Below are 144,179 nucleotides of genomic sequence, written 5' to 3'. Positions count from 1 at the left end.
CACGAAAGTCACACCAAGAGCCCACGCGCTCCCTGCAAGCGGAATCGAAAAGGAAAACTGGGGACTGCTGATCACGTCCTATTTAAGAGACATTGAATTCGACAACACGCTAATCGACACGGCCTCTGACTTCAACATTGTTACTTTCAAGATTCTGAAAGCTGCGGGATTTACGAAACAAGAGGCTACCCATTCTCCATTCGTGATTAAGAATCTGGGAGGTGAAGCCTTGAACGCCGACAACAAGGCGAAATTAGGAACCTCCCTTCTACCGATGTTAACGCCCGAAAAAATCTCCAACAAACCATCTCACTTGCTGCCGCATCGACAAGTTACCGATGGGACTCGGACACCTGGAGATGACATGTTGGCACTAACTCACAGATTCCAAATGCAAGTAAGTTTGGCCGGCGATCTTCTTTGCAACCAGTCATTTTTTCTCCCATCCCGTCATGGAGACTCAACACGATTACTGGCGCGGACGCTGTCAAGAGGTGTGAGTGGGGCGCTGAGCCATTCAAGCGCTTTGCAAAGAATTTGGAAGCTGCCATCAAAACTGACAAGACCAAAATTCAAACGGTTGCAAAACACCCGAACTCATTTCAAATCAGAGATATAGTGGTCAAAGTGAATTCGTTCCAAGTCGGGAAGATGACGGTGAAGATAGCTGCTCAGACCGATTCACCCGAGGAAAAAGAAGGCGAGCCATATCTGGTGGCAGACGTCCTTTTGGGAGGTTATTGCAATCTCATCAACACAGACAAGATGGGAGGCGTGATAATTCACTCGCGATGGCTCAAGCTTTTCAATCCCTAAAAACGATGTACTACCCTCTTCCGACGCTCTCCCTTTTAGTATTTTCTTCAGCGATTTCTCCTTCTGCTTGATATTTGTATTTCCCCAAGATGAATGCACCGTTTGTATTCTTCTTTAGGTTTTCGTTTTTATTCAAAAGACATACATTTCTTTCCGAATGAGTTTTCTAAATCTCAGAAAAATATACCAAACAAATCCCAAATCATTGAGAAGCCATTAACCATCCAATAACAACCAGAAACACCAACTCATTCTAAGGGAAGGCTTGGGTCTTTCAGAAGTGAGAAGTTTTATTCAAAGACAGAAACTGCAACTAGTCGCCGCGAATACAAGGAAGGTAAACAAAGAGAGAGAGAGAGAGAGTCTGCAAAACATCAGGACGACTAAACGAAGAATAGGAACAATGAAGAAGAAGAAGCTAGTCATAGAAAGCTAATGCGTGAATGCCTCAGTTAGATCTTTTCAAACACTTTCCCCAACAATCTTCCGGACAGCAAAGATTCCATCCGGAGGCCACATCAACAATAGCAGCCTCAATATCCCACCCCCGAGGTCGTCTCAGCAGCAACATCATCCGTCTTTTTACCAACATCTGCCTCGACAACCAACCCAGCGTATGCGACCGTAATTTCTCCAATTCCACCGACAGCAGCGCTGCCGTTTTCTCCAAAAGTTATTTCAGTTTCGTCAACCGCAACATCATCCTCCTCCTCGGAAGTCTTCCCAGCGACCTTTCAAGGAGAATTTCCCGATCCACCAGAATCAAGAGTTGTGACATCGTCCTGGACGGGGGAACTACGTTGATCTTCCTCTAAAATTTTCACAAGCTCGGTCTTCCGCCGTTTCAACTGAGAAGCAGACTGTCTTGCCCTAACAATGGGTCGTGAAGAGGTTTTGTTGCACCAAACCCTCCCAACACACAGGGGTGCTTCGCAGCCTTCCCGTTCTTCTCCAAAAGGTATGTCCCGAATGATTTCGCCAGCTTCACGAAATAAGGATTCAATTCTATTCAACGCCTCCTCATGAGAGGAAGACTGGTTTTCATCGATTCCAAGATCTCCCCCCGAAAAATTGGAAACATGTCTATCATTGGAAGATCCCATTATGCGCTACAGAACTAGAGAAATAATGGAGGATAGACACGATTTTAGAACAACCGTGCAAATAAAGGATTCAAGATCATCTCTTAAAACCAGCAGAGCAATGAGGTCCCGAAAAAGAAAGCCTCCCACTAGCCGCGGATTGAGGCATGATGTCAGATTCTAATAGCTAGGACAAGATGTTTTGGTGAAATGTTCCACACTTGATATTGTGGATTTTCATTCAATATAAAGAGCCGTATACGACTATTATTACAGAAGATATTGCAAGACTGTATACCAAAAATACAAGATTGACAGACATTAGAATGTCGACATAATATGACAGCTATAGCTTAGAAGGATACAACTGTAGTTACTGCTTTGAATGAGTGAGGATAGCTATATCCTTAACATCCTCCCTCAAGTTGAACATGAGTTGTTGAATGTTCAACTTTTTCCTGAGATAAAGAAACCTTGGTACTGACAAACCCTTAGTGAAGATGTCAGCAACTTGGTCTTTAGTCGAGATGAACCGTACAAGAAGCTGCTTGTTTGCTACTCTTTCACGCACAAAGTGATAATCAATTTCTATTTGCTTCATACGAGTATGAAAAACTGGATTGGCAGTGAGATATGTAGCCCCTAAATTGTCACACCAGATTGACGGAGCTCTTATTTCAACACCAAGTTCTTTTAGCAAAGATTGAATCCAGATTAGTTCAGAAGTTGCTATGGCTATGCCTCTATATTCTGTTTCAGTGCTCGACTTGGAAACAATTTTCTGTTTCCTTGCGCTCCAAGATACAAGATTGTTGCCAAAATAGATGCAGTATCCACTAGTGGATCGGCGATCATCGAGACTTCCAGCCCAATCAGACTCAGAGTAGGCATGAAGACTGATATTTGAAGATTTTTGCAAAACCAAACCATATTGAACTGTGTGTTTGAGATACCTGAGTATGTGTTTGATTAGCTCCCAATGCTCGATGTAAGGGTCTTGCATGAACTGGCACACTTTGTTTACTGCGACAGCAATATCAGGCCGAGTGAGATGTAGATACTACAATGCTCCACAGACACTTCTATAAAGCGTTGGATCCTCAAATCTTTGTGTACCCAATCTGCTGATTTTAGTGTTCACAGCCAAGGGAGTAGCAACTGGTTTTGCAGCATCCATCTTGGTCCGTTTAAGCAGATCAGTGATGTATTTTTGTTGACTCAACAAAACTGAATCTTTTTGCTTAATAACTTCTATCCCTAAGAAGTAGCTGAGGTCACCTAAATCTTTGATTGCAAAAACAGAATTCAGAGCAGATATTAGGTTTGTAATAAGAGAAGAATTGGAACTTGTGATGATAATGTCATCAACGTATATTAAGACATAAATTACTCCATCTGAATTCTTCTTGATAAATAGTGAATTGTCTGCAACAGATCCTTTGAAACCCAGCTCAACTAGGTACGTGCTAATCCTTGAAAACCAAGTGCGTGGAGCTTGCTTGAGGCCGTAGATTGACTTTTTCAACTTGCAAATGTGAGTTAGAAAGTCTGGATGAATATATCCAACTGGCTGCTTCATATAAACATCTTCTGTCAGAACACCATGCAGGAAAGCATTCTGAACATCTAATTGTCGCAAGGACCAACCATTTGCCACAACAATGGACAAGACAAGTCTGATAGTGCTTGGTTTAATCATAGGACTGAAGGTTTCATTATACTCAAAAACTTCTCTTTGATTGAAGCCCTTAGCTACTAGTCGAGCTTTTGGTCTGTCAATTGTACATCTGCTTTCTGTTTAACCTTAAAAACCCATTTCGAGCCAATCAAATTCATCCATGGTTCATGTGGTACGTAGCTCCACGTACCATTACGAATATGAGCATTAATCTCATCATCCATGGGACGTATCCATATTGGATTTTTCGATGCTTCTGTATAAGACGATGGAATGGTGAGTGATGTCTCTGCAAGTGGATACTTTGTTGCTGTAAGACAAAGCTTGTTGACTGGTTTTTTGATACCATGTCTAGCTCTAGTGGTCATATGATGTTGTGTAGGTGGTGCAGGTGGAGCTAATGGAGCCGACTGCAACATAGATGGTTGTGGTGCTGCTGAAGTGGTTGTCTCTGCAGAAGGGATTGCTGTAGTAGATTCTGGTGCTGCTGTGTTTAAAGTTGGATGCACATTATCCATATTTGGAGATAAAGGTGGTGACTGCAAAATATCCATACCAGGCGACATTGGTGGAATATGTGGCAGATGAGAGGATGGTTGAGAAATAATATTCTCATGAGATGAATTAGAAAAAGTGGGTGATGCAACTATTTTTGTGGATGGCCTGGAAATGGGTTTAGTGATACATACCTGTTGCTTGGCAGCAAATGGGAAGCTTGTTTCTAAGAACTTGACGTGTCGAGAGATATACAACCTTCCTGTAGGTACATGTAAACATAGATATCCTTTGTGCGCGCCACTGTAACCAATGAATACACACGATAATGATCTTGGTTCAAGCTTATTAGAGACATATGGGCGAAGGCATGGGTAACATAGACAGCCAAAAACCTTTAGAAAGGAGCAGTCAGGTTTTTTGTTGTATAAGAGTTGGAGTGGAGATTTAGCTTCATGTTGGGATGCAGGTAGTCTGTTAATAAGATAACATGTAGTTGAGAAAGCTTCTACTCAGTATGATTTTGTCATGGAGGCATGAAACAAGAGAGCTAATCCGGACTCAGTGATATGTCTAAGGCGTCTTTCAGCAATGCCATTTTGAGCAGATGTGTGAGGACACGAAAATCTATGTATAACACCAGAATTATTAAGGAAAGAAGCAAACTTCCTAAACTCTCCACCATTGTCAGATTGAAAAACCTTGAGTTTATGACCTGTTTGATTTTCTATCAGCTTTTTGAATTGAATAAAGATGGGAAAGGCATCTGATTTTCTAACTAGTGGATAAATCCAAGTATAGTGTGAGTAAACATTTAGAAGAAGAAGATAATATCTAAAACCATCTTTTGAAACATGTGGTGAAACCCATAAATCAGCAACAATTAAACTCAACGGTTCATCAATAATTGTACTAATAGTAGGAAATGGAAGTTTATGACTCTTGCTCATATGACAAGAGTGACAATAATCAAACTTCTTATTTGAAACAGGAAGGGAAATATTTTTAATCATCCTAAAAACAGTGCGAAGCATTGGGTGACCCAATCTTTAATGCCATAGAAGGGCTGTATTGGATAGTAGAGCAGCTGGTGTTGTATGTTGAATCTCTCGAACAACATCAAATACATAGAGCCCATTCTTAAGTCTGCCTTGCAATAGGGTTGTCCCCGACTGGATTTCCTTCACAACAAAAGAAGTTGCATAGAATTCAAAGAAAACGTTATTATCTTTGCAGAATTTAGAGACCGAAAGTAAGTTAGTCTTTATTTGAGGGACATGGAGAATATTATTTAACTGAAAGGATATGTTATTATGAGAAAAGGAAGCATTACCAATATTTTCGATATGGAGAGCCTCACCATTTCCTATGCGCACTTGTTCAGTGCCATCGTAGTCATGCCGAATGTTGAGATTGTTGAGATTTGCAGTCAGGTGATGAGTTGCACCAGTATCCGTCACCCAGTTGTTATCAGCAGGATCACCAGGGAGAGACAAGTATGCAGCTGGTTGTTTGTTGTCGTTGTCCACTTTGTTACGAAACCAGCAGAATCGATCATCATGATTCTTGCGTTTGCAAATCTCACAAGGACCTTCACCTTGATACATGTTTCTAGGCTGACGGTTGGATTGATTTTGTGGACGATTGTTTGGATATCTCCTTTGATCTTGCTTCTGAAATGGTCTTGAGTTTGATGAGGTAACAACATTGGCTAGCGGTTGTTGCAATACGGCTAATTGTTGTTCAAGACGGAGATCAAATGAAAGCAGATGAACTTCAAAAGTATCCATGTCGATCTTGTCGACAGTGCTTAAGGCTGTGACAATGGAGTCATAAGCCTGATCTAGTCCAGCTAGAATTGATTCCTGCATATCTTCTTCAGAGAGAGGATAATTGTATCCTTAACACTAATGAAACTATTTTATGCCTACGAGCGTAAGGGAATGCTTGGCCACACGAGGAAAATTAGGGTTTGGGGAAAAAACGTGGAAGTACATGTTTGAGGCACGCTTTCCCACTTTGCTACTTCTCTGCCGCCATCACCGAGATTTGGAGAAAGTAAGGCCGACAAGGTGACATGAGGTGAAGGAATAACACCCCCTTTCTACGGGCATAACACTTGCGGGATTCTGAATAAGGAAAGAACTTCTTATGTGCGTCATGTGAGGGAAATAGGCAACTATGCCCACAAAAGCGAGCAACTACCGGACAGAGCCGTCCGCCACACTCTGCCTCACCAAACCGTGGCATGCCTTCCAAGCCGTACGTGCATGCTTTGCCTCGTCAAACCGCGCCATTTGCCTTGGCCCCACCATGCCAAGCCGCCGTGACTTGCCTCTCCAACACCAACAACTCGCCGATCCAACGTCACGATGTTCCCTAACCCAGCCAAGGTGATGCATGGCCAGACTAAGCCGACAATTTTCATCTCACCCCTCCACGGTCTGCACCACCAGTACGATTTATGTAAGGCCTCCAACACGGGAAGCACAAACTCTCTTTATCTCTCGAAAAGGTTAGTCGAACTTTCCTGACCATCTTATCGTGACTTTATTGTTTCGATTTTCGTCATATCCTGTCACCATCTTATGCTTACCTCGCAACAATGCTCCTATTCCGAGCTAAGCAGGGGACTTAACGTTGATGGTGGTTTTTAGCTTAGGGTTAAAATCGTAAAACTATGCATCTGGCATGACGTCACCATGACCTATAGCGCATTTATTGACCATTAGCACATTTATTGAATCAATCAGCATGCTTACGTAAGAATTACTGGGGTACCTTTTTTTTCTACACGGGTCATGTTCCACGGCAGAACCCTTTGCATTGACTTCACCTATGCCGAAACCCTAATTCTCATTCTACCGCGCCAAGGCATGCCGACCATGCCAGCCGCACCACTGTGCCAATGGCGAACCGTGCCAGCCACATATACCGCCCCAAGGCATGCCAACCATGCCAGCCGCACAACTGTGCCAATGGCGAACCGTGCCAGCCACATCTACCGCGCCAAGGCATGCCGACCATCCCAGCCGCACCACTGTGCCAATGGCGAACCGTGCCATCCACATTTACCGCACCACTGTGCCAATGGCAAACCATGCCAGCCACATCTCCGCGCCAAGGCATGCCAGCCATGCCAGCCGCACCACTGTGCCAATGGCGAACCTTTCCAGCCACATCTACCGCGCCAAGGCATGCCAACCATGCCAGCCGCACCACTGTGCCAATGGAAAACCATGCCATCCACATCTCCGCGCCAGACCATGCCAACCATGCCATCCGCACCACTGTGCCAATGGCAAACCATGCCAGCCACATCTCCGCGCCAAGGCATGCCAACCATGCCAGCCGCACCATGTGCCAACGGCATGCCAAACCCTTGACCCTACCGTGCCAAGCCAACCGCACCTTGCCATGGCCCAGCCATGCTATCCACACCATGTGCCAACGACATGCCAAACCCTTGGCCCCACCATGCCAAGCCAACCACACCTTGCCATGGCCCTAGCCATGCCAAGCCAACCACACCTTGCCATGGCCCTAGCCATGCTAGCCACACTATGTGCCAACGGCATGCCAATCCCTTGACCCCACCATGCCAACCGCACCTTGCCATGGCCCTAGCCATGCTAGCCTCACCATGTGCCAACGACATGCGAAGCCCTTGGCCCCACCATGGTCCTCGCCATGCTAGCCGCACCCTGTGCCAACGGCATGCCAAGCCCTTGGCCCTACCATGCCAAGCCAAACACACCTTACCTTGGCCCTAGCCATGCTAGCCACACCATGCACTCATGGCATTCCAAATCCGAGACCCCACTATACCATGTCGTCCTTCCCTATGCGGCTACCAAAACGAAGGTGTGCGACAATCAACGGCCACCCTTCAATCCCAGAAGCAAATCTTAGTTGCCAAGGTTACCAGACAACGTATGGTAACCTTTGACCGAAAACCCTAGTTTGGCCATGCCAACCTTGTCGCGCCACCATGCTGGCCTTCCCTATGCGGCTACCAAAACGAAGGCGTGCGAAAATCAACAGTCGCCCTTCAATCCCAGGAGCAAATCCTAGCCGTCCAAGGTTACCAAACAACACATGGTTATCTTTGACCCAAAACTCTAGTTTGGCCATGCCAAACTGCGCCAAGGCATGCCATGCCAACCTTGCCGAGTGATGAGTGCCAAATATTGTATATATTTATCCTTTTTTGTTGGCATTTAACTCATCTTTTATGCATTAATTCTACATTTTATCCCATATTCTGTATTTTCATTGTTTTCAAGAATAAATATTTTTCTTACTTAATTTTGCATTTTTAGGTAACAAATAAAATCTGGATGAAGTGCGGAGCGAAAAGAGCAGAAAAGTAGTGAAAAGCCGGGAGAAATTACGCGAGGAAGCCGCGAAGAATGGTGCGCACAACCTCATTTTCTACACACAAAAGCGCATCCGTTCTCAGCCATCAGATCAGTTCTCAGGAGCATCCGACGGTCGCTCCTTCATAGAGCATCAAAATCTGAAGTCTCTGCCGAGCACCACAGCGCTGAAATTCCAAGCCTTCAGATTAGATGGTAGTTGAATCCAGCGGTCACCTCATCACTGTGCATCAAATCCTGATGGTTCCGCCCAACACTACAGCACCTAACCTAATCTAGCACCGTTGACTTTGTTGTGTTCCGCATCCAACGGTCGCTACAAACTGCTTCTCTCTTAGACGTCCGATCTACCTACCATCGTCACATCCTACGGACCAGATCGCTGCTCATCAACTTCAGATAATCCCGCTTCACACCCTAGCACCAAACCCTATACTACCACCCAAACACTCCCTCCTTCCCAAAACTTCATCTCCTTCACCCGACAGTTGCAGAGCTCTGCAACTCCACCACCTCCCCCCTCTGTCGCTGTCGTTTCCTTCACCACCACCAGTTCCATCACTGCCACTACCATCTCTTCACCGACAACACCCTAGCCTAGTTATTTTCTTCATCTCACAACCTCTGAAACCCTAGGTTTTGGGGTGAGTAAAATAACTCGAAATTAGGGGACAATAGGAGCAGAGGAAGAGCAACAAGGACTAGAGGAGGCATGGGTCGAGCAAATTTTGGGAGTTTGTAAGTAAATTTTGTGTAATTTAAAAAAGCCCTAATTGTACTGTGTATTGATATTTTTGGGGAAAATGTGTGTAAACCCTAATTTGATAATTTGGGTATAAAAGGGAAGTGATGTGAGATGTAAAAACTGTTCTTGGACTAGCCAAGTTTCCACCCAATTTGGGTTAGCCTAATTTCAATTGTTCATTGTAGTGTCTTGTTTCTGTTAGTGTCTTGTTACTGTTAATGTGCAATTTTCAATTGTTCCTGTTAGTGTCTTGTTCCTGTTAGTGTCTTGTTCATGTCATTCTTAGATGTGTGAAATGTTTTAGGATAAAATTGAATCAAGGTAAGCCACATTTTACTCTCACAGTGCATATCATGTATGCTTTGTAGTTAGGATAAAACTATGTGATATTACCACAACTCATACCTTATTGACATTGTCAGATTCTTTGACTAATTGTGCTTTAGTCAGACATTTAGTGCTTAGGATTGACACATCAGTTGTGATTCAACTATCCATTGGTGAAACACCTTAGGTAAAAGGCAGGCTTGAACCTTACCTTTACCTGCTGTAAGGAAGAATTGGCATGATCAGTTGAATTCATCTTCTTGTCTTCACTGATTTGTTTTGCTCTTTTTCATGTTTAGAATCATTCCATTGTTCACTGTTTTCTTTCTTTCATTTGCTATTTTCTTCACATCACTGCCCTTGGCCTTAGGCCTTGGTTCATCCTTTGTGTCATTTTGTTTTGCCTTTGTGTTCTGTTGTTGCTGTTTAGTCTTTCCATTGCTTGTACATTCTACTTGCACTCCTGCTTGCTTTTTGTTCACTGCTTAAGCAGCTGCAGCTGTTGCTGCAGCTCTGTTGTTACTGCACTGCTGCCTTTCTGCAGATGTTGCTGCCAAGTTGCAGCTGCTACTGCATTTCTTCTACTGCAGCTGCTTCTTCTGTGCAGCTCTTCCTCTGTTGCCCTGCAGCACTGCTGCATTGCTTCCTGCCACTGTCTTTCTTGCACTGCTACTGCCTGCCACTCCTTGCCTTGTGCTGCTGTTGCAATACTGACTTCTCTTCTGTGGTTGTTGCATAGCTGCTGCTTGCTTTGCTCCAAAGCTCACTTCATTCTTGAGCCCAAGTTCAACTCAGTGAAGCCCAAAGGCCCAGATTCTTAACTGTAAGACCAAAACCAAGGTCTAGTTCACTAAGGCCCAGTTAAGGCAAAAGCCTAGTTCACTACTAAGCCCAACTTGCAAGTGAACTGTTAAGCCCAACTCCTAGTTGAACTGTTGAGCCCAAAGCTCAGACCAGTTTCTAGAACCACAGCCCATTTGCACTTTAAAGATAACTGAGCCCAAGCTCAGTTCATTTTATGTTTAACAAACCCACTAAGCCCAATCCATTCAAAGGGCATTCAAACCCAATAGTACATTAAGCCCAACACTTCCAAAGGGCTTCTAAGCCCAAAGCAAATCTAGGAACCCAATTAGCTAAAACACTTCCGAAACACACCCGATCTCTGTGGATCGACCCGTACTTGCACGAGCTACAACTGACGACCGTGCACTTGCGGTATTACTGTAGGCCCGTTTCCATCGCATCATTTTTATACCCTCTTCCGGACCTACCACCGAGCCACCATGCTGGCCTTCTCTATGGGGCTACCAAAACGAAGGCGTGCGACAATCAACGGTCGCCCTTCAATCCCAGGAGCAAATCCTAGCTGTCCAAGGTTACCAGACAACGCATTGTAACCTTTGACCCAAAACCCTAGTTTGGCCATGCCAAACCGCGCCAAGGCATGCCATGCCAACCTTGCCGCGCCACCATGCTGGCCTTCCCCATGCGGCTACGAAAACGAAGGCGTGCTACAATCAACGGTCGCCCTTCAATCCCATGAGCAAATCCTAGCCGTCCAAGGTTACCAGACAACGCATGGTAACCTTTGACCAAAAACCCTAGTTTGGCCACGCTAAACCGCGCCAAGGCATGCCATGCCAATGGAATGCCAACCTTGCTGCGCCACCATGCTGTCCTTCCCTATGTGGCTACCAAAAACGAAAGCGTGCGACGATCAACGACTACCTCTTAAGATGCAAAATCTCGACCGTCGAAGGTCACCAAGCCAGCAAGTCTCCCAAGATCGACTTGCCAGGCGACAACAATATGCTACATGTTTTCCACAAAAACATTCGAGACATCAACACATATCACAAACTGGGGGATCCTCTTTGGGTATTGGTTTGGCGGTTTACATCATGCGGCGTACACTACGCCCGTCATAAGGAAGTGTCATAAGGATGAGGCGGTTAGTAAATACAGGGAGTAATGGTGAAACACTCTCTTTTATGGAACATCAATTCCATGCGTTAACAGTTACCACCTCCTCCCATTTACTCACCCATTTTTTCCATTCCTTAATGAGACCAGAGTACGTTTCACTTCGACTTGTATAAATAGGTCTTACCTATTTCCACCGAACAACAAGTTCAGTGAGGAGCAATACAACACTCAGAAACATTCGCTAGCTTTTCATATGTGAGCTTCCCATTTTCTGATACAAGTCATGAAACAACTACTCTTCCGGAATCAACCTGGTCTCGACACTTTCTTCGCTTCCCTCACCAAAACCAACCCATTCTCCTTCACTTTGTGACCGAAGCAAGTCTGGAACAGCCATTTCTTGGTTTAGGCCGGATTTGTACAGATTGATCTCTCGAATCTAAAGTACTCCCTTGCAGTACATTGGTTAGGGTTTAAACTCGTTTCTCACCCACACATTCGAAATTACCGAAATCAGCAGAAATCGTTTTCACCCTCAAACAGTTCCCAATAGTATTTCTCATTTAACTCTTTTACTTATGTCTCCAGTTTCTCTTTTAAGTATTTTTTAATCCTAACAAATATTTGTTAAAATACAAAACTGAATAAAAATTTGGATTAAAATTTTATTTTGGCGACAACTCAGTTTCTGTATTATAGCGCTCAAGCTAAAACATGTGACCTCGTGTAATGAGTTCTTTTTATTGGTTCTAGCTTAGCTGTATTGAAAATACAGCCAAACAAAATGGCTGATCACAATTTTGGCCTTAGAAAATTTACAGCAAGCCAGACTCACATTATTCACCTACTGGTATCCACACGGCAAATACAGTCCCTGGCGTGCTTACACACTTATATAAACTGCTACACATCTACTGTTTTTTCCCTCCACATTTCTGTACATGTGAAGCGATGAATCCGTTGCGGATCCTGAACTGAACGTCATGGACCAGTACGGTTATAACACATAAATATGATAATTTTTTGTACAATTACAACCTACACTGGCACACCAGGAAAGACCAAGATTTCCTACTCCGTCAAACGAGAAAGGAAAATTCACGACCCTCGAAAGAACATTCCAGAACCCCCCACCTCCTTCCCTAAAATAATTATACTCCTCCTAGAACCGTCTCCTCACTCTTTATAACCTAAAAAAAAAACCACATTAACACCTCCACAAAAACTCTGAAAAACCCATCGTCTCCTCTCTTCAAACCACCTCTTTCTTCTTTCACAGCGCCACCACCACCACCTCCGTCCATGGCGGAAGAAGCGAAAGCGAAAGGAAACGCCGCTTTCTCAAGCGGCAATTTCACAGAAGCAATCAAGTGTTTCACACAAGCAATCGAATTAGCACCAACAAATCATGTCTTATACTCAAACAGATCAGCAGCATACGCATCGCTTCATCAATACGCCGAAGCTTTAACAGATGCTGAGAAAACTGTTGAAATTAAACCAGATTGGAGTAAAGGGTATAGCAGATTAGGTGCTGCTCAAATTGGTTTGGGTAATTTTGATGAAGCTATTTCAGCTTATAAGAAAGGTTTAGAAATTGATCCAAACAATGAAGGTTTGAAATCTGGTTTATCTGATGCACAAGCTTCTGCTACGTCTAAATCGAGATCGAGTTCGAATCCGTTTGGTAAGATTTTTGATAGACCTGATTTATGGGCTAAGTTGATGGCTGATCCATCAACGAGGATGTATTTGCAACAGCCTGATTTTGTTCAGATGATACAGAATATTCAGAAGAATCCTGATATGGTGAATTTGTATATGAATGATCAAAGAATGATGGCTGTTCTTGGGGTTTTGTTGAATATTAATATGAGAACGGCTAACCCTGATGAGATGATGGAGAAGGATGGTGATATGGGATTTAAGGCTGCTGAGTCCGAGTCCAAGATTCTGCCTGAGAGGAAGCAGCCGCCGCCTCCAAAACCAAAACAGAAGGAGCCTGAGCCGGAGTCCATGGATATTCCTGATGAGGAGAAAGAAGCTATGGAGAAGAAAAAAGAGTCCTTGAAAGAGAAGGAACTCGGTACTGCTGCTTATAAGAAGAAAGATTTTGAGACTGCTGTTGAGCATTACACAAGAGCTATGGAGCTTAATGATGAAGATATTTCTTTTATTACCAATAGAGCTGCTGTGTACTTGGAGATGGGCAAGGTATGATGATTTCTTATTTCTTGAATTGTCCCTTAATTTTGTTAGAGTTGTTTATTATTTTGTTTGCTAGGGTTAGCTAATTCTAATGGTACCTTGATAGTGTGTATGTTTTAGGGTCTAATGTAGGTGATGTTAAATGCCTTTTGTTGGGAGTGTTATATGTACTGGAAAACTCATCGAGTATGGTTTGAGGGTAGGGAGTAATGATCAGGTTAACTGTTCAGTGGATATATGACTTAGTTGAGATGGTGAGGAATTTGGTAATGGGGTTTAGAAACTCATAGAACAGTATAACAAAATTCTTCTGCGCTATAGATGCTGTGTTGTGTTAGATCAAACAACCATGAAAGATGTAGAGGACAGGGGGGTTGTATAAGAGCGAATCATTACAAATTATGCTTTAGATCAAACACCATGAAAGATGTAGAGGACAGGGGGGTTGTATAAGAGCGAATCACTACAATGGGAAGTGTGTGTATGTATGAAATATTCTTTTCATTTGGGTTTAATTTGCTTTTGGGATTCTTATCATCACTAATTGGTTTCCTATTAGGAGTAGTTATCTGGGACTGCACCTGATGATACTAGAGTCAGTCTAGTTAGCCACATTGTTGTTTTGTTGCTGAAAATTATTTTCACTTGGGATTCTTATTTTCATTTGGGATTCTTAACATCGCTGGACTGTATCTTCTGATATTAGAGTCAGTCTAGCTAGCCACATTGTTGTTTTGTTACTGATTTGTGAATATCACGGTTGAACAGTTGATTTGCTAGTTAACCACTTTTTAGTGGCAATGTTGGATCGTATTAGTACACTGAACATTCTTGTTAAGAGATCGACACTCCAGAATGCAAATTTGTAAGTTGTGTAGGCTACTACTATATTTTTTATTTATATTTTTTTGGCTGCAATTGTGTGTTTATGCTTGTGCTTCTGCTGAGATGTCTGTCTGATAAAGAAAATGTCCTCCGTGATTTTTGTGGTTCATATGTTCTGCACTTAATGGTGCATATGTTCTGCTTTGTTTGTTTCTTCTAGTTGAGTAACAATATGAAAACCTTTTTTTTCCGCAGTATGAAGAATGCATCAAGGATTGTGACAGAGCTGTTGAGAGAGGAAGGGAACTCCGCTCTGACTATAAGATGATTGCAAGGGCGTTGACTAGGAAGGGGGCTGCTTTTGTGAAGATGGCAAAAACCTCACAGGACTATGCTCCAGCAATTGAGGCTTTCCAGAAAGCTCTTACTGAGCATCGCAATCCTGATACACTGAAAAAGCTTAATGAGGCCGAGAAAGCCAAGAAGGATTTGGAGCAGCAAGAATATTTTGACCCTAAGTTAGCTGATGAAGAGCGTGAAAAAGGTATGCTGTTTCCCTCTCTATTTGGTTGTAATTGGTTGTAATATCAGTTCTGCGGCACTTGTTAAGATGAACTGCTATGTAGACTTGAGCAAACTGGATTGTTTATATTTAATCGATGATCCTAATATCTGTTCCTCACAGATGCTCAGTTCTCTGTTCTTTCCGCATTTATGGCTACACTCTGTCAGTCGAATCTCATTTATGTGTTGGTCTGCAGGTAATGACTTTTTCAAGCAGCAAAAGTACCCCGAGGCTGTAAGTCACTATACAGAAGCCTTGAGAAGGAATCCCAAAGACCCAAAGGTATTATTATTGTCTATCGATCTTAGTTTTCTGGAAGGATTTCTGAAGTGCGTATTGATTCAGCTTGTGACATTTGTTCTGTTCTAACACAGGTATATAGCAACAGAGCAGCATGTTACACCAAGCTAGGAGCCCTACCCGAGGGTCTGAAGGATGCGGAAAAGTGCATTGAACTTGATCCAACATTCCCCAAGGGTTACACCAGGAAAGGAGCAATCCAGTTCTTCATGAAGGAATATGACAAAGCACTAGAGACATACCAAGAAGGACTAAAACATGACCAAAATAACCAGGAATTGATGGATGGTGTAAGAAGGTAGAATACTTGATCCTGCAGATATGATTTTTATTTTTGAATATTGAAATACCAAATTGCACTTCTTAATTATCATATATAAGTTGCATTCTTAAGTTGATGTCTTGGAATGTTACTGCAGATGTGTGGCACAAATTAACAAAACGAACCGCGGTGATATCAGTGCTGATGATTTGAAGGAGAGACAGGTGAGAAGATCTGTTCTTTCTACCTTCTTTTTGTAATATATTAGTCATCTCTAGAAAAGAGATTACTCGCAAGTACTTCCAGCTATCAGTTTAGATAACAATTGTGTTATTTTTATTGTGCAGGCCAAGGCTATGCAGGATCCAGAGATCCAGAACATTCTATCTGATCCAGTCATGAGACAGGTATGTGAACCGTCAGCAATTCATCTAACTTGACTGAACTTAAGTTTCTCATCATCTGCTAGATGATCTTAAGGGACTTGTATAGATAGTCTGTTGAATTTTTTTTTAGGCATCTGGATACATCACTTTGAATGCTTGTTTCAAAGTGGTCACTTAGTAGATGCTAAAGTAAATCAGAGTAGATGTTGGTCTTTGTCAAAGTGAGACGAAAAGTGGCTCCTTGTATTCTCTGAGACACGCTTTACAATGTTTTTTTTTTTTTTTTTTTTTTTTTTTTTTTTTTATTTATTGACATAGGAGCTTGTTGTCTGTGTATGACAGGTGCTGAGTGACTTCCAAGAGAACCCTAATGCTGCACAAAGTCATCTGAAGAGCCCTGAGGTCATGGAAAAGATCCAGAAGCTGGTCAGTGCAGGGATCGTTCAGATCAAGTAAGTGGACAGAAATGGAAAAGGGGTGGCGACGAAGATCACAGAAGTAGAAATGATAGTGAATTTACTTTAAATTGGACATGTAGGGTTTCAGATTTGTGTGCTTTTTTTCTCTTCTTCTTCCTAGCAATTACTGTAATATCCATTGGTAATACCTGGGGAGTGGAGTCCTGATTTGATTTTGATTTAATGTCTTTCTTTGCTCCCTTCTTTGGTTGCGAATTTTAATTTGTTGTTAGTTTTATCATATCTCAACTTGAACTTTCTTCTGCTCAGCATCTAGATTTGTGGAACTGTTGGTTGCCTTACAATTCCGGAAAGTGTGGGCGAGTCTTTCACTAGACCTGGGTTCCCGTAAGATTGATGTTTTGTGCACTCTCCTCCAACGCCAAATTTGGCTTGGCTAGGAACCCATTTTGGCGCACACTCCAAAATGTGAATGTGACGGGCATCTAATGATTTTCCATGTAAACATTATACAAGGGTGACAAGAGGAACAATGGTGGATTTTTGTACCCAAACAAATAATACAAGGACCGCGAAATCATGCCGTTATCATCACAAAATCTTTCATCTTTTGGAACGCTCAAGTACATATAAGAGTCGAATCGACGAAAAACTTTACGTCTTTCTCACTAATTTCAACTAAAGCCTTTGATCAAGCTCCAACTCGGATAGCTTATTTAGAGATTACTCCTTGCAAATCTGTACTGCTTTTGTTTGACAAGGAAACGTTGCCCCTTTAAAATCCATTGCATGTATCCAAATTTAAGTGAAGTATTAACGCAGTTATGCGCCATATTTCTAGGGTACGTGACGTGAACCCAGTTTGACGATTAGAGAGAAAATTTAGCCTCAATTACTACTATCATGCAATCAACTTTTTCCTAATCATATTTTGGTTCGAAAGTTACAAGAGTCGTCTACTATAATTTTTTTTTTCCTTTTTCATAAACCCTTCATTTTACTCGTACTACTTCAATCATAAATACATCCATCAAGTTTTCAGAGAGAGGGGGAGGGAGAGATATGGGTGAATCAATTTCATCAAACAAGTTGCTGTTATTGGTTATCGCCATGGCAACGATGACAAATGTTTGTGCTCAAGGAAGTCCTGATGGTTATAATATAAAACATAATTATGGTGATTCTTTAAAGAAAAGTATATTGTTTTTTGAAGGACAAAGATCAGGGAAACTACCATCTTCACAGAGATTAAAATGGAGAAAGGATTCTGCTCTTCATGACGGAGATGATGTCGGTGTAAGTATTTCTTTCTTTTCTTTATGGGGCTAGTTGATTGCAAAATTTCTCTTTCACCATGTAAATCTTCTATATGGATTATGGAGTTTTATCATAGCCCATTTTTCATTTTGAAAATTAAAGCAAAATTTTAAAAAAAGTGCGACGCCTGAGAGATTCGAACTCTCGCGGGGAGACCCCATGTACTTAGCAGGCACACGCCTTAACCACTCGGCCAAAGCGTCACTTTGTTGACATATCTTAAGCAGAAACAATCATCAACCTTATACAGTCGGTAGAGATGATCAACCGCCACGAGAATTTATAGCGTGTGAATTAGCTTGATTTATATGGGCTGATACCAGCTCTACTAGGGGCTGATAATGATCAGGATCACAAGGATCTTTTTATGGGCCGGTATCAACCCTTACTAGAGCTGGTACCAGCCCATATAAATCATGGTGAATTAGAAACAATTTTGGTCATTGGATTTCCATACATGGCTAAAGATGGATGAAATTTATGCAGGTGAATTTGGTTGGAGGTTACTACGATGCAGGAGACAATGTGAAGTTTAACTTTCCCATGGCATTTTCAACGACAATGTTGGCATGGAGTGTGATAGAATTCAGCAAGTTGATGGGTACAGAGCTGAAATATGCGTTGGAAGCAGTTCGATGGGGATCAGACTACTTACTAAAGTGTACTACTAACGCGAATTTGATTCATGTTCAAGTTGGTGATCCGTATGAAGATCATAAATGTTGGGAGAGGCCCGAGGACATGGATACGCCTAGAACAACGTACACCATCAGAAAAGACCTTCCAGGGTCTGAAGTTGCAGCAGAGATGGCTGCTGCAATGGCTGCAACTTCAATTGTTTACAAGAACATTGATCCTGTTTATTCGGCTAAGCTTCTGAAAAGAGCTATCATGGTACATATGAATTAACATATTTTTATTTTTAAGATCAATATATATTGTTTAAATAAATTCCGTAGACAAGTTGATCAATGTTTTATTTGTTCGGGTGATAATACAGGTATTTGAGTTTGCAGATAAACACCGTGGATCATATAGTGATAGCCTCAAAGAATGGGTTTGCCCTTTCTATTGCGACTATAGTGGTTACCAGGTAAGCTTAACACACATTTCAGTGCTTCAAACGCCCATACACCGTTTTTGAGTTTTTTATTTGCGCCGGGCACACTTTGCAGGATGAATTGATATGGGCAGCAGCATGGTTGCATCGCGCTTCGGGCAAGCGATTTTACTGGAATTATGTGATGACCAATAACCATTACTTGGGAAGAATATCAGAATCCCGTGTGAACAAATCCAATTCTCCATTTTCAACATCTGGAACATCAGAATTGGGTCTTAACAAAACACCATGTTCTCCTTTTTCAAAGTTTCGAGAAGCAGAACCCGGTTCTGCAGGTTCGCATAAAAGTGGTGGATATGGTAAATTTGGAGTAAGAGAACCCAATGGTTTATATAGTGGTGGCGGTATTTTTGCTGAATTTGGATGGGATGCCAAGTTTGCTGGAATTAACATATTCTTTTCTAAGGTATATACATAATTAGCTAATTCATCAGCAATATTCTGATTACGCTTAATCTCAACCTAAACATTTTTTGCTAAATATTTGTAGATGCTCATGAAGGGTGAAGAGTACTACGTTGATCCGTTTCGATCCAATGCGAACAAGTTTGTGTGTTCTATTTTACCAGAATCACCATCCAGAAGTGTCGAGTACTCACCAGGTTTGTATCGTCGCTACGCCTGAAACACCGGCGGGCCAACGCCAAACTTGTATAAACTGTAAACTAATGTTTGTGCACATATGTATCAGGTGGGCTACTATTCAAACCAGGAGGGAGCAATATGCAACATTCAACAGCTCTTTCATTTTTATTCCTAATCTATGCTCGCTACTTGAAACATGGAAGTGATATCATCCATTGTGGAAATAATGTTTCTGCCACTTCTTCCAGGCTTATTGAGCTCGCTAGGAACCAGGTATTAACTTGGGACCCCGTCAAACCATCTAAAAAAAGGATTTGAAATTGACTAGTAGTCCCTCAATTCCGTCCCGTCTTAGTAACTTGTTCTCGTGAAGGGGCAAGGGGCTTGTTGTAAACGACCATTACAACAAGGCCGACGCGAAACAAATATTACACGCCATTACTTGAATTACCTTAACGATGTTTTATAAAGTAAATTGAGAGTGTAGTTGTAAAAGCAAAACATGAACAACTGAAAATCAGAAAAACCAAGCTATTTGTTTTAGGTCCCATTTGATTGGAACGATTTTTTGGGGACCATGTTTTTTTTTGGGGACCATGGTTTTATTTTGGGTAAAGACATTAGAAGTAATTCTAGGTCACCCCATATCTAGTTATTTATTTAATACCTAATCTACCCTCTTAATTAATTTTAAGTTATGATTAGTGAATCATTTAGTTAAAAACAATTAGTGAGATTAAATTGAAAGATGGGTTTATTATTAGTTGAGTAGAATTATTGAGAGAGTAGAGTTAGAGAAGATGAAGGAGAAAAACATGGAAAATAATTTTTTTTTTCCAATTCACTAAGTTTGAGCATTCAAATGATGAAAACTCATCTGATTCTTCATCTCCATCTCCATCCTCTCCTAGAATATTTGTTAATCTTCAAAATGATCCGGATTTGAACTGGATTTTGAACAGTTCGGTTACTTTATATGAAGAACAAGTAACCGAACTCATGTGAAGCTGTAGTTCGGTTGCCCCGTGAGATGAACAAGTAACCGAACTCATCTTAAAGTGTAGTCCGGTTACTTGTTCCAAACACGCAGGTTACCGAACTCTCTAATAATTTCTATGAGTTACAGCGTTATGTTCGGTTGGTTCTCAACTAACCGAACTTTGGTGTACAAAGTTCGGTTGGTTCCCAAACTGCATGCACTTTTGATCTAACTGAACTTTACGTAATATAAGAGTATATAAGTTTACAAAGTTCGGTTCTTTCGCAAACTTGAACCTAACAGCTAACCAACCGAACTCTGAGTTCGGTTTCTACGATAAAATTGTGAAGTTACCGAACTTAACAAACAAAAAAAATGTGAAGTTCCAGCGTCTATTGGCTAAGTTCGGTTACTTTGTAGTTTTAAAAGCTTTTGCGAACAAACCGAACTCTATTGGCTAAGTTCGGTTATTTTGGAACTCAACATAGTGGCCACAACAACACAGTTCGGTTAGACTGGATTTGTTTTTTTTCGGTTCTAAGGGTGGAGTTCAGTTACTTTGTAGTTTTATTTTTTTTGTGAAACAACCGAACAGAGAGTTCGGTGACTTAGTTTTAAATCCAATAGAATCGAACTGTTCTTCGTGTTCTTCATTTTCAAGAAGTTCGGTTAGTAAACTAGGGTTTTTTGGAAAAAAATCGACCTAATCGAACATGGCTCTGTAACTCCTATTAAAACCCTATTTTGATGATTTCTATTCGATTGAAGCAATCAAAAGCAAATTAAAGCGAAGAGTTTGTTGGAAAATACCTCCGGAGTGGTCCCATAGCAGAATCAGGTTGCGGCTGGCGTCTTTTATACTCGATAAAATTATTATGTAACCGAAATTAATTGTGATTGCATTGATGTTGTTACATTTCTTAAATAGGCGGCGGTGGTGGTGGTGGGAGGAGGTGGTGGTGGTAATCGGTGGTTGGTGGTGGTGATAATCGGAGGTGGCGGTGGTGGTGGTAATCGGCGGTGGTGGTGGTGGGTAATCGGTGGTGATAATCGGAGGTGGTGGTGGTGGTAATCGGCGGTGGTGGGCGGTGGTGGTGGGAGGAGGTGGTGGTTATATATATATATATATATAGGTGGTTATTAGGTTGGTTTTAAATTAAATTAGGTTAAGGGTAGGTTAGTCATTTCAACGTTTTAGGACACCCCTTATCACTATAGAGAAGGTGGCCTAATAAAATCATGGTCCCTTAAAAAATCCATGATCCCTAAAAAATCATTCTTCGATTGTGTTACTGGTCTATGTGACTATGTCCATGGGCCATGGCCATCATTTTGCACATTACCAAAAGAACTCACCCTTCTATGGACAAAATCACAAAATCCATTTTAGTTCAGAGTTCTGGGTCATGGTCTATGCGGGCTAGGCCCATGTACACAAGCACCATTTTCTATCATTATAGGATCAAAGTTCCAATCTGCACAATCTAAGGTAAATTGTGTAATCGGATGCTAAAAGATGTCAACAAGTAACTATTTAGTTCAGAGTTATTTCAACCAATCAAAAAAAGAAAAAGTTCGTAATTTTCTGCTTCTTTTTTTCCATGGTGTATTTCTCAGAAAAAAAAAAGGTTCAAAGTTATTTTTACCGTGCAATTTTTCTTATGAACTGTACTTAACCATATAAAATCTTACAGGTTGATTACATTCTGGGAAGCAATCCAATGAAAATGTCATATATGGTTGGGTATGGTCAAAAGTATCCACAAAGGATACACCATAGAGGATCATCATTACCATCCATTGATCAACATCCGAATCGTAGCTTGCAGTGATGAACTCCTTACTACACAACAGACGAATCAAATCGGAATCCATTAATAGGAGCCGTTATCGGTGGGCCTGATATGAATGATATATGTCGATTCAAGAGCTCAATTCGTTAATTCAGAGCCCACTACTTATTAAATGCACCCCTTGTGGGTTTATTAGCCTACTTCAAGGCTCATCCAGTTAGGTAGCGTTTTCTTAAGGGGAAATTAGTGGGAGATCCAAAAAAAATAATATTCTGGTTGTCAGGCCCATAATTAATTTTGTATACCGTGACACCCATAATTATATGAATCAATACATAACTGGTTATGCATACTATCTTTTCAGGCATAACTCGTTATGCATACTATCTTTTTCAGGGGTATAATTGGCAGCGCAACTTGGACGTAACATGTCTAAAAATCCGCGCCTTAGAATTTTACAAATTTTATATCGTTGGAAATCTTTTTAAAAGAGCTACGCAACGAGTACAAACAAGAATATCAAATTTTTGTTTTTAACGAAAAAATCGGAGGTGATCCTCATTTTAGGGAAATTTTTTGATAACTTGATACTTAACCATTATGCAGTCACCAAAAACGATGCATAACACATTCTGCAGACGCATAACGAATTATGCAACCATTTTTTCGACTGCATAACAAGTTATGCATCTATAACAAGTTATGTAACCATTGTTTTGGTTGATTTTAGCCGTACATATAAAAAATTGATGCATAATGCAATATGCATCCATATTTACGAATGCATATCAGGTTATGCATCTATTTTCTCGATGCATAATGCATTATGTAGCCATATTTTCGGACGCATAACAGGTTATGCAGGTTTTCTGGACTGCATAACAAGTTATGCAACAAATTTTGTAGATGCATAACAGGTTATGCATCCATTTTCACGAATGCATAACATGTTATGCAGTCCAGAAAACCTGCATAACCTGTTATGCAGGTTTAATTGCAGATGCATAACAGGTTATGCAACCGTTTTCATAGCTACATAACAGATTATTCAACCATTATGAAAAACACCAACACTAATACATATTTGTAGCTTTCCAACCAACAACACCAACTTCTCAAACTCATAAGTATTTTAGTACTTATCCACATGCCGTAGGTATATAATTGTCATCAATTAGGTAGTGACAAAGATAATTACATACAAATATCATTAATAATTGTAAGATTGTTTTAAGTCCACATGCCGTAAGTGTATAATTTCCATAACTTTACTCTGGACGAAATGCAGCTTTAAGCATTGCTACAACAGGTTTTCAAAAGGCACCAAATTTCTCGACTGCATTTGGAGTAAAATTAAACAATTGTATGTCCAACCCCATTATAAGCCTCATCTTCAAACTTGTTAACAACAACCACCACTTGGCATAGCTTAGTAGCTTTCTGACTCGAGCACTTTCCCAAGTCAACTTCCAGATATGCAAACTTTGCAACAACCAACCATCAACTTCCGCATTTCCCTTGTTTCCAACTCCAGATACTACGGAAAATAGATCACGTAGTCGATTGTAACATAATAACACTAACAAAATAAAATCACTACAAACGAACTAAACTTGGTAGATTACATAGTATGTTAACAGATCAAAAAGAGGCAGAGCAATGGTTCAAATATATATTTCTTATATTTTAGTGCAAGAGCAAACATAAACAACAAGACCAAGTTGCAGATGTGGAACTCCATATACTACTTCCATGACTATGTGAAGAAATCAAATGCCATTTGTCTTCTCTTAAACGAATTCACAAACAGTTGCAGTGCACAACCAAAACGAAAGAGAAAAAAAACTACGAATATTTACCAAAAGATCAAAGAGGCTTCTGGATATCCAGTCAGTCAGTCTCACTACCAATTACTAACAGTCCCTTTTACTAGATATGGTTTCCTAATTTCTTAGTTTATCAAATTTTTCCCCAACTAAAATACACTCTCTGTGTCGTATCCCTAATTCATTTCATAAAATCAACTAGTGATTATGGAGAACTAGATAGTGTTAACCATGTGATACATGGGAGATCAGAAATCATTCAAAATCATTGTAGTAGCAAAACCATAAGATATAGAGAACAATAAAGAGTGAAATAATTACCCAAGTATTAGATTTCTTCTTCCTCCGAGAATAGAAATTGAAGAAGGGTATAGTTTGTTCTAAAAAAGTAATCCCATCGTTGCTTTGTTGATTTTAATCAACAGATTTTCACAAAGAAGAACTGAGACAAAAGCAGAGAGAAAGAAGATCGTATAAGAGAGTTTTGGTTTATGTAGTTATGGATCGGAGAAGAAGAAGAAGAAAGACCCAAACATAATTTCAGAAATTATGGGTTTGGGAGATATTTTTCTTAGAAAATGGGTGCGCGCCTGAATTTTTTTGGACATGGGTTTCACAGTGTCCAAAATCTGGAAAATGGGTGTGGCTGTAGTTTTCACTTTTCTTAATTTTCATTAATCAATCTCATCAAAAAATTGTAAATTGAATTTATTCAAATAACTGTAATTGACAGGGGGTTAGTCGTGGGAGAGTTCGAGAGATTTTAATGTATTTAGGTTTTCTCCTGTTAGTCTTGAGGGAGTTTGAGGGAGTCTCTTTAAATCTCCGTTAGTCGTGGGGGAGTTTAGAGGAGTCTCCTAAACTCTCTAGAAAACACATGTTAGTCGCTTGGGAGTTTAAAAAAAGCTCTTGAACTCCCTGTTAGTCATAAAACCCCACAATACTAGGGAGTTGGTTGCTTTGGGGAGTTCGAAGGAGTTTTTAGTGTATTTTGGTCTCACAACAAATCTCTCAAAAGAGTAGAGATTTGGGAAGGAGTTTGGTGCGTAGAAAACCATAGGAGAAAGAAGAGGAAACGTTTTTTTCCAAGTATGTTTTTTTTCTTCTTTGATCTCCATGATTGTTTATAATAGTTTGATTTGTGTACTATTTTGATTGTTTTTCATATCTTTGATCTCCATGATTGTTTATTTTGATTGTGTGTATAGTTTTTTTTTGTGGGTACTCTCTCTCTGTCAAAACCCTAATTTGTGGTTCAAAAGATCTTGGTAAGAAATTGCATGATTTGATTATAATGATATATTTAAATTCAACCGTTGGAATATGATGAAATTTGAGTATGTCGTAGGTTACCTTGTTATAGAAGTACAGTAAAATTTTAACGCGGATCAGGTCACGCTTGCTACTGCAAATCTTGCACAATATATGACTACGGTCTGCTGAGTTTAAATCCCGAATAGGGGACTGATTCCTATTTATCTCATTCTCCGCTTATCGGACAAAGCTGAAATTTTTTAGTATGATATTTGTATATATGAAGGTTACCTACTGTAGAAATTTCATTAAGTTCTGATCACTTTACGTACACCAAAGTGTGAGAAATCCGGAACTGAATTCTGTATGCACGTATTGAAAGTAGTCGGGTTCTGAGTAATGTATCTTTTTAATGAACCGTTGGAATGCTATGATTTTTAAGTGTGTTGTGGAATATTGAGTTGTAAGTATACCATAAAAATTTAAAGAGGATCAGGTAAGTATTAGTACTGCAAAGATTGGACAATCTGAAACTGTGTTTCGGTGAAACAGAATTCCTTTACAGCTATCTTCATAATTTGTTATGTCATCATGCATTAATTGGCTTGCTACTTTGCATGGGTGTCATTGAGAATCACTATCACTTGTTAAGTCATCTTATTTATACACATACTTCTCTTCTATTCTATATGCCAAAGTTCAATACAGTGCCGTACTTCATTCCGTATTGGCGTGTTTTAGCCGATTCATTCGGTGCTTTTGTTATAATGATATCTTTAAACTCAACCGTTGGAATATGATGAAATTTGAGTATGTCGTAGGTTACCTTGTTATAGAAATACAGTAAAATTTTCACGCGGATCAGGTCACTCTTGCTACTGCAAAGCTTGCAAAATATATGACTACGGTCTGCTGAGTTTAAATCCCGAATAGGGGACTGATTCCTATTTATCTCATTCTCCGCTTATCTGACAAAGCTGAAATTTTTTAGTATGATATTTGTATATATGAAGGTTACCTACTGTAGAAATTTCATTAAGTTCTGATCACTTTACGTACACCAAAGTGTGAGAAATCCGGAACTGAATTCTGTATGCACGTATTGAAAGTAGTCGGGTTCTGAGTAATGTATCTTTTTAATGAACCGTTGGAATGCTATGATTTTTGAGTGTGTTGTGGAATATTGAGTTGTAAGTATACCATAAAAATTTAAATAGGATCAGGTAAGTATTAGTACTGCAAAGATTGGACAATCTGAAACTGTGTTTCGGTGAAACAGAATTCCTTTACAGCTATCTTCATAATTTGTTATGTCATCATGCATTAATTGGCTTGCTACTTTGCATGGGTGTCATTGAGAATCGCTATAACTTGTTAAGTCATCTTATTTATACACATACTTCTCTTCTATTCTATATGCCAAAGTTCAATACAGTGCCGTACTTCATTCCGTATTGGCGTGTTTTAGCCGATTCATTCGGTGCTTTTGTTATAATGATATCTTTAAACTCAACCGTTGGAATATGATGAAATTTGAGTATGTCGTAGTTTACCTTGTTATAGAAGTACAGTAAAATTTTCACGCGGATCAGGTCACGTTTTCTACTGCAAAGATTGCACAATATATGACTATGGTCTGCTGAGTTTAAATCCCGAATAGGGGACTGATTCCTATTTATCTCATTCTCCGCTTATCGGAAAAAGCTGAAATTTTAGAATGATGTTTGTATATATGAAGGTTTCCTGATGTAGAAATTTCATGAAGTTCTGATCACTTTAGGTACGCCAAAGTGTGAGAAATCCGGAACTGAATTCTGTATGCACGTATTGAAAGTAGTCGGGTTTTGAGTAATGTATCTTTTTAATGAACCGTTGGAATGCTATGATTTTTGAGTGTGTTGTGGAATATTGAGGTGTAAGTGTACTGTAAAAATTTCAAGAGGATCAGGTAAGTATTGGTACTGCAAAGATTGGACAATCTGAAACTGTGTTTCGGTGAAACAGGATTCCTTTACAGCTATCTTCATAATTTGTTATGTCATCATGCATTAATTGGCTTGCTACTTTGCATGGGTGTCATTGAGAATCACTATCACTTGTTAAGTCCTCTTATTTAGACACATACATCTATTCTATTATATATGCCAAAGTTCAATACAGTGGCGTACTTCATTCCGTATTGGCGTGTTTTAGCCAATTCATACGGTGCTTTTGTTGCAAGGAGTTGCTAAGGGATTTTCTTTGATTAACAATTTGGCTAAGTAGCTCTGCGTGTTAGTACTGTGTAATCTAGTATCACATTTTTTTTTATCATGTTTACATTAGACTGTTTGGTGTTATTACTATCCTTGCTTTGTTAAGTTCTAGTATTAGTCTAAGTACTAATGTAGCTAACATGTCACACCATAGAATGGAAAAATCCAGCCAACCTGCTGAAAAAAACAAGAAAAAAAAGAATGTTAGGAAGAATAAGAATACGGAACCGGAAACGGAAGTGACTACGAATTACAAACAATGGACAACTCGAGAGACTGAGAAATTATTGGAACTGTTGGTAGAAGCTACACTTGAGAAGAAGAAAGACACTAGTGGATGTTTTACTAAGAGAATAGTGGAAGAGGAGATACTTACAAAACTTAACCAAGCATGTGGTTGTGACAAATCTTTTGAGAACTGTAAATGGAAACATAGATGGCTGAAGACTAGATTTGGTCAATACCAGGATTTGTTTAAATCTTGTACTTCTGGATTCGGTTGGGATGATGCTAACAAGATGATTACTGGATCCGACGAGATGTGGAACAATTACTTTGAGGTATGTGTGTGTTACTTACTGAAAACTAAATTTGATATTTTTTTCTTCTATTTTGTGCAGAGTTCTAATTCATGCTTTATCCTTTATTTATTTTTTGTATGTTAACAGAGCCATCCAAACCAAACTAACTTAAGGGAAGATAATGGTAAAGACTATGGTGACTTGCTTATTGTTTTTGGGAATAAATGTGATTCTGAAAAAGTTACAGTTGATCTTACCCATGAGGGTACAAGTACTAGAACCTGTGATAAGGAAGATGAACAAGATGATTACTTCGATGTTGATTATACTCAACGAGAGCAATATGATAATGCTTTTAACATATCATACGTGGGATATGGCTTAGAGGAAAGTGATGAACAAGATAAAGATGAAACTCAAGATATGAACACAAAGAAAATTCCTGTCAGAAAAACGACACCAAAGAAAAGACCAAGGTGTGACATTGGTGACTCTTCTACATCAACTAATCCTACTGGGCAGTCTGATTATCTAGAGAAATTGATTGCTAACAGTTCATCGATTGCTTCTTCTATTGATTCAATGCATGCTCTTATTGCGAAAGAGAAAGAAGACCGCAAAATTGAAAAAGAAATGCGCAGAATTGATAAGGATAAGAAAGATAACCAAGTATGGGATCTTGTTTATGGCATGAATGAAATTTCTTTGGAAGATAAGCTGAAAGTAATTGAAATGCTGGACAACAATCACAAGAAGAACTTATTCATACGTTTTACTCCTGAAGAGAGAAAGTTGTGGATTGGTTCAAAGTTAAAAGCATAAACCTGTCATCTTTGCAAGTTTCTATTAGGTTTAATGGGCTTTTAGAGTTATAACATTTGATCGTTTTTCTTCATAACTATTAGTATTTAATTTTTCTTTTCTCCTAGTTGAGAACTTATTGTTATGGATTGATTTCTACTAATTTTTATGGGTTGACATCTTTATGGTTATTATGATTGAATTTATGAACTTTATATTCTATATGCTTATTTTCTATATACATATACTTTTATGCTTTTGAAATAATGATGATTCTAATAAAAAAAAGTGCTTTTATCATCTTTTTAGGTGAACATGTCTGATTTGAATTTATCTACTGATAGTGAAGATGAAGCCTTTGATACAGAAGAAGAAAGCAGTGATGATGAAGAGGTAAGCAACAATAATGAATTTGAACTATCCATATTTTTGAATATACTTTCAGCGGTGCATTCATGGTTGATTGATATAATTTACAACTAAAATTTTGGAGATTAATACAATTATTTGGTAAACAAAAAGAGAATTATTCCCTCTGTTCTTAAATAATAGGCTGGTTTCTATAAATAAATTTTTGAAAAAAATAGGCTGGTTTCCTAATTGGGAAAGTCAAATGTTAATTTAGTTTTCTGGGACCACTTTTCTCTTAACTTCTTTTGATGACAAGTGTCTATGGATCATTTCACTTTACTTCTTTTGTTGACAAGTGTCATGGAGACCATTTCACTTCACTTCTTTTATTGACAAGTGTCATGAGGAACACTTTCAATGATTGGTTCTCTTAATTTCCTTAATTTTCTCTAAAATCAAAATCAGCCTACTAAAAAAAACGGAGGGAGTATAAAATTAAAATAAACATCAACAAAGGCCTGCATTATTATTATTAGTTACTGGTAAATGAAGACAAGCGTCATTATACATAAACGAAAAATTAACTAGCGTGCAAATCCACCGCAATATATTAGCTCACACTCTTAAGTCAATAACACTTTTCCAAGAACAGGTGATAGTCGAACTCGCGACTCTCTCCATCTTCATCTTCCACGAAGGAAATTCGACGGGAATCCAGTCTACTGCTAAGTCAATTCTTAACATGATTATTTTCACAGGGGGTTATTCCTTGAGTGATTTCGGGGGAGTTGAGTGTATTTTAAATCTCAGGGATTTTGAGAGAGTTTGAGAGAGTGTAGGGAGTTTGAGAGAGTTTTGTGTTTTTGAGTTCAGGGAGTTTGGGGGAGTGTAGGGAGTTTGAGAGAGTTTATTAGAGGGAGTTTGGGGGAGTTTGAGAGAGTTAACTCCTAACTCATTCTCTTTTAAGAAACAATAAACCCTTATTTTCAAATAACATTGATCTTTAATCAAAAGAAAAAAATAAATGAAAATGATCATATCTCTGTATCAATAGTATGTTATTTGGTGCAACGAGATAATTTTTTCTCCCTTCAATTTAACGGTCTCCATACAATTCTAACTCCCTTTGTTCACGAACATTTTCTCACATATCATCCGCTATACTCTTTCTCCATGCATTAGCTTCTTGACGTTGTTGTTCTTGAGTTTGTTGTGTCAAAATTTCATCGTCATTTACAAGCGTTGATGGATGGATATCTTCCTCTTCCTCGACCGGAAACTCATCTGAACGTCATTCTTAACGTAAGAAGTTGTGTAGGCCTGCACAAGCTGTCATTATCTCCGCTTGCACCTGATACGGAAATGGAGGTTGAGACTTAAAGATCAAGAAAAGAGACTTCACAACACCGAACAATCTTTCAACTACATTCCTCAAAGAAGCATGACGCATGTTAAATAATTCTTCAGCCTTTTTCGCATGATTACCCGTACCAGAAAATTCTTTCAAATGATAACGTTGGCCACGAAATGGTGTTAAACAATATCGTCGGTTTGGAAACCCACCATCCCCCAAGTAATATTTACCTGAATAAAACAAAAAAAGAAAACTTCGTCAAGTAGAACCCGAATATAACTTAACCAAAATACTCAAAACTTCACATTAGATAAAAGTAAAATTACCTTGCGGTATTTTCAGTCCATTTCTTTTTGTCATTGCGTCGTTAAGTATTTTCGAATCATGAGCAGACCCTTCCCATCCACTGAGCACGTATATGAACTCCAAGTCGAAGTTGCAAACCGCTAACACATTTTGAGATGCAATTCCATGTCGATTCCGATAAACGGCTGCATTTCTTTTCTCTACCATTGTTGGGATATGTGTACCGTCCATAGCTCCAATGCAATCCTTAAAGTAAGGATAAAATCGTGTACTCTCACGAATTTTAAATGGAGTTGCACTTGTTGGCTTAACCATCATCCTCGGAGCTATAGAATTTAAAGCTCGCAACATCCTGTTGAAGTTTTTACTAACTGTCCACCGAGAGCGACCAAATGTGTCACGTATTGTGCAATATCGTGAACTTTGGCCAACAACGAGTAAAAATGTACCAAACATTTCTTCAATAGAAACACATCTTGTATCACATAATGATATAGTTTCTCTAATGATACAACATAGTTTTAGAAAAATATCAGGGTACATCCTATAACTTCTTCGAAAGTCTTCTGGGTCTTGACGCAAAACTCTCCTTATATAGTTATATCCAAACAAAGATTCAAGAAACAAAACAAAAGCTTTGCAATCTATAATAAGCTTGAACACGACTCTCTAAAAAACTTAAAAACTGAGATCTAGACTCATATAAACAATTTTGACCACTACCAAGACCTTCACCCCTCTTTTCTAGGTTATCTGAAACAAAGCTTTTCTCTTTGTAACCATGCCTGATTTTTTTTCCTTCCAAAAATCCTAAGTTATATTAATAATAACTTCCCGTTTCTAAGGTTGACTCGTTTCAGAGAGAATAAAATTTTTAGTTTTAGTAAATTCAAGTGAAAAACAATTACAATCACCTCCTAATATAACAATTACAAACTTTAATTCCATGAAGATATCTAACCATTCTATGTTGATTTTTATGGTTTAGAAGTTACAACAACAGTAGCAGAACAAGTTTAAATGGGTTGGTTTAGATTGAAATTATCTCATCCAAACCACATAAAACTCTACAATCAGTAGTGATGTTAGAATATACAAATCACACCATTTCTCAATTGGTTTTTCATAAAAAAAGAAAGTAAATAGGGTAACAAAGATAATCGGAATCGGTCTAGATCAGTACGAAAATTCATATGGATCGGTCTTCTGTCACTATTGGTTGCTATTGTTTTAAAAATAATTGTTTTCTTGCTGGTGATGCTTTCGATGTTAAGGATGTCCCGCGCCATGATCAGTTGCTTCCGGTCTTTAGCAAAGAGGCTGATAACGATGCTCAGAAGTTGAAGGGTCCGGGTTGTTATTCCTAACAACTCTGATGATGAGTTTCTTCTGGAGGACAATGATGAGGAAAGGTCCGAGGGAGAAGAGGATGGCAAGGAGAACCTGTTAGAGCATAGATCGGTCGACCTCGCATGCGTTGCTATATCAAGCATGTTTGTCAATGTTAGTGATCAAAACTATGAGTCTTGATTTCTAGTCTATTATAGCTAAGTTTCGGAGTAGGATAGAAAAGTGTAGTTGAGCTCAAGGACTTCATGGCGATTCATCATGCAACGACGAAGATCTACTCAAGGAACCGTGGAACTTCATCAACAAAAAGGTATGTGGAGACTTGAACGTATCTATCACTCAAAAGTCTATCTATTCTATCTCCTACTTCTTATCATACAAAAAGTCGTATACTATATAGACTGGATCATACACATTTGACATTTCGAGCTGAGTATTCACTACTTATCTTTTTCTCGAAATCGTGTGTTGGTAAAGCGTTTTGCTTTGATCAAGTTTATCTTCACCTAGTGACGAAAGTCATGAAAAGTTTCAATGACTTTGAGAATTGCTCTGACGTGAAACGGTCTGTGAATAATGGCTATATAACGTCCCCTGAGAATGTCTCAATGATTGGAATGAGAGTTTAGATTGCATAACCATGTATTCCTTAATTTGAAGTTTTCGAATTTTGTTGATTGAGAGAAACCGGAGGAATTGGCTTTTCCAAGTCCGCGAACCCAGTTTGCGAACTCAGTCCACAAAATGTCGGAAGTTCTTGTACCGAGAATTTCTGCTGGGATTCCAAATTCGTTCATGAAGTTCAAGTCCGCGAACCTAGTCCGCGAACTGGCGGAAGTCTCTTTACCGAGATTTTCTTCTGAGTTTGGAAAACTCTACCGGTTGCCTTAAGTCCGCGAACTTGTTTGTGAGCTTAAGTGGTTATGATCTAAAGATGTGCTATGAGCATGAAACTTAAATTACTAAGGAATTCTTTATGCAAACTGTGGCTATAAAGTTCATGAGCCGATTCAATCGAATCGAATCATCTTTGTTTCAATTGTGTCTTTTGTAGTTACATAAGATCTCATAGCAATTGAACAACTCTCTAACTAGTTCATTTGAGTCAATTGAACTAGTTATGGTGAAGAAGAACTAGGTTAATATGAATTTCTCATATGGTTAACCTTTTGGGCTACCATGTTGAACCAATATACACGTACACGTTTGGGCATGGTTTTCACAAACCCAGTAAACGTCTACCCAAGTGTGTGTGACAAGCTAAGTTTTCGATCTAACAATTGAGAAATATTAGCTTGAATCTAAATTAGGTTTTCATTTAACGGTGAATATGGATTGCTTTGTAACTAAGGCAAAACCCTGATTTGAAGGCTATATAAAGGAGACATCTAGCATTGTGCAAAACTAATCCCCACATGTCTGTGTGATACTAGTGCACTCGCTAGAGTCGATTCTCCTTTAACCTTCGGTTTTCTTCTCTAAAACCAGGTTAACGACTTAAAGACTTCATTGGGATTGTGAAGCCAGACCGATACTAATTTTATCGTAGTTGTATGATCTGATCTTGCATCTTCTATCGTACGAGTACAATCTATTGATTGGCTTGAGATCGTTAGAGTTCTCCGATAGGAAAGATAAAGAAGTCACAAACATCTTCGTCTCACTGTTTGTGATTCCTCTATAAACCGCTTGTGTAGTCAAGAAGGATTGTTGAGAGGTGGTTGATTAATCTAGGCTGTTCTTCGGGAATATAAGAACGGATTATCAATTGGTTCCTGTTCACCTTAGATTTTATATCTTAAGACGGAACAAAAACCTAGGGTTTTTCTGTGGGAGACAGATTTATCCTTTGATAGACTTTTCTGTGTGAGACAAATTTGTTTATTATCAAGTCTGCGATTTTGGGTTGCAGCAACTCTTAGTTGTGGGTGAGATCAGCTAAGGGAATCAAGTGCGCAGTATCCTGCTGGGATCAGAGGCGTAGGAGTACAACTGTACCTTGAATTATTGGGAGACTGATTGGGGTTCAACTATAGTCCAGTCCGAAGTTAGCTTGTAGTAGGATAGTGTCTGTAACGGCTTAATACAATGTGTATTCAATCTGGACTAGGTCCCGAGGTTTTTATGCATTTGCGGTTTCCTCGTTAACAAAACTTCTGGTGTCTGTGTTATTTCTTTTCCGGATTATATTTTTTATATAATTGAAATAATACAGATTGTGCATTAAGATCATCAATTGGAAATCCAACCTTTGCTTGTTGATTGATATTTATTGATCCTTCGATATTGGTCTTTGGTACCATCCAAGTTATTCCTTGTATTTGATAAAGACTCGCTATTGTTTTTAGCTTGAGTGAAAATCAAATCAAGAGAGAGATATTAACTCCTTAAGATACTTTAATCTAGATTGAGTCTGACTGTCTAGTTGATTCTCTAGCAAAGTATTTCGGAGTTAGTCCATACAGATTGCTAAGCGAAATATTGGGTGGTGTTGTTAGACCCCCGCTTTTTCAATTGGTATCAGAGAAGGCAAACAGTGTAAACCTAATAAGTTTATGTTTGTTCGTTCCTTATAAATTTCCCTATGGGAAATTTCTTTGGAAAACTTGCTCCTGGCATCTGTAACGCACACCAGATTTCCTTAAAGATTGTTCAGAGATTATTATGGAGAAAACCTTTGGATTCTCATGATAATTCTTCTTCATCTAAAAGGGAAGTTTGAGATGTTAAGAATCAATCAGAAGAAAAAAATAAAAAGAAGGAAAGACTGAGAAAACGCTCAATACATTCAAGGATATGAAAACTCACTAGATTAACTCTTGATCTTTTTGAGGAATATTATCAAGATGGATCAATTGATAAAGATCTGTTCGAAGCGTTCGAAGGCGTTTTTAAAATCTTAGAAAAACTTAAATCTATTAAGTCTAAGAATCATTCCGAAAAGGGTTCTGTATATGTTAAATCTGTAAATACTGAACAACCAAAAAATCGGAGGTATCCTTCTTCAGGCCAGAACAAACGAAGGAAAGAAAGCTCTAACTGTCCTGACTATCATCATTACTTTGATTATACCACAGGGACTATTCACACATATCAACCGAAAATGTCACATGAGAATATCTCTACACATTCTGCCTCTTGGTAACGAGACTGGCACTTCCTCTTTGTATATATCTTGTAGAGGGGCAAGAAATAGATTGTGTTGTGTACAGATGTGCTTTCTACTGCATCCGTTGTTTATGTTGTCACGGGTTGCATAACCTTTAGTGTTCCAATGGCTAAGAAAATCCCATAAGTCTTATGTGGATCACGGTTCGTGTTCGTCCCAAGCCCATGAATGAGGGATATATGTGTGTATGTGGTCCGTGAACTTTCTTCTCCCTCTTCTTCCCGTCCGCGTACGTGAGCTTCTAGGGTTTTGTGTTTTGCCTCCATTAAAGCTTCTTTGGAGAAATTGAGAGAAAGGGTATTCAATCCAAGTAAGTATTTCTCTCTTGATCCTTGCTTAGTTCTAGTTCCATGATGAATACTAGAAACACAAAAATGAGTTCTAAAAGCTCAAAATCCTCTAGCTTGAATCCTCCTGATGATCAAGACTCTCTTAGAATTAGGTTTGTGAATGATTCTTGTTCTAGAATATTTGATAAGATTGCTTCAAAATGTTTTATTCTAGAAAAGAAGTTGGATTTTTCTATTGGGCATGAAGAGGATTTAGTATGTTTTTCAAAATTCAAGCTTGGAAATATCTTTGATGGTCTTGGTCAAGGATTTGATTCTCTTACAAGGGTTTTCTATGCCAATATTCATGATGCTGATTATGATAAGATGGAATTAAAATCCATGATTGGTAGGAAAAAGTTTCTTGTTGATAGAGAACTAATTTCAAGGATTACCGAAATACCGTTGGGTGACGTACGGCTACCTAGACCAAGTGATGAACGTCCTTTGTATGATGATATATCTATAGGACTTTGTGGAAAGAAGTTTGTTTGGAGTCAAGGAAAGTTCTCGACTAATGATCTTAGAGTTGCTTTAGTAGCATTAGTAGCATTTGGAAAACTCGGCATCTCTAACCTTTGTCCCTCCACGATTGAGAATTCATGGTGGAGTTATGAGTTTGCGGAATTGGTCTACTTCATTGTATCCGGTAAGACAAAACTTGATATTTGTGGCTTTATCATCTTTCAAATGATGACGATGACTTCTCACATCAAGATGTTGGGCTACCCTTTTTTGATTAGCCGGGTTTGCCAGGATCGTGGACTCAATTTTATTGGAAATTCTCTTGGAGTTCTTAAACTTGTCCGTCCATGTACCTTCCGGCGTATAAGGGAAAATGTTCGAAAGCGACAAAGAGGCACTCCTCTTGATGTTAAAGACCCTACCACCTTGAGGCTTATTCAGAAAATTCACAAGGGTGTGTGTAAGGTTAATGCAAGAGTGAAGTGCTTAAAGAAGCAAGTGTCGTTGATTGCAACCAAGTGTCCCGAGCTCAAGGAAGAGTTGGATTCAATTCAAGCATCCTGGAAATTTTCCGATGATGAAGATGATGAGTAATGCTTTTAATTTTATGCCTAGTATATCTTGTTTTTGGATTAGTTGGAAGAATAAATAGAGATTTAATAGTGAAGATTGTGACTACACATAGCTATTTTTGTTTTCATCTCTTATGTTTATTTTTTAGGTTTATTGGTTTTAAATTCTAAAAATATTTGGAGGTGTAGATGGGGAAAAATGATTTGCTGGTTTTTAAGGAATTGAGGAGACAACCATATGGAGGAGACTCCCCGAACCGAGCGAAATGTTAAACCTCACACAGATGCACCGCTGCAAATGGGGTGCTTTAGATTCGAGAGATCAATTTGTAGTACTCCGACCTAAATAAAGACAATGACCGTTCCAGAGTAAATTCGGTCACAAGAAAGGATGGGTTGATCTGTAGGAGGGAAGCTAGGAAATGTGTGGAATCAATGATAATCAAAGATTGTGGGTGTATGAATTCTGAATATGATAAGCTCTGAATGATTGAAATTGCTCAATTGAGAGTAGTTGCTCAATTGATGAGTTGATGATCTCGTGTTGTCGATGAGACGTGAGATTGATGATACTATTGATGCTGATGATCCAATCATGATTCAGAGACTTATTTATATTGCTGTAATTTTAGACACCATGACCCCATGAAGTGTGACAGTTGATGGAATCAAGGAGTGGGGAAGTGGAGATCGTGTTTGAAACCAGTTGCTCAACGTGTGGAGACTTGGTCTTTCCACCCACTACCTCGTGAATTCCTTCAACTGATTGCACGACTTGCTCACATTCCATAGTGTGTTTGAACACACGTGCCGTAGACCGCCAGACCAAAACCCTAAGCGATATCCCCCCAAAGTGACACGATTGACATCTCGTGGTATGTTAGTCAATTGATGACTTCGTGGTTTGATGGGACGATGAGTCCATGTAGTTGTTGAGTTGAACATGATGTTCTGAAACTCATGAGTTGAACATGTCATGAGACAGAGGTATAGTTCTTACGATGAAGTGAGCAAGTATTGCTCATTCGATGGATCGTTGAATATTGATTGTTGAACCAATATTCCTTGGTTTGAGCAAATATTTATCATCTGAGCAAGTGTTGCTCATGTGATGAATTGTTGAATATTTGATCATCCGAGCATGTGTTGCTCATCTGATGGATTATTGGCAGCGTACCAAAAATATTAATTAGAATACTGGTCGTTGAACCGAGCATAATTAATAAAATTAATGACCATGAGGTCGTCGGAAAATTATTAAGGTTGGAATCTAGAATGATGATCATTGGATTCAGAAACCCTAATTTGATCAATTGATGATCAATTCATGGTTCGTCAGAATTTGAACCATGGGACGAAGGAGGGAGCGACTACATGGGACCGTGGATCAACCGTGTAGCGTCCATATGCCCACATGAGAAAATACAAAGAACTCCTGAAGAGTTGACGATTTTTTGGTGAAAGAATGATTAAATGTTGGTTTAATCATTTATTCGAAAATGCTCGTCTGAGCCTTAGGTGAGAAAACCTAATTAATTATGACGGAGTGAGGTACCGACCATGGGGTAATGAAACCGGCCCTGGGTAGTCACGTGACCGCCTGATGATCACTTCATGAAAATCCAAAGTGTTTGGAAGAGTCTTGGACCTAATACGTGCAATTGTGCAAATTAGGTCAAAACTGTGAAACTTGATGGGACCGGATTCTGTAAGCCAAAGAGTCAATCTTGGTCGGTCAAGATAGCGTGCTCGTGTCCCCAAGGCGTCCGCGTCTCAGTCCTGAGAATTTTGATATTTTCTGGCGTGCAATTGAGCATTCATTCGAGAAAATATGCCAAAATTAGGGTTTCGACGAAACTGAGGAAAACACCATGAGATGATGGAAAATAATTATAAAATAAGGAATAAAGAGCGTGGGACCACCGAGGCCAATGCATGGTCGGCCGGTCGTGGCCACGGTCCCGTGGTGCCTTTTCCTTAATTTTATAATATTTTGATGATTTTATGAAAAATTCATGAGTTTTGAGAAATTTGATGAATTTAGGGAGTTTCCATGAATTCAAGGAGTTTTCATGAGTTCAGGGAAGCAAAAAATATTAAAATAATAAAAACAAGGGTGTGTGGGACCGTGGAGGCGCGGTCGGCCGGCTAGGGCCCGGTCCCACGAGTTTCCCTAATTTTTGGTCATGGCACGGTCGGCCAGTCAATGAGTCCAATCCCTTGGCGCCTTGGTCAATATTTTGATTATTTATTATTTTCTTCCTATTTTGCAATAGGTTAATCGTTTCATCGTATTTTGAAATACTCGTTCGTGCGGTGACTGTTAGTGCATTGTCATTGAATACACTTTCACCATATAAATCGGGGCTTACTTAGAGGTAGCTCAGACGCCCGGTTGTTGATTATTTATTACTAATTGTGGAATTCAGTGGAGAATAATTCACAAAACTGAGTAATAAGATGATTATTATTAATTCATAGGATCAGATGAGGATTCGACTACGAATTCAGAATAATAAAGTGAGCATTACCATTCCATGGGATCGTAGATTCGACCATAGAATCAGAGTAATTAAGTTTTATCTATTACCATTTATGAGACCAGTTGTAGATTCGATCATGAAATAGTAGTAATGAGATAACATAGTTATTACTATTCTATGAGATCAAGCTGTGGATTCGATCATAAAATCACAACAATTGTTTATTTCCATTCCATGGGACCAGTCGTGGATTCGACCATGGAATAAGAGCAATAATAGATTATTCTGGGAATTCAGTAGTGAATGTCACGGAAGAATTAATCTTAATTAGGAATAATTAACTTTATGGCTCTATACTAGCAGAGCAAGCTGTCTAGGAGCATTAATTATCCCGATATGAGCTTGTCGGTAAGTCATATCCTTTATATAGTCAGGGTAAACTCGTTGTTTGTTCCTGAAGACGTTATCGATCTATACTAGCAGAGCAAGCTGTCTAGGAGCCGTCCATCTCGTGATACTATATAGAAATAATCACTGAAAGTGTTCAGTATTCATGAGATATGCCGTTGTCCAGTCGTGAGACTACATATCTACATGTACTCTGAGAGAAAGTACTCTCCGTTGAGAATTCGATGAGAGACCCGTGTCTCAATACTCACGTCCGATTGCTGGATCAGAGATTCGTATAATTATGAGTTTACGATTTTAGCCCTTGTTGAAAATCCATCATCTACAGTAGGATGATATTATTGCAGTATTAATCTGTTTTGAAGTATTGCAACATTTTTATGGGATATGTATTGTTTGCGTCCGTGAATTTGAAGGTCCCATATTGTGTCAAAAGTAAAGTCGTTCACAAATTGATATTCGTATCGATGAAAGGACGAATGGACTTTTGACAATTACAAAAGTTATGCCTATGCAGTCATTTATTTGATGGAAAATAGGATGAAATCTTTTGTTTGACAAGGATAAAGTCTATTATGTCGTTATGCAAATAGTGATGGAAAATAGAATAGATCCTTGTATGTTATCCACAGTATTGATCTTCATTGATCCATTTTGTTATGTTTTACCGTGAAGTATCCATTGTGTATCTTATGTTGAGCACCTTACAACTATGTCGATTAATATTGGCCTTGTTGGAGCATTCTTGAACTAAATTAAGCATCTTGATTGGTTATTTAGTTATTTGCTCCGAAAGTCTTCTTTTGTCGAGTAAAATCTTTTGACAATTAAATTGATTACTTCGGTGATTAGTTTGGGTGTGTATTCTAATTAGATTAATTATAGGTTCTCTTGTAATTAATCTAGTTGAGTTTTTCATATATTCCACAAGTTCTTGTGTTGAGTATATGAACGGCTATACTAATCATGTTCTATTGGTTGATGTAGTCGTATATTCCGTAAGGTTTTCCTTATGTTGAGTATTTGAACGATTAAGGTAGTCATCTCCGTGTGGTTATCTTAGTCGTTGCTCCGTGAGTTTTCTTATGTTGAGCACAATCAATTAATTGATCACTTTTGTGGTTTGATTTAGTTGCGTATCCCAATTAAATTAATCATGGGTTTACTTGTGGTTAATTTGGTTGAGTTTTGGATATAGAAAATCATTTCCATGGTTTTTGGTGTCCAATTAAAAAATCCTTCTTTTCTTTCGAAATTAAGGTCGCTCTTGTTGTTCTTTCGGGAATGACATCAAATGGAGGATAGTTCTTTTGAACTTGTGCTTAATGGTAATATCTTGCAGGGTGTACGGCTGTGGGTTATATTGTATCTTAAAACTCCTTGATGAATGCATTTAGCTTCGGCTTTATGATTGCATCTAAATTAAATTGGTATGTATTTTTTCTTTTAGTCTATGAAATATCTCTTGTGGAATTTTCATTATGATCCCGTTCTTTTACCTTTGCCAATTTTATTGACAAAAAGGGGGAGAAATAATGTAGTCCACACTACAAAGACATATGGTTTTCGGATCATTGTGTAAGGGGGAGTGGTTTCCATGATCGAGATGGAGTATTTACTAAGGGGGAGTGATACATATCACCATAGTATTGTTGTTAAAGTCGTGATGAAATTGGTCTTTGATGTTACATAATGATACTATGATACTGTATAATAATGATCTAGAATCTCGATTTATTGTTATAGCTACGGATCTTCAACAACGGTGGTGCTAAACTTACAACCTTTGGGATCATTGGAGTACTTGGAAGGACGAAGATTTCAAGGAACGTTGAAGATTAGAGTATGGAATAGTATCCACTAAAGTTTATCTTTTTTGTATTCCATATGTATTAATAGTTTTGTCACTAAAATTGACAAAAGGGGAGATTGTTAGAGCATAGCTCGGTAGACCTCGCATGCGTTGCTATATCAAGCATGTTTGTCAATGTTAGTGATCAAAACTACGAGTCTTGATTTCTAGTCTATTATAGCTAAGTCTCGGACTAGGATAGAAAAGTGTAGTTGAGCTCAAGGACTTCATGGCGATTCATCATACAACGACGAAGATCTACTCAAGGAACCGTGGAACTTCATCAACAAAAAGGTATGTGGAGACTTGAACTTATCTATCACTCAAAAGTCTATCTATTCTATCTCCTAATTCTTACCAGACAAAAAGTCGTATGCTATATAGACTGGATCATACACATTTGACATTTCGAGCTGAGTATTCACTACTTATATTTTTCTCGAAATCGTGTGTTGGTAAAGCGTTTTGCTTTGATCAAGTTTATCTTCACCTAGTGACGAAAGTCATGAAAAGTTTCAATTACTTTGAGAATTGCTCTGACGTGAAACGGTCTGTGAATAACGGCTATATAACGTCCTCTGAGAATGTCTCAATGATTGGAATGAGAGTTTAGATTACATAGCCATGTATTCCTTAATCCGAAGTTTTCGAACTTTGTTGATTGAGAGAAACCGGAGGAATTGGCTTTGCCAAGTCCGCGAACCCAGTTTGCGAACTCAGTCCGCGAACTATCGGAAGTTTTTGTACCGAGAATTTCTACTGGGATTCCAAATTCGTTCGTGAAGTTCAAGTCCGCGAACTCAGTCCGCGAACCTAATCCGCAAACTGGCGGAAGTCTCTTTGCCGAGATTTTTTACTGACTTTGGAAAAATCTACCGGTTGCGTTAAGTCCGCGAACTTGTTTGTGAGCTTAAGTGGTGATGATCTAAAGATGTGCTTTGAACATGAAAGTTAAATTACTAAGGAATTCTTTATGCAAACCGTGGCTATAAAGTTCATGAGCCGATTTAATCGAATCGAATCATCTTTGTTTCAATTGTGTCTTGTGTAGTTACATAAGATCTCATAGCAATTGAACAACTCTCTAACTAATTTATTTGAGTCAATTGAACTAGTTATGGTGAAGAAGAACCAGGTTAATATGAATTGCTCATATCGTTAACCTTTTGGGTTACTATGTTGAACCAACATACATGTACACGTACATGTTTGGGCATGGTATTCACAAACCTAGTAAACGTCTACCCAAGTGTGTGTGACAAGCTAAGTTTTTGATCTAACGGCTGAGAAATATTAACTTGAATCTAAATCAGGTTTTCATCTAACGGTGAATATGGATTACTTTGTAACTAAGGAAAAACCCTGATTTGAAGGCTATTGATGAGTCCTAAAAAGTGCATATTTCTATATCTTTTTGTTGGCATTTAACTCATCTTTTGTGCATTAATTCTACATTTTATCCCATATTCTGTATTTTCTTTGTTTTCAAGAATAAATATTTTTATTAACTAATTTTGCATTTTTAGGTAATAAATAAAGTTTGGATGAATAGCGTAGCAAAAAGAGCAGAAAAGTGGTGGAAGCCAAGAGGAATCACACAAGGAAGCCGCGAAGAATGTTGTGCGCAAGACCAAAAGGCTAGAACTGGGCTTGAAGAGGAAGAATTGTTCTTAAAGAAGATATGGGCTTGGCATACCCAAGGCCCAAAACCCTCACCCAAACCCATTTCCAATATCCATACCCGCCTTCATATTCAGCCGTCGGATTGGATCATCTCAGCATCCTACGGTCGCTTCATCGTCGAGCATCGAAGTCTGAAGCTCCTGTCAAACACTACAACACCTAACTCCATCTTGAGCCGTCAGTTTCGTTGTATCGGGCATCCAACGGTCTCTTCCCGCTTCCTTCCATCTCGCCGTTAGATCGATCCATCATCTTCGCATCCAACGTATCATCCTCGCTATTCATCAACAATTGCTAAACCCACTCAACACCCTAGCATCTAGGTTTATAACCCAAAACCAAACAAACCCAATCCATTTTCCATCGAGCCATCTCCTTCTTTCCCTTTCTCTTCCTCTACAGACGCCATACCACCACCATTTCCACCACCTGCTCCGCCACCAACTCTCTGTCACCACCTCAACCATCATCATAACCACCACGTCCATCAAAGGAACCTAATCCCATCATTTTCTCTTCTCCTTAGCCACCTATTTTCTCAATTCCTGCACGTTTTCTATCAGAAACCCTAGCGTGTAAAATTGGGAAATTAGGTCGAAATTGAGAAGCAATTGAAGCGTGGGGAGCATCAGGAGAAGAATTGGAAGCATGGGTGAGAGTTATCATTCGTTTTCAGAGAGTTGGTAAGGAGTAATTTTAAAACCCTAATTTCACTGTTTTGGGGAAGAGGGTGTTAACCCTAATTTTTGATTGTTGTATAAATAGGGATGATGGGTGTGTGTTAGAAATCATGCCTGGACTAGCCAGTGTGTCAATTAGGTTTAGTTTTAGATTTCCTTGTTTTCCAATTTCAACTTATGCTTCACTGTTTAGTTCTTAGGTTTTGTTTAAATGTTAGTTTCTTCAATTAAATATCAGTTTCATCATGTGAATGTATTTTTCATGTTATGTTTGTGTTAAGTTCTATGTATGTAATGTTTCTTCACATGATCCTGTAATTTCCCTGTTTAAATCTTAGAGAAGACAACTGAACTTTGTTGGATAGCCATTTGGGTTAGACCCTGTTGAGCTCAAAACATTTAGGTTATTAACATTCCAAAGGTTCACTGGCTTGTGATTAGTGGTGCTTTAAACAGACCATTAATGCTAGGATTTAGTGATAATCTAAGGGATTCACAAAGCCATATTAGTTAGAGACCTAGACCCTAAATGACCTGTGATTGCCTATGCTTTAATCAGATAGGCAATGCTAGGGGTTATCCAAAGACTTTAGGTAGTTAACTAGCCACATGACAGGGATGTAACCAAGGTGAACTAGCTAGGTGAAGGAGAATTCTCATCCATCTCCATACACTTCATTCCCATCCACAATTTCTCTCCCATGTTATGTTTTGGTTAAGTTTTTCTTATTCATTGCCACTGATTTTTCTTTGTTCCTTTGCCACTGTCATTCACTGCTTCTTTGGTTTACTGTCACTTGTTTCTTCACTTCAATACACAGCCAAGTCTCTGTGGTTCGACCCGTACTTGCACATTTGCCACTTTCGACACCGTGCACTTGCGTTTATAATTTGTAGGACCTTTTAGAAGCCTACCAGCTATATAAAGGAGACATCTAGCATTGTGCAAAACTAATCCCCACACGTCTGTGTGATACTAGTGCGCTCGCTAGATTCGATTCTCCTTTAACATTTGGTATTCTTCTCTAAAAACAGGTTAACGACTTAAAGACTTCATTGGGATTGTGAAGCCAGACCGATACTACTTTATCATAGTTGTGTGATCTGATCTTGTATCTTCTATCGTACGAGTACAATCTATTGATTGGATTGAGATCGTGAGAGTTCTCCGATAGGCAAGATAAAGAAGTCACAAGCATCTTCGTCTCACTGTTTGTGATTCCTCGACAAACCGCTTGTATAGTCAAGAAGGATTGTTGAGAGGTGATTGATTAATCTAGGTTGTTCTTCGGTAATATAAGACCGGATTATCAATTGGTTCATGTTCACCTTGATTTTATATCTTAAGACGGAACAAAAACCTAGGGTTTTTCTGTGGGAGACAGATTTATCCTTTGATAGACTTTTCAGTGTGAGACAGATTTGTTTATTATCAAGTCTGCGATTATGGATTGCAGCAACTCTTAGTTGTGGGTGAGATCAACTAAGGGAATCAAGTGCGCAGTATCCTGTTGGGATCAGAGGCGTAGGAGTATAATTGTACCTTGAATTAGTGGGAGACTGATTGGAGTTAAACTATAGTCCAGTCCGAAGTTAGCTTGTAGTAGGCTAGTGTTTGTAGCGGCTTAATACAGTGTGTATTCAATCTGGACTAGGTCCCGAGGTTTTTCTGCATTTGCGGTTTCCTCGTTAACAAAACTTCTAGTGTCTGTGTTATTTATTTTCCGCATTATATTTGTTATATAATTGAAATAATACAGGTTGTGCGTTAAGATCATCAATTGGAAATCCAACCTTTGGTTGTTGATTGATATTGATTGATCCTTGGATATTGGTCTTTAGTACCATCTAAGTTATTCCTTGTATTTGATAAAGACTCGCTATTGTTTTTAGCTTGAGTAAAATCAAACCAAGAGTGAGATATTAACTCCTTGAGATACTTTAATCTAGATTGAGTCTGACTGTCTAGTTCATTCTCTAGCAAAGTACTTCGGAGTTATTCCATACAGATTACTAAGCGAAATATTGGGTGGTATTGTTAGACCCCCACTTTTTCAGAACCCATATGAGGGGAAGCTTCCCAGAGTTGTCGAGCCAAATATTGGGTCCCATGTTTGTAGTGTTAATGAAGATGATTCAAGTGCTCACGACAAGTAACCTTTATAATTCTAAGCGGAGAATGCTTTTAGGCTGTCATCACTGATCTTCACAGGTCCCTCCTGCGAGACTTTGGGATCTCTGGCTTCTTCCCCATTCGGGTCCATGTCGCAGGCTGAGATGTTGAACGATGTTCCTCCATAGGTTCCCGACTTTCATCGGGCCATGCAAGTTCTGGTACGTTCCCCTGATTGTGTTTGTTTCTCCACTTCTCACTATTTACCCTATTTGTTAACTTCTTGATCTCCATTTTATTTGTAGGCCCACAACTACCAAGTGTATCTGAGAGATTCTCATGAGGCTTCATATGAGAGAACTTGTTCCCAGAGAAGGAGCTGCAGTGTGAGCGTGCACAATATCGGAAGTTAAAAAAGCAAACTACCGATCAATCAGGTAACAAGTATACCATAACATTTTCGTACTAACCTATTATAGACACACCTTCTATAATCATACAGAAATAATAACTGCAAAAAGATTACTTCAACAAGGTGTAACTTGGTAAAGTATAATGGGGAAAGAAAAGTAATCACACCTTCTATTACATGATAAATTACCAAGTATGTTAACGTACAAGTATGACTATAATAGAAAGTATAATGGGGGAACAAAAGTAATCATACAATGCACAAGATTTTATTAGCGAGGAAAACTGTTTGGCAGAAAAACCTCTAAACATAGTCGTCCAATTCCGAATACTCTTAGAATTTATCCGTTACACAAATTGGCTACCGGAACTTCGTATATTTGAGACCAAGTAAACTATCCTTAGTTACTCAGTTCTTTCAGTATCCCTGCGCCTGTAACTAATATGGCCTACGTACGTGAATCCCAAGATAGAGTCCGTTATATTGAGTCGTAACCCGATACAACAAAAGACTAAATCTATTTCAGTAACCACTCACTTATCAATCTCCCAAATCCGGGAATGATCAGAGATAAAATATAGTATAAAGGATCTTTTATTTAATAATATAAAATCTGGTCAGAGATTAAACCAAGATAAATTTGGTCAGTGAACAAGATCTATCTAAGCAACTCTACAAGGAGAAGCAACTAGACAATTTGTTCGATATTTACAACAAGTCTTAGGTCTATCAAGATAAATTGTTTGTTTGGATCCCAAGGAATTAAGTGTGCAAGAAGAATCTCAAAGATCAAATACCAAAAAAATAAAAGTCTTCAAGTCTTCAATCTCCGATCTTCAAAGTAACCGCTGCACAAACAACTTAAATTACTAATGATCAATCACATACAGAAGGGAATCTGTTAATAATGGATGATCAATGGTTCTATCTACAAATATTGAATCACTAGATCTGTAATAGGTCATTCTCGAACAAACTTGAGTGACTTTATATCAGAAGAGAAGGACCATAAAAATGAACAAGTTTGATAGACCAAGAAAAAACAAGTTTGATTGATCAAGAATAACTACATCGTTAGACAATCAAATCAATTAATTGAGAACTAAAACAAAAATATTAAAAGCTTGTTAATCCCAATGAAGACTTTAAATGAATGCAACACAAGAGATTTCACCTAATTAGATTACTCTTTTCTATCGACGAGTAGGATTCCCACATAAACTGTTAGGCAATGTGTCAAGGGATGAGTTTGTAAGAATACAAGATCTACTATTTATAGTGTCATGAACAAGGATTGGGTGGAAGATAAGGTATTACCAATTCCAAAATTTCTCAAAGATAAAAGATATGCAAAGAATATTATTTCCCGAAATTAACAAATACTAATTGTATTCCAACTCATAAACTGTCCACATGTTTTACTAATATAGTAACTATAGATATGCAAACTTATAAGACATGGTAAGCATATATTTTCGAATATCCAAAAGATATTGAAATTTCGGTTTCAAGATCCTTCCTTGAGTATCAAATGAAAATACTTTTAAATCATTATATCGATATCTTCTGAACATTCCAAGTTCAATCATTGTACATCTCAATGTTTGCAGAAACTCGAAGATAATAAACATATCGAAAATGTATAAACTAGATTGAAATCTTTCCAAATCGGTCCTGGGACCAGTCCTGCCACTAGGGATCGTTCCTGAACTTAGAACCAGTTCTGATATCGGTCCTGAATCCATCTTTCAACTACGAAACAAGTTGCACAAGTCTACTTCAAAATTTCTTTCAAACATAACTACAAGGTTTGAACTCATCCGTATATTCAATATACTAAATAATAACGAATACCAACTAGTGTAATATTGATTCACAAATTCCATAGATTAGTTATACTTCATAACTCCATATACTCAAGTTGTATACAACAATTAGTATCATTCCTTAATACTTTGATCATAGGATAATGACCAAGTCACCAATACTAGAGACAAATACACAACCTTTACTTTGTATGTTGTGTTTTCAATAAATACCGACTTCAAAGAGCAGGGATAAAAATGAAACAAGTCAAGTCTGTCGTTACTAACCTCGCACTGAAGGATGATGTGTTCAATGATGCCGATACGTCTTCAGGTTCTTCATAAGTAACAATAAAGAGCTTCAATATTTTTATTTTCCTAGTCTAACCAAACAAAGTTGACTCTAGTAATTAACTCAAGTATCTTCGAGTTTTGGAACCAAACTTGATAACCAAACTTGATATAACAATGTTTGGTGAGTTCAACCTAGAAATGCTCTAACAACTATCATATTTGACTCGTGCATATAATATTGATTATACATATGATATGTAGATAAGGACCGGTGCAATTGGATTACTGTCGCCAGCCTGTTATAAGTGAATTTATAGAAAGAACAATATTATATAAAATGATCCAAAATTTCCAAATGTGTTTTAGTGTTGGAATGTTGTTTAGCCTTGTACAAATTATTCTCGCTGCACTTACTGCCTCGGCATTGCAAGGTCTTTGTTGCAGTATGCCTCTTTTATATTCTCGACCAATTGTTTTCGCGTAACAGTTCTTTTTTTGTTCCATAACAATCATATTTTTCTTTATGCAATGCTCTGTAGACTAATTAAAATTAAAACAATAATTCTTGTGATTATGGATTATGATATATAAAGTAGAAGTACATACATGGGTGTGACTGTGAATGTGATCATATGCTATAAACGCACACACGATAATGTTAACAATACAATCCCAAAAGTATCGTCGTGTACATTGATATAACCAACATGGCTATTTCAAAGGATTTTGAATGCCAGTGATCATATAACTGCCATGGCACACCTGAAAGAAATGAACACTCTTATTCCTTTTCATTTTGGATCCCCCACACTAAAGCATATGTGAATAAGTCTCAAGAGAATTCCTCTCGGCACCATACCTCAACATTTTAGCAATTTGATAAGCATCAATTGTAGTCTTACTTTTTCTCCTTTTATGACGACGTTTCATAGTGTTTGGAGCATAAAAACAAGATACCTATTGATGCAGGTGTTGAAATTACAGGTGGAGTTATTGGAAGCATACCACATTGGGTCACGTCGGTGCAACGAAAGATTTTTCAAGTAGGTCCTGGATTAGTGACTCCTAACATTTTCGTAGGACTTTTGACCGGCGTGGAAAATACATGTCAGTCAAGAAAGCCCTCCAGGAAGTTCCTGCAAATAACAAGGTTCCGTTCATAATCTATGTGAAGGAAGGTGTATACTATGAGTGGGTCATTGTCACAGTGAGAATGACACCAAGACAAAGATCACCCACGACCAGGGATATACAAAAAAAGACAGAGACTTACTTAACAGTGACATTTGGTATGTCTAACTCTATAAACTTTTGTCCATGTTTAAACTGCATCCTTTGCGTTTCCCTTTTCATTTTATATGCACCTTCGTTTTCCTTTATTGAAATAGGTTGAGTTTAGTTCTTCCACAATTTCAGTTTTTAATTGAAATGAGTTATGTTGTTTAATTCTTAATTCTAGTTGGTTCTGGTTTTATTAATCGAAAAACAGGTTAATTATCCATAGAAGTTACCAATACATTTAAATTTTGTTATCATCCAAGAAAGTAGTTAGAGTTAGAAGTAGAAGTAGAGCTGTAAGCGATAAAATAATAATATTACAATTAATTATTTTTTTTTACTACTAGTTTTAGGTTTTTCGGATTGTTAATAATGAATATCTTGTATAGGTAACATAACAAACATCTTATATGGATAGCATAACAAATATATACAATATAAGTTTTTTAAAGTTTCATGCTTCTCATATGTGATTCTTGTGATAATTTTGTATGTTTAAAAATATGAAATATATGCAATTCATTTGACATTTTTTGTATTTAAAAATTTAAAATACTCCATATGTCTTGTAATTGTATCTGAATAATCTTTTGTTTTTCTAGATTTTTATTCATTAAGTTTCTTACTTGCAATCATGATTAGTTTTTATTATTATAGAAAATATTGGAAGTTTTAAGTTTCATATGAGTTGTCAATTTTCCATTCTCGTCTATTTATATAGGTATAGATAAAAAAGTACGAAAAAAACAATTTATAATTTCTGTTCACCGTAGGTATTGTATATGTTAAGGACGATTACGTTGGCATCCATGAGATAACACTAGCTTTTCTTTGGACACATGTTTTTTTCTTATTGAAGTCAAGAGAAGTGTCCTTGACCCAAACTTGAACGAGAGAGCAAATTGGACTGGTGTGAAGACTGGAAAACTCCCCCATAATATTTCAACAAATTTACCACGACTTCTAATCTCATGAAGGGTGGACAATTCATTAAATATTCCGGTGCACCTAACACACCAGGGTTAATTGATTAGTGATAGGCACATTTATGTGTCTTATATAATCTCAATTGTATATATTATTAGTGCTCGAATTTATATTTATTATGGCTTTTTATGTCCCTGTAGGTGTTTTTAGAAGAATAAGGATTTGCAGCGAAATTGGCTGAAAATGCGGCGTTTGGACCTCCGTTGATAGAGTGCCGGAAGCGCCCCAGAAGTGTACCGGAAGTACCCCAGAAATGCCCCGGAGGAACCCCGAAAAAAGTGCGGAAAATGCCCCAGAGGACACTTGCTATACGGACCCTTGATTTTGGATAAGGGGTAACCTAATTACTAAGGGGTGACCCATTTACAGGCAGCTGCTAAAGGGACACCAGGACTGGTTAGGGGGTAACCCATCTTCAACATTTGAAACGTAAAATTTGGCGGGAAACTAATTCTCACGCCTGGAAGATTTTCGATATAATTGTTTGGGTAGTTTTAAGGAGATTAAAGGGCTGGAAATGTTTGGGCTTATTCTATGGACTTATAGGAAGCTAACAGGGGTGAGTTGAAGGGCCAGAAGTGGCTGGAAAATCCGGGAGAGCTAAACAGGGTATACGTGAATATTCTGGGAGATATTCTCGAGAATTTGTTCACAACAGGGACCGGGAATATCTCTGGTGATTGGTTCGGATATATGGAAGTTATTTGAGAATATATTCACTGCGACGTTGGATTCTATGTTTAGAATATATACAAGGAAATCTCGGTGATTCCTGTGAGAGTAAAGAGAAAATATTCTTGCATTCAACCGAGAGGATTCAGAGTTATGACGGGATATTTTCATCCCTTGTTGGCTATATAAAGAGGTTACGAGACTCATAGAAGGGTTGGAGAGTTTTGGGTCGAGAGTTTTGGGGAGGTTTGGAGGCGAGCAGAGAGGCGCAGGAGGAGTTGCAGAGAAGTTACCTGCTGCTGCTGCTGCCATTAACACGCCTGAAGAACACGAAGAACGGACTCGCAGCAGCAGTCGTTTATCAACAGCAACATCGACTGTGCTTTGTGGGTCGTAGATTTTCAGCGACAACAGCACTTCATCTCTGTCGTTCAACTTGGACGCCTTCTGTGGGTCGCAGAATCCTGTTTTAGAACATTTACTTATCTTTCTCTTCATTGTAAAACACTTTTGAGCATCAATGAAATATTTTGAGAGGTTTTTCACCATGATGAGATAAACCCAACACTGGGACGACGGAGGAGGCCGTGTTTCATCCATGTGGTAATTTAAATTAATTCTTTATTTACTTTTTGCACCAATTTTAATTGAAATAAGATTTTAAATTAATTACTTGTGATTTCATTTGATGGAGTATGCTTAGTCTTAGGGATTTTTGATATTCCATGCTTAAGAAATACAAGTAATATTTTATAAAATCTATCTTGGCAATAAACTAGAGTTAATATTTGTTTTGTTTTGAACTATAATCGCCTAGAATTAAATTCTGAACCACTTGAAAATGAAAAATGGCCGAATCTTTAGTCCCAGTAACTCTCTACCAATTTGTCAATATTTGTATATATATTTTTAAAATCTAAAAATCCATCACCTTCACAAGTTCGAGTTTGAACGATACCCCTTACCACCACAACTACAACCCACGAAAAATCTATAATCAATTAGTCAGATATAATTCAATGACATATTAAAATAGTCTTGTGTGATTTAAAGTTTCTCTTTGGTGTAAAGTGCTTTTTGGTTTAGCTAGTTATTGGAGAAGTTCAGTCATTGGTCGCAAATATGCATGGAATCCAACAATCCATAATTTTGTTAAATTGACCCAGAACAGACTAAACTTTCAGCGTTTATATCATCACATGCTTCTTAAACTGATCACAAACCATAATGTATGCGCAAGGCAGTCATGTCCACTTAGACAAGGCTAGGGAATGTGATGTTATCTAAAAAGATCACAATAGTGTCAACCCGTTATTTCATCAAAAAGGTTCTCTCTACAATTCTAATTCATTGTTGTTGCACTTGTTCATTATTGATTTTAAATTTTCATACGTGGATACGAACGAATGAAATTTATACATGTAAATTTGGTTGGGGGTTAATACGATGCAGGTGAAAATATAAAGTTTAACTTTCACGTGACAGTTTAACAACAATGTTAGCATGGAGTGTGATATAATAATTTAGCAAGTTGATGGGTATAGAGATGAAACATAAATTACAAGTAGTTCGATGGGGAACAAACTACTTACTAAAGTTTGCTAGCAATCCGGGTGTGGTTTATGTTCAAGTTGGTAATCCATATGCAGATCATGAATTTTGGGAGAAGCTTGAAGATATGGATAAGCTTATAAAAACGTACACCAGTAGAAACACTTTTCAGGGCCTGAGGTTGTAGCAGGGATGGATGTAACTTCAATTGTTTATAAGAACAATGATCATGTTCATTGAGCTAATCTTACGAAAACAACAATCATCCTACGTATAAATTTAACATATTTTTATTCTTAAGATCAATCTATATTGCTCCAATAAATTTCTTAGACAAATTACTGAATACATTTTCTTTGTTTGCATGTTAATATAAGTATTTGATTTTGATGACGAATATCGTGATTCACATGGTGATAGCCTCAAAGAATGGGTTTGCCTTTGCAATTTCGACTATAATGGTTATTGGGTAAGCTTGTGAACACTTTTTTATGATGGAAATAACACATTCCATTACTTCAAACGCCCTTTAACCTAATTCTGACTCTATACACCATTGCTGAGTTTTTCTATTTGTGTTGGTTAAATCTTGCATGATGACCTGATATGGGAAAGTAGATTACAGATTTATTAAAGAAAAAGTAAATATAAAAAAACAAAAGTGCGACGTCTAAGAGAAAAATGCGATGTCTGAGAGATTCAAACTCTCGCGGGGAAAGCCCATGCTCTTAGAAGACACACGCCTTAACCACTCAGCCAAAGCGTCACATAGTTGAAAAATCTTTAATAACAACAATCAAGTAAGCGGGTAGAAAACTTGATAATAACAAGGAATGTACGGTGTTAGAGCATAGCTCGGTTGAACCCACAAAGCGTTGGTATGTCAAGTTTGGTTGTCATATTTTAGTATAAAAACTCATCTAGAGTCGCTTGATTAAATACTAGAGTCAAATTTGTTTAGGTTAGACTAGAAAGTCTAGGAATGTTGAGACGTACAAGTATTACTCCGAAGACCTGAAGAATGTGAAGAAGTAACGACTACAATGAAGACATCATCCTTCCGCTTGAGGTTAGTAATATTAATTTTATCTTGTTTCCCTTCCTAACATATCTTTCAAGTCGAACTATATTGAAAACATAACAAACGAAGATGTATATAATAATACTCTAGTGGTTAGACTTGGTCATAACATTATGATCAAAGTGTCAATGAATCTATTGAATTATGAAATATATACACTTATCTTTTGGAACTTCGTAAATACGACATCGACATAATATTTGTATATAGTCTCTTGATTATGTGTAAGATATATATTTATGATTTCACCTTAGGAAATAATGTTTTGCAATATTTGTTTAAAGGAAGTACATATACGAACTTGTTTCATAATCGAAAGGAAATCATGATTGGTCAGGTTCTTTATTGAATATCTTTTGAATGGCCAATATAAGATGACAAGGTAGAACCTATCTTAACTTGTTAAGATTTGAGGTATAACCGGTCATAGCCTATATGATTTAGTATGTTGTGATCGGTCACAAGCTACTTTGTGAAGCATGTGTAACCAGTCACAAGCTACATTGGGAAGTTAGTTGTAATCGGTCACAAGCTACCTCTTGAAAGCATGGTGTAACCGGTCACAAGCTAATTAGGGAAGTTAGTTGTAATCGGTCACAAGTTTTTTTGGAACCAAGGTGTAACTGATCACAAGCTAATTATAGAAGTAAGGTGTAACCGATCAGAAGCTACCTTTGGGAAGCAAGGTGTAATTGGTCACAACCTGGTTTACGAAACATGGTATAACGGATCACAACTTACATTGTGAGGTTGGTACAACCGATCCCAAGGAGAAAAACTGATTTTCCAATATTCACATATTTTTATGTTTTGTGTGAAGGTTGGAATTAGGATTTGCTGAGAAACTTCTAGATGTCGACATATTTGAACATGTACATAACTCTTATCATTAATTGTTCAAAGATATTCCTTAATACTCAAGGTAATCCCAGGTCCGAAAAATTGAAAAACACTTAATTATGATTTTCATAATATATTTTTTAATTACAAGCAATTAAAGCATATCCTCTGGAAAATATTATTAATTAATATGCTAGACTAATAATTAAAGTTTTCTATGAGATTTTTCGGAAATATATTTTGGTAATTAGTTGGAAATAGGAAAATCGAAATTAGGTACTTTAATGTGAATATCTTGAGAATATTTTCGATTTTGGAATTTCCTTGTTGTCCAAACAACCTTGGTGTATAAATACTTGAGTTTGCATTTCCTGAAAATCGCTTTGATGAAAAATAGTTTGTGAATAACAACTATATAACATCCTCTAAGAATGTTTCAATGATTGAAGTGTAGAGTTGAGATTATGTAACCACCTTTGGATATAAGCACATATAGTGTGTTCGCACATTAGTGTATAAATCCATGAACCGGGAACCAAGTGTATGCATATGTATGTATACGAAATTGGTGAAGGAGACAGGTTAAGTATGTGTACCGGTACGCATACTGGCGGAAGTTTTCACCCGACAATTTCTGATGAGTTTGGGAATTAAAAAGCTCTTAACTAGTCACCTTAAGTATGCGTACTCGTACGCATACTGGCGGAAGTTTTCTACCCGAAAATTTCTGCTGAATTTGGAAACTAAAACCAACTCAAATCCGGTTGCTTAGGTACGCATAACCCTACACATACTTAAGATGGTTACTTTATCAAATCGGTCAGTTCATGAACTTAAACATTTAAATTATAAGGAATGCAATCTTTTCAAACCGTGGCTATAATGTTCATGAATCAATTCAAGTGAATCAAACCGATTTTGTTTCAATTGTGTCTTCCAAAAGATCTAAGCAATTGAACAACTATTTAACTAGTTCTTTTGAAGTCATTAGAACTAGTTGTGGTGAAGATGAATATGGTTGATATGAAAGTGCTCATATAGCTAACCATTTGGTTAACTATTGTGAACCAACTAAGTGTACACGTTTAGGTACGGTTACTCAAACCTAAATGGAATACATTTCATTTGTGTATGACAAGCTAAGATTCGATCTAACGGTTGAAAGATATTAGATTGAATCTAATCAGGTTTTCATCTAACAGTGGATATTGAATTCTTTGTTACTAAGATAACATTGATTGCAAACCCTAATTTAAAAACTATATAAAGGAGAACTCTAGCAACTGGGAAACCTAATCCCCACACCTCATGTGTGATACTAGTTGTGTTAGTTATAGTCGATTCTCCTTTAACCTTAGGTTTCTTCTCGAGACCCTGTAGGTTAACGACTTAAAGACTTCATTGGGATTGTGAAGCCAGACCGGATTACTTTTCTTGTAGTTGTGTGATCTGATCTTGTTGTATCTATCGTGCAAGTACAATCGTAAGATTGGCTTGAGATTGATATCTCCGATAGGCAAGATAGAAAAGAAGTCACAAACATCTTCGTCTCATCGTTTGTGATTTCGCAATGTCTTGTTTCGCTAGTCGGTTAAGATTATTGTGAAGTGATCGATAATTCTAGGCTGTTCTTCGGGAATATAAGTCCGGGTTATCGATTGGTTTTTGTTCACCTTGATTTATCAAAAGACGGAACAAAACTCGTAGGTATTTCTGTGGGAGACATATTTATCTATTACCGTAGACTTTTCTGTGTGATACAGATTTTTTTATTAAAGTCTTCGACTTTGGATCGTAACAACTCTTAGTTGTGGGTGAGATCAGCTAAGGAAATCAAGTGCATAGTATCCTGGTGGGATCAGAGACGTAAGGAGCGCAACTGTACCTTGGATCAATGTGAGATTGATTGGGGTTCAACTACAGTCCAGACCGAAGTTAGTTTGTAGTAGGCTAATGTCTGTAGCGGCTTAATACAGTGTGTGTTCAATCTGGACTAGGTCCCGGGGTTTTTCTGCATTTTCAATTTCCTCGTTAACAAAACTTCTGGTGTCTGTGTTATTTGTTTTCCGCATTATATTTTGTTATATAATAGAAATATCACAGGTTGTGCGTTGAATCGATCAATTGGTAAATCCAACCTTTGATTTTATTGATTGATCCTTGGATATTGGTCTTTGGTACCATCCAAGTTATTTCTCTTGTATTTAATTAGACTCGCAGTTTTCTATTTGCTTGAGTAAGGATTAAATCAAGAGATTGAGATATAAACTCTTTGATATAATTTTTATTAAGATTGAGTCTGACTGTCTAGTTGATTCTCTTAAAAGTATATTGGAGTTAGTCCATACAGATTGATAATCGAAATATTGGGTGAGGTTGTTAGATCCCCGCATTTTCAATTGGTATCAGAGCGGGCAAACACGTTTAAGACCTCATAAGTCTATGTTTGTAGCAATCTGAGTCTGTGGACAAAATCTCATTTTTGGCATATACGCATACCAAAATGTCCTCCAAAGCTTTTAATTATGTCAAATGTGTTGGGATTGCCTCAAAGGATTACTCCTTAGACGATTCTTCTGAATCCCGAGGAAATGAGACAATTGACACTATATCAAAAGCTGAAATGAAGCTCATCGAAATCTCTAAAAAATCGACTGTGGCTATTGATTTTCATAATCATGCTCAGCTTATTGATGAATTTGAGAAGTCTCTTAGTCGAGAACGGGAACTCTATTGTATAATTGAATCCTTCTCCAACAATATTGAAAAACTTGTTAAAGAAACTACTCTTCAGCGTTAAAAGATTTGTGTTCTTGAGAATATTGTCAAAGAAGACTCAATTAGAGAAAACCGTTTGATTGAGACACATTCATCTGATCTAAACAGACTTCGTGTTGAGAAGGAGAAACTAGGTGCTTCCCTTATTCTAGCCCAAGAACAGTGCAAATCCTTGAAAAAGGAAAACTTTGTTTTAATGAGAAATTCTTCTGTTCTTGAGAATATTCTCAGATAGATTTACAGTACATGAAGATATGTTTTCCCAAGGAAGTACCTGCTAAGAAGTGTTTACATAACTTGCGATCCTCTAACAGGGATATAAAGTCAAAACAGGCTCCTGTAAATGTTTCTCCTCCACGAAACTGTTCTTTCTGTGGGAAAAAGAATCAATATTTTCTTCATTGTTTTACCAGGAGGAAACAAATTGCTAATCTCCATAATTTGCTTCTTTCTACTGTCACTGAAGTAAATCGTCTGACGACATCTACAATGAATCTCTTGCCCGCAGAAAACCAGAAATCTTATAAAAATGATCTCTTTTCAAGAAATCATCACAGGTTACGTGTTCCTCATTATGGCATAAACTCTTGTGTCACTAATGAAGACTTTCTCTGTGATTATAAGTGTTAGAGCATGGCTCGGTTGAACCCACTAAGCGTTGGTATGTCAAGTTTGGTTGTCATATTTTAGTGAATCAAAACTCATGTTAAGAGTCGCTTGATTATGTACTAGAGTTAAACTTCATATAGGTTAGCTTGAAAGTATTAGGATATGAGACATTACAAGTATTGCGAAGACTTGAAGATGTGAAGAACCAAGGAGCTACAACGACAACAATCATCCTTCCACTTGAGGTTAGTGATATTTGACTTGAACTGTTTCATTCCCTAACGTATCTTTCAAGTCGTGCATATTGAAAACATAACTGCGAAGCATATTTGAACTCTAGATAGACATAGTATTAAGGAATATAATACGAGGTTTATTGCTTAACCATTAAACTTTGTAGATAAGACATTGTCATAATCATTTGAATGCTATTGTGATTATGTATGCATATGAGGTGAGGATTTCATCCTATTGAACAATGTTTACATGTGTTCTAAGGAAGTAAGTTCATAAACTTGTTTTGTGAACCGAAAAGGAAATTGCCAGGTGTTATTGGTTTTGTTATTCATTGCATATCTTATGAACAACCAATATGTGTAATAAAGTAGAACCGCTCACAACTTGTTGTGTTTTTGGTAGAACTATTCAAAAAGGCCTGACTTTTGTATTGGTATAAATTTTATTAGTAAAACCAATCTTAAGTAATCACCTTGGTATGATCAGATTATGTCTGCCTTGGGGAAAGGGAACCGATCCTTGTAAGGGTTGCAATACATCAAGGGGAACTGATCCTTGTATGGGGTGCATCAAGGTTTACAACAGAAAGGGGAACCTATCCTGTGAACATGTGCAACACATATAAGTTAGATACCATATATATGTGGGGAACCGATCCTAGTACCTAGTCAACCAAATATTTTGGTAAGCTAGTGTGACTATGCGTAGTACTCACATGGAGGTAGAACCAATTTTTTTTTAGGGAGAACCGTAAACCCATGATTGTGATTGAATGTTGGTTTGAAGCAATTATAAACTTGTTTGAAAGTGTGGCAAATCGGTTTCAAGATTGTAAGTGTGGAAGAGAACTTACAAAGTAAAGATGTCGACAAACTTTGAACACATGCTGAGAATGTTTATTTCTTTAATTGTTCAAAGATATTCCTTAACGGCTAAGGGAAGAGAATCCCAGGATCGAAACACAAATAAGTTAAGAATCTTTTAATTAAGGTTATTAATTTCATTTGTATGGAAATTACAAAATTAGTAATGTGCATTTACTAATTATATTTTCCAAGAGGTTTCGATTGTTATTTTTGGACAGATCATTTCCAGGAATTATGAAAACCGAATCTTTGCATTTATGAATATCTTGAGAATATTTTCGGTTTTGGAAATTCCTTGGTGTCCAAACTTCCTTGTCTATAAATACACGAAGTTTGCCTTTCTAGCAAACTAATCCTTCGTAACAACAAACTTCTTCTTTTGTCTTTGTTACTGGTGTAGCCGCCTATCGTAGAGGAGAGTAATATAATTAGGTGAAATCTCTTACGGACGCTCGTTTTAAAGTCTTCTTTGGGATTGAGAAGCTCTAGCGCGACCCGTTAGTGGGAAACTAGATAATTACGGTTTATCTTTGTTTTCGATTGATTTGATTGACTAACGGTGGTTGAAATATGATTGCACCTAGTTTGTTTATTCTTGAGAATCTTCTCTTCTGATATAAGATTCACTCAAAATAGTTCAAAGTTTCGACAGGGATCTTTAGACTGTTGTTAGTTCTAAAGACGATCTTGTGATAATCCATTGTTAACAGACTCCGTTCTGTGCGTGATTGATCACAAGAGATTCAAGTGATCGTGTGCAGGTTTTTATTGAAGATTTAAGAAGATTTGAAGACAAAGAAGATATTGAAGATCTGACTTGGGTTATATAATCTTTGGTGTGCACAACACTTGTTTCGGTAAAAGAGGATCCAATTAATAATCGGTTTATCCTTGTGGTAGATTGGATTGATTAATTGAGTAGATCGGCATCAATACGTTTCCTTGGGATCAAAGGAATTGATTGGCTTAATCTTAAACGATTACCTTAGGGTGATTGAACATAAGATATATCTAGACCTAACGAAGGAGTTTATGTTAAGATAAACGGAAGAGCCTTTGTCCGACTCATATCACTTGGTTGAATAGAGTTGATACCAAACAGATTTCTTGTTCCTTTACTGTTTGAAATACGAACCAAAGGGATTTTTCCAAGTACGTGACTTATTCATAGGTCGGAGGCGTGGGAATACAGACGGAACTAAGTGAACTATAGGGTTAGTTACTTGGTCTCAACAATACGAAGTTAGGTGTAATTTTGTGTAGCGGCTTAATCCTGAGAGTATTCAATTCTGGACTAGGTCCCGGGGGTTTTCTACATTTGCGGTTTCCTCGTCAACAAAATCTTGCTGTGTCATTTATTTTTATTTTCCGCACTATAATTGTTTTATTATAATTAAAGTAAATTACACAAAATTTAATTCCTATTTACTTGATAAGCAATCCTATTGTGTTTGGTTAAGTCCTAACCTTTGTCTCAAGTAAACATACTTCGTTGTTGTATTCTCTCGATCTCGTATCCATAGACGATCACACGAAGTGTGAACCGATTAGTTGTATTGTCTCGACTCAGTCCATAGACAATCACTTTCGGTGAAAGGACTTATAGGTAGGAAAAGTTTTAGCTTGAGGTATATTTGGGTACCCTCACCTTTTCAATTGATATCAGAGCAGGCAAACACGAAAATATCTAACAATCTGTGTTTGGTGCGACCCAACCTATAAGAAATGAATCTAATTGATTCAATTAACGTCTCAAGATTTTCTGAAGATCTTTCACAAGACTCTGATGAATACTCTGCTGATCTTGTCGAGATCTTAGACAAAGAGATTGAACATAATCAGTCTCTTATCGGTAATATCATGGGTGATAAAAATCTGGCAAATTCTTTGGTTGGTTCCAAGAATTCTATGAAATTTTCAATCTCAGCATCTAGACGGTGTAAACAGACTAACAAGAAATCCTCCAGGAAATTTCTTCAAGAAGGATGGAGTTATTTATGTCAGAAAATTTATTCTACAAAATTTCTGATTAGTTGTGTTATAAATCTTCATAAGAGATTGAGATTGATATCTCCGATAGGCAAGATAGAAAAGAAGCCACAAACATCTTCGTCTCATCATTTGTGATTCCGCAATATCTTATTTCGCTAGTCGATTAAGATTATTGTGAGGTGATCGATAATTCTAGTCCGTTCTTCGGGAATATAAATCCTGGTTATCGATTGGATCCTGTTCACCTTGATTTAAGACGGAACAAAACTCGTAGGTATTACTGTGGGAGACAAATTTATCTATTACTATATACTTTTCTGTGTGATACAAATTTGTTTATTAAAGTCTTCGACTTTGGGTCGTAGCAACTCTTAGTTGTGGGTGAGATCAGCTAAGGGAATCAAGTGCGTAGTATCCTGGTGGGATCAGAGACGTAAGGAGCGCAACTGTACCTTGGATCAGTGTGATATTGATTGAGGTTCAACTACAGTCCAAACCGAAGTTAGTTTGTAGTAGGCTAGTGTTTGTAGAGCTTAATACTGTGTGTGTTCAATCTGGACTAGGTCCCGGGGTTTTTCTGCATTTGAGGTTTCCTCGTTAACAAAACTTCTGGTGTCTGTGTTATTTCTTTTCCGTATTATATTTTGTTATATAATAGAAATATCACAGGTTGTGCGTTGCATCGATCAATTGGTAAATCCAACCTTTGGTTGTTGATTGAAATTGATTGATCCTTGGATATTGGTCTTTGGTACCATTCAAGTTATTTCTCTTGTATTTAATTAGACTCGCATATTTATATTTGCTTGAGTAATGATTAAATCAAGAGATTCAGATATAAACTCTTTGATATACTTTTTGTTAAGATTGAGTCTGACTGTCTAGTTGATTCTGTTAAAAGTATATTGGAGTTAGTCCATACAGATTGCTAATCGATATATTGGGTGAGGTTGTTAGACCCCGCATTTTCTGAAGACAAACGAAAATCTGAAGACGACATAGTTTTTTTTCTTAGTTTTCGTATCTTGTGAATTGTGTGCACAAACCTTGATCGGAGGGGATCCAACTAGAATCATGTTTAACTTTGATAAACTTGATTGTCTAGTTGCGTGAGATCGACATCACCTTATAGTTTCTCTATGAGATCTATATTGATTGATTGCAAATCTAGAGTTTGATTATTTCGGTAGTCAAAGTTTAGATTGATCTAACCAGACAAAGGAGTTTATTATATTAAACATAAGAGACTTTTTCAATGACTCATAATATCTTATTACCATGATTGAATAAAGTGGTTACCAAACAGATTTATCCTTTACTGTTTGGAATACGATCTATAGGATTGGTGATTCACTTGCGTGACTCGAGAAGTCGAAGGCACGGGGATACTGAGGAAACGAAGTATCTAGGGGTAGTCTACTTGGTCTCAACTATACGAAGTTTTTATTAGATTTTGTATAGCGGCTTAATTCTGAGAGTATTTAAAACTGGACTAGGTCCCGGGGTTTTCCTGCATTTGCGGTTTCCTCGTTAAACAAAATCTCGTTGTGTCATTTACTTTATTTCCGCATTGTAAATGTTATTATATTAAGTAAATTACACACATACGTTAATCCTTGTCACTTGATATTGATCCTATAGTGTTTCGGTTTAATAACATACCTATTATCAAGTGATTACTTTGTTTTCCTATTGTCTCAATTTTTTATCCATATACGATCATACAAAGTGAATACCATATTTGTCGTATTGTCTCGACTTTGTCCATAGACGATCACACTTGGTATCGGATTTATAGGTTGATATTTAAAATATTGTGGTGTATTTGGGTACCCTCGTCTTTTCACACGGTGACGAAATATGGAGTCCTAGCATACAACTCCTCTGGAATAGGTGCACAGTGAAGGTGTAACCCTGGCCTTGTGCATGGGATATGGTCAACTGGTCATAAGAATAAATATGATTTTGTTTTGGAAAAGAACAGTTTAGTCCAAAAACACCTCCAAAAGTACGGATTAGTTCAATCCTAGTTAACTAGGTACAATTTAGTCCAAAATTAATTTGAAAAGGTGTAAAAACTTTCTTGTCCTTCGCACGCGTTTCATAAAGCACACATGCAGCGAATCACAACGTTCTGTAACTAAGCATTTGTTAGAGCATTGCTTGGTCAAACTCGCATGCGTTGCTATCTCAAGCATGTTTGTGAATGTTAGTGATCAAAATTATAAGTCTTGATTCCTAGCCTATTTATAGATGTCTCGGACTAGGACATATATTGTGTAGTTGATCTTAGATTTCACGGCGTTCATCATTTGAAGACGAATAACTACTAAGGGAGCTTGTGGAACTTAATCGAAAAAAGGTATGTGGATACTTAAACTCATCTATCACTAGGAAAGTCTATTTCTACTCTATCTCCTATATTGATACATAAGTCGTGTTTACGATATAGTTTTCTATATACACAATTGAGATTTCGAACTGAGTATATCTCGCTTACATATTTCTCGAAATATATGTTGGCAAGATTTCGCTTCGACCAAGTCCATCTTATATCATGAGAAAATTGCCGAGTAACATCTTACATCGTTTGTGTGATACAATCATTTGGTGTATACTTGGAATGTTTCGATAATGATCATTTCAATAACTTGAAAATTGCTTTGATGCTAATAGTGTATGAAAACGGCTATTGTCATCCTCTAAGAAAGTTTCAATGATTGAAATGAAGAGTTGAGATTATGTAACCATCTTTGGATATAAGAATATATAGTGTGTTCACATATTAGTGTATAAATCCATAAACCGGGAGCCAAGTGTATGCATATGTGTGTATACGAAATTGGTGAAGGAGACAGGTTAAGTATGCGTACCCGTACGCATACTGGCGAAAGTTCACGTTCGTGAATTTCTGCTGAGTTTGGGAATTGACAAACTCATAACTAGTCACCTTAAGTATGCGTACCCGTACGCATACTGGCAGAAGTTCTCGAACTGAAAATTTCTGCTGAGTTTGGAAACTATACAAACTCAAATCCGGTTGCTTAAGTACGCATACGCGTAGGCATACTTAAGCTGGTTACTTTATCAAACCGGTCAGTCCATGAACTTAAACATTTAAATCATAAGGAATGCAATCTTTGCAAACCGTGGCTATAATGTTCATGATTGATTCTAGTGAATCAAACCGATTTTGTTTTGATTGTGTTTTCCATACAATTGAACAACTCTTTAACTAGTTTCATTTGAGTCATTTGAACTAGTTATAGTTAAGATGAATAAGGTTGATATGAGAGTAACCATATGGCTAACCTCGGTTAACTATTTGTGAACCAACATGGTGTACACGTTTAGGTATGGTTACATAAACCTAAATGAGGGTACATTTCATTTGTGTGTAACAATCTAAGTTTGATCTAATGGTTGAAATATATTAGCTTGAGTGAATCACGTTTTTCATCTAATAGTGATTATTGAATGCTTTGTTACCAAGGTCACTTGGATTACAAACCCTGATTTGAAAACTATATAAAGGAGAACTCTAGCAACTGGGAAAACTAATCCCCACACCTCCTGTGTGATACTAGTTGCATAACTAGAGTCGATTCTCCTTTAACCTTAGGTTTCTTCTTGAGACCATGTAGGTTAACGATTTAGAGACTTCATTGGGATTTTGAAGCCAGACCGAACTACTTTTCTTGTAGTTAAGTGATCTGATCTTGTTGTATCTATCGTACAAGTACAATTATAAAATTGGCTTGAGATTTATTTCTCCGATAAGCAAGATAAAAAAATAATCAAAAACATCTTCGTCTCATCGTTTGTGATTCCACAATATCTAGTTTCATCATCATACGATTTAGATTATTGTGAGGTGATTGATAATACTAGGCTGTTCTTCGGGAATATAAGACCGGTTTATCAATTGGTTCCTGTTCACCTTGATTTATCAAAAGACGAACAAAAACTCTTGGGTATTTCTGTGGGAGACCGATTTATTCAATCCTATAGACTTTTCTGTGTGAGACAGATTTGTTTATCAAGTCTATGACTTTGGGTCGTAACAAATCTTGGTTGTGGGTGAGATCAACTAATGGAATCAAGTGCGTAGTATCCTGCTGGGATCAGAGACGTAAGGAGCGCAACTGAACCTTGAATCAGTGTGAGATTGATTAGGGTTCAACTACAGTCCAGTCCGAAGTTAATTGGTAGTAGGATAGTGTCTGTAGCGGCTTAATACAATATGGTGTTCAATCTGGACTAGGTCCCGGGATTTTTCTGCATTTGCGGTTTCCTCATTAACAAAATTCTGGTGTTTGTGTTATTTCTTTTCCGTATTATATTTTTTTATACAATTGAAATATCATAGGTTGTGCTTAAGATCAATCAATTAGAATATACAACCTTTGGTTGTTGATTTACATTGATTGACACTTGAACATTGGTCTTTAGTACCGTTCAAGTAACTCCTTTTATATCCAATCGGACTCGCAGATTTCTATTTGCTGATTGCGGATTAAATTAAGAGTTAGAGATATTAAACTCTTTTATATACTTTATTCTAGATTAAGTCTGACTGTCTAGTTGATTCTATAGAAAGTGTATTGGAGTAAATCCTCTCTGATTGCCAAAGGAACTGTTGGGTTTGGTTGTTAGACCCCCGCATTTTCAGAGAGAATAAAGAAATCAAACCTAAATAAAAAACACTTTATAAACCCTAACCTAACCGAGAGAAAATCTAAAATCAAAACCCAAAATCTTCATAATCAAACACCATTGATGAGTGCAGTAGAAGTAACATCATGGTAAATGCGAAAAAAGTAGTTTCAAAGAGAAAAACACAAGAACTACCGGAAGTTTCAAAATTAATTGAAGTAGAATAAACTTCAAAATCATCAGCACCTAAGACGAGATCAAAATATTCAAAGATTACACCAGTTTCAACATCAATTGTAGCAGAAGAAACTTAAAAATTATCACCACTTAACAAAAAATTCAATTTTCAAAGAAATCACCACCTAAGAAGAGAACAACAGGTTCAACATCTGTTCGGGGAGCAAAAGGTAACAACTCTGACCTGTTGTGTGTGTTTTGAAGTTGCTTTTCCCATCTTTGTGGTAGTAGTGTACAGATCTGTACACCTTCATGTTATTTCAGTAACATATGACCTGTTCTGTGTGCTTCAAAGTTGCTTTTCCCATCTTTATGGTGGCAGTGTACAGATCTTCACACCCTCATGTTATTTCAGCAACATATGACCTGATGTGTTAGTTTTGAAGTTGCTTTCCCCATGTTTGTAGTAGTAGTGTACAACTTTGTACATCTTCATGTTATTTCAGCAACATATGACGTATTGTGTTTGTTCTGAAGTTGCTTTTCCCATGTTTGTTGTGGTTGTGTATAGATCTGTACACCTTCATGTTATTTCAACAACATATGACCTGATGTGTTAGTTTTGAAGTTGCTTTCCCCATCTTTGTTGTAGTTGTGTACAATTTTGTACACCAACATGCCGTTTCAACAACATATGACCTGTTATCTGTGTTTTGAAGTTGTTTTTCCCATATTTGTGGTGCTAGTGCATAGATCTGTACACCTTCATGTTATTTCTGCAACATATAACCTATTGTATTTGTTTGAAGTTGCTTTTCCCATGTTTGTTGTGGTTGTTTAAAGATCTATATACCGACATGATGTTTCAGTGTCATATGCCCTATTATTTGATGTGGTTGTGTACAGTTTTGTACACCAGCATACTGTTACAATTACTTATGGCATGTCGTGTTTGTTTTAAATCTGTTTTTGTTAGATTTCTGTAAGAGCGTACATATTTGTACACCAGCATTGATTATGGCCTGTTTTGTGGGAATAATGTTGTTCTAGTTAGATCTCTGTAGGAGTGTACACATTTATGCACCTGTATGATATGGTCCTATTTGATTATGGTATGTTAGAATTATGTACCCCTATTTGTGTGTACATAGTTGTACACGTATATGGTTATAATGTATTACTCTTCTTGGTTTTTATTCCAATTTGTCCATTTTCGTAGATACCAAGAAACCTTAAAGATCAGGTCTCCATGCAATCAGTGAGTTTGTGAATAAACACTTTTAAGAGGATGAAAAACAAAGAAAAGGAAAAGTATGGTTCACTAAGTATCAACTAGAGAGGAAAAATGAAAGCCCATTTTGGCATGTTATAGATATCTTTGTTCACACAAAAAAAAAAACAGAAAAGAAAGATGAGAAGATCCCAATAAAAAGAGAGATGATATATGGTTTAAGAACTCGAACTCAATCATGAAAATTGTGAGACAGTACCACCATGATCATACAACAGATCATTATTTTATTTTTTGATACTCTCAAGAAGAGTAAGAAAGTGGCAGTAAAGAGCACACCTGAAGATTTGTTTCTAATTTTTGGACTAGAGATGGTGGCAACAAAACATGATAAAGGAGAAGCTGAAAAATTTCCATCTGAAAGAACATATGGTGCTCTGATAAACCGAATAACTCTGAAGGATCCAAGTAAGTTGGGAAATTAGGTGTAGAGAATGAAATATTACGTATAATGAGGGAAAATCCAAAGTTGCAAAATGAGATCGAAAGAAACGCAAAAGACTTAGTAGTGTTGTTTGGTATGTGCCTATGTATCAGAGTCTTTTTTACTCAGGAGAACAGAAGCATGGTTATCAAGAACAAGTATGCACACTTTTCTGAGTCTTTGGATAGGATGAAAAAAACTTGCTGGCCGATTCATATACATGAGCATCTGATGGATAATATTAGGAAACATATCCATTCACCAATTAAAGTTAATGGTTGTGTGATTTATCTGTTGGTAAGTTTACATATGCACAAAGTTGTACACCTGATATATCCATTCACCATTTTAAATAATTTTGTTCATTTTGTTTGTTGCTTTCTATTACATTTCTAACTATTCACCTATTTGTTGATGCAATATTGGTTTGCTGAACATAGTAAAAACATGATGCCAAGCAATGAAAAAGGTGTGCCAAGGCTTCTCAGGTGGATCATCAGTGACATCAGTAGTACAATCGAGAGAGACCTGAATGACGCCATGAAAAAGATATCTCGATAAATTTTTTACAATGCTGATTTCTTGCTCCATGTGTACATTAATATACACCTTAATAAGGTGTACAAGATTGTACATTGGTGATAGATTTAAAAAAATTTATCCCGTGTACAACAATGTACACCTATAACACATGTGTAAAATATTGTACACCTGTGATCAATATTGATACTTTGTCATGTTTTCAGGTTCAACCAGGATGATTAAAGGCTTACCATGATGAAGAGCGATTGCTTTTGGATGAGTACCGGAATATGAAACAAGCAAATAACACAGATGCACTGAAGTAAAAGCTGCGCATATTAGATATGCAAAGAGAGGAACTACATGATGAGCTTGCTGAATTGCAGACTAAACATGAAAGGCTTGTTACTTTCATTGAAGAGCAAAGCCGAAAAGTTCATGTAGCTGATCTGAAGAATTTACCAGAAAGCGACGTGAACGATTTACGTGTTGACACTTTGGAGCAAATCTTTTCATTTACAAAGGAATTACGACGTAATGATGATGATGAGGAGGAAGTTGAGGAGGATGAGGAGGATGATGAGGACGAAGAGGGTGGCGGAGGTGATGATGAGGATGATGATGAAGAGGATTTGGAGGATGAGGAGGACAAGGATGATGATGCTGAGAAGGAGCTAGGACAAGGATGATGATGCTGGGGATGACGACAAGACTGCTAATATGTCGAGGTATAACATAATTTTTATTAAAATTTCAGTCAATTCTTTTCATCTTTTTTATGTGTGTGCATAGTTGTACACCATTGTGAAGAAACCATACCTTTTCTCAAAGTTTGCATCTTTTAACACTCCTTCATCAAAAGCCAGTGGGGAAAATGAAGAAAAGGATGGAAGTGAATCTGACAAAGAAGTTGAGCCTGAAACTGCTAATAAGCCAAGGTACAATGATCCCAACTTACATTTCTTTTACATAATTTGCACACTTGTGTACAACTTTGTATACCCCCTTTTTTTGTTGCATTTTTCAGAGAAGAAGACGTGGATGATGGAACAAGCCGAGGAGTTGAGAGTGAATTTGACAAAGTAGTTGAGTATGAAGCTGCTAACAAGCCGTGGTATGAAGAAAACGATCCCAACTTCCATTTCTTTTCGTTTTCTGTATGTGTGTACAAAGATGTACACCTTTATGATTTCTTATGTATTTGTGTACATACTTGTACACCAGTGTACAAATTTGTACACCCTTAGAAATTCTTTAAAAATTGCATTTTTCAGTACTCCTCCGTCAAAGACAAATGAAATCCTGAAGATCAAGAAGACCAAGTGCACCTTGATGACCAGAATGTGATGGATGCAACTCAAATATCTGAAGAATCATTTGATAAAGATACGATAATCTCAGTTCAAACTATATCGCAGTTGGATCCTGAAGGCATCTTGCTGGTTGGAGAAAACGTGCTTTTACTCACACATGGAGAAGATCCAGAGACGACATCCTATATGACAAAGGAAGAAATTTATGTCATTCTAGAGAACTTGTCTGACATTGTGTTCATGAAGCTCGAAAAAGGTTGTTATAAAACGGCACCACCTGAAGTGAAGGAAAAGTTGACAACCATGATTCATAACGATTGTCTGAGATTTTCATTATTGATCCAAGAGAATCCTAAAGAAAAGTCATCGCAAAAATAATTATCCAGTGAATATGTACGAGAAAGGATCGTTGCTGAAGCGGTGTAGTTCATCCAAGAGAATCAAGGTGTTTCTTTCAGCAGTCAAGAAGTTGAGGAAGATAAATCAGAAAAGACCTCAGAAAAGACAAGAACGGGGAAAATGAAGGAAGCAGAGATGTTGAGGACAAAAACGGCTAGCAAGTTCTTCAAGACACCACAAGAAAAGAGAGTTTCAAGAAAAAAGCTAGATCTCAACTTCACCGAGGGTAAAAACATAACAGGTAGGGTAAAATACGATCAAAAAGGCAAGGGAAAGGTACAAGATGTAGGCTATCCTTCACCACTAAAGATAAAAGGAAAATGACTATCATCCTCCTGCACATTGCCAGATATTCGTCAATACCCACTATGGCGAGACATGAAACAAGGAAAGGACAAAAAGAGGATACAAAAGTTCTTTGACTATGAAAACCTGGGGTAAGTTCACATAACAATACCTTGGACTTTCCACGTGATTGAATCTTTTAAAAAAGTTATGTGCACCACTATGTACATCATGTTAACATTTCCTTTATGATTCCGTGACGTTGTAGCTTGTGAAGTGACGAGACTAGAAAAACCTGAAGGAAGATGTTCTGATTGTGGGACGAGTACTACGTGACCCGATGTTCAACAAAGATCTGGATCAAAAGGTACAATAGTTCTACATCTATCAACGTAGAAGAGCAATTGTCAGAGATAGTTTTCGTCCACCAGATGATAAAAAGTACTTGAGCTATGAAATAATGAGTCATACTGCATGTGTAGGTTTCTCAAACAAATCAAATGTTATATATAATTCAGATTACTTTGATACTTTAATATTATGTACATAGTTGTACACCTAATTGACATGGCATATTCTATGTGTTTGTAGAAGTTGGATTTGTTGGATTTCTTTAGGTGTATACATAGTTGTACACCAGTATGCTATATGATTGATACATGGACTGTTAAGTGTTGGAATGGATGGTTGATTGTTAGATTTATTTAGGTATGTACATAGTTGTACACCTATATCATACGTCATGGATATATGGTATGTTGTCAGGCCTAAATGTTTGATTTGTTAGTTTTCTATAGGAGTGTAAATTCTTGTACACCAGTGTGATATCTGACGCATATCTGGTCTAACTTAGGTGTACCTAATTCATTTTACTTTCAAACAAATTATTGATTGCAGTACTATGTGAAGCATAATATCACCAGCATAGTACAAGAGCTTGTGGTTGATTTCATAAGGGAATTCTTGAGAATCTAGAAGTTTTAGTAATCCCCATGAACCATTCTACATGAGACTTTCAAAGTAGGAAGGCATTGGTCGCTGTTGAAATTTGATTTTGAATCTCTTAATGGAAATGGAAGATACGGTGCAATTGGAACTCAATAAGAAGAGAACGTTAATGAGTCATCCACCTATAAAAGAGCATGAAATAAACGTCATGACATGCCCGACACGAGGAATCAACTCGGACTGCCTCATATACACTTGTTACTTTATGAAACAAAGTCTCAAGAAAACAAAAAGTCTAGATAGAGATGAGCAGAAGGCCGAAGATATTTGTCAGCAAATGAGATCAAAAATGGTGGCCAGGATGCTGAAAAAAATCGGAGGTTTTAAAAAAGTGTGGGATGTAGCAAAGGATGAAACATACAAGGAGTGGTGTGAGAGTAAAGGAATGCAACCATTGAAGAGGAAGAGGACTTTTTAATCTTCATACAAGATCACTTTCTGAATTGCTTCAAAAAGTTTTTAATATCTAAATAACTTTTTAAATTTCAATTTAACTTTCTGTTTAAGACTTATCATTATTATAAAGACCTTGAATTAATCTTTTTATTAGTTTCAATATTCATGTTTTGAATGTAGACTTGTGTCAGACTTCAGGGTATATTAAATGTTAAGAAAAAATACTAAAAAGGAGTACATTATTATGCACATGTACTGGCAGAGAAGAAAATATTAAGGTGTACATGATAGAACACATGCAATGAAATGTGTAGAAATTAAAAGGTGTATTGACAAGTTATTAAAGTAGTGTTAGAAAAGTGAAAAGAAGAGGGTACCCAAATACAACACAATCTTTTAAATATCAACTTATAAGTACGGTATCTTGAGTGATCATCTATGGACAGAGTCGAGACAATTCATATTAATTCATATAACTTGTGTGATTGCTTATGGACGAGGTTGAAAAAATACAACAACAAGATATTTACTTGACAATAGTTACGGTAATAATCGATAGACTATTAGTATCAATGTCAAGTAATTCAGATTAACGTACGTGTGTAATTTACTTAATTATAATAACAATTATAATGCGAAAAACAAAGTAAATGACACAACCATATTTTTTTAACGAAGAAACTGCAAATGCATAAAAATCCCGGGACCTAGTCCAGTTTTGAATACTCTCAGAATTAAACCGCTATATAAAATCTAACACCAACTTCATATAGTTCAGACCAAGTATACTACCCCTAGATACTTAGTTTCCTCAGTATTTTTGCGCCTTCAACTTCTAGAGTGACGCAGGTGAATCACCAATCCTTTTGATCGTATTCCAAATAGTAAAGGATAAATCTGTTTGGTAACCACTCTATTCAATTTTGATAATAAGATATTATGAGTCCTTGACAAAGGATATTCTGTTTAACCTAATAAACTCCTTTGTCTGGTTAGATTAATCTAAACTTTGATTACCGAAATAATCAAATCTTAGATTTGCAATCAATCAATATAGTCTTAAAGATAAACTATAAGGTGATGCCGATCTCACACAACTATCCAATCAAGTATATCAAAGATAAACACGATTCTAGTTGGATCCTCACCGATCAAGGTTTGTGCACACAATTCATAAGATACGAAAACAAATAAGAAAAACTACATCGTCTTCAGATCTTCGTTTGTCTTCAATAATATCCTACACAACACCACTTGAATCCTCTTGTGATAAATCACACACAGAACGAAGTTTGTTAACAATGGATTATCACAAGGTGTCTTTAGATCCGAAAATGGTTCTAAATATCCCGTCAATACTTTGATCTAGTTTGAGTGAGCCTTATATCAGAAGAGAAGGTTTTCAAGAATAAACAAACTAGGTGCAATCAAAGTTTCAACAACTGTTAGTCAATCAAATCAATAATCGAGAACTAAAATAACATTGTAATTATCTAGTTTCCCACCAGCGGTACACATAGAGTTCCTTGATCTCACAAAACTCTTTAAACGATGGGTCGTAAGAGATTTCGTCTCATTAGGGTACTTTCCTCTCCAAATAGACGGCTCCACCACAAACAAAAAGAATGAAGTTTGCCTGGATCTTAGGATAGTTTGCAAGAAATGAAAAATCAAGAATTTATAGACCAAGGTTGTTTGGACAACAAGGAAATTCCAAAATCGAAAATATTCTCAAGATATTCACATTAAATTACCTAATTTCGGTTTTCCTATTTCTAATTAATTACCAAACTATATTTCTGAAAACTCCCTTAGAAAACTTCAATTATTAGTCTAGCACATTAACTAATAATATTTTCCAGAGGATATGCTTTAAATGTTGGTAATTAACACATATATTATGAAAATCATAATTAAATGCTTTTCAATTTTTTGGTCCTCGGGTCACTTTGAGTATTAAGGAATATCTTTGAACAATGAATGATAACAGTTATGTACATGTTCTAATAATGCCGACATCTAGAAGTTTCACAGAAAACCCTAATTCCAAGCTTCACACAAAACATATATGTGAATATTGGAAACTCGGTATTGCTCCTTGGGATCGGTTGTACCAAAATCACAATGTAATTTGTGATCGGTTATACCATGCTTCCTAAACTATGTTGTGAACGGTTACACCTTGCTTCCAAGAGGTAGCTTGTGATCGGTTACACCTTACTTCCCGAGTTAGTTTGTGATCGGTTACACCTTGGTTCCTAGAGAAACTTGTGACTGACTACAACTAACTTCCCAAATTAGCTTTTGACCGGTTACACCATGCTTTCAAAAGGTAGCTTGTGACCAATTACAACTAACTTCCAAATATAGCTTGTGATCGGTTACACCATGCTTCACAAACTAGCTTGTGGCCAACTACAACATACTATACAATATGGGCTATGACCGGTTATACCTAAAATCTCAACAAGTTAAGATAGGTTCTACCTTGTCATCTTATATTGGTCATTCAAAAGATATTCAATAAAGAACCTGACCAGTCATGACTTCCTTTCGATTATGAAACAAGTTCATATATGTACTTCCTTTAAACGAATGTTATATAATATTGTTTCCTAGGGCGAAATCATACCTATATCTTGCACATAATCAGTGACTAAATACAAAGATTATGCTAATGTCATATTTACGAAGTTCCAAAAGATAAGCGTTTATACTTCGTAATTCAATAAATTCCTCGACACTTTGATCATAATGATATGACCAAGTATAACCACTAGAGTATTATTTATATACAACTTCACATATGTTATGTTTTCAATATAATCCGACTTGAAAAATACGTTAGGAATGTAAACAGGATCAAGTCAATATTACTACCTCAAGTGGAAAGATGATGTCATCGTTGTAGTCGTTACTTCTTCACATTCTTCAGGTCTTCGGATTAATACTTGTACGTCTCAACATTCCTAGACTTTCTAGTCTAACCTAAACGAAGTTGACTCTAGTATTTAATCAAGCGACTCTAGATGAACTTTGATACTTAAATATGACAACCAAACTTGACATACCAACGCTTGGTGAGTTCAATCGAGCTATGCTCTAACAATCTCCCCCTTTGTCAATTTTAGTGACAAAACTCTATTACATATAGAGATAAACGAATTACAAAATAATCCATTCTTCATACGCTTGATTCCAAGTTTCAACAACACAATAACCTGCATATATTCAAAAATAAATGAGTCTTTATCAAATACAAGAGATATAAACTTGGATGGTACCAAAGACCAATATCCAAGGACCAATCAATTTCCAATCAACAACTAAAGGTTGGATTTCACAATTGATCGATACAACGCACAACCTGTGATATTTTTATTACATAACAAAATATAATGCGGAATAGAAATAACACAGACACCAGAAGTTTTGTAAACGAGGAAACCGCAAATGCAGAAAAACCCTGGGACCTAGTCCAGATTGAACACCACACTGTATTAAGCCTCTATAGACACTAGCCTACTACAAACTAACTTCGGTCTGGATTGTAGTTGAACCCTAATCAATCTCACACTGATTCAAGGTACAACTGCTCTCGTTATGTCTCTGATCCCATCAAGATACTACACACTTGATTCCCTTAGTTGATCTCACCCACAACCAAGAGTTTCTACGACCCAAAGTCGAAGACTTGAACAAACAAATATGTATCACACAGAAAAGTCTCCGATAATAGATAAATCTGTCTCCCACAGATAAACCTACGAGTTTGTTCTGTCTTTTGATAAAATCAAGGTGAACATGAACTAATCGATAACCCGGACTTATATTCCCGAAGAACATCCTAGAATTATCAATAACCTCACAATAATCTTAATCGTATGGTAGCAAAACAAGATATTGTGGAATCACAAACGATGAAACGAAGATGTTTGTGATTTCTTTTTATCTTGCCCTATCAAAGATATAATCTCAATCCAATCTTTCAATTGAACTCGTACGATAGAACATGGCAAGATCAGATCGCTCAACTATAAGAGAAGTAGTTTCGTCTGGCTTCACAATCCCAATGAAGTCTTTAAATCGTTAACATACAGGGTCTCGAGAAGAAATCTAAGGTTAAAGGAGAATCAACTCTATCTAAACCAACTAGTATCACACAGGAGGTGTGGAGATTAGTTTTTCCAGTTGCTAGAGTTCTCCTTTATATAGTTTTCAGATCAGGGTTTGCAATCAATGTTAGCTTAGTAACAAAGCATTCAATATTCACCGTTAGATGAAAAACCTGATTTAACCAAGCTAATATCTTTCAACCATTAGATCGAAACTTAGCTTGTCACATACAAATGAAATGTATTTCATTTAGGTTTGAGTAACCGTACCTAAACATGTACACTTAGTTGGTTCACAAATAGTTAACCAATGGTTATCCATATGAGCACTTTCATATTAACCGTATTCATCTTTCTCATAACTAGTTCAAATGACTTCAAAAGAACTAGTTGAAGAGTTATTCAATTGCTTAGGTCTTTATGCATATACACAATTGAAACAAAATCAGTTTGATTCATTAGAATCAATTCATGAAAAATATAGCCACGGTTTGCAAAGATTGCATTCCTTATAATTTATTGTTTAAGTTCATGAACTACCGATTTGAGAAATAACCAGCTTGGGTACGCGTAAGGGTATGCGTACCTTAGCTACCGGATTTGAGTTTCCAAACTCAACAGAATTTGTCGGGTAGAAAAGTTCAGCCAGTACGCGTACCTAAGGTGACTGGTTTATGAGTTCGTAAACTCCAAACTCGGCAGAATTTTCCGGGAGGAAAAGTTCCGCTAGTACGCGTACCCAACATGTCTCCATTACTAATACCGTGTGCACACATATGCACACACTTGGTTTCCGACACATGGATTTATACATTAATGTGCGAACACACTATATATGCTTATATCCATAGATGGTAATTGTAGTTGCAGGAAATCCTACGCTACACCCCTCATATGATTTCATTATTATTCAACTCATTTTTAGATTTACACTCTTAATTTTTATTGATCCATCTTTGAATATTCTTACAAGAAAATATAAAGGAATCAAGAATGACCTCTGCTCTAGACTTTCTCTCTCCTATTTACTTGTTTCTTACTCAAAAAAGATCTCCCCATCTCCTTTACAACTGAACGACTATTTATAGGGAAATACATAGTGGATGACAGCTAATCTGTCCTTTATTTTCGAATATGACTTGCGACATTCTCGCAACCTTACAAATCTTAATATCGCAAACTCTCTAATTTTCCCAGGACTATCACATCTTTCTCATGATTTTAGCTGACGTCGTTTATTATATCATTTATGAAATTGTTCTGCGACGCTGTTGTGTTGTGTTGTTGATAATTTCGCTAAGATATTATTGTTGCGAGATTCTGATCCTACATCTTGCCTCTTCTCATATCTTTTATGCGAATTAGAAAATGATGTGAGAAACGCCGCAGCTGTTCCTCTCTTCATATTCTGTATTTATCACATGTATTCTTTCTTCCATCCGTTTCTTGACACGTCTTTTGTAACCGGTGCTTTTTAACCGCTTATATCTTTCCGTATTAATCGTGTTTATCTTCTCGAGGAAAAAATCCCTCTATATATATTCTTTCTCACTCTCTTTTTCTTTATTTTTATTTTCTCTGCAACTTCATCGTTCTTCTGCAAATTCTGTTATTGCAACTTTTCTTATTTATTCTTCAATATTTTTAAGTTCTTCTTCATCTTCATACTATTTCTTTTGCAAATCTTCATCATTCGTGATTTTCTTCGAAATAATCTTTCTGCTAGTGTTTTCCATGGATTCATCAAGGTTAGTTTTCTTTTTTCTTCCTTATGGGTTTTGCTGAAATTGATCTTGTTTACTGCCTTATTTGATGTTGTTTATGTGATTCCCATACTGTTGTTATTTCAGAAAAAGCGCCTCCAACACTAAGTTTACGGTTCAGAACCCTAACATTCCCAAACCGCAGCATAAAGTTGTTGCGCATAAAAGAAAGTCTGTGAATGAGAAGGTAGTAAGAAACATTATCCTTTTCTAATAACAATATTGTTGCCTCTGTTTCTTATCTGGATTGTAATTCGCAGGGTGATAAGGATGTCAGTAAACCTATCAAGAAATCCCGCCACCTTAAAAATGTTCAAACTTCTGTTCCATTCCACTTACTTATCTCTTCTAAATCTCCTGCGACATCTTCGTAAGATAAACCCTTATCTCCAATTCGCGAAAAAGCTGCCTCAAACTTCATTTCTTCAACTGATCTTTCAGTGATTGAAACCCTCTTTGTTGATCCTTCTGTGAATGAAACTTCTTCTCTTCCTATTGAGAACGTTTCTCAACCTTCTATCATTGCCAGTTCTCTGCCTGAGTCTCTTCCCCTTTCGAAAGAAACCGTGGAAGGAATAGATATTTCTTTCAAAGTTTTGTCTGAAGTCCTCCATTGATCCTGTCAAGTCTAATGTTTGCGAAATTCTGAGCAAGCATTTAGGTTCTGACAGAGCTGCTTCGCAAACAGCTTTGGAAAAAGAGTGTAATGCTCTTCGTCTAGAAAATCAAAAGCTTCAGAATGTTTTGTTGGATCGTGACAATCTTCGCAAGAAGAATGATGAATTGAGAGGTATGATCTTCTTATATGTGTGTTCAATTTGCCTTTTTAATGGTTTTATCCTTCCCATATTTAATTATCCTTGAAATCCCTCTTTCGCATGTTAAGCCTTGAACCAGAAACGAATAATAGAGAGATATCAATTTGAATCTGCTGTTGAAGAAGCCCGTGTTGATAAAGAAATTTTGATGGATCAATATAACCAATTAGATAACCTCTATTCATATTCTCTTGATCACATAAATAATCTTACCAATGAAAATACCCAATTAGTTCAGCGACAAGATTTATTAAGTAATGAAGTATCTCGCCTTTCTTATTCTTTAACTAAAGCTAATTTAGGGATGTAAACTTTATCAGATGAGAATAAAACCTAATCTCAAGAGAAGCGAACTTGTTTAAACAAGATGGCGATATCTTCGCAACAACTTAGCATTCTTCAGAAAGTATGTGATGACCAAGAGCAATCTCTTCGCTCTTTGAGAAATGAACTTAAAGAAGTAACATAGTCATCTATCGCTGAAAGAGATACACTCATTCAAGGTAGAATAGCTTTAAGTGTAAAGGCGAATCAACTTAAAGAACAATATTCCAAATTAGAAGAGTCTTATTCTTCTCTTGCGAAGAAAAATGCCTTTCTTATTTCTAAAGAGAAAAATCTTCAGTCTCGACTTAAAGGTTTAGTTGGAGATAAATTTGATGACGCAATGGACCGTTGGGAGAATAGTTATCTGTCCTTGATTCAACACCTTATTTCGCAAAAGGAAGGTAGTCATAATAGTTTGACTGCCTTAACTATCTTTTCTTTGTCATATTTTTCTGAGTTCTTTATCTTATTGAAATTTTGTATTCTACCTTTCGCAGAGTCTGAGAAGAATCTTCATTCCTCCATTTCTGTTTTGGAGGCTAAATATGCCAAAATTCGCAAAGAAAATGCATTGCTCGTCTCTGCCCTTACTGGTTCTCGCGACCGAGCAGAAAGAAGACTTGATTATCTTGCTTATTTTAAGGATATTCAAGATAGGAATCATCAGAGAGCACTTCTTCGTCAAGTTCATCTCTGGCTGAAGTCCTTGTAAATGATATTTTATTGTCCAAATCACTTCCTCCTACATCAATTGAACCTTTATAAGTAGATGATGATGAAGTTCCTCGTCCTGCTGATAGTGATTATGATTATGAAATTGGTGCAGAGGATGATTTCTTGGAAGATGGAGAGGAAATTCCTTCCAAGGAAGCATATGCTGGTGTTAATCAAAATGAGAAAGAAATCTCTCCTGAAGAAGTAATTGCTGGCGATAATCAAGGTGTTATTCAAGGCGAAGATCAGAACCGAAATGAAGGAGAGGCTTGCGATAATGAGAACATTGGCGAAGAACGTCTGTTATCTCCTGCTACTGGAATTAATACTGAAGCTTGATATTCTTATCTAGTTTTATCTTCTTGAATTGTCTTATTTTTATCACTTTTGCGAATAATATTCTTCAACCAACTTTGGAATCAATTTTTCCTTTTAGTATTTTGCTGATGAGAAAGATAATGCTTCTTGTTTATTGATTCCCATACTTGCCTCTCATTATCTTTCTTGCAAAAAATAATCTGTTACGAATACTTATAAATATTTTGTTTTATCATGTGGTCTTATTTTGCCTTCCTAATTAAAGGTCTTATTATGCCACCTCTTGTCATTGCGACAAAATCGCAGGACGTCCTTGCACTTTCATGCAAAAACCCATTGATCTTGCCTTCAATTTTTCTTTTGTATTATGGCCTCTTCAGGAATGTTGCGACAATATGACAGGCCTAAATATTCTTGCGAAAATAAAGCCCCATGACATTGTCGTCTTGCGACGAAATTGCAGGACGTCTTCGCACTTTCATGCGAAAACCCATTGATCTCGTCTTATCTTTTTCTTTTGTATTATTGCCTCTTCAGGATTGTTGCACAAATATGACAAGCCTTAATACCCTTGCGAATAAAAAGCCTCATGACATTTGAGTCTTAAGACACTTATCAGCTCCCTAATGGAGGGTGCCGCCCTTATCTCCCCCCTGGTTTCCCCTTCAAGGAGGCGTACTTATACCATACAAGGTTAGCTCCTCCCATCCAGTATTAACAAAAACCAGTTGTTTTCGCAGGCTCTTATCCCTTTTACCTATAGGGCTTATGGTTACGAGACTGCACCCTAAGTGGGGTTTTCTTCGGGGCGAGTGCAGTATAAGCCAAGACTTGTCAAGAATGGCAAGGTACGCTTCAAACGTCCCTGGCACTCTTGACTCAACCGTGTACCTCGGCGCCTATCAGATCTGCACTCCTTGGGAGAGTCCTTATTACCTTAGTCGCCCAACCCAAGTCATATGCTTAAGCTGAGAATCCAAGGTGCCTCTCCCGGATGGGCTTTATTGACCCCAAATTTCCATGACTCAGGTTCCGGTAGCGGTGTAGCCTTTCCATGAGCCATGCAACATGTACCCCCTAATATGACGTACTTTAGGTCTTACATTTGCCTCTTGCGAAATTTTATTCGCGAACTAGGGTGAACGCCATTAAGGTTCGCCCCTTTCTTTTATGTCATTGTTCTGTGATTATCTCCGCGAAAATTTCGCACATCATGATCTTGTTTTGATATGAATAATCTTGCAACTATTCTTTCAGAATCCATAACTTCTCAAAGCTTCTTACGAGTAATATCTTTTGAAGTACAACCTGTTCCATGGTCTGTCAAGTCTATGGCCAACATCTCTACCTTCTGGATCCATTAATCTATAAGCTCCTGTTCCAACTATCTCCTTAATGATGTAAGGTCCATCCCATTTTTTCGCTAATTTTCCACCATTTTCTTGCTGATATATTGGTGTCTCTCGCAGAACTAAATCTCCTGGTTGGAATTCGCGTACTTTGACACGTTTATTATATTTTCGGGCTAATCTTCGCTGATAATTCTCCATATGTTGTAAAGATTTTTCTCTTCTTTCTTCTAATTCATCAAGTTTATTTAAGATCAAACCCGCACTAAGATTTTTCTCCCAAGCTTCTCTTTTTGTTGTCGGAATAACAACTTATGTTGGTAACACTACTTCAACTCCGTATGTTAAACAAAAAGGTTACATTCCAGTAGCTTCTCTTCTAGTGTATTATAAGCCCATAATGCATTATGTACTTGTTCGCACCATGTTATGTGATGTCCTTCCAATTTCTTCTTTAATATATCTGCAATTGTTTTGTTTGTTGCTTCTACCTGCCCATTAGCTTGTGGATACAAAGGAGTAGACTTTCCACATTTTATCTTGAATGCATTAAGTAGCATTTCTATATTATGTCCTTCAAATTGTTTCCCATTATCAGATACCAACTGCGCAGGAATTCCAAATCTGCAAATGATATTTTCGAATATGAACGTAAAGATATCTTTGTCGCGAATATGCTGTACTGCTTTCACTTCTGTCCATTTTGTGAAATAATCTGTTGCGACTATTAAATATCTTCTTTGTCCAGAACCTGGTAAAAATGGCCCCACAATATCTAAGCCCCACTTTCCAAAAGGCCACACACTGGTTGAAGATGATAACGGTGCTCCAGGTGCATGTATTTTATTTCCATGCCGCTGACAATCTTCGCAGCGCCTTGATATTTGTTTCGCATCTTCGTGCATGTACGACCAGTAATAGCCTTGCATTTTTTCTCTATGTGCCAAAGATCTTCCCCCGCTATCATTGCCAGCATCCCCACTATGTAACATTTTTAGTATGAAGTTCCATTCCCCACTATGTTCCATTTTCCCCACTATGTTTCTCCTTTCGCCAAATATGCATGAAGTTCCATTCTCCTGTCTGCGATATTGTTCGTTTGTTCTTCTTCTTCTTCATTGTCTATTATCATCACATCCACTTCTTCTTCTTCTTTATTGATTGATGGTGATAGAAGTGTTTGTATTTTTATGCATCTCGCAGTTGGATCTGTCATCATGCTTGAGATGAAAGCAAAAGCGTCTGCGAGTCTGTTATCCTTTCTTGAAATGTGCCTCCATTTTATTTTTGGGATTTTCGCTGACAATTCTTCAACGAGCTTCTTGTATTTCTTCAAGGATGGTTCATTTGTAGTATACTCTCCCTTTATTTGGCGAATAACTAGCTGCGAATCACTAGTGATCCTGGCATTTTCTAGTTTCATTTCTATTGTGAATTTTAAGGCATGTATCACAACTTCATATTCCGTTTCATTATTAGTGGATGCGAATTCCAATCTGAATGAAAAAGCCATCTTTATTCCTTCTGGTGAAATTAAAACAATTCCAACTCCATTTCCTTCTCCATTTGATGATACATTTACCAATATCTCCCATCTATTTGGTTTTTTTAATAAATCTTTTGGATCTCCTTGTTCTTCTTCTATATCCATCATTTCTTCTACTGCTTCATCTTCTTCTAAAGGAAATTCTACCAAGAACTCTGCAACAACTTGTGACTTTTGTGAAGACAAAATTTCATATTTAATATCAAAGTGGCCTACTTGTGCATTCCATCTCTCCACTCTTCCTGATCTTTTAGAATTCTTCATCACTGATTCAATTGGTACTTTTGTTAATACCTTTATCTTATGCGCCTGAAAATATATGCGGAGCTTAAATGATGCATAAACTAATGATAAGATTAACTTCTCAATCTTTGAGTAATTCTTCTCGGCAGTATTAAAAGTTTTGCTAATGTAATAAATGGGTTTCTCCACTTCTGCGTCTACTAGCAATAACATAACACTTAATGCATGTGACGTCGTCGCAAGATAGATCAATAATTCTTGTCCTAATTCTGCTTTTTGTAAAATAGTTGTCTTCATCAGATGTTCTTTGATCCCTTGAAAAGCTTTTCACATCCATCAGTCCATTTAAATTTCGCACCCTTCTTGAGTATATCGAAAAAATATTTGCATTTGTCTGATGATCGCGAAATGAATCTCCCCAGCGAAGCTAGAAGCCCATTCAACTTATGTACATCTTTTATTTTTGCTGGTGTTGGAATGTCACGAACTGCTTGCACTTTTTCTGGATCAACCTGTATTCCTTCCTTTGATACAATGTAGCCTAAAATTTTTCCCGATGCATCCCCAATAGTACACTTCTCAGGATTCAATTTAATGTTATACTGTCGCATTTGTTCAAAAATCTCCCTCAGGTCTTGTACATGGTCTTTAGCTTCTTTACTCTTTACTAACATGTCATCCACGTATACTTCCAATGTTTTGTGTATCCATTTTGCGAACACCTTCTCTACCATTCTTTGGTATGTCGCTCCCACATTTCACAAACCAAATGGCATTTTCGTGTAACAATATAAACCTCTAGGGGCGAAGAAAGCAGTATGTTCTTGATCTTCTTCAGCGATAGGGGTTTGGTTATACCCTTTGTACCCATCTAAAGATGATACTCTATCATTTCCCGCTGCGGATTCCACCATTTGAGGAATATCTGGTAACGGAAAACTATCTTCGGGGAAAGCTTTGTTTAAATCAGTGAAATCTATGAAAATCCTGATTCCTTTGTTTTTCTTTGGGACAATGACCATATTCACTATCCATTCTGGGTATTTAGCTTCTCTTATGATTCCCGCATCAAGCATTTTTTGTAGTTCTTCTTCTATTTGGGAATGGTACGTTGTTGCAATTTTTCTTATTCTCTGTTTAAATGGTCTCATATTTTTGTTAATCTCCAACTTGTGACATGCAATTGATGGATCTATTCCCGGTATCTCATCCATGCTTCCTGCGAAAACATCTTTATATTCTCGCAAAAGGTTTACAGTTCTTTCTTCTTCTTCCACATCCATTTTGGTTCCAATTCTCAATATTAGAGGTTCTTCTATAGTCCCAACGTTTATTTATTTTGTTGGTTCTGCGGCAGTGTAACTGGGTTTAGGTTCTCCCATTGGTGTTGGTTATTTTATTGTTTTCACAGGTCCTTCTCCTTCTTCCGAAATTTCACTGGGTATTGCTTTGCCTTTTTTTTCCCTTATCACATATACTCTAAATTCTTCTTCTTTCTTTGCTTCCTTTGCCAAATTTCTGCGAAATTGTTTCTTTTTTGCTTGTCCTTCATAATGCTTTACTTCAATTTGATGACATAATTTCGCATTGTCAACATCTCCTCTGATTTCACCTATTCAATTTGGTGTGGGGAATTTAATACATTGATGCAACGTTGATACTACAGCTTTTATCGCATGTATCCATGGTCTTCCTAATAACATATTATATGGCGATTCCATATCCACCACGCATAGTGTTATGTGTGTTTCGATCTCTCCAAGTGGAATTCGTACCACTATTTCTCCTTTAGGTTTTGTTGTGGATTTTCCAAAGCCGTGAATAAAATATGTTGAACTGGACATTTCTTCGTATTTAAATCCTATTCCCCGGAATGCATGATAAAATATTATATCCACTGAACTTCCCGTATCGATTAAAGTTCTGTTCAATATCCATTCTCCCGTGGATTTTGTTGTTGTCTCCTTCTCTTTTCGCGTAATAGGCACTGTAATAACCAATGGAGATGTGTGGTTCAAATTTTCTTTTGGTATTTCTGCCGCCATGAATGTAATTTTTTGCTTTTTCCAATCTTTCAAGGGTGATGTCTTTTCTACCGCCATAACCTTCCTTCCTTCAAAATTTCGTTTATGTATTCTTCCTTTGATGTTTTCATGGAATTCATTAACCATCGTTTTTGTTATCACATTACACTCTAATCTTTTGCCATCTTTATTAATTCTAATCATCTTTCTTTTAACTGGTTCACTGATTTATTTAATCACTTTCTTGATTTGAACATTCTCAACAACAATTTTCAACTTTCAATTCCCTGTTTCTAGCGCCATTATGTAGTTGCAGGAAATCCTACACTACACCCCTCATATGATTTCATTATTATTCAACTCATTTTTAGATTTACACTCTTAGTTTTTATTGATCCATCTTTGAATATTCTTACAAGAAAAGATAAAGGAATCAAAAATGACCTCTGCTCTAGACTTTCTCTCTCCTATTTACTTGTTTCTTACTCAAAAAAGATCTCCCCCTCTCATTTACAACTGAACGACTATTTATAGGGAAATACATAGTGGATGACATCTAATCTGTCCTTTATTTTCGAATATGACTTGCGACATTCTCGCAACCTTACAAATCTTAATCTCTCAAACTCTCTAATTTTCGCAGGACCATCACATCTTTCTCATGATTTTAGCTGACGTCGTTTACTATATCATTTATGAAATTGTTCTGCGACGCTGTTGTGTTGTGTTGTTGATAATTTCGCTAAGATATTATTGTTGCGAGATTCTGATCCTATAGTAATCTCAACTCCACATTTCAATCATTGAAACATTATTCTATAATGTTATAACAGTCGTTACTCACAACTATCGTCATCAAAGCTATTTCAAGATTGAAACGTCATCATGACTTTCGCGACGGATAAAGATGAAAAATGGTTAAAACGAAAGATTACTAACACATATTTCAAGAAATAGATAGGCGAGTAAACTCGGCTCGAAATAGGAAATGTGTATGTATGAAAACTATCACACTTATACGACTTTTGTCTCAAGAGTAGGAGATAGAGTAGATAGACTTTTGAGTGATAGATAAGTTCAAGTCTCCACATACCTTTTAGTCGGATGAAGTTCCACTGGTTCCTTGAGAAGTTCTTCGTCTTCGTAAGATGATCGACGTGGAGTCTGGAGCTCAACTACACTTAACTATCCTAGTCCGAGATTTAGCTATAAGTAGACTAGAAATCAAGACATATAGTTTTGACAACTAAATTTGACAAACAAGCTTGAGATATCAACGCTTGCGAGTTCGACCGAGCAATGCTCTAACACCTTTCCTAGTGATTAAAAATCATTTGTTTACTCCATATATTTTTCCCCCTTTTTGTCGCAAAAATGACAAAGGTACGAGCAAACAAAATGACAAACCGAAAGGATATTACATATCTAATAAGACTCGTACAACCTATAAGAGTTAAGCATGAAGTTATCACATACCATTTTAAATAACCAATACTAAAACCGAATCTACAAAAGTAATCTAGATTTAGTATGTTATCAAGGAAACAATTGCCCGAAGCAATTTTCCCTTTAGTCTGACAAATCGATTAAGATAACTTAATTCTTTTGTCGAACCGATTGTGTATGTACAACCGCTTATTTTGACAAGACACAAATAAAGATCAGAATTAACCATATTTCTCTTATCAGGCTCTAATTATTTTATAAACTTAGACCTTTCCCTTTAGACAAGACAAACACTAGGTTAGTTAAATAGTTTTTCTTGTCAAGGCATTCGATTAGACTTGAATAACCGAATCTACAATTGATAAGTCTAACTAAGATCAGAATTAACTTAGTTTCTCTTATCCGGAATCAAATGGACTAAACAAATGACCCCGAAATTTCGTTAAGCCAAAAATAATAGAAACAAACCAAATAAATTGACTTGATATAGTTTTCTTAACCGGAAGAAATTGAAATAAATATAACAAATGTAAGCTCCGCAATTGCACCGAATTTAGTTAATCAAAAATACTTGATACCAAAAAATAAAAAAGATACCAAATCATAAGTCAACAATTGACACAGTTTTTCTTAACCATAAACAATTAAATCACAATAATCAATCTATACAACATAATGGAACATATTAATTGTACAGAAATTTTGTTAAACAAAAGCAAAATATATGCAATAAACTCAAGTTTAAACCCGAAACACATATGTTATGTTAAACACAACTTATGTAAACATAAATTGATTATCAACATATTGTGACTTTTCACATATGAGTTTCAATCGGAACACCTTATGATCCTTTGATAAAGCCTACCAAAAAGGACTATAACTTAATCCCGCTAAATCAAAAATCCACACAAATCATAAGGGAAACACAATATGAGATCGAATAATTAGGTTAATAAAAACCGAAACTAAACATCTCATAACCGAAAGAAAATAAATTTAAACAGGCTATGCAATCGGAAACTATCAAATAAAGAAACAAAGATTATAAAATAAAATTTATTCATTCACAAATAGATAGTTTTATTCAAATAGACCTTATACAAAATATCGAAATAAATCAATACATTGAATAGTCTATTTTTAAATAGAAGGGATTTGAAGATCAAATCTCCTCATGATGTTGAGATCTTTTTATATTAATAGGAATAATTATTAAAATTCCTTGAAGAGATCCTTGATCAAAGAATAATTCCTCAACCTTGAGTAAGTTAGGTTCTCGCTCGTTTATTCTGTCCAGAAGAAATTCTTGTTGTTTGACAAGATAAGCTTGAACAAGCAGGGATTTCTCAAGTGAACGCTTCAACATCATGAGCTCTGACTTTTTTTTCTGCACAGGTACGTGCCATTTTGTGAAACTCTTTTTCATAATCGATCATGCAGTATGACAAATTTCTATTATTGCAAGAGGTTGTTCCACTTCCATCTAATCCATTGGAGTTGAAGAATACAGAAGGATCACATGCCATTTTTTCAGCATACCTTTTTAAAACCCTTGCAAAGAGTTTTGCATGGTAATCAGTATTGTACATAATTCTTTTTCTAAGAGGAGTAGACAAGATTTTCTCCTTAAGAGACATAAAAAATTGCCAATATTTTAAATAACAATATTTTCCAAAGACTTGGTCACTGATTATGGAAATCAATAATACTCTCCTTTAATATAAAGAAACCGAAGTTTTTTTCTAATTAAAAGTTTTAAGAAAGTGCCTTCTTGTGAATATTTTCCATATATCTCGCAAGCTTTTGACTATTGCGCTATACATACACTAAACTCATCAAACAAAAGTTTGAGCACTTCATGAGTTAGTGTATATAATCAACATACTAAGTATCTAGTTGAGACAGATTATTCTTTTTAATACTTGTAGAGAATCTTCCTTTATCCGTTTTCTTAGGGATCTTACTTCTCTGGTAAGATGAAACAAACTTATCATAGAAAGGACTATCATCAAGATATGTAGGTATTACCTTATGTAGTGATGAACTGAAGAGTTTGCCATATTCCTTTTTGTTTGGTTCCACAGTCTTCTTTGGTACCCATCTCCATGAATTGCTAGTCTTGAGGTTCTCTTCCCTTTTGTGATATACTACTCTTTGAAATCCCTTCTGAGGATTTTTGTAGGAACTCTTTGATCTGAGAAAATCAGAGTTATGTATGAATTCTTCCGAAAAAGGTCGCTTGTTACACCCTTGATTAGAAGTTGTTCTTTTAGAGCTTGAACAAAATGATTGTTGACAATCTCTTAAAACATTACTTTTAATTCCACAATAAAAACATCATTTGTAATAATGATTGTGATGTTGTGGGATACTCTGATATGAGTAGTTTATCTTTAATCACTAGAGAGTACCAAAGCTTCTTTAGAAGTTGAAAATTTATTCCGTAAGCCTTCAATGTCATACTTTTTCATTTTTGAGGAATAAGTCAAATCAGAATTTATGGATTTACCTGGATAGGATATTACCGGTTGATATTTTGACATTAAGGAATGATTTTCATCTTTCATCTTTTTGACAAGTTCGAAAACTGTCTTAATCTCAGAATCATATGAGACTTTAAGGCATTGTATTCATCTGAAACTGATAATCTTATGATCTCAGTCCTCTTTGATCAATGCTTTTACTAAGATTCTCTTCTAAGGATTGAATCTTCAAGGAAGATCTGATCTTGAGAGAGTCTAGTTATGCTTTCAAGGTGGTAATTCTTAGAGCATAGCTTGGTTGAACCCACCAAGCGTTGGTATGTCAAGTTTGGTTGTCATATTTTGGTGAACCAAAACTCATTTAAAGATTACTAGAGTCAACTTCGTATAGGTTAGCTAGAAAGTTACTAGGATATGAGACTTACAAGTATTACGTGAAGACTTGAAGAATGTGAAGAAGTAAAGAGCTACAACTACGACATCATCCTTCCTCTTGAGGTTAGTAATATTTGACTTGAACTGTTTCATTCCTAACGTGTCTTTCAATTCGTGCATTTTAAAAACATAACTGCGAAGCTGTGAATGATTATACTCTAGTTAGACATAGATTTAAGGAATTACAATACGAAGTATGACGTCTATCTTTTGAACTTCGTATATAAGACATCGACATAATCGTATGAATGCTATTGTGATTATGTATGGGTATGGGTGAAGATTTGATCCTAGGAAACAATGTTTTACATTCGTTTAAAGGAAGTACAATTCATAAACTTGTTTTATGAATCGAAATGGAAATCGCTAGGCTTATTGGTATTGTTATTCATTGCAAATCTTTGGATTACCAATACGTGTGTTTAGTATAACCGCTCATAACTAGTTTACGTATCTTGGTAAAACTATTCACAAGGCCTGACTTTTGTATTGGTATGATTTTTATTAGTGAAACCGATCTTAAGTAATCACTTGAGATGGTATGATCGATACGTTGTAATTGGTATGACCAACTCTATACATTAGGTAACCGATCCTAGTAAGAGGTGCAACCGATCACAATCATGGGGAATCGATCCTTGTAAGAGGTACAACAAGTCTTAGTTATTGGTAACCGATCCTATGGCTTGTGCAACCGAATACAAGTTAGATACCATAAATATGTGGTAACCGATCCTAGTACCTAGTCAACCAAATTTTGGAAAGCTAGTGTAGTACCCACATGGAGGTAGAACCGAAACTTGTTTTGGTAGAACCGTGAAACCCATTAATGGTGATTTGATAGGATAATCAATCACATAGTTCTTGGAAGTCAGTTGAACCAATTCTAAACTTGTTTGGAAGTGTGACATATCGGTTTCAAGATTGTAAATATGAAAAAGGATTTACAAAGTAAAGATGTCGACATACTTTGAACATGTGCAGTAACTCTTGTCTTTTATTGTTCAAAGATATTCCTTAATAGCTAAAGGAGAATCCCAGATCGAAATAAATTGAGAATCTTTTAATTAAGGTTTTTAGTTTTATATGCTTCTAATTTATAGAAATTAAAATGCATATCTTTAGAAAATAAAAATTGGTAATGTGCATTTACTAATTGGAGATTTTCTAATGAGATTTCGGTCAATATTTGGACAAAGCATTTCCAGGAATTATGGAAACCGAATTTGGAAATATATTGCATATCTTGAGAATATTTTCGGTTTTGGAAATTCCTTGGTGTCCAAACTTCCTTGGTCTATAAATATTGAAGTTTGCATTTCGAGCAAACTAATCCTCAGAGCCAGCAAAACTACCTAGTTGTGTTGTTACTGGTAGAGCTGTCTATTCGGAGAGGAAAGTACCCTAATTAGGCGAAATCTCTTACGACCAATTGTTTTAAAGACTTCTTTGGGATTGGGAAGCTCTACGAGTACCGTTGGTGGGAAACTAGATAATTGCAGTTTATTATTAGTTTTCGATTGATTTGATTGACTAACGGTTGTTGAACTCTGATTGCACCTAGTTTGTTTATGCTTGAGAATCTTCTCTTATGATATAAGATTCACTCAAACTAGATCGAAGTTTCGACGAGGATCTTTAGACTGTTTGTAGATCTAAACATGTCTTGTGATAATCCATTGTTAACTGACTCAGTTCTGTGTGTGATTAATCACAAGAGATTCAAGTTGATTGTGTGCAAGAATTTATTGAAGATCTAAGAAGATTTGAAGACGAAAAAGATTTCTGATTTGGGTTCATAATCTTTGGTGTGCACAAAACTTGATCGGCTGGGGATCCAATTATAATCAGTTTATCTTTGTGATAACCTTGATTGATTAGTTGAGTAGATCGGCATCAATACGTTTCTTTGTGATTCGAAGTACTGATTTCAAAGTCTAGACAATTACTTTGGTAGTTGTTAAGAAATATATCTAAGAACCTGACAAAGGAGTTTATTGGGAATAACAGAAGAGCCTTTTGTCAAACTCATATCACTTGTTTGAAAAGAGTTGTTGCCGAACAAATTTGTTGTTCCTTTACTGTTTGGAATAAGAACCAAAGGAATTGTTCCAAGTGCGTGACTTATTACAAGTTGGAGGCGCATGGATACAGACGGAACTAGGTGAACTATAGGTTTAGTTGCTTGGTCTCAACTATACTAAGTTGGTTTAGAATTTGTATAGCGGCTTAATCCTGAGAGTATTCAATTCTGGACAAGGTCCCTGGGTTTTTCTGCATTTGCGGTTTCCTCATTAACAAAATCTTGATGTGTCTTTTACTTTTCTATATCCGTAATTATAATTATTTTTATTATAATTAGAAGTAAAATACACAAACTTTAATTCCTATTTACTTGATAGCAATCTTATTGTGTTTGGTTAAGTCCGAACCTATTATCAAGTAAACATACTTCGTTGTATTGGCTCGATCTTGTATCCATAGTCAATCACACAAGTTATCTTGTTGTCGTATTGTCTAGATCGCGTATCCATAGACGATCACATGAAGTGTGAACCGATTAGTTGTATTGTATCGACTCAGTCCATAGACAATCACTTTCGGAGAAAGGACTTATAGGTGGAAAAGTTTTAGATTGAGGTATATTTGGGTACCCTCGTCTTTTCATTAATATCAAGAAAAATTTGATCATTTTTAGCTTTCATACAACACATGTCTCCTAGAAGCTTTCCTTATCTTCCTAGTGCAAGCGCAAGTTCAGTTGCACATGAGATAAATTATTCACCCAGTTCATTTAGTTGTGATGTTTCTATATTCATGTAATCAATGTATTTTCTTTCGTGATGAAGATATTTTTCTGATTGTGAATATATGGCTTAACTTAACCTCTTCTTGAGAACATTCAGGAATATTTTCAGAAGAGCAAGTGGAACTTGTGGAAGAAGCCCCTTTTAAACATTTTCTAAAACTAAATCCATATTGTGATTATGTATGGGTATGAGGTGAAGATTTCGTCCTAGGAAACAATGTTTTACATTCGTTTAAAGGAAGTATATTCATGAACTTGCTTTGTGAATCGAAATGGAAATCTCTAGGCTTATTGATATTTGTTATTCATTGCAAATCTTTTGAATTACCAATGTGTGTGTTTAGTATAACCGCTCATGACTTGCTTATGTTCTTGGTAAAACTATTCGCAAGGCCTGACTTTTGTATTGGTATGACTTTTATTAGTGAAACCGATCTTAAGTAATCACCTGAGATGGTATGATCGATTTATTGTAATTGGTATGACCATCTCTAGTCATTGGGGAACCGATCCTAGTAAAGGTGCAGCCGATCACAAAAGGGGAATCGATCCTTGTAATAGGTGAAACAAGTTTCTAGTTATTGGGAAACGATCCTATGAACATGTGCAACACGTTTTTAGTTATTGGGAACCGATCCTATGGAAATGTGCACAAAATACAAGCTAGATACCATATATATGTGGGAACCGATCCTAGTACCTATTCAACCAAGTTTTGGTAACTCGCGTGACTAATTCTAGTACCCACATGGAGGTAGAACCGTGAAACCCATGTTTGGTGATTTGATAGGATAATCAATCACATAGTTCTTGGAATTCATATGAACCAATTCTATACTCATTTAGGAAGTGTGGCAAATCGGTTCCAAGATATTAAATATGAAAAATGATTTACTAAGTAAAGATGTCGACATACTTTGAACATGTGCAGTAACTCTTGTCTTTTATTGTTCAAAGATATTCCTTAATAGCTAAAGGAGAATCCCAGATCGAAATAAATTGAGAATCTTTTAATTAAGGTTTTTAGTTTTATATGCTTCTAATTTATAGAAATTAAAATGCATATCTTTAGAAAATAAAAATTGGTAATGTGCATTTATTAATTGGAGATTTTCTAATGAGATTTCGGTCAATATTTGGACAAAGCATTTCCAGGAATTATGGAAACCGAATTTGGAAATATATTGCATATCTTGAGAATATTTTCGGTTTTGGAAATTCCTTGGTGTCCAAACTTCCTTGGTCTATAAATATTGAAGTTTGCATTTCGAGCAAACTAATCCTCAGAGCCAGCAAAACTACCTAGTTGTGTTGCTACTGGTAGAGCTGTCTATTCGGAGAGGAAAGTAACCTAATTAGGCGAAATCTCTTACGACCAATTGTTTTAAAGACTTCATTGGGATTGGGAAGCTCTACGAGTACCGTTAGTGGGAAACTAGATAATTGCAGTTTATTATTAGTTTTCGATTGATTTGATTGACTAGCGGTTGTTGAACTTTGATTGCACCTAGTTTGTTTATGCTTGAGAATCTTTTCTTATGATATAAGATTCACTCAAACTAGATCCAAGTTTCGACGAGGATCTTTAGACTGTTTGTAGTTCTAAAGAAGTCTTGTGATAATCCATTGTTAACAGACTCCGTTCTGTGTATGATTGATCACAATAGATTCAAGTTGATTGTGTGCAGGTGTTTATTGAAGATCAAAGAAGATATTTGGGTTCATAATCTTTGGTGTGCACAATACTTGTTTCGGTTGGAGGATCCAACTATAACCGGTTTATTTCTGTTATAGATTTGATTGATTATTTGAGTAGATCGGCATCAATACAATTCTTTGTGATTCAAAGTATTGATTGCAAAATCTTGACAATTACTTTGGTAGTTGTTATTGGATAGATCTAAGGACCTGACAAAGGAGTTTATTGGGATAAACGGAATAACCTTTTGTCGAACTCATATCACTTGATTGAAAAGAGTTGTTACCGAACAGATTTGTTATTCCTTTACTGTTTGGAATACGAACCAAAGGAATTGTTCCAAGTGCGTGACTTATTGCAAGTTGGAGGCGCAGGGATACAGACGGAACTAGGTGAACTATAGGTTTAGTTGTTGGGTCTCATCTATACGAAGTTGGTTTAGATTTTGTATAGCGGCTTAATCCTGAGAGTATTTAATTTCGGACAAGGTCCCGAGGTTTTTCTGTATTTACGGTTTCCTCGTTAACAAAATCTTGCTGTGTCTTTTACTTTTCTATTTACGCAATTATAATTGTTTTATTATAACTAGAAGTAAAATACACAAACGTTAAATCCTATTTACTTGATAGCGATCCTATTGTGTTTGGTTAAGTCCGAACCTTTTTGTTAGAGCATTGCTCGGTCGAACTCGCATGCGTTGTTATCTCAAGCATGTTTGTCAATGTTAGTGATCAAAACTATAAGTCTTGATTTCTAACCTATTTATAGATGTCTCGGACTAGGACATAAATAGTGTAGTTGAGCTTATATATCTAGACGTTAATCTCTTGAAGACGAAGAACTACTAAGCGGATCTTGTGGAACTTCTTCGACAAAAGGTATGTGGAGACTTGAACTCATCTATCACTTGGAAAGTCTATTTCTACTATCTCCTATATTGAGACATAAGTCGTGTTACGATACAGTTTTCTCTAGACACATTTGAGATTTCGAGCTGAGTATATCTCGCTTACATATTTCTCGAAATATGTGTTGGTAAGCTTTCGCTTCGACCAAGTTCATCTTATATCATGATAAAATTGCCGAGTAACATCTTACATGGTTTGTGTGATACAATCATTTGATGTAGGCTTGGAATGTTTCGATAATCATTATTTCAATATCTTGAAAATTTCTTTGATGCTGATAGTGTGTGAAAACGGCTATTGTCACTATAGAAGAATGTTTCAATGATTGAAATAAAGGGTTGATAATGTAACCTGAAAAAGTGGGGGTACAACAACCACACCCAATATTTCGCTTAGCAATCTGTATGGACAAACTCCAATGTACTTTCTAGAGAATCAACTAAACAGTCAGACTCAATCTCGATAAAAAGTATATCAAAGAGTTTATATCTCAAACTCTCGATTTGATATATACTCAAGCAAATAGAAATCTGCGAGTCTTTATCAAATACTAGAGAGATAACTTGGATGGTACCAAAGACCAATATCCAAGTGTCAATCAACTTAAATCAACGACCAAAAGATCGGATATTCTAATTGATTGAACAACACACAACCTGTGATATTTCAATTATATAACAAAATATAATGCGGAAAAGAAATAACACAGATACCAGAATTTTGTTAACGAGGAAACCGCAAATGCAGAAAAACCCCGGGACCTAGCTGAGATAGAACACACATTGTATTAAGCCGCTACAGACACTAGCCTACTCCAAATTAACTTTGGTCTGGACTGTAGTTGAACCCCAATCAATCTCACACTGATCCAAGGTATAATTATGCTCCTACGTCTCTGATCCCAGCAGGATACTACGTACTTGATTCCCTTAGCTGATCTCACCCACAACTAAGAGTTGCTATGACCCAAAGTCGAAGACTTTAATAAACAAATTTGTATCACACAGAAAAGTATACGGTAATAGATAAATCCGTCTCCCACGAATATACCTACGGGTTTTGTTCCATATTTTGATAAATCAAGGTGAACATGAACCAATTGATAAACCATACTTATATTCCCGAAGAACAGCCTAGTATTATCAATCACCTCACAATAATCCTAATCGACGCAGCGAAAAAAGATATTGTGGAATCACAAACGATAAGACGAAGTGTTTGTGATTACTTTTATAGCTTGCCTATCGGAGATATCAATCTCAAGACAATTATTACAATTGTACTCGTATGATAGAAACAACAAGATCAGATCATACAACTACGCGAAAGTAGTATCGGTCTGGATTCACAATCCCAATGAAGTCTTTAAGTCGTTAACCTTGTTTTAGAAGAAGAAAACCAAAGGTTAAAGGAGAATCGACTCTAGCTTAGCACAACTAGTATCACACAGAAGGTATGGGGATTTGGTTTCCCAGTTGCTAGAGTTCTCCCTTATATAGTCTTCCAAATCAGGGTTTGCAATCAATGTTAGCTTGGTAACAAAGCATTCAATATTCACCGTTAGATGAAAACCTGATTTAGATTCAAGCTAATATCTTTCAATCGTTAGATCGAAAACTAGCTTGTTACACACAAATGAAATGCACGTTTCTAGGTTTGTATAACCGTACTCAAACTTGTACATTTGTTGGTTCAATAATAGTCAACCAAATGGTTAACCATATGATCACTTTCATATCAACCATATTCTTCTTCACCATAACTAGTTCAAGTGACTCAGATGAACTAGTTAGAGAGTTGTTCAATTGCAAGGAAATCTTATGTAACTACACAAGACACAATAGAAGCAAAAACGATTTGATTCACTCGAATCGGTTCATGAACTATATAGCCACGGTTTGCAATTTGCATTCCTTAGTTTTTATAAGAATAAGTTCACAAACATCGTTTTTAGATATAACCTACTCAAGTTCGCGGACTTAAGTTTCCGGACGGAGTTTACAAACTCCAGCAGAAATTCTCGGGACGAGAACTTCCACCAGTTCGCGGACTTGGCTCACGCCACCATGCCGATTCTCTTGATCAACAAAGTTCACAAACTTCTGTTCAAGGAATAAGGACTTATACATATATGTGTTTCCACAACAATGCTTATATCCTCCAATGGATATATAATCTAACTCTCATTTAAATCATTGGAAAATTCTTAGAGGACGTTGATATTCTATAGTTGTTATTCACAAAATATTTTTCGTCAAAGTAAGCAATTTCTAAAGTGATTGAAACTTTTCATGACTTTCGTCACTAGGTAAAGATGAACTTGGTTAAAGGGAAAGCTTACCAACACATATTTCGAGAAATAGATAGGCGATATAAACTCGGCTCGAAATAGAAAATGTGTATAATCTAAGTCTATATAGCAAAACGACTTTTATCTCAAGATAGGAGATAAATATACTTTTGAGTGATAGATAAGTTCAAGTCTCCATATACCTTTTACTCGATGAAGATCCACCGGTTCCTTGAGTAGTCCTTCGTATTGTATGATGATTTCCATGGAGTTCTTGAGCTCAACTATACTATCTATCCTAGTATAAGACCTTAGCTATAGTAGACTAGAAATCAAGAGTTATAGTTTTGATCACTAACATTGACAAACATGTTTGAGATAGCAACGCATGCGAGTTCGACCGAGCAATGCTCTAACAATCTCCCCCTTTGTCAATTTTAGTGACAAAACTATCAATACATATGGAATACAAAAAATAAATAAATTAACTTTTGTAGATCATATTCCATACGCCTAATTTCAACATTACTCGAAATCTTCGTCACTTCCAAGTACTCCAATGATCCCAAAGGTTGTAAGTTCAACATCATCGTTGTTGAAAATCCGTAGCTATAACAACGAGAAAACAAGAGTTCTCAATCATTGTTGTACAATGTCATAGTATCATTACACAGCGTCAAAGTTCAATTGTATCACAACTTCAACAATAATATTATGGTGATATGTATTACTCCCCCTTAGTCAATACTCCATCTCATATGGAAATCACCCCCCTTACATAATGATCCGAAAACCATATGTATTTGTAGTGTGAACTACATATTAACTCTCCCCCTTTTTGTCAATAAAATTGGCAAAGGTACAAGTACGGGATCCTAATGAAATTTCCGAAAGAGACATTTCTTGACCAAAAGAAAGCAAAAATGTATCATATTATTTAGATGCAATCATAAAACCAAAACTAAATGCATTCATCAAGGAGTTTATAAAGATACAAGATAACCCCTATAATATTCCACAGCCGCACTCTCCACAAAGATTTGGCAATTAAGCACAATTTCAATTAAGAACTCTCCCCCATAAAATGTCATTCACGAAAGAATAACAAGAGCGACCTTAATTTCGAAAGAAAAGAAGGATTTCTTTTTACACAACACACAAAGAATTCTGACAGAAAAACCAATCCTACGAAAACAAATACAAAATTCAAGTAAACACTACTGGAGTTTCAGACTCAATTGCCCAAAAGATCGAGATAAGCACAGGGGCAAGAGTCATAGAAACAATTAATGAACCAAAACAACACCAATAGACTGGCGTAAGTGTTGAAACGTAGCAGTGTCTAATGGTTTGGTGAGAATATCATCCAATTGTTGTTCGGAAGGCACAAATTCCATATTTATGATACCATTTTCATAGAGGTCTCGAATAAAATGGTACCTTATATCAATGTGTTTTGTTCTTGAGTGCTCAACGGGATTATCAGTGATTCGAATCGCACTAGAGTTATCATAAAAGATCTTCATTATTCCAGTATCAATTTCATAATCAGCTAGCATTTGTTTCATCCATAGGAGTTGAGTGCAACATGAGCCAACAACAATATATTCTGCTTCATATGTAGACAGGGATTGTGAATTCTGTTTCTTGTTATGCCAAGCCACAAGATTCAGTCCTACGTAGTAACAAACCCCTGATGTAGTTTTTCTTTCTTCTACACATCCTGCCCAATCAGCATATGAATAAGCAGAAAGGTCGGTGTTAGTATCAAAAGTATAAGATAGACCATACCCGACAGTGTGATTAACATATCGTATGATCCTTTTTGCAGCTGCAAGATGAGATTCCTTTGGATTAGCCTGAAATCTAGCACAACAACCAACACTATAAGAAATATCAGGTCTAATAGCTGTAAGATATAAAAGGCTACCAATAATATATCGATAAATTTTTGATGTACTTTTACTCCTTTCTCTTCTCTGTGCAGTTTACCAGTAGTGGGCATATGTGTCATTTTTGGAGATGACTTATCCAGACCGAATTTTGACACAAGATCCCTTGCATACTTTTCCTGGGATAAGTAAATTTCATCCTTATGTTTTTGAATTACATTGATTGACACTTGAACATTGGTCTTTGGTACCGTTTAAGTAACTCCTCTTATATTCAATGGGGCTCGCAGATTTCTATTTGCTGATTGCGGATTGAATTAAGAGTTAGAGATATTAAACTCTTTGATTTACTTTACTCTAGATTAAGTATGAATGTCTAGTTGATTCTCTAGAAAGTATATTGGAGTAAGTCCTCTCAGATTGCCAAACGAATTGTTGGGTGTGGTTGTTAGACCCTTTCCAGGATGTCGGCACACTAAATATGGTTTTACAATTTTATCCCTGAAGTAAAATCCACCATCAACACAATGACATTGACTTTGTGTTTCAACCGGTTGACATTATCAGCCTGGATTCTAGCAAGCTTTAGAATCACTTTACTCTCTTTGGCTGCATTCCTTTCAACTTCAGAGTCATACTCGTCGGTAAGATAGTCAGGAAAACACTTGTCAATGTACATCTGTTTCCTTTGAATGCAAGGTTTCTTCTATATTCGAGATTGAAAAATCTTTCTGTTTAATAGACTTTAAGGAAATAGAACTTTTATTTCTGGTGATGCGTTTATCAGAGACAATATCGTCCATCCTCAGATCGCTACAAACACAGGTTTATAAGGTCTTTAATGTGTTTGCCTACTCTGATACCAATTGAAAATGCGGGGGTCTAACAACCACACCCAACAATTCGTTTGGCAATCTGAGAGGACTTACTCCAATATACTTTCTAGAGAATCAACTAGACATTCATACTTAATCTAGAGTAAAGTATATCAAAGAGTTTAATATCTCTAACTTTTAATTCAATCTGCAATCAGCAAATAGAAATATGCGAGCCCGATTGAATAAGAGGAGTAACTTGAACGGTACCAAAGACCAATGTTCAAGTGTCAATCAATGTAAATCAACAACCCAAGGTTGGATATTCTAATTGATTGATCTTAACGCACAACCTGTGATATTTCAATTATATAACAAAATATAATGTGGAAATGAAATAACACAGACACCAGAATTTTTTTAACGAGGAAACCACAAATGCTGAAAAACCCCGGAACCTAGTCCAGATTAAACACCACATTGTATTAAGCCGCTACAGACACTAGCCTATTACCAATTAACTTCGGACTGGAATATAGTTGAACCCTAATCAATATCACACTGATTCAAGGTACATTTGCGCTCCTTACGTCTCTGATCCCAGCAGGATACTACGCACTTGATTCCCTTAGCTGATTTCACCCACAACCAAGAGTTGCTACGACCCAAAGTCGAAGACTTGATAGACAATTATGTCTCACACAGAAAAGTCTATAGGATTGAATAAATCTGTCTCCCACAGAAATACCCAATAGTTTTTGTTCCGTCTTTTGATAAGTCAAGGTGAACGGGAACCAATTGATAAACCGGAGTTATATTCCCGAAGAACATCCTAGTATTATCAATCACCTCACAACAAACTTAATCGACTAGCGAAACAAGTTATTGTGGAATCACAAACGATGAGACGAAGTTTGTTTGTGATTACTTTTCTATCTTGCCTATCGGAGATATAAAATCTCGAGCCATTTATTTCAATTGCACTCAACACGATAGAAACAGCATGATCAGATCACACAACTACAAAGATAATAGTTGGGTCTGGCTTCACAATCCCAATGAAGTCTTCAAGTCGTTAACCTACAGGTCTCGAGAAGAAACCCAAGTTTAAAGGAGAATCGACTCTAGTTATGCAACTAGTAACACACAGAATGTGTGGGGATTAGGTTTCCCAGTTGCTAGAGTTCTCCCTTATATATTTTTCAAATCAGGGTTTGCAATCTAAGTTACCTTGGTAACAAAGCATTCAATAATCACCGTTAGATGAAAACCTGATTCAACCAAGCTAATACCTTTCAACAGTTAGATCGAACTTAGCTTGTTATACACAAATGAAATGTACCCTCATTTAGGTTTATGTCACCGTACCCAAACGTGTACACCATGTTGGTTCACAAATAGTTAACCGAGGTTAGCCATATGATTACTCTCATATCAACCTTATTCATCTTAACCATAACTAGTTCAAATGACTCAAATGAAACTAGTTAAATAGTTGTTCAATTATTTTTAAAACACAATTGAAATCAAATCGGTTTGATTCACTTGAATAAATCATGAACATTATAACCACGGTTTGAAAAGATTGCATTCCTTATGATTTAAATGTTGAAGTTCATGAACTGACCGATTTGACAAAGTAACCATCTTAAGTATGCGTACGAATATGCGTACTTAAGCAACCAGATTTTGAGTTTGTTAAGTTTCCAAACTCAGCAGAAATTTTCGGTTCGAAAACTTCCGCCAGTATGCGTACGGATACGCATACTTAAAGTGACTAGTTAAGAGTTTTGCCAAAACCAAACTCAGCAGAAATTATTGGTTCGAGAACTTCCGCCAGTATGCGTACGGGTACACATACTTAACCTGTCTCCTTCACCAATTTCGTATACGCACATATGCATACTCTTGACTCCCTGTTTATGGATTTATACACTAATATGCGAACACACTATATATGCTTATATCGAAAGATGGTTACATTATCAACCCTTTATTTCAATCATTGAAACATTCTTCTATAATGACAATAGTCGTTTTCACACACTATTAGCATCAAAGCAATTTTCAAGATATTGAAATAATCATTATTGAAACATTCCAAGCCTACATCAAATGATTGTATCACACAAACCATGTAAGATGTTGTCGGCAGTTTTCTCATGATATAAGATAAACTTGGTCGAAGCGAAAGCTTACTAACACATATTTCGAGAAATATGTAAGCGAGATATACTCAACTCGAAAACTCAAATGTGTATAGAGAAAAGTATATCGTAACACGACTTATGTCTCAATATAAGAGATAGTAGAAATAGACTTTCCAAGTGATATATGAGTTCAAGTTTCCACATACCTTTTGTCAAAGAAGTTCCACAATCTCCCCTTAGTAGTTCTTCGTCTTCAAGAGATGAACGTCGAGAGATCTAATCTTAACTACACTATCTATGTCCTAGTCCGAGACATCTATAAATAAGCTAGAAATCAAGACTTATAGTTTTGATCACTAACATTGAAAAACATGCTTGAGATAGCAACGCCTGTGAGTTCGACCGAGAAATGCTCTAACAATCTCCCCCTTTGTCAATTTTAGTGACAAAATTATCAATACATATGGATTACAAAATAAATAAAAATTGTAGCTTCAGTCCACATGCTTGATCTCCTTGGCATCTTCAACACGATTCAAAATCTTCGTCACTTCCAAGTACTCTATGATCATAAAGGGTGTAAGTTAAGAATCACAGTTATTGAAGATCCGTATCTATAACAATGAGAAAACAAGATGCTCTCAATCATTGTTATACAGTGTCATAGTATTAGTACACAACATCAAAATTCAATTGTATCACAACTTTGACAATGATACTATGGTGATATTAATCACTCTCCCTTAGTCAATACTTTATCTCAACATGAAAATCACTCCCCCTTACATAATGATCCGTAAACCATATGTATTTGTAGTATCACACTACACATTAATTCTCCCCCTTTTTGTCAATATAAATTGGCATAGATACGAAAACTAGTGGGATCCTCATGAAATTTCCATGGAGATATTTCATGACTAAAAGAGAATACCATACCAATTTATTTAGATGCCATCATAAATCCGAAGCTAAATGCATTCATCAAGGAGGTAATAAAGATACAAGATAACCCCTAGTATTCCACAACTGCACTCCCCACAAAGATTTGGAAATTAAGCACAAGTTCAAAAGAACTCTCCCCCATAAAATGTCATCCCCAAAGGAACAACAAAGGCGACCTTACTTTCACAAGAAAATAAGGATTTCTTTGGACAACCAAATCACATGTAAATATGAATTTGTATCCAAATATTCAATTGATTTAATCACAAGAGAACCCATGATTAATCCAACCCAACTGCATAACTAAATTAATCATAAGATAACCCATAATTAATTTAATCGGTTTACACAACTAAACTAATCACAAGAAAGTGATCAATTCAATTGGTCATGCTCGACATAAGAGAACTTACGAAGCAACAACTAAATTAATCAAAAGAGAATGATCAATTTAGTTGGTCATGCTCAAACATAAGGAACCTTACGGAGCAATAACTAAGTTAATCATAAGAGAATGATCAACTCAATCGTTTATGCTCAAACAAAAGAAACCTTACGGAGCAACACAGTATATGCACACAAAAAGTGGACCGGAGATCGACCAAATACAGCGGAATAGACAAGGATTCATTATATTTTCCATCACTATTTGCACAATGACATATAATAGACTTAATCCTTGTAAACAAAAGTTTTATCCTTTCTTCCATCAAAATATGACATAAAAGTCTTTAACTTTTGTAATGTCAAAAGTTCATTCTATCTTCCATCAATACATTCATATCGACATAATAGAGATAACTTTTGAACAAGTATGGGACAGTCACAGGTTCACGGACGTAAACAACATATCCCATAACAATTTGCAATATATCAATCATAAAGATTAAAATTGCAAAAATCATCTTCCAAAATATAGAATTTAAATAAATAAATCTAAAAACATGAAGATGAAAAACGTTGGACATAGCTATGTGTACTCACAATAATGGCTATTCCAAACCCTAGTTATTCTTCTAAAAACATGAAAAAGAAGATTTACTAGACAAAATCAAAAACAACTCTGAAAGCAAAGAGCCATCACAAGTAATAATCAGAGTTCTGGTATGGAAGTTTCACTGGTTCCAAGACCTTCAAGCTTGTGACTAACTGTATCAACTGTGTCTTCGGAGAAGATATCCTCATTAAGAAGATCCTTAACTTGTGACTTCATGAGAATAAGGTCAGAATCAACCCTTTTCAACTTTGTTCGTAACAAGTTAAGTTCCTTAGTTCTCGAGCTTCAGTTGAGTTTTCCTAAGATCAGTGAGAAAACCATGAACCACTTCAGCAGAGACCATATAAGCATTCTCTCGATCTTGGTGAGAAAACGCATAATAGCATGAGGCACAAGATTCGAGTTCGTCAAACTTAACAAGGGTTCTCTTCTTCTTCAAAACAAACTCCAAATAAACCGAATCATCAATTGAATCGGCTGGTAAATCCCAAGAACTTGGAGTAGATCCCATCCTTAAAAGAGCACAACAAAATTATGCGTACTCTATAAAAGATTTGGTATTTATAGGTTATACAAGAACCAGAGTTTAGGGTTTCCAAGTTTGATCCGTGCCTGTGTGAAAAGAGATACACGAACGTACATAGACTACCCCTTATACCAAACGGTTGTGAAGAAGATATCACACATATTTGCTTAATGAGTAAAAAACTCAGCTCTAAAATAAATTTGTTCTCAAAAGAGAAAAATTCAGAGCACAACAATTTGACACCCCTTTGTGGAAAAAGTAATAACCAAAACAAAACCACAACAAAAATAATACTCATGCAACAAAAAATGTTTGTAATTGATAAACCAGCTAAGAACGATAAGAAGCTAGCTGGAGATTCAGAAACATTTTGACATAAGTACACCTGAATACATCTCACTCGGTCAGGATTTTTTTGAGAGTGAGGTTTCAATCTTGTGATTAATTAGCACAAGTATGAGCCTTGAGCTCATTAAATGAATGTTGCTTATGGTTAAGCCTCTTTTTCCTGATATTTGGAGGAAAACCATTATGATGTGAAAAGTTATCATAAAACCTACTATTATCAAAACATGACGCACAGTTTTGATTCTTACCTGAAGAACTTTGCCCAGAGGGAATATATAGCCTGTTGATAATTTCTTTATATCCTTCAATTATCCTTTTTAACTTGTCTTCCATACCTCTGTTTTTGCTTCCTTCTTCTGGTACCTTTTTCACATCATGAACAACGTAATATCTCCCTTCCAAATTGAAGAATATCCATGAGTTCTTCTTCGTCGAAATGGCTCAGGAAGACTGTTATGTGTTTGAACATTTTAGGAACACATTGAACTGACTTTCCTGATGGAGTACATAGGGTGAGTACTAAAACCAATTGGTTTAGACATACAAATGTCAGTTACACCTTTGAGAATTAAATCTAAGGTGTGTTGAAGACGAATAATAGAATTTTCATTCAACCTAGAATTTCTCTTTTGTTTGGCCCCTTTGAATCACAAAATAGACACTTTTTTATCACCTGAGTGATTAAAAAAACTGTCTTAACACCATTGGGAGAATTCTTCCTTCCGTGTGATGTGGACTTTCCTTGATTAGAGGAAGATACAGATACATCTTTTTCAACATAAATGATTTTCGGTTTTGCTTCTGAACCAGAGGTTTTTCTAGTTAAATCAGAAGTAGTTGGTATGAAGGACTCTTTTGAACACTCTTGAAATGACAGTTTACTTAAGAGATTTTCAATTTTCAAAGCATCCTTTTTGAGATTTTCCTCTTGAAGAATCTTTAAACGAGAGTCACGCTCATTTATCATACCAACAAGGTGTTTATGGGTGAAAACTGTTTATGCTGGTTTTGGTAAATTTAGGTGTGTGTGGATGAGAAACGAATCTAAACCCTAAACAAATGCACTGCACGAGAGTACTTTAGATTCGAGAGATTAATCTGTACAATTTTGGCCTAAACCAAGAAATGGACGTTCCAAACTTGCTTCGGTCACAAAGTGAAGGAGATGGGGTTGATCTTAGGGAGGGAAGCGAAGAAAGTGTTGAGATTATGAAGGTGTTGACTGTTTATGACTTGTATCAGAATGTTGAACTGGCTTGCACAATGTAAGCTATCAGTTCTGGGTGTTTTCCGGATACTATGACAACATTTGGTTTCTCTGTGTTTTTTCGTGTTGTTTGGAAATAGGCGAATGACCTATTTATACAAGTCATTGAGCGCATACCCTCATCTCGTAGGAAGTGGAGGAAGTAGAGTGCTGGAGTAGCGGGGTCGTGTAGGTGATTGAAAGATCATGTCTTAGCCCACGTCCCTCATCATCTTAACCGTCCATGCCTCCTGACACGTTCTTATATATGGGCGCGTTGCACGTCGCACGCTGTAAACCGCCAGACCAATACCCCAGTAAGTATCCCCCAGTTTGTGACATGCTTGATGTCTCGAATGAGTGGATCGTAGGACCCACATGAAGTAGCATACAGTGCTAGGTTAAATAACTGAGTTATTTAGGAAATCGATATTCATGAAATATCGTGTATACTTTATGCATGTAATGCATCGAATACAATCAATATGTATGAAGCATCGCTGTTTTAAAGCTTAATGGAGTAAGTCGCAGATTAAGCGTCTTAAAATAGATGCACGCCCAACATCTTCGAGTGATCGTTTGGAGGCCGCATGGGCGGGCCATCCCTTGGCCGATCACTCCTTGTGGTAGAGTGACGGACGGTGATCACCAAGGTGCCTCATTGGCCATTTAACTCTAAGCCTAGGCTGTCTGACCAAGCTGGAAAATTTGGACGGACGAGATGATCTGCAGCACATGTTTGCGACCGTTGATGGATTTTAGGGTTTTAAAGAGGTGCGCAAGCATCAATCTTTACCTACCGGGCATGCGTGTAGACGGCTTGCCGGTGTACAAGTCCATGCCACTCTGTCTCGCTGAGGTGCGATCTGGGACACTCAATTTGTCTGGCAAAGCTGAGTGTTCATGATCGATTTGCGACAGAAATCCTTTGCCGCAAAGGATTTTAGGCGTCCACGGCATGTCATCTTTGGGCGCATGTTTCGAGGCGCCTGACCATGGTCCACCTAGGCCGACAAGTTACATGCGCAGGTGGGCCCACGGTGATCATGTTTATGCTCTCTGGACCTCCTTAGTCTATATCTATACCCTCCATCCGAGCTGACGAAGATGGATGGTCATGATCAACTGCGACATATATGTAATGTCGCAAACCCTAATTAGGGTTTTGGATCAGTCACGCGTGCGCAAATTTGGCCAAACGGTTTGGCAGGCTATGCTCCTCCTTTGGGGAGACCGACCGTGTGGAGCCCATGTTGGGCCAACGGTGAACTTATGCTTTCCTGCCCGATGGTCCTAGGCGTGATCTAAGCCATCCAAATATGCTGGTGAAGTTGGATGGTTGTGTTCGATTTAAGACGCTAGTGGGATTTCTGCAACCCTTTAAGCATCACGTCAGCCACACTTCGAGCAAGCGTTCATTGCTCTAGGGCTAGGTCGTGAGAAAATCGATCATGTGGGTAAGGAGTGGGTCCGCTAATGTGTGCATTAGCGCTTCACTGATCAACCGTGGGATGATCTAACCCGTCCAACCAGGCTGGTGAAGTTGGACGGTCATGATGATTTTCAGACTGCTTTGAGCGGCTTGCTCGTTTGAGCCTTCCGCAAAGCAACACGGCCATCCCTCTTTGGGGGCGGCGTTTGACAGGCGTGAGGGGTATAGCGTGGTGTTCGACCTTCCAGGGCATAGGCGGGCCCTCCGGTGAACATCACGGTGATTGCCTGCTCCTGTTAGAGTTCGTCTAGGCTAGTTAAATTATGCGGCCAACTTGCGTGGCCGTGATCGTTTCTGAGACTGACATGGACAGTCCAGATTTCCCTTAGGGAATTAAACATGCTCGATCGGGCTAATATAAGCGCACCGACGCAGGGTTCTCTTGGTTAGAGAATGGTATGGCCTGCGGGTATTTCGTGCATAACTCACTATTGATACTTGGAGATTCGTGTTACTCTGCTGAGAGTAAACACTCAGTTGTCATGTCGCACCAATAATGAGAGTCCTGCTGAGAACGACACAGGAAACACAAGGCGACTCATGCATTAATTAATAATGGTATAAATACACAGAATATTTGGGATTGTTGCTACATGAACCATTCTGAGTGAATTTTGTATATCTATTGAATTGCTTCAAATAAATAAAACGAGAGGATTTCTTCGTTCATCGTTTGTCAAATGGCCTTACCCTTTGCACGATGTCGGCACACTAAATCTGGTTTTACAATTTTAGCCCTGAACTAAAATCCACCATCAACATTAAGTCCCCTTCTTAGCACGTAACAGTGGTATTATTACGGGGTAAGCATGAGATGGTGACAGACAAGGATGAAAAATCAAAAAGGCAAGGCATGAGAAGATTACCAGGAAAATTCGATTGACCTTTGGGATGAGGCATGTAAAATATGCAATCTTTGTGTTGGCACGCTTCTGTCTTGGCCACGGAGTACTGGTGACATGTAGTGTTGGTGCAGCGAGCCTTGAATACAAAGACGAGTGTTGTGGTGGTGGATTCCTCAGCACTATAATGTATTGAGGCAGTATGCATGAAAACACAATAGTGAGTGTTGAGGAATCTCAACACTAAGAGGAGAGATGCGTTGAGGCAGTTTGCCTGGTCAACACAATGGTAAGTGTTGAGGAATTTTCACGTCTCAACACTAAGAGGAGAAATGTGTTGAGGCAGTTTTCTTGGCAACACAGTGATGAGTGTTGAGGAATTTTCACGTCTCAACACTAAGAGGAAAAATGTGTTGAGGCAGTTTGCTTGGAAACACATTGATGAGTGTTGAAGAATTATCACATCTCAACACTAAGAGGAAAAATGCGTTGAGGCAGTTTGCCTGGAAACACAGTGGTGAGTGTTGAGGAATTTTCACGTCTCAACACTAAGAGGAAAATGTGTTGAGGCAGTTTGCCTGGCAACACAGTGGTGAGTGTTGAGGAATTTTCACGTCTCAACACTAAGAGGAAAAATGTGTTGAGGCAGTTTGCCTGGCAACACAGTGGTGAGTGTTGAGGAATTTTCACGTCTCAACACTAAGAGGAAAAATGTGTTGAGGCAGTTTTCCTGGAAACACAGTGGTGAGTGTTGAGTAATTTTCACGTCTCAACACTAAGAGGAAAAATGTGTCGAGACAGTTTTCCTGGAAACACAGTGGTGAGTGTTGAGGAATTTTCACGTCTCAACACTAAGAGATTTAAAATTTATTGCATATGCCTATTAGATAAAAAAATATTTAGTTTAAGGATAGTTACTTAGCTCTGTCTCCGCTACGCATGTCTTTCGCGCATGATTGGGCTTTGAGTGTATCAGGCTCTCCCGTGAGTAAGCAGCGTGACAAAAGTCCCCATGCGTAATTATCCTGAGCTTATTTTCTCATAGAAGATATGCTTCCATTGCATTCGCTGGTAAGGCGGAGTCTGCGTTTAAACTTCTAAACCTGAAGTAAGCTTCAGTCCCTAAGTGTAGCTTACTTTGATTGTACCACCTTGAATCCACGCCTCTGTGATTTGATACAAGCTTATTGTACTCTCCTGGATGCGGTGCTGGGATGCTTGAAACATCACATGGGAGAAATATTCTTTGTAGTGGTTTTTGCTATGGTGAAGCTCTGGCTGATATTAACAAAAACGGGCAGCATCGGTTCTTGGCAGCAACTTGGATGGCTGCGATCACGATCCTTGACAGGAAGGAGTGTGGCGGCAGCGGCTCTGGATCTGGTGATCGAAGGTGTAATGCATGAGGGAACGCTTCCTAGTGTTGATCATGCTGACAGGTGGTACATTGATGTTACAGGAAGGAAAGTTGACATCAAGACGTTTTCAGCGCCGGCAGCATCAAGGTTTGTTGCTGACCCGGAACTGAGATCTACCACCTGTACGTGTTGGTTTGTTTTTTTTCAAAATCTGTCATCGTGGTAGGCTGTCGCACGATCTTGCTTGGGCGAAACTTGGCCGTTCTAAGTGTCTTGAGAGTAATCACATTCGAAGACGCTCCCATGTCGATGAGGGCCCTCTTGAACTCTGAATCCTTGATGCGTGCAGTAACGTGTAGGGCCCGGTTGTGACCTTCTTCCGCCATCATGTCTTCTTCTGTAAATGTAACATTATTCATAGACATCTCTGGTGTTTTTGAGGCTTCTGGACGCAAAGAATTTAAATGCACGTCCAGCGCTATCTGGTTGATTGCAGCAAACGTCTTGACCCGCTGATTCTTCGAGAGGTGTAAAAGTTCACATAAAATTTCCACTAGAGAAGCCGCTTCCTGATCCACCGACCTCTGGTTTATAGTGAAACTATTGACTGGAGGAGGATCGTTGCGAGGATCAGTCCCCAGTGTAGAAATCTCTGTGACAAGAGAACCGCTCATATATGGTGTCATCTTGATGAGGAGATCGAGTATGCTGTTTATTGTTTCTTTGATCAGGTCCATGTTCTCCGTGTGAATCTCCTTCACCAGTGCTAACTCGATCAATGTTGGGATTCTTCCGGTTACACCATCAGATACACCGTTGGGAAGAGGGGTATCTTCATTGGAGGAACTTCGACCGAGATTTGAAATTGTTGGGGGAGTCCTAAGACCAACCATTTTGAAATCAACCACATGGGATTGGGTATTGAAGAAATTGACTTCACAACCGAGAGATTAATCTCCCACTGTGGTCGCCAATTGTTTATGGGTGAAAACTGTTTCTGCTGGTTTTGGTAAATTTGGGTGTGTGTGGATGAGAAACGAATCTAAACCCTAAACAAATGCACTTCACTGGAGTACTTTAGATTCGAGAGATCAATATGTACAATTTTGGCCTAAACCAAGAAATGGTCGTTCCAGACTTGCTTCGGTCACAAAGTGAAGGAGATGCGGTTGATCTTAGGGAGGGAAGCGAAGAAGGTGTTGAGATTATGAAGGTGTTGGTTGTTTATGACATGTATCAGAATGTTAAACTGGCTTGCACAATGTAAGCTATCAGTTCTGGGTGTTTTCTGGATACTGTGACAACACTTGGTTTCTCTGTGTTTTTTCGTGTTGTTTGGAAATAGGTGAAGGACCTATTTATACAAGTCATTGAGCGCAAACCCTCATTTCGTAGGAAGTGGAGGAAGTTGAGTGATGGAGTAGTGGGGTCATGTAGGTGATTGCACGATCACGTCTTATCCCACTTCCCTCATCATCTTAACCGTCCATGCCTCCTGACACGTTCTTATAAATGGGAGCGTTGCACGCCGCACGTTGTAAACCGCCAGACCAATACCCCAGTAAGCATCCCACAGTTTGTGACATGCTTGATGTCTCGAATGAGTGGATCATGGGACCCACAGAAAGTAGCATACGGTGCTAGGTTAAATAACTGAGTTATTTAGGAAATCGATATTCATGAAATATCATGTATACTTTATGCATGTAATGCATCGAATACAATCAATATGTATGAAGCATCGCTGTTTTAAAGCTCAACGGAGTAAGTCGCGGATTAAGCGTCTTAAAATAGCTGCACACCCAACCATCTTCAAGTGATCGTTTGGAGGCCGCATGGGTGGGCCATCCCTTGGACGATCACTCCTTGTGGTGGAGTGACTGACGGTGATCACCAAGGTGCCTTATTGGCCGTTTAACTTGTAGCATAGGCTGTCCGACCAAGCTGGCAAAGTTGGACGGACGAGATGATCTGCGGCACATGTTTGCGACCGTTGATGGATTTTAGGGTTTTAAAGAGGTGCGCAAGCATGACCGAAATCAAGCATGGACAAAGTTTTTGGTGGGGCCGACCGGGCATGCGTGTAGACGGCTTTCCGGTGTACAAGTCCATGCCACTCTGTCTCGCGGAGGTGCGATCTATGCCACTCAATATGTCTAGCAAAGGTGAGTGGTCGTGATCGATTTGCGACAGAAATCCTTTGCCGCAAAGAATTTTAGGGGGCACGGAATGCCATCTTTGGGCGCGCGTTTGGAGGCGCTGGCCATGGTCCACCTTGGCCGACCGGTTACATGTGCAGGTGGGCCCACGGTGATCATGTTGATTCTCTCTGGACCTCCTTAGTCTATATCTATACCCTCCATCTGATCTGGCGAAGATGGATGGTCATGATGAAACTGCGATATATACGTAATGTCGCAAACCCTAATTAGGGTTTTGGATCAGTCAAGCATGCGCAACTTTGGACAAACGGTTTGGCAGGCTATGATCCTCCTTTGGGGAGACCGGCCGTGTGGGGCCCATGTTGGGCCAACGGTGAACTTATGCGTTCCTGCCCGATGGTCCTAGGCGTGATCTAAGCCAGCCAAATATGTCAGCGAAGTTGGATGGTTGTGATCGATTTAAGACGCTAGTGGGATTTCCGCAACCCTTTAAGCATCACGTCAGCCACACTTCTATCAAGCGTTTATTGCTCAAGGGAAAGGTCGTAAGAAAACCGATCAGGTGGGTGAGGAGTGGGTATGCTAATGTGTGCATTAGCGCTTCACTGATCAACCGTAGGATGATCTAATCCGTCCAACCATTCTGGTGAAGTTAGACGGTCATTATGATTTTAAGACTGCTTTGAACGGTCTTGCTCGTTTGAGCCTTCCCCAAAGCAACACGGCCATCCCTCTTTGGGGTCAGCGTTTGATAGGCGTTAGGGGTATAGCGTGGTGTTCGACCGGCTAGGGCATAGGCAGGCCCGCCAGTGAACATCACGGTGATTTCCTTCTCCTGTTAGAGTTCGTCTAGGCTAGTTAAATTATGCGGCCAACTTGCGTGGCCGTGATCGTTTCTAAGACTGACACAGACAGTCCAGATTTTCCTTCGGGAATTAAACATGCTCGATCGGTCTAATATAAGCGCACCGACACAGGGTTCTCTTGGTTAGAGAATGGTATGGCCTGCGGGTATTTCGTGCATACCTCACTATTGACACTTGGAGATTCGTGTTACTCTGCTGAGAGTAAACACTCAGTCGTCATTCCGTACCAATAATGAGAGTCCTTCTGAGAACAGCACAGGAAATACAAAGCAACTCACGCATTAATTAATAATGTTATAAATACACAGAATATTTGGGATTGTTGCTACATGTACCATTCTGAGTGAATTTTGTATATCTATTGAATTACTTCAAATAAATAAAACGAGAGGATTTCTGCGCTCATCGTTTGTCAAATGGCCTTACCCTTTGCAGGATGTCGGCACACTAAATATGGTTTTACAATTTTATCCCTGAAGTAAAATCCACCATCAACACAAGGACATTGACTTTGTGTTTCAACCGGTTGACATTATCAGCCTGGATTCTAGCAAGCTTTAGAATCACTTTACTCTCTTTGGCTGCATTCCTTTCAACTTCAGAGTCATACTCGTCGGTAAGGTAGTCAGGAAAACACTTGTCAATGTACATCTGTTTCCTTTGAATGCAAGGTTTCTTCTATATTCGAGATTGACAAATCTTTCTGTTTAATAGACTTTAAGGAAATAGAACTTTTATTTCTGGTGATGCGTTTATCAGAGACAATATCGTCCATCCTCAGATCACTACAAACACAGGTTTATAAGGTCTTTAATGTGTTTGCCTACTCTGATACCAATTGAAAATGCGGGGGTCTAACAACCACACCCAACAATTCGTTTGGCAATCTGAGAGGACTTACTCCAATATACTTTCTAGAGAATCAACTAGACATTCATACTTAATCTAGAGTAAAGTATATCAAAGAGTTTAATATCTCTAACTTTTAATTCAATCCGCAATCAGCAAATAGAAATATGCGAGCCCGATTGAATAAGAGGAGTAACTTGAACGGTACCAAAGACCAATGTTCAAGTGTCAATCAATGTAAATCAACAACCCAAGGTTGGATATTCTAATTGATTGATCTTAACGCACAACCTGTGATATTTCAATTATATAACAAAATATAATGTGGAAATGAAATAACACAGACACCAGAATTTTTTTAACGAGGAAACCACAAATGCTGAAAAACCCCGGAACCTAGTCCAGATTAAACACCACATTGTATTAAGCCGCTACAGACACTAGCCTATTACCAATTAACTTCGGACTGGAATATAGTTGAACCCTAATCAATATCACACTGATTCAAGGTACAGTTGTGCTCCTTACGTCTCTGATCCCAGCAGGATACTACACACTTGATTCCCTTAGCTGATCTCACCCACAACCAAGAGTTGCTACGACCCAAAGTCGAAGACTTGATAGAAAAATCTGTCTCACACAGAAAAGTCTATAGGATTGAATAAATCAGTTTCCGATAGAAATATCCAAGAGTTTTTGTTCTTTCTTTTGATAAATCAAGGTGAACAGGAACCAATTGATAAACCGGACTTATATTCCCGAAGAACAACCTAGTATTATCAATCACCTCAGACTAAACTTAATCGACTAGCGAAACAAGTTACTGTGGAATCACAAACGATGAGACGAAGTTTGTTTGTGATTACTTTTCTATCTTGCCTATCATAAATATAAAATCTCGATCCAAATATTTCAATTGCACTCAACACGATAGAAACATCAAGGTTAGATCATGCAACTACAAAGATAATAGTTGGGTCTAGATTCACAATCCCAATGAAATCTTCAAGTCGTTAACCTACAGGGTCTCGAGAAGAAATCTAAGGTTAAACGAGAATCGACTCTAGTTATGCAACTAGTAACACACAGGAGGTGTGGGGATTAGATTTCCCAGTTGCTAAAGTTCTCCTTTATATAGTTTCCAAATCAGGGCTTGCAATCTAAGTTACCTTAGTACAAAGCATTCAATAATCAACGTTAGATGAAAAACCTGATTTAGCCATGCTAATATATTTCAACCGTTAGATCGAACTTAGCTTGTTACACAGAAATGAAATGTAGCCTCATTTAGGTTTATGTAACCATACCCAAACGTGTACACCATGTTGGTTCACAAATAGTTAACTGAGGTTAGCCATATGATTACTCTCATATCAACCTTATTCATCTTAACCATAACTTGTTCAAATGACTCAAATGAAACTAGTTAAAGAGTTGTTCAATTGTTTAGAAAACACAATTGAAATCAAATCGGTTTGATTCAATTGAATCAATCATGAACATTATAGCCAGGTTTGCAAAGATTGCATTCCTTACGATTTAAATGTCTAAGTTCATGAACTGGCCGATTTGACAAAGTAACCAGCTTAAGTATGCGTACAGGTATGCGTACTTAAGCAATCGAATTTTGTGTTTGTTAAGTTTCCAAACTCGGCAGAAATTTTCAGCTCGAAAACTTCCGCCAGTATGGGTACGGGTACGCATACTTAAGGTGACTAGTTAAGAGTTTTGCCAAAACCAAACTCAGCAAAAATTCTCGGTTCGAGAACTTCCGCCAGTATGCGTACGTGTATGCATACTTAACTTGTCTCCTTCACCAATTTCGTATACACACATATGCATACTCTTGGCTCCATGTTTATGGATTTATACACTAATGTGCGAACACACTAAATATGCTTACATCCAAATATGGTTACATTATCAACCATTTATTTCAATCATTGAAACATTCTTCTATAATGACAATAGCCGTTTTCACACACTATTAGCATCAAAGCAATTTTCAAGATATTGAAATAATCATTATCGAAACATTTCAAGCCTACTTCAAATGATTGTATCACGCAAACCATGTAAGATGTTACTCGAAAATTTTCTCATGATATAAGATGAACTTGGTCGAAGTGAAAGATTACCAACACATATTTCGAGAAATATGTAAGTGAGATATACTCAGCTCGAAATCTCAAATGTGTATAGAGAAAACTATATCGTAACGTGACTTATGTCTCAATATAGGAGATAGTATAAATAGACTTTCCAAGTGATAGATGAGTTCAAGTCTCCACATACCTTTTGTCGAAGAAGTTCCACAAGCTCCCTTAGTAGTTCTTCGTCTTCAAGAGATGAACGTCGAGAGATCTAAGATCAATTACACTATCTATGTCCTAGTCCGTGACATCTATAAATAGGATAGAAATCAAGACTTATAGTTTTGATCACTAACATTGACAAACATGCTTGAGATAGCAACGCATGCGGGTTCGACCGAGCAATGATTTAACATGACTTATAGGTGGAAAAGTTTTAGATTGAGGCATATTTGGGTACCCTCGTGTTTTCAAGGATAACCAAAACGTAAGAAATAACAAAATCAAAACAAGAACATAATCAAAAAGATGTAACAGACCGTATTTATATCAGCATTCATAAAAACTCAAAAATCAGTAAGAAATCAAATGATTAACCAAAATTAGAGAGAGAACAAGCAATTACAGATGCAAAACTTACCTAAGATTGAAATTTGTTGCAGAATTGTTTGAATACTCCAAAAATATTTCTCTATCTGATTGATCGCGTCCAAAATCTCCCTGTCTCGTTCTCTCTATCAATCTTTTATGACTCAAAATCTCAGATAAAAAAAAAATCAATTCAAAAACCTAATCGATGGAAGGTCATTTATGGAATATTTAAAAAATAGAAATCGCTAGATGGTGTGGTTGGAAAACACACAAAAACTCTTGCAAGTATACAAGGCCAAGTTTTAGTATAGAAAGTAAGCAAGGGATCATTCCACAGGGACTTGGGGTGTATTGAAGTTTCCTAGATAGTCTGAGCTAGTGACAGGCAGTGAAGTTAAGAGACAAAGAAACAAAGAAAATTCAGTGGCAGTGAGCCAAAGGCAGTGGCAAAGAATAAGAAAAACTAAGAACAACTTAACCAAAACAGAACATGGAAAAGAAATTGTGGATGGGAAGTGTAAGGAGATGGATGAGAATTCCCTTCACCTAGCTAGTTCATCTAGGTTAAGTTTTTGTCATATGTCTAGTTAACTAACCTTACAGCCTTAGATAACCCCTAGTATTGGCTGTCTGTTTAAGGCACAACCAATCACAGACTAACTAGGCAGTGGCTTACTAACTAATGTAGCTGATTGACTCCTTAGAGCCACCACTGACCCCTAGCATTAGTGGTCTTCTTACAGCACCAATAATCACAAATCAGTTGGGCTTTTAGGAATCTAACTAGCCTAAGCTATTTTGAGTTCACAAAAACCATCCTAATATCTAACCATCATGGTTCAGTTGTCTTCTCTGAGATTTAAACAGGAAATTACAGGATCATGTGAAGAGACATTACAAACATGCTAATTAACACAAACATAACATGACAGATGGATACAAAACATCACAGGAACAAACATCACACACAGAACATAACGGGATATTACACTAAACATGAACACAACATGAACAGCACAAAAATGATCATTAACAGAACTTGGTTCTGGACACACTGGCTAATCCAGGCATGCTTTACAACAACACCCACAATTCCCTTTTATACCCAATACATCAAATTAGGGTTATCACCCATTTTCCCAAAATTCCAAAATAAAACAGTACAATTAGGTTTACTGTTTTTCTAATGTCATGGGTCTAATTGAGCCCATTCCCCTACTCTAATCCTCTCCTGGTACGGTCCCAACATGAATTAGGGTTTCTAGAAAAAACCCCCAAATTACAGAGAAATTAGGGCTTGAAATTAAACTCACCTAACATGTGATTTGACGAGTCTTCTTTCGACCCATTCTTCTCCTCAGTCTCCTGCTCCATTCCCATGCTTCAATTACGTTTTATAGCCTCACCTAGTTTATTGATTTATCACCTAGGATTTCAGTGGTGAAAAATCAATAAGTTAGATGGCTATAGAGGTAGGGGAGGTAGCTACGGCGTGTAGGTGGTGTTTGGTGGTGATTTGGTGGAGGTTAGGTGGTAGAGATGGTGGTGACAGAGGTGGAGAAGGTGGTGGTGTACGGTGGAAGGGGAAGGCTCTGCAAACAGGGTATGGTGGTGAAGGAGAGCTCGATTGTTTTGGGAAGAAGGGTGCGTTTGGGTGGCTGGTATAGGGTTTGGTGCTCCAGTGTGTGGCGGCTTCATCGATTTTTGATGTTCAGCGAGACTAAGCCGTGAGATGTGGAGCTGGTAGGTAGATCGGACGGTGATGCGGAGGCAAGCGAGGAGCGACCGTCGGATGAAGGGATACAACGAAACGAACGGTGCTAGATTAGGTTAGGTGCTGTAGTGTAAGACGGAGATATCAAACTTTGGTGAACAGCAAGGGAACAACCGTTGGATTCAACTACCATCTAATCTGAAGGCTTGGAATTTCAGCGCTGTGGTGCTTGGCAGAGACTTCAGATTTTGATGCTCTATGAAGGAGCGACCATCGGATGCTTCTGAGAACTGATCTGATGGCTGAGAACGGAGGCGTTTTTGTGTGTAGAAAATGAGGTTGTGCGCACCATTCTTCGCGGCTTCCTTGCGTGATTTCTCCCGGCTTTTCACTACTTTTCTGCTCTATTCCGCTCCGCAATTCATCCAGACTTTATTTATTACCTAAAAATGCAAAATAAAGTAAGAAAAATATTTATTCTTGAAAACAATGAAAATACAGAATATGGGATAAAATGTAGAATTAATGCACAAAAGATGAGTTAAATGCCAACAAAAAGGGATAAATATATACATTATTTGGCACTCATCACTAGATCGTGAAGAATTTGGATTAACTCGTCAAGATTTGGACAAAATAGAAAAAACAGAGGATATTTGGACTACAACGTCCTGGGATTTGGAGGGGTGGGCTAAAGCATCCAAAGGCCACTAAAAATGGGATTAAATGTTAATTTCTACATTTTGTTTCTACAATCAACTGATAAGGGCATGTGCCTTGATCTCCTCTGGCTTGTAGCTTGGTATAGCATCTAGAAAGACGAGAATCAATAGCGTGTGAATTAGAAATAATTATGGTCATTAATCAAACTTCATAGTCATCTCATTTGATTCTCATACATGGCAATTTGTGCAGGTGAATTTGGTTGGAGGTTACTACGATGCAGGTGACAATATGAAGTTTAACTTTCCCATGAAATTCTCAACGACAATGTTGGCGTATAGTGTGATAAAGTTCGGCAAGTTGATTGGTACAAAGCTGAAATATGCATTAGAAGCAGTTCACTGGAGGACAAACTACTTACTAAAGTGTACTAATAGCCCAGATTTGATTCATGTTCAAGTTGGTGATCCGTATGCTGATCATTGAAAAAGTGGGGGTACAACAACCACACCCAATATTTCGCTTAGCAATCTGTATGGACAAACTCCAATATACTTTCTAGAGAATCAACTAGACAGTCAGAATCAATCTAGATAAAAAGTATATCAAAGAGTTTATATCTCAATCTCTCGATTTGATATATACTCGAGCAAATAGAAATTTGCGAGTCATTATCAAAGAGAGATAACTTGGATGGTACCAAAGACCAATATCCAAGTGTCAATCAATTTAAATCAACAACTAAAAGGTCGGATATTCTGATTGATTGAACAACGCACAACCTGTGATATTTCAATTATATAAACAAATATAATGCGGAAAAGAAATAACACAGACACCAGAATTTTGTTAACGAGGAAACCGCAAATGCAGAAAAACCCCGGGACCTAGTCCAGATTGAACACACATTGTATTAAGCCGCTACAGACACTAGCCTACTCCAAATTAACTTCGATCTGGACTGTAGTTGAACCCCAATCAATCTCACACTGATCCAAGGTACAGTTATGCTCCTACGTCTTTGATCCCAACAGGATGCTACGTACTTGATTCTCTTAGCGAAGACTTTAATAAACAAATCTGTATCACACAGAAAAGTCTACAGTAATAGATAAATCCGTCTCCCACGAATATACCTACGAGTTTTGTTCCGTCTTTTGACAAATCAAGGTGAACATGAACCAAATGATAAACCGGACTTATATTCCCGAAGAACAACCTACACTACACCAAATCAACGGTTTTGAGACATTTATATCCGTTCTTCTGAATTTAAGAGACACATATAAGTGTCTCAAATCGTGCGTCCGGAATCGTTTGAGACGACTAAAACGACACTTATAAGTCTCTTAATAATTGTAAGCGACACTTATAAGTGTCTCTCAATTGTTTTTAAGAGACACTGACACTTTTATCCGTCTCAAAATTAAATTAGCTTTAAAAAAATCATAATTTTCCAGTTGGGAATTCCTAAAATCAAAATTATTTCCTGCACCTGCATATTTTAATTTTTGCACCCCAATACAAATCATAATTTCATTCTCAATCAAATATTAACACTAACAACAAAAATGAAGACCAACATTTAATATCTTTGATCTTGAAAGTTCCGAATCTTGATGAGTTGTAATTCTGATTGATTATTTCTAAGGAAAAAAATAAAAACCTAAAGCTGACAAAAGAAGATGTTGAAAATGACTCAAGTGACTTAACAGGAATAAAAGATGTTGAACATAATCAGTAACAGAACATTTAAATGCCAAAGACTTGATAATCGTCTAGTTTGGAACCTTTGGCATAATGGGAAATCCTGAAAGATATATTGAGCTCCCTGTTATCTCACAAATAGTACAAGCAATGAGCTTCCATACCTGAAAAAACAATGGAGTTCTGTAAGAAACATTGACAATTATGATTCATGGCCAAATGGCAACTGTCAAGAATTAACTGAAAAGAAATGAAGGGCTGCTACAGTAGGTTTGAAAAGATTTGAAGGGACATTTGCACGAATAATATCCTGATCCCTGAAGCTTAAACATCTATATGAAGATTCCTTGCAAGTTCATAGACCAAGAAAAAGTTGTGAAGATTCCTAGCAGCTAAAGATACTAAAGGTAGAGGCGGAGCTGATTCGTTAACCTGTTTCTTATAAATGTTTTGACAAGATTTTAAGGCACATTTAGTTTTGTTTACTTACTACTTTTTATTCTACCGTTAGTAAGTAAAAGAGATTTAAAAATGAAGGTGGACCTGCTTCTGTTGACACATACTATTTATAGGACATCTGAGAGCCATACATGATTAATATTATTAAACAATCAGGCATTTAAAACTACAGAAACATGAGTTAATGATGGTACCTGATCAAACCAGCACCAACAATAAGTGCTTTCAAGCATTTTCCTTCGAAAATGGCTTCCGTTGTTTAACAGTTTCAATGACCACGGATATCTCAGTCTCCTCTGCTATCTGAGTTGTCAATGCAGCATCTCCTTCAGTTTGACATCAAACATCTTCTTCACATTGTAGTCAACCAAATCTAACATCCTTTCCTTGCTGAAAAACAAGCAACAGTGACAAACACATAGATGTCAACTTCAGACCCACTATAGTAGAATAAACAAGTTATGTTTCCAACATTCAAAATAGAAACTGCAAACTGGAACTGTTCTCCTTGTCATAAAATAATTCATTAATCAAAAAAATTGAAGCAAAATGAAAACGTTAAATAAGACTAAATGGGAAGATTGAGGAGGTGATGAACATGCCCGTATTGCAGCTTATATTGTATTTCCCTTTTCTTGTATGACGCGTAATAACGACCATCTTGGTGATGGGGGAAACCACCACATTCCGATTCCATTAGCCAAGTACAATACTCCTTGGAGATAATCACAAAAACTAAGAATTTAAGAGAACTTGTAAAGTCATCTGCTATCTTTGTGATAGCAGCAATTACATATGTGTACTACTAAAGGCTAAATACTAAATAGCTTCAAATAAATCAAGAAATGGCAAAAACAAAAACAAACTGAATTTATATTTTGTGCATTGGGACTTTCAAACAAAACCCAAGACGTTATTGTTGACAAGCAGGACAGACTTTAGAAGTTCACCTTTGTCCAGTACCCTTCTTCCACATTTCCTTTTGTTCATTCTTGCTTATTTATTAGACCTGCCTGCTTATCTCCTCATCCGCATATAAATGAAATATGTGAACAGAGTTTAGCTCAGGAGTACGCAAAAAAGAAAAAATCATATACGCCAAAAACAGCAGAAAAAATATTCCGTAACTGGACTGGACTGGACTGACCTACCTCATTGTGTTTAGATCATAAAGTTTCAACCCTTAATTAGAAGAGGGTTAAGGAGGAAGTGGTTCCTCTTTTTTGCTCCTTAATACTTCAATCTGATCAAACAGAGCAGCGTTAGAATTTAAATATGCACAGTGCCCAAATATTAGCCAGTAACATAATTTAGTTTCACTGAAATTTCAGGAAATCTGAAGTTAAGGTTGCATATGGAACAATCAAGCTCACCGTAAATGTCTGTTGCTGGTTAGCAGAACCATAGCTTTCTTTCAAAATACGACCTGCAACAGTTCTAGTTCCAAATGGAGGGCCAGTAGCACTCCTAGGTGCTATGATAAAAGGCAGTGTAATCAAATTACAAAACAAGCAGGACAATTAAACGGCTTTGGAATTCATTAAAAATCTTATTGAACCAAAAGATAGATAGCTTAAAGGCTGACATTTTGTTCAAACATTACGACATCCCAAGTGCAAGTACCAGATGTTTTTAGTTTTTGCAAGTGGACAAGATTCCGATAAATTAACTTTCATCAAGTAAATTCTAGAACAACAACCAATAGGATAAGAATGTACAGTAGGTGGAATGAGTATCAATGATTGTACGAGGACTGTTCAATCAACCGATTAAAACTTCCTTGCAAAGCAAATTGATGACCAAAAACACCATCCAATATGTTCTTTAAGAGAATTATCCCATTCATGATCATTGGGTGGTTGCTACATATCTAATAATTTACTGAGAGAAAATAAAAATAGGTGCCTGATGCTAACTTTTGGAGAAACCATGAGAGTACAATGAAGGAACTGGCACAACATGTTTCTTAAATTAAAAATAAATAAATGTAAAACCATACGGAAGTGGAACACTTGTCACACACAAGAACCTGCAGACGATCCCATAATCAAAAGTCCATAAAAGAAAATATTATATCAGGGAGGCGGAGCATACTTGTCTCACATGAGAAGCTGCAGATGAGCCCATATCCCGTGCAAGGCGTTGAAGAACACGAGTTAATGGCAAAAGGAATGGGTCTATGAAGAACTTCTGCACCTCCGTCAAAACCTTTATTACAGACAGAACAAAGCTTATCATGGAGTTTGCAGATTCAAGGGATATCTGAGAGGATATCACAGCATCAAGATGCTTTTGTATGAGCTCCTTGACCCTAGGGTACAATATATTCACATCCTGGGGAGTAGTTGGGGTTTCTAAAGGAAAAGCACCAAAGACCATCTTCAGTAAGGTGCAAAGAGACTTGAAATTATACACAAAGATGGATACTGGACACTACTGTTCTCCACTACCATTTATGACCCTGAAATTACACGCAGTCGATAACTAAATCAGATCGAAACAACAAAAAAAAAAAAGGTAAAATTAGATACCATGTCACCATTACCCAAGATGTTCCCTGATCTATTCAATAAGAACGTCTTTCTTCACCGTTAACCTCAAACCCTTCTTCCTCAAATAAACTTTACATTGCTCCACTTTCAATTTCTCCAACTGACCAGTTGTTATCATCCATCAAAAATAAAACGAAAACATTAAAATCTACCCACGATCAGTGGAGCATTAGATCAAACAATTTACCTGCAATAATTTTCTCAACAGGGCAAAAACGCGTTACTAGTATTACAACCTCAGTGAAGCATTATATCAAACACCTTCCCACCCAAAAAAAAAAAAGCTCAATTTCTATGCATGCGACTAAGTAATAGATCTCAACCCACACCACCTTTAACAACAACAAAGATAAATAGCTTCCTGATTATGGGATGTGATGCACAAAAATGAAGTAAAAGAAGAAGAAAACCTAGAAATAGAGAAATATATGGTTTAAGTGGGTAACACAGTAAACAAAGAATAGAAAAACAAAAGAAACCCTAGAATCAAAACAGAAATTCTAGAATTCATACAAACAAAAACCCTAACAGAAAAAAAAACAAATAATTTTGAAATAAAATTATACCAGAAAATCTTCACCCTTCAGTATAATGACGTTTAGCCTAGTTATTACAAGCACCAGATTGGCCGAAAACAGAGTTATCAGGTCCAACGATCTAACCAAAAGGACCACATCTAAGTGAATCCATAGTACCAGGTTCAAGATCCATAACATTTAGCAAAAATCTAACCTTCTTTGTGAGTTATATTTGTTGTTTTTGTTGACGGAGTTGAGGAAGTAGCTCAATGTGTCTGTAAAAGAGGAGAAGGAGAAGGAGAAGGAGAAAAGAAGAGAGAAGAGAATAAAAACAACAAATACATTATTGATGTCCGGATGACATTTCCACCCTTCATCTAGTAAGGAAAGTACAAAAAATATGGGTTCTTAGAAGGAAATAAAATGAAATTAAATTTTTTTTTATAAATTAGATAATAAACATTTAAGACACTTGTAAGAGTAGTTGAAGAATCAGAATTAAAGCAACTCATATTTTCAATTTGGGACTCTTATATGAGTGGAAGCACTAAAGACATATATATGTGTCTCGAATCCAAAAATCAGTGTGTCTCGAATCTGGCAATATGGTGTAGCGCTAGTATTATCAATCACCTCACAATAATCCTAATCGATGCTGCGAAAAAAGATATTGTGGAATCACAAACGATGAGACGAAGTGTTTGTGATTAATTTTCTATCTTGCCTATCGGAGATATAAATCTCAAGCCAATTATTACAATTGTACTCGTACGACAGAAGATGCAAGATCAGATCACACAACTACAAGAAAAGTAGTATCGGTCTGGCTTCACAATCCCAATGAAGTCTTTAAGTCGTTAACCTGGTTTAGAAGAAGAAACCAAAGGTTAAAGGAGAATCGACTCTAGCTTATGCAACTAGTATCACACGTAAGGTGTGGGGATTAGGTTTCCCAGTTGCTAGACTTCTCCCTTATATAGTCTTTCAAATCAGGGTTTGCAATCAATGTTAGCTTGGTAACAAAGAATTCAATATTCGCCGTTAGATGAAAGCCTGATTAGATTCAAGCTAATATTTCTCAACCATTGGATCGAAACCATAGGTTGTTACACACAAATGAAATGTCCAATTTTGAGTTTATGTAACCGTTCTCAAACATTAACATTTGTTGGTTCAACAATAGTTAACCAAATGGTTAGACATATGATCACTTTCATATCCACCATATTCTTCTTCACCATAACTAGTCCAAATGACTCAAATGAACTAGTTAGAGAGTTGTTCAATTGCTTAGATCTTATGTAACTACACAAGACACAATCGAAGCAAAAACGGTTTGATTCACTCGAATCGGTTCATGAACTTTATAGCCACGGTTTTCAAAAGCATTCCTTAGTTTATATAAACATGAGTTCAAGAACAACCGATTTTAGATATAACCTTCTCAAGTTCGCGGACTTAAGCTCACGGAAGGAGTTCACAAATTCCAGCAGAAATTCTCGGGTCGAGAACTTCCACCAGTTCGCGGAGTGAGTTCGAGGATTTGTCTCACGCCACATTCAGTTTCTCTTGATCAACAAAGTTCGCAAACTTTGGTTCAAGGAATAAGGACTTATGCATATATGTGTTTCCACAACAATGTTTATATCCTACCAATTGTTATGTAATCTAAATTCTCATTTCAATCATTGAAACATTCTCAGAGGACGTTATATAGCCGTTATTCACAGACCATTTCTCGTCAGAGCAATTTCCAAAGTGATTGAAACATAACATGACATTCGTCACTAGGTAAAGATGAATTTGGCTAAAGCGAAAGCTTACCAACACATATTTCGAGAGATAGATAGGCGAGTTAAACTCGACTCGAAATAGCAAATGTGTTTAATGAAAGTCTATATATCAAAACGACTTTTGTCTCAAGAATATGAGATAGAGTAAATAGAATTTTGAGTGACAGATAAGTTCAAGTCTCCACATACCTTTTAGTCGATGAAGTTCCACCAGTTCCTTGAGTAGTCCTTCGTCTTATATGATGATTTTCATGGAGTCTTGAGCTCAACTACACTTTATATCCTAGTCCGAGACCTTTATCTATAATAGGCTAGAAATCAAGACTTATAGTTTTGATCACTAACATTGACAAACATGCTTGAGATAGCAACGCATGCGAGTTCGACCGAGCAATGCTCTAACAATATCCCCCTTTGTCAATTTTAGTGAAAAACTATTAATACATATGAAATACAAAAAATAAATAAATTAACTTTTGTAGCTCCTATTCCACATGCCTAATCTTCAACATTACTCGAAATCTTCGTCACTTCCAAGTACTCCAATGATCCCAAAGGTTGTAAGTTTAGCATCATCGTTGTTGAAAATCTGTAGCTATAACAACAAGAAAACAATAGTTCTCAATCATTGTTATATAGTGTCATAGTATCATTACACAACGTCAAAGTCCAATTGTATCACAACTTTAACAACAATACTATGGTGATATGTATCACTCCCCCTTAGTCAATACTCCATCTCACATGGAAACCACTCCCCCTTACATAATGCTCCGAAAACCATATGTATTAATAGTGTGAACTATATATTAATTCTCCCCCTTTTTGTCAATAAAATTGGCAAAGGTACAAGAACGGGATCCTAATGAAATTTCTGAAAGAGACGGTTCTTGACCAAAAGAGAGCAAAAGTGTATCATCTTATTTAGATGCAATCATAAAGCCGAAGATAAATGCATTCATCAAGGAGTTTAAAGATACAAGATAACCCCTATAACATTCCACAACCGCACTCCCCACAAAGATTTGGAAATTAAGCGCAAGTTCAAAAGAACTCTCCCCCATAAAATGTCATTCCCGAAAGAACAACAAGAGCGACCTTAATTTCGAAAGAAAAGAAGGATTTCTTTGGACATAACAAATCACATATAAGTATGAATTTGAATCCAAAATACTCAATTAAACTAACCACAAGAGAACCCATGATTAATTTAATCAACAAATGCTCAACATAAGTGAACTTATGGAGACTCAAAATATACAATTAGATTAATCACAAGAGAACCCATAATCAATCTAATCGAGATACACAACCAAACTAATCACAAAAGTAATCAATTTAATTGGTCGTGCTCGACATAAGAAAACTTACGGAGCAACAACTAAATAACCAAACAAGATGATTAATTTAGTTGAAAATGCTCGACATAAAGTACCTCACGGAACAACAACATAGCTAATCATAAGAATAATCAACTTGGTCGTTCAATACTCAACATTAGACACTTTAAGGAGCCTCACAGTAATACATAAAATATGGATCAGGGAAGATCAATATTGCGGAATACACAAGGATTCATTCTATTTTTCCATCACCATTTGCACAATGACATACATAGACATAGTCCTTGAAAAAAAAAAGATTTTAACCTATCTTCCATCAATAATTGACAATATAGGCTTAACTTTTGTATTTGTCAAAAGTCTATTCATTCTTTTATCAATACATGCATATCGACATACGAAAGACTTTACTTTCGACAAGGTATGGGACAATCAAAGTTCACGGACGTAAACACACATGTCCCATTAACAATTGCAATATATAAAACCATAAAGATTAATACTGCAAAAATCATCTTCCAAACAAATTTAGAATTTAAACCAATAAATCTATAAAAATGAAGATGAAAACGTTGGACATAGCTATGTGTAATCACAATAATGGTTATTCCAAACTCTAGTTATTCTTCTAACAAAAACAAGAAAATAGAATATTTACTAGGCAAACTAACTCTTATAGAGAACATGATCTGAAAAGCACTAGATCTGGTTAGCAATCAGAGATTGAACATGGAAGAGCTCATCAGTTGCTTCCTTTAGTTCATTTTTCAAAAACTCAAGATTCCTTGTTGCGATTCCGAGTTGTTCACGTACGACTTCAAAATCTTGAAGTAGATTTCCTACCAGTTGTGATGAAATATGAACTGGTAGTTTGTTTTCATGATCAATGGCATGAAGGCATGTTATGAAAACAGGATTCTCATGAAACTCGATAGTCTTCCCCTTCTCGACTTCATTATCTTCGTTTCCTCCATTCATTGTGCATACAAAAACCTTTGACCTTTCAGAATAATGTAATATGGGATGACACCCAAGTATATAAATAAGTTCCATGGAAAACCCTAGGAGAACTTATACACGTTTGTGTGGGCCAGGAGTTCGTGCACTGGTGGTCACGACCTTAAGATGTGACCAAAAGGAAAGGGAATGAAGTTCGAGTGTCATGACTAATGGTTGGGAACCAACTCTTTGGAGGAAGCACATGCAAACAGGAAATTTTCTCAAGGACAAAGGATCATGATTTTCTACAAGAGAAAAACTGGAGCGACGCTCAACATATTTTAAAGATCAATCAACAAGAAATGAAGAGAAAACATACAACCTTGACAGCATTTCGCAAGACACACTTCTTGAGAACAATGAGCATCCTTCTTAAATTAAAAGAGGGATGTTGTACAGAGCAGTCATGGTGTATTAAGATGAGAATTTTGCTCATCAATTTTGACTTCTTCTTTTTCTCCTTCAGAAGGATTTAGAGACAAATCACATGACAAAGTTGAAGGAGTTTTATTAAGAGATGAACTAGGAGTACCTGAGTCAATCGCTTTCCATGTTTTTTTGATGCCCCGCTTGAGCCTGTTTATGCTTATCTTAAGTTCTGAGACTCGATTATTGATATGTAAGCAATCTGGGGCTAAACTCTTGGAGTTGCGGCATTCTTCAGGGAGTGACACGAATGACCTTTCTTTCTTTCTCCTATGTCTTTTCCTCTTTTCAGAGTTATTTAAGAAGTTAGTTACTCTTTTGTCGTTCTTCCTTCTACCACTTTTCGTTTCAAAGGCACGATTAAGAAAAGACTTATCATAGTAGTTTTCCTGATTGTCGAAAGTGCCTTTTACTCCAATAATGTGAGAGACAGGTTTTGACAACTTCTTTAGACATCCATGCAAGCATGTTGTGAAGGTTTTCATTCCTCAAACGAAAACAACATCTTCACTCAGAATGTCCTTTATTTCCGCATAAATAGCAGTTAAAGGATTTATTCTTAACCGTTCTCTTGTGAGTAGATTTGGAAGAAGTAGAATCCTTGTTTTTAAGTGCATTACAAGATTGAAAGTTTTTTCACATGAATAATTTTCAAAAGCTTTAACAAAATTGATCTTACTAGTTTTTGGAGCGTCTATTCCTTTATAGCCCAGACCACGTGTATCACGATGTTCTTTACATGCTCCAATCATATAGGACAATTTCGTAGAGCTATAATTGAATCTTCTCAAACTCTCTTCCAGTGATTTCACTTTATCAAGAGCAGCTGCAAGGTCAGTCTCCAAGGATTTTTCTTTGGAAAGAAGATTGAGTTCTTTGTCATCAAAACATTTTTGTTGAGAGTCATATCTTGCTTCATATTCTGCAAGTCTTTCTTTCAACACAAAGAGATTTCGGAGAAGATTATCACATTCAGACCTTTTTGTGCGTATATATTCCTCACGATCTTTAACGATAGATTTTAGGAGATTATATCCACCATCATATCCTTTAAAGAGTTTTCTCAATTTTCTGTTTTCTTGACAAAGAGGAGTCATATACTAACTCAAGCAAGTTGTTGACTTCTTTTCTTTCAAAGCATGGTCAAACAGGTTGATATATTGAGTTCCACATTAATACTTTGTCCTTCTTCTGAATCACTGTCATCTGACAGTTCATCCAACTTCTTATCAAGAGATTTTTCCCAGTCGAATGCATATTCAGTCAAGGAACAGAAGATAGAGTTTTTCTCAGAAGTTTCAGGACTTTGAAGCTTACCCGAGAGTCTCCGAACTGATGTTGCATCATCAGAGATAGTATTCTTGTCCATAGAGTCAGATCGCTACAAACACAGACTTGTAAGGTCTTAAACGTGTTTGCCTGCTCTGATACCAATTGAAAAAGTGGGGGTACAACAACCACACCCAATATTTCGCTTACCAATCTGTATGGACAAACTCCAATATACTTTCTAGAGATTCAACTAGACAGTCAAACTCAATCTGGATAAAAAGTATATCAAAGAGTTTATATCTCAATCTCTCGATTTGATATATACTCAAGCAAATAGAAATCTGCGAGTCATTATCAAAGAGAGATAACTTGGATGGTACCAAAGACCAATATCCAAGTGTCAATCAATTTAAATCAACAACCAAAAGGTTGAATATTCTGATTGATTGAACAACGCACAACCTGTGATATTTCAATTATATAAACAAATATAATGCGGAAAAGAAATAACACAGACACCATAATTTTGTTAACGAGGAAACCGCAAATGCAGAAAAACCCCGGGACCTAGTCCAGATTGACCACAAACTTTATTAAGCCGCTACAGACACTAGCCTACTCCAAACTAACTTCGGTATGGACTGTAGTTGAACCCAAATCAATCTCACACTGATCCAAGGTACAGTTATGCTCCTACGCCTTTGATCCCAGTAGGATGCTACGTACCTGATTCCGTTAGCTGATCTCACCCACAACTAAGAGTTGCTACGACCCAAAGTCGAAGACTTTAATAAACAAATTTGTATCACACAGAAAAGTCTACGGTAATAGATAAATCTTTCTCCCACGAATATACCTACGAGTTTTGTTCCGTCTTTTCATAAATCAAGGTGAACATGAACCAATTGATAAACCAGACTTATATTCCCGAAGAACATCCTAGTATTATCAATCACCTCAGAATAATTCTAATCGACGCAGCGAAAAAAGATATTGTGGAATCACAAACGATGAGACGAAGTGTTTGTGATTACTTTTCTATATTGCCTATCGGAGATATAAATTTCAAGCCAATTATTACAGTTGTACTCGTACGATAGAAGATGCAAGATCAGATCACACAACTACAAGAAAAGTAGTATCGGTCTGGCTTCACAATCCCAATGAAGTTTTTAAGTCGTTAACCTGGTTTAGAAGAAGAAACCAAAGTTTAAAGGAGAATCGACTCTAGCTTATGCAACTAGTATCACACGTAAGGTGTGGGGATTAGGTTTCCCAGTTGCTAAAGTTCTCCCTTATATAGTCTTTCAAATCAGGGTTTGCAATCAATGTTATCTTGGTAACAAAGCATTCAATATTCACCGGTAGATTAAAACCTGATTAGATTCAAATTAATATTTCTCAACCGTTGGATCGAAACCTTAGCTTGTTACACACAAATGAAATGTCCAATTTTGGATTTATGTAACCATTCCCAAACATTAACATTTGTTGGTTCAACAACAGTTAACCAAATGGTTAGCCATATGATCACTTTCATATCCACCATATTCTTCTTCACCATAACTAGTCCAAATGACTCAAATGAACTAGTTAGAGAGTTGTTCAATTGCTTAGATCTTATGTAACTACACAAGACACAATCGAAGAAAAAACGGTTTGATTCACTCGAATCGGTTCATGAATTTATATCCACGGTTTGCAAAAGCATTCCTTAGTTTATATAAACATGAGTTCAAGAACAACCGATTTTAGATATAACCTACTCAAGTTCGCGGACTGGGTTCGCGGACTTAAGCTCACATAAGGAGTTCACAAACTCCAGCAGAAATTCTCGGGTCGAGAACTTCCGCCAGTTCGCGGACTTGGCTCATGCCACATTCCGTTTCTCTTGATCAACAAAGTTCGCAAACTTTGGTTCAAGGAATAAGGACTTATGCATATATTTGTTTCCACAACAATGCTTATATCCTTCCAATGGTTATGTAATCTAAACTCTCATTCAATCATTGAAACATTCTGAGAGGACTTTATATAGCCGTTATTCACAGACCATTTTTCGTCAGAGCAATTTCCAAAGTGATTGAAAAATAACATGACATTCGTCACTAGGTAAAGATGAATTTGGCTAAAGCGAAAGTTTACCAACACATATTTCGAGAAATAGATAGGCAAGTTAAACTCGGCTCGAAATAGAAAATGTGTTTAATGAAAGTCTATATATCAAAACGACTTTTGTCTCAAGAATAGGAGATAGTGTAAATAGACTTTTGAGTGACAGATAAGTTCAAGTCTCCACATACCTTTTAGTCGATGAAGTTCCACCAGTTCCTTGAGTAGTCCTTCGTCTTGTATGATGATTTCCATGGAGTCTTGAGCTCAACTACACTTTCTATCCTAGTACGAGACCTTTAGCTATAATAGGCTAGAAATCAAGACTTATAGTTTTGATCACTAACATTACAAACATGCTTGAGATAGCAACGCATGCGAGTTCGACCGAGCAATGCTCTAACAATCATAAATATTGGGAGAGGTCTGAAGATATGGATACACGTAGAACAACATACACAATTGAAAAAGACCTGCCAGGGTCTGAAGTTGCAATAGAGATGGCTGCTGCGATGACCGCAACTTCATATTGTTTACAGGATTATTGATCTCGTTTATTCGGCTAAGCTTATGAAAAGAGCTATCATGGTACATATGAATTAACATATCTTTATTCATAATATAATCCTACTTTGTTGGAATAAATTATCTTATACTATAATAAAAAAAAGACTCATTTTTGGTTGGTCACAAAAAGACAAAACAGTCTAATCCTAATATTACTAATATGTCCTTCAATGTCAACTACCATTATACATATGTATTTAAGGGTAAAAACGTACAGTAAACCTATATATATATATTTACAGAAATCCACTGTTTTAAAAATAGATCAAAAAAATTAAGAAACTTAATATCTTCCCAAATACACACCGGACTTTTGTAAAATTTATATATTTGGAAAGCTCTTTGAATTATCTACGTAATGAGCAATTAAGAATATCAAATTTATATTTTACGATTTTTTTTAAAAATTATCAAATTTGGTGTTGTTAAAAGAATCAAATTTAAGCAAGTGCATGGCACATGTGGTCTTATTAGTGTAGATAAATTAATCAATGTTTTCTCTTTGTTCGGGTATTAATGCAGGTTTTAGAGTTTGCAAATAAATACTGTGGATCATATAAGAATGGGTTTGCCCTTTCTATTGCGACTATATATAGTGGTTACCAAGTAAGCTTAATAGACATTCCATCGCATCAAACGCCCTTCAACACGATTCTGATTTTATACACCGTTGACGAGGAATTTCTTCGCATCGGGTACACTTGAAGGACGAACTGATATGTGCAGCATCATGGTTGCATCGCGCTTCAGGCAAGAGATTTTACTGGAATTATGTGATGACCAATAACCATTACTTGGGAAGAATATCATAATCCCGTGGGAACAAACCCGATTCTCCATTTTCAACATCTGGAACATCAGAATCGGGTCTTAACAAAGTACCACGTTCTCCCTTTTCAAAGTTTCGAGAAGCAGAACCTGGTTTTGCAGTTTCACGCAAAAGTGGTGGATATGGTAAATTTGGAGTAAGATAACCTAATGGTTTATATAGCGGTGGTGGTATTTTTGCTATGAATGATGTAAGAGAACCTAAAGCTCTTATTAATGGATTCTGATTTAAAAATACACTTGTGTTTATCTACGAGTAACTAAATAATAATAATTCGGGCTTTTTTTTGACGTTTATTTCAATCTTATGATATATGTATATATTTTTTTTTTTTCCTTAACAATTAATTGTATTAGTCGGCAAAATTGTCAGTTACAACAAAAGAAAAAGCAAAATCCAATAAGGATTAAAAAAAAACAAAACAAAAGCTAAGCAAATCTATAATAAGCTTGAACATGACTCTCTAAACAATTCAAAAAAGGAGATCTAGACTCATATAAACAACTCCAACCACTACCAACAACTGCACTCCTCTTTGCTAGCTTATCAATAGTAAAGTTTATCTCTCAGCAAAGTTTATCTCTCAGTAACCATGTTTGTTTTTTCTTTTATTTTTCGAAAAACCTTAATTATATAATAATAATGTGAATTGTAATCGGGACCTGTTACAAGCTTGACTCGGTTCATATATTTCAAAAGTTTTAGTAAGTTTAAGTGAAAAACAATTACAATCAAACCACCTAATATAACAGTTATATAATTTGATTCTAAGAAGATATCTAACTGTTAGAGCACTGCTCGGTCAAACTCGCAAGCGTTGATATCTCATGCTTGTTTGTCAATGTTAGTGATCAAAACTATAAGTCTTGATTTCTAGTATACTTATAGTGATGTCTCGGACTAGGATAAATTGTGTAGTTGAGCATTAGACTTCACGACGTCCATCATTTGAAGACGAAGAACTACTAAGGAGAGCTTGTGGAACTTCATTAACAAAAGGTATGTAGAGGCTAAAACTGATCAATCACTTGGAAAGTCTATTTTTACTCTATCTCCTATATTGAGACAAAAGTCGTATTACTATATAGTATTCGATTATGCACATCTGAGATTTTGAGCTGAGTTTAACTCGCTTACATATTTCTCGAAATATGTATTGGTAAGCTTTCACTTCAACCAAGTTCATCTTATATTCTTGACGAAAGTCAAAAGATGATCATGTGAAAATCTCCAAGTAACATCTTACATGGTTTGTGTGATACAATCATTTGGTGTAGACTTGTAATGTTTCGTAATGATTATTTCAATAACTTGAAAATTGCGTTGATGTTAATAGTTCGTGAAAACAGCTATTGTCATCCTCTAAGAATGTTTCAATGATTGAAATAGAGTTTAGAACACTTAACCATCATTGGATTATGAACGTAGTATGTGTTCTTGCATATATGTGATCCATGTCCGGAACTATAGTATGCATACCCGTATGCGTACCTGTTAGTTGTGAAATTCCGAGAGTCTAAGTACACATACCCGTACGCGTACTGGCGAAGGGCTTGGGTACGGGAATTTCTGCTGTGTTTGGAGGTATGCGTACCCGTTCGCATACTGGCGAACCCAAACTCAGTACGGCTAATTTAAGTATGCGCACCCGTTTGCATACTTGAGTGGTTAAAGTTATAAAATAGGTTTGTTTATGAACTAATACATTTATATAATAAAGAATGCATTTTATGTAAACCTTAATGTTCATGAATTGATTCGAGTGAATCAAACTCAATTGTGCTCTTGTATACTTCTATGAGAATATAGAAATTGAACTACTTTATAACTAGTTTCATTTGAGTCATTTGAACTAGTTGTGGTTAAGATGAATAAGGTTGATATGAGAGTGTTCATATAGCTAACTTTAGTTAACTACTGTTGAGCCAACCTAGTGTACACGTTTAGGTACGGTTACTCAAACCTAAATGAAGGTACATTTCATTTGTGTATAACAATCTAAGTTCGATCTAACGGTTGAAAGATATTAGCTTGAATCTAATCAGGTTCTCATCTAACGGTGAATACTGAATTCTTTGTTACCAAGGTAACTTAGATTGCAAACCCTGATTTGAAAACTATATAAGGGAGAACTCTAGAAACTGGGAAACCTAATCCCCGCACCTTATGTGTGATACTAGTTGCTACTAGAGTCGATTCTCCTTTAACCTTAGGTTTTTCACGAAACCCTATAGGTTAACGAATTAAAGACTTCATTGGGATTGTGAATCCAGACCCAACTATTTTCTCTGTAGTTGTGTGCTCTGATCTTACTTCTACTATCGTGATTGAGTATTATCTTTATTAAGATTTGCTTGAGATTGATCTTCGATAGGTAAGATTAAAATAGTCACAGACATCTTCGTATCATCGTTTGTGATTCCACAATATCTTGTTTCTCTTCTATACGATTAAGATTATTGTGAGGTGATTGATAATACTAGGTTGTTCTTCGGGAATATAATTCTGGTTTATCAATTGGTTCATGTGCACCATGATTTATCAAAAGACGAAACAAAACTCATAGGTATTTCTGTGGGAAACAAATTTATCTATTCCAATATACTTTTTTGTGTGAGACAGATTTGTTTATCAAGTCTTCGACTTTGAGTCCTAGCAACTCTTGGTTGTGGGTGAGATCAGCTTAAGGGAATCAAGTGCATAGAATCCTGCTGGGGTTCAGAGACGTAAGGAGCGCAACTGTTCCTTGATCAGTGTGAAATTGATTAGGGCTCAACTACATTCCAGTCTGAAGTTCATTGGTAGTAGGCTAGTGTTTATAACGGTTTAATAAAGTGTGGTGTTCAAAGTTGGACTATGTCCCGGGGTTTTTCTGCATTTGCGGTTTCCTCGTTAACAAAATTTCTGGTGTCTGTGTTATTTCTTTTCCGTATTATATTTTGTTATGTAATAGAAATATCACAGGTTGTGCGTTAAGTTCAATCAGTTCTTGAATCCGACCTTTGGGTTGTTGATTTAATTGATTGACACTTGGATACTGGTTTGTGATATTGTCCAAGTTATTTCTCTTATTCAATCGGGCTCGCAAATTCCTATTTGTTTGATTGCAGTTTGAGTTGAGAAATTGAGATATAACTCTTTGATATACTTTTCTATAGATTGAGTATGACTGTCTAGTTGATTCTATTGAAAGTATATTGGAGTTTGTCTATTCAGATTTCCGAACGAAATATTGGGTGTGGTTGTTAGACCCCCCGCTTTTTCAATTGGTATCAGGGCAGGCAAATACGTGTAAGACCTCATAAGTCTGTGTTTGTAGCAATCTGATTCTATGGGCAATAGTGTTATCTCAAATGACGCATCACCAATTCAGAAACGGTCGGAGATGGATCGAAGCTGAAGCTCTTTAGAGAAACTTCGCGTTTCTTCTTCACTACCAAAAACAGTAAGCAACTGGGAATCTCGCCTAGATGAACAGTTGGACGAACTTTCTGACGAAAGTGACTCAGAAGAAGAAATCAATGTTGACGAGGAAGTATCACAATATATTAAGCTTTTTGATCACCATCTACATAAAAAGAAGCCAACGTCCTGTCTGGATGAGTTTCTGACTCCTCTCTGTCTAGAAAACAGAAGGTTGAGAAAACTCTTTAAGGGTTATGATTGTGGATATATCCTACTGCAATCACTTGTTAAAGATCTTGAAGAAGATGTACGTTCAAAAAATTCTGAATGTGAAAATCTTCGTCATAATCTTTTCTTATTAAAAGGAAAACTTACGGAATCTGAAGCAAGGCGCGATTCTCAACAAAATTCTTTCAATGACAAAGAAAGTGTTTTTCTCTCCAAAGAAAAACAATTTGAGGCTGATTTAGCTGCTTCTCTTGATAAAATCAAGATGTTGGAAGATGACTTGAAAAAGTTCAATACTTGTTCAAGCAAATTAACCACTATGCTAGGAGCAAGTAAAAATCATCGTGATACACGAGGATTGGGCTATAAGGGAATAGATGCTACAAGTATTAGCAAAGAGGTAAAATTTGTCAAGGCTAGTGATTCTTTTCAACAAAAGGTTTCCACTGATGGAAAAAGTGAAATACCTTCACCGACAGTTAAGGTTCAAAAGAGTAAAGTATATCAACCTCCAAAACCAGCACACATGAATCCGGGTAAGAACGTTCCTTATATTTGTCATTATTGTGGAAACAAAGGTCACCTGGAAAGGAGATGTATTTTCGTGTAAGGAATGAAAAACTTCATGATATTCTTTTTTGGGTGTCAAAAGAAGTGATTAAACCGGGATCATATGTTAAGGCTAACACTCTTGACATTACGGGTTGTATACGTCCAACCTTTAGGCAAAGGAATCAGTGCTGTGATAATCCTAGATTTTTCTATAAACGTCATATGAAGTCTTTTCACAATTGTAATGATTATCAAAAAAATAACTTTGTTAAGAAGAATACAAGATCCGATGCTCCCAATCGGAAAAAGACTAACTTGCAAAAGAATAGTCAATCCAATTCTCTTTCTAGAAATCTAGAAGAGAGTAATGCAAAGAAGGTTCTGATTGTTCCTAGACGCACTCAGAAGTGGGTACCAAAGAAAGTCAATGATGCTTTGAGCGTGAAAAGGAATGATCTCCCATAAAATTCCATGACTATGGAGAAGGAAGTATCCATGATGTTGGAACTTAAAAATTTCTTTGGAAAAATGGATTTGAATGTGAAATGTTCTAAAAGCGATCTCTTTCATGATAATCCAAAAGTGAAACAGAATAAGCCAAAAACTATAGATGGTGAAAAATCCATAGTTGCAGAAAAGTCTGTTTCAGTCACTTGTGGTGAACAAGTCCTTGTTCACCTCAACACGATTTGATTGTGTTGTAAGTGCATCCTCACTAAGGAATGCCCTGTTATGTATATGATGAGGGAAGCACGAGAATTGGGGCGCACAGATTATGTTTGGTAAGGTTGTAGAATTCGATTGGATTCCTCTAAAAAGGTGTGTTTATAAACTTGAGCAAGATTAATGTTTTTATTTATTTTCTTAGAGTACTTATAATGATCCATGTACCTTGCTTATCATTCATTTCTATCTGTGTTTAAGGTTCTTAAATGTTTAGGTTTGAAAATAGTAGTTCAGGATGTTTGGACTTCATGGTACACATACCAGGTATGCACACCATCATTTAAAATCAAAATACAGGGATTTTAGTATGCAAACCCGTTTGCATACTGCTCCAGGTCACGAAAATTCGTTTACAAACCGGTATGCATACTGACATGTAGACGTCGATTTTCGGTAAACTTGTTTTGGCCGTAACTTCTTCGTCCGAACTCGGACTGACCTCATTCTTTTTGAATTCTCTTCCTCTTTGAATTCTCTTCAAAATGGTGATGATAAGTTCTGAACTTGGATGAGTTAAGATTGGTCTTTGTCCCGACTCATGTTTTTGAGTGTTTTGCTCCATCACACTTGTTCCACTTCTCTTGGACTTGGGAACTTAGATTCTTGGAGTAAATATCTTCTAAACTCATTTGTAGTTTTTGGAAGATGATTTTGCGGTATATAATATTTATTAATTTTATATATTGCAAAAATTGTTACGGGATATGTGTATTTGCGTCCGTGAACTATGATTGTCCCATATATGTCAAAAGTTAAGTCTTTCATATGTCATTATGCAAATATTGATTAAAGATTGAATGAACTTTAGACAAACAAAAGTTAAGCCTATTATGTCATTATGCAAATATTGATGGAAGATAGGATGAACTTTTGTTTACAAAGATTAAGTCTATTATATGTCATTGTGCAAATAGTGATTAAAAATAGAATGAATCTTTGATTATTCCGCAGTATTGGTCCTTCCCTGATCCACATCTTTGTGTATGTACTGTGCGACTCCATAAGTTCTTTTATGTTAAGCATGGCCAATTGAATTGATCATTTTCCTTTTGGTTAATTCAATTGAGATTTTTGGATACAAATTCATGTTTTTAAGGTCCAAAGAAATCCTTCTTTTCTTGTAAAAGTAAGGTCGCTCTTGTTGTTCTTTCGGGAATGACATTTTATGGGGGAGAGTTCTTTTTTGAACATGTGCTTAATTGCCAAATCTTTGTGGGGAGTGCGGCTGTGGAATTTTTTAGGGGTTATCTAACTCCTTATAAAGAATAATACTAACAAAATTCCCTACAATAATGAGGATTATCTTTGAATGTTTCCTAAAAAACCCTAAAGAGCCCTGAAAGAGCTTTAAGAAACTCTAAAAATCTCAGGAAGACTCCAAAAAGCTTTGAAAAGATTAAATTTAATTATACACTGTAGCACCGTGATCTACAAGCTAGGAGATTCGTTATAGAATGATAATAACAAATCTTTATAATAATGAAGATCAATATTGAATGTTCTCTAAAAAGCCTTGAAAACTCTAAAAAAACCCTGAAAACACTGAAACAACAATGAAGATTATCTTTGAATATTTCCTAAAAACCCTAAAGGGCCCTGAAAGAGCTCTGAGAAACTCTAAAAGCTCAGAAAGACTCCAAAAATCTTTGAAAAGCTTGAATTTAATTATATACCGTAGCACCGTGATCTACAAGCTAGGAGATTCGTTATGGAATGATAATAACAAATCTCTACAATAGTGAAGATCAACAATGAATGTTCTCTAAAAAGCCTTGAAAACTTTAAAAAACCCTGAAAAGCCCTAAAATATCTAAAGAGCTCTGAAAAAAGCTTTAAGTTAATTATATTTCATAGCACTAGTATATACTAGTCAGTGGATTCGTTAAAGCCAACTGAAAGTAACTTAATTCTTTATAAAGAATGATACTAACGAAATTCCCTACAATAATGAAGATTATCTTTGAATGTTTCCTAAAAATCCTAAAGAGCCCTGAAAGAGCTCTAAGAAACTCTAAAAAGCTCAAGAAGACTCCAAAAAGCTTTGAAAAGCTTAAATTTAACTATACTCCGCAGCACCATGATCTACAAGCTAGGAGATTCGTTATAGAACGATAATAACAAATCTCTACAATAGTGAAGATCAACATTGAATGTTCTCTAAAAAGCCTTGCAAACTCTAAAAAACCCTGAAAACTCTGAAAAGCCCTAAAATATCTAAAGAGCTATGAACAAGCTTTAAGTTAATTATATTTTGTAGCACTAGTATCTACTAGCCAGGGGAGTCGTTAAAGCCAACTGAAAGTAACTAAATTCTTTATAAAGAATGATACTATCAAAATTCCCTACAATAATGAAAATTATCTTTGAATGTTTCCTAAAAACCATAAAGAGCCCCGAAAGAGCTCTGAGAAACTCTAAAACGCTCAGGAAGACTCCAAAAAGCTTTGGAAAGCTTAAATTTAATTATACTCCGTAGCACCGTGATCTACAAGCTAGGAGATTCGTTATAGAGTGATAATAACAAATCTCTGCAATAGTGAAGATCAACTTTGAATATTCTCTAAAAATCCTTGAAAACTCCAAAAAACCCAGAAAACTCTAATAAGCCAAAAAATATCTAAAGAGCTCTGAAAAACTCTAAAAAGATTTGAAAAAGATTTAAGTTAATTATATTTCGTAGCACTAGTATCTACAAGCCAGGGGATTCGTTAAAGCCAACTGAAAGTAACTTAATTCTTTATAAACAATGATACTAACAAAATTCCCTACAATAATGAAGATTATCTTTGAATGTTTACTAAAAATCCTAAATAGCCCTGAAAGAGCTCTGAGAAACTCTAAAGATCTCAGGAAGACTCCAAAAAGCTTTGAAAAGCTTAAATTTAATTATACTCCGTAGCACTGTGATCTACAAGCTTGGAGATTCGTTATAGAATGATAATAACAAATCTCTACAATAGTGAAGATCAACATTGAATGTTCTCTAAAAAGCCTTGTAAACTCTAAAAGAACCCTGAAAACTATGAAAAGCCCTAAAATATCTAAAGAGCTCTGAAAAAGCGTTAAGTTAATTATATTACGTAGCACTAGTATCTACTAGCCAGGGGATTCGATAAAGCCAACTGAAAGTAATTAATTCATTATAAAGAATGATACTAACAAAATTCCCTACAATAATGAAAATTATCTTTGAATGTTTCCTAAAAAACCTAAAGAGCCCTGAAAGATCTCTGAGAAACTCTAAAAAGCTCAGGAAGATTCCAAAAATCTTTGAAAAGCTTAAATTTAATTATACACCGTAGCACCGTGATCTACAAGCTAGGAGATCCGTTATAGAATGATAATAACAAATCTCTACAATAGTGAAGATCAACATTGAATGTTCTCTAAAAAGCCTTGTAAACTCTAAAAAAACCCTGAAAACTCTGAAAAGCCCTAAAATATCTAAAGAGCTCTGAAAAAGCTTTAAGTTAATTATATTTCGTAGCACTAGTATCTATTAGCCATATGATTCGTTAAAGCCAACTGAAAGTAAATTAATTCTTTATAAAGAATGATACTAACAAAATTCCCTACAATAATGAAGATTATCATTGAATGTTTCCTAAAAACCCTAAAGAGCCCAGAAGGAGCTCTGAGAAACCCTAAAAAGCTCAGGAAGACTCCAAAAAGCTTTGAAAAGCTTAAATTTAATTATACTCCGTAGCACCGTGATCTACAAGATAGGAAATTCGTTATATAATGATAATAACAAATCTCTACAATAGTGAAGATCAACATTGAATGTTCTCTAAATAGCCTTGCAAACTCTAAAAAACCCTGAAAACTCTGAAAAGCCCTGAAATATCTAAAGAGCTCTGAACAAGCTTTAAGTTAATTATATTTTGTAGCACTAATATCTACTAGCCAGAGGATTCGTTAAAGACAACTGAAAGTAACTTAATTCTTTATAAAGAATGATACTCACAAAATTCCCTACAATAATGAAAATTATCTTTTAATGTTTCCTAAAAACCCTAAAGAACCCTGAAAGAGCTCTGAGAAACTCTAACAAGCTCAAGAAGACTCCAAAAAGCTTTGAAAATCTTAAATTTTATTATACACCGTAGCACCGTGATCTACAAGCTAGGAGATTCGTTATAGAATGATAATAACAAGTCTCTACAATAGTGAAGATCAACATTGAATGTTCTCTAAAAAGCCTTGAAAACTCTAAAAAACCCTGAAAACTCTGAAACACTAATGAAGATTATCTTTGAATATTTCCTAAAAACTCTAAAGTGCCCTGAAAGTTCTCTGAGAAACTCTAAAAAGCTCAGGAAGACTCCAAAAATCTTTGAAAAGCTTAAATTTAATTATACACCGTAGCACCGTGATCTACAAGCTAGGAGATTCGTTATAGAATGATAATAACAAATCTCTACAATAGTGAAGATCAACATTGAATGTTCTCTAAAATGCCTTGAAAACAATAAAAAACCCTGAAAACTTTGAAAAGCCTTAAATATCTAAAGAGCTCAGAAAAAGCTTTAAGTTAATTATATTTCATGGCACTAGTATATACTAGCCAGGGGATTCGTTACAGCCAACTGAAAGTAACTTAATTCTTTATAAAGAATGATACTAACAAAATTCCCTACAATAATGAAGATTATCTTTGAATGGTTCCTAAAATCCCTAAAGAGCCCTGAAAGAGCTCTAAGAAACTCTAAAAAGCTTAAGAAGACTCCAAAAAGCTTTTAAAAGCTTAAATTTAATTATACTCCGTAACACCGTGATCTATAAGCTAAGAGATTCGTTATAGAACGATAATAACAAATCTCTACAATAGTGAAGATCAACATTGAATGTTCTCTAAAAAGCCTTGCAAGCTCTAAAAAACCCTGAAAACTCTGAAAAGCCCTAAACTATCTAAAGACCTCTGAACAAGCTTTAAGTTAATTATATTTTGTAGCAGTAGTATCTACTAGCTAGGGGATTCGGTAAAGCCAACTGAAAGTAACTTAATTTTTTTATAAAGAATGATACTAACAAAATTCCCTACAATAATGTAAATTATCTTTGAATGTTTCCTAAAAACCCTAAAGAGCCCTGAAAGAGCTCTGAGAAACTCAAAAAAGCTCAGGAAGACTCCAAAAAGCTTTGAATAGCTTAAATTTAATTATATTCCGTAGCACCGTGATCTACAAGCTAGGAGATTCGTTATAGAATGATAATAACAAATCTCTACAATAGTGAAGATCAACTTTGAATGTTCTCTAAAAAGCCTTGAAAACTCTAAAAAACCCAGAAAACTCTAATAAGCCCAAAAATATCTAAAGAGCTCTGAAAAAGTCAAAAAATCTTTGAAAAAGATTTAAGTTAATTATATTTCGTAGCACTAGTATCTACTAGCTAGGGGATTCGTTAAAGCCAACTGAAAGTAACTTAATTCTTTATAAAGAATGATACTAACAAGATTCCCTACAATAATGAAGATTATCTGTGAATGTTTCCTAAAAACTCTAAAGAGCCCTGAAAGAGCTCTGACAAACTCTAAAAATCTCAGGAAGACTCCAAAAAGCTTTGAAAACCTTAAATTTAATTATACTCCGTAGCACCGTGATCTAAAATCTAGGAGATTCGTTATAGAATGATAATAACAAATCTCTACAATAGTGAAGATCAACATTGAATGTTGTCTAAAAAGCCTTATAAACTCGAAAAAAAACCTGAAAACTCTGAAAAGCCTTAAAATATCTAAAGAGCTCTGAAAAAGCTTTAAGTTAATTATATTACGTAGCACTAGTATCTTTTAGCCATGGGATTCGTTAAAGCCAACTGAAAGTAACTTAATTCTTTATAAAGAATAATACTAACAAAATTCCCTACAATAATGAAAATTATCTTTGAATGTTTCCTAAAAACCCTAAAGAGCCCTGAAAGAGCTCTGAGAAACTCTAAAAAGCTCAGGAAAACTCCAAAAAGCTTTGAAAAGCTTAAATTTAATTATAC

The 144,179-nt window shown here is 36.8% G+C and overlaps 2 protein-coding genes, 1 long non-coding RNA gene, 1 other non-coding gene and 1 pseudogene across 12 annotated transcripts; 3 read left to right on the top strand and 2 right to left on the bottom strand.

Annotated features, from left to right (window-relative positions):
* Positions 1 to 12,636: 12,636 nt before the first annotated feature.
* LOC113356003 (hsp70-Hsp90 organizing protein 3-like) lies at positions 12,637 to 16,724 on the top strand. Its single transcript, XM_026598997.1, has 7 exons — positions 12,637 to 13,665; positions 14,740 to 15,028; positions 15,246 to 15,331; positions 15,424 to 15,647; positions 15,769 to 15,835; positions 15,959 to 16,018; positions 16,340 to 16,724. The coding sequence occupies exons 1-7, from the start codon at positions 12,754 to 12,756 to the stop codon at positions 16,451 to 16,453; spliced, it is 1,752 nt and encodes a 583-aa protein (XP_026454782.1). The 5' UTR covers positions 12,637 to 12,753; the 3' UTR covers positions 16,454 to 16,724.
* An 815-nt stretch (positions 16,725 to 17,539) lies between these two features.
* On the top strand, positions 17,540 to 22,438 carry LOC113359372 (annotated as a pseudogene).
* Positions 17,855 to 17,936, bottom strand: TRNAS-GCU. Its single transcript has one exon. It is a non-coding gene; the product is annotated as a tRNA-Ser (tRNA).
* A 47,851-nt stretch (positions 22,439 to 70,289) lies between the features above and the next one.
* Positions 70,290 to 119,183, top strand: LOC113359371 (endoglucanase 4-like). Its single transcript, XM_026603017.1, has 2 exons — positions 70,290 to 70,445; positions 118,950 to 119,183. Exons 1-2 carry the CDS (start codon positions 70,290 to 70,292, stop codon positions 119,181 to 119,183), a joined length of 390 nt encoding a protein of 129 aa, XP_026458802.1.
* Positions 119,184 to 120,286: 1,103 nt separating this feature from the next.
* LOC113356002 lies at positions 120,287 to 124,245 on the bottom strand. Of its 9 annotated transcripts, none has more exons than XR_003362747.1 (7): positions 123,982 to 124,245; positions 123,409 to 123,515; positions 122,237 to 123,324; positions 122,015 to 122,106; positions 121,814 to 121,884; positions 121,058 to 121,578; positions 120,287 to 120,568 (listed from the first exon to the last, which is right to left on the bottom strand). It is a non-coding gene; the product is annotated as an uncharacterized LOC113356002 (long non-coding RNA). The 9 variants fall into 9 exon arrangements; XR_003362748.1 differs by having other exon boundaries at positions 121,814 to 121,876; XR_003362746.1 differs by having other exon boundaries at positions 121,814 to 122,106.
* Between the last annotated feature and the right edge of the window lie 19,934 nt (positions 124,246 to 144,179).

The sequence above is a fragment of the Papaver somniferum genome, chromosome 3 (assembly GCF_003573695.1).
Source record: "Papaver somniferum cultivar HN1 chromosome 3, ASM357369v1, whole genome shotgun sequence".
Lineage (NCBI taxonomy): Eukaryota > Viridiplantae > Streptophyta > Magnoliopsida > Ranunculales > Papaveraceae > Papaver > Papaver somniferum.
Note: the sequence above shows the minus strand (reverse complement) of the source record. Positions and strands in the feature narration are given on the sequence as shown.

Coding starts and splice junctions, on each gene's coding strand:
- LOC113356003 (XM_026598997.1), top strand. CDS start 12,754: ATGGCGGAAGAAGCGAAAGCGAAAGGAAACGCCGCTTTCTCAAGCGGC. Junction 15,836..15,958: donor ATGATTTGAAGGAGAGACAG/GTGAGAAGATCT, acceptor TTTATTGTGCAG/GCCAAGGCTATGCAGGATCC. Junction 16,019..16,339: donor CTGATCCAGTCATGAGACAG/GTATGTGAACCG, acceptor TGTGTATGACAG/GTGCTGAGTGACTTCCAAGA.
- LOC113359371 (XM_026603017.1), top strand. CDS start 70,290: ATGAAGGAAGCAGAGATGTTGAGGACAAAAACGGCTAGCAAGTTCTTC. Junction 70,446..118,949: donor ATCAAAAAGGCAAGGGAAAG/GTACAAGATGTA, acceptor CAATTTGTGCAG/GTGAATTTGGTTGGAGGTTA.